The following is a 105,994-nucleotide window of genomic DNA, read 5'->3' as shown; positions in this document are numbered from 1 at the left end:
GATGTCAAGCCGGAGAAAACTAAATAAAAGAATACGGCAGTATGGATTAGCATTGTTATTATTTTATTACGCTTCCTCATATGTTCCTTCCGCCTTGATGCCCTTTTTTGATGAAATCTCCTTTGTTTTTGTTTTATTCTTCTTGTTCTGATTGATAATTCAACACCCAGCTCAGCTTTATTCTCGAACAGTTTAGCTAGAAAAACCAGAAACACCAGGGCTAACATTTTGTAAGGCAGTTGTTTCAAAAATATTACACAACAGTCATTCACAAAAAAGATACATTGTGCACGAGATACATAATTGCACGAGCCACAGCGAATCCCGCAAATTCTTCTTTGCAGTGTAAAGATGTTCATACCGGGCAAAAGGTGGAAATTGATCATTGTTACGTTCCACGTCGTGTGTGTGTTTTATTCCCCCTCTGTAATGCCATTCGCTGTCCCCGCTGTCAATCATCGTTAACCTGGTACCGCCTCCACCAATCACATTCCTCCTCTGGAATATAAAAGCTACGTGGCTCCTGCAGCTCGTCGTCTCTCTGTTGTTGTGATCTCTGTTCGTTTTTGCTGTGTGGTTGTAGAGATTGGAGACCTGTGAGTGTGCGTGTAAACGTTTTTCCCTGCTTGTGTATGTGTGGTTGTCTGTGTGTGGTTAAGGCCCTGGGGCAGGTAAGACAGAGGCCTCTATACATTGGTGCCACACGCAGGAAGAAAACTTGTATAGACACATTAGAAAAGGGGTGGTTGCCAACGGTGTATTTTTGTTTGTAAGAGTAGCTAGATAGTCTTATTTTGCTTAGATAGTCAGATTATATTTTGTTCTAGCGCTGTTTGGTTTCGTTTATTTCATTACTTTGGCTACATCCATGTCCCTTGGCCTTGTGACCTAGTTGTGTCTTGTTTTGTGTAAATTGTACAAATGTAAATATCACCTCACTTGCACTTATAATAATAATAATAATAATAACACCTTTAAAATCACCTGCAACTTTGTCTGCCCTGATTATTTATACTACACGTGCACAACACCTTTTCACCCGGACACTTTATTTCTATATATATATGTTACGTACTCCCTCCTACCCCTAGACACTAAGAGAGACGTAACAATCATCACTAATTCTACCCCAGATCTGCTACAACATTTTAACCCGGCTTGGCAGTGTAAAGACAGTTTAAGTTAGCCTAATGTTAGACAATGAATGAGTATGTACATAACATTACTTTTATAACAACCATTTTTATTCAGTAAATAGTAAGTGTTATAGTTGGCGTGGCCCAGATGCCAACTGGCTAATGTCACAGGCGACACTGGTTGGATCCGGTTGGATCTATGGGAAGTGAGGTCCAAAAAAACACCTGCAATTACCGCTTCTCGCCATTGGCACTGCCATAGAGAACAAAATTGAAATCTTCCAGATTGTAACTTTAAATGAAAACGTCTCTGTATAATATTTCTCTACTTCATCATAAATATCAGCTGGTGTAGTGAGAATTTTTGAATCATCCTCATTTAACTTAATTAATTTTTCTTTGCATTATTTCTCTGTTGGAGATTTTAAAATAAGTTATGGCATTTTCCCTCCTTCTCCATCCATTTTGCTTTATTTTTGTAGTACATAATACTTGACCTGTCATATATTAGCTGTTCGAATTCTCTTTGTTTCTAGTCCAATTTGTCAAACACATCCTGAGTTGCCTCTGAGCTGTCCACAAGTGATGTGAGCATTTCAACCTCTTTTTAAATTTATGTATGAGGGTCTGCTGATCCTATGTTATATAAGAAAAAATCTGTGATAAATTCCTTTGTTCTTTCTACAAATGTCTGTTCCCCTAGTAATTTTTGATTGAATTTCCAATATCCATGTCCTCGGGGATATTCTGACATTACTAAATGAAGTGATACAAGTTGATGATCAGATCTTATTTTGTCTTCAATTAAAACCTTTTTTACTTTGGGTATCAAAGAAAATTAAATAAGGAAATAAACTATACGACTTGCCTGGTTTTATTTTCTCCATGTGTACCTATGTGTTTTTTTTAACCTCCAAATATCAATCAGGTCCATTGTGTCCATTATAAATACAATTTCTGTAGAAGCATGCAGGTGGTAATTGATTGAGTTACTTCCTTTATGATCAATTAAAGTATTTTGAACTATATTAAAATCTCCCACCATTATATAATAATCACTTGTAAATTTTGCGGCCCCTATATTATTACAAATTAGCTCAAAGAAGTTTGGATCATCGTTATTTGGGCCATATAAGTTCATCAAACAGACTTGCTTGTCTTCAATAATTGTATTTAAAATGATCCATCTTCCTTGAGAATCTATTTCTGAAGCTTGTGAAGTAAATTTGAAATTATTTTACAAAAATTATTTTTAAATAATTTTAATAATTATTTTAAACAAGATCATGACTCGATCATGAGTTTTTTAAATCATGTGAAAACAATATTGGACCACTCCATTCCTCCTTCCAAACAGTTTCATCTGAAGGTACCGAGTGTGTTTCTTGCAAACAAAAAATAGAATAATCTTTATCTTTTAACCAGGTAAATACTTGTCTTTTTTTCTATCTGCTAGGCCATTACAATTATAGGTTGTGATACGAAGTTCCTCACTTCCCATTATTTAGAGGCTAAGTTTGATATTTGTAATGTATGTTTACCATGATCAAAGCTTGCGATGAATACATTGTGAAATAGATGGAAGAAATAAAATGCTGACTTAAGATGTAAGTAGTTGTCCCTCCACTGCCGTCCCATATCAGCAGGAAATATACATTGCTCCTCAATCCAAACCACCCACCCTTCCCACAACACTGGCCCCCAAACCCAACCCCCCTTTCTCTTTGAAGAGAGATGAAAGGAAAAATAAAGCAAGAAACGAAACAACAAAAACATAACAAAACAAAAACAGCAACAACCAAAGAACAGCAACAGTCTCTCCACACTACCCCAGAAATCCTCAACACTACTTTCTCTTCCCGTTGGATTAATAAACTAGACCCAAAGTGATGGGCTTGTCTGAAGACTAGTGCATAAATTCTGCCTATTATGCTACCTAGTAGTATTAATGTCAACCAAGCCTAAGGGTACTTGACATTTATCTTCAAACAAAGAAAAACATAATCGGGTTATGAAACGCAATTAGGTTATTCCTCACAAACCAGGCAGACCATCATATCTCATCTCACCGAATTGAAAAATAGGACTTCTACTCACAACCATGGCGTAACTTTTGAGTCCCTGTACAACTGATTATTGATGTATAATTTGTCCACAATCAAGTGCACTTTGATGTTTTGCGCCCTGTTGTTCTTCATTATTGAGTAGAGAATGCGTCTTCTTACCATGATTTTGCGAGGGAATTGCTCGTACTTCGAAAATTGTGTACCTTTTAGCTCTCTCCCGTGTTCCAATACGTCCATCTTTGTTTTAAAGTTGAGGAAACTCACCACAACAGGTCTGGGTTTTTAGGATCTTTTTTGCGGCCGAGCCTGTGTGCTCTTTCAATTGTGGCTTCAGCCGCTTGCTCCTCGGACATTTTAAGCTCTTTTTTCATAAATTGTTTCACAAGGTTCTCTGTCACGCTGTAATTTTCAATGTCTTCCTCCTTTATTCCCACAATCACAATGTTATTTCTCATACTTCGAAATTTCAAATCAAGTATTTCCGCTTTCATTTGTTTATTTTCGTTAGAGAGCTTCCCCACCATATTTTGTAAGGTACTCACTGTTGTTTTGAGGATTTATTTAAGTTTTCTATTAAGTTGTTTGTAAAGTCAACAGTTCAGTTATATCTTTTATCATGTCATGCAAGAGATCTAGTTTCTTCAGCTGTTTTATTTGTTCGTGCATGTCTTCCAGCATTGCGCGATCTGTAGTTGTTAACACTGTAGTCCTCTCCACATCTGGTTCGCTTGTGCTCTGGTTTGGTAGACATATCGAAATATTTGTCAATAAAGACTCAAGATTGTCTATTTTGTTAGCCAGCTTTCTTTTAAAATTCCATTTAGGGTTTTAAATCTGTATTTATATGAATATTCATGGGAAGCGTTTTGAGAGCTGCGCTAATCACTCCTCACGTTCCGCCATCTTCCACAGTTTACTTCATCTTGACACTTCTTACCTAATTCCGTACATAGAGGAAATACACATACATATAATGCTTTTTTCGGTCCATAATGTAGGTATTCCTAGAGGGTAATCTGTCTGTCCTTTTAACCGACCCCTCCACCTGGTATGTCCATGGCCTGGTCGCCCAGTCGCGGTTTGCGACCTCCCTGTGGTATTGCTTTTTAGCCGCCATTTATTACCCGTGACATTTGCGGCTCCACCGGGCTACAGGAAAGGAATCATGAAAGAGCAAGAGCACTCAAAATGGCACCTCACACTCAAACCTGAATAGTTTAATAAGGAGGCATATAACATATTTTGACACCAGACTTGAGTTAGAAAAAGACAAATAAAAAAAACTTTTATTTTCTCACAAAAACACCCAAAAAACTTTTAACATAAGCAACTGTAAGAGTCCTGGGATCCGGCCAATAAAAAACACAAGGAAGGTGAGCTCCGAGGCTAACCACACAATGGGTCATCGGACCCAGGGCTTAGCATAAATTAACCACAGCGAAAAATAGGAACACTAAACAAAGCCACGACAACTGGACCACCGGATCCCCTTCCCCAAAAGGAAACTAGATAAAGCTTAACAGAAACTAACAACAATTGCTACACTGCTGGGGTTGCTGTCTTCTTCTCCGAGGCATCCAGGAAGCTTAAATAGGCACACCAATCAGGGATTACCAGTGGCACTTGTGAATAAGAGAGAGAAATAGGCAGAGTGCAAGTAAAGCCGGGGAGCGCGTAACAGAACTGCATACAGCTCGCACAGCGATACAACTTCATTTCAGCGAGGTCCCGAAAATGAACAGGAGTGAACTGGAAGCCTGGCAAGCGGTAGGAAAGACGCTGCTGTTACCGGTCATCAGGGACAGCTGATGTTGCTAGCACTCATGCTGTGCAAATACAATGGGGTAAGCTCCAGAAGATTATTTACAGTGAGCACCATAATTCATTGGACAGTGACACATTTTTTGTTATTTTGGTTCTGTACTCTAGCACTTTGAGTTTGAAAGGAGGTTGAAGTGCAGACTGCCAGCTTTAATTTGAGGGTATTTTCATACATATGGGATGAACCGTTTAGAAATGACAGCACCTTTTGTACATGGGCCCCCCGTTTTAAGGTACGAAAAGTATTTGTTGAATTGGCTTCACAGATGTGTTTCGTTAGGCAGGTGCATTCATTTGTGTCATTAGTGAATGCAGAAGAGAGCTATTGATGTCTAGTCTTGATTCTGGACTTTGCAATTGCCTTTGGAGATTGTTGTTGGGGTGTGACAACATGAGGAAGACAGCAGTGTCGGTGCAAATTAAGCTGAAATGAAAATCAATCAATCAGGAACATTGCAAAAACCCTGGGCATGCCCAAGTCAACAGTTTGGTTCATCATTAACAAGAAAAAAACAGCTGGTGAACTCAATTATGTCAAAAGACCCAGTAGACCGAGGAAGACCACTGTAGTGGATGACCGGCGAATACTCTCTATGGTGAAGATAACCCCCCTGACAACAGCCCAACTGATCAAAAACACTCTCCTGGATGCTGGTGTAGATGTGTCAAAGTCTACCATATGTAGAAGACTACACCGGCAGGGCTACAGAGGGTACACTACAAGATGCAAACCACTGATAAGCCTGAAGAACAGAAAGGCAAGATAACAGTTTGCTAAAAAGCACCTAAAAGAGCCCCAAGAGTTCTGGAACAAAGTCTTGTGGGCAGATGAGACAAAGATTAACATGTACCAGAGTGATGGAAAGAGGAAAGTGTGGAGAAAAAAAGGAAATGCCCATGATCCAAAGCATACCACCTCATCCGTGAAACATGGTGGATAGGGTGTTATGGCTTGGGCCTGTATGGCTGCCAGTGGAATGGGCTCACTTGTCTTCATCGATGATGTGACTGCAGACAGACGTAGAACAATGAATTCTGAAGTCTACAGAAATATTTTATCTGCTCAGATAAAACCAAATGCCTCCAAACTCATTGGACGGCACTTCATCATGCAACAAGACAGTGACCCGAAACATACTGCTAGAGCAATGAAGGGGTTTTTGACGGCCAGAAAGTGGAAAATCCTTGACTGGCTGAGTCAGTCACCGGATCTGAATCCAACTGAACATGCATTTTACATGCTGAAGCGGTGACTGAAGGCAAAAAGTTCCTGAAACAAACAAGAACTGAAGATAGCTGCAGAACAGGTCTGGCAGAGCATCACCAGGGAAGATACCCAGCATCTGGTGATGTCTATGTCTATTTCAAGCAGTCATTGCATGCAAAGGATATGCGACCAAATATAAAAAATGACTACTTTATTCTACATTATGTTAAACTGTCCAATATTTTTTGATGCCCGAAAATGGGGGGACTATGTACAAAAGGTTCTATAATTTCTAATCGGTTCATCCGATATGTTTGAAAATACCCTCAAATTAAAGCTGACAGTCTGCACTTCAACCTCCTTTCAAACTCAAAGTGCTAGAGTACAGAACCAAAATAACAAAAAATGTGTCACTGTTCAATGAATTGTGGTGCTCACTGTATGTCATAACGAAGTGAAATCGGACCCAGACCCATTGGAGAAAAGGCAACACAACTACATAATAAAATCTTTAGTGATCTTTAGTCATCAAAGTAAGACCACTTAAGCAGCAGTGCACTAAGCATAGCGTACGCTATAGACAGGCTGAGCTCTCTCCCCACCATTACTGCATGTCCAGTGAGCGATACCATAAAACCGGCTCATGAGCACAAACAAACCCCACCCCTCCCATCCTAAGTCAGTTAGGAAAAGCAACTGAAGTCATTTTCAGCTGTTTTTCACTATTGCTGTTTTCCCCTCATGATTGTAAATATAAGGATAGGCTCTGAATACAAATAATATTGAGCAAATAAAAAAAAACAGATTATTCATGCTTTGGAAAATATCATTCAGATTCAATGCCAAGCGTCACATCTGGAGGAAACCATCCCTAAGGTGAAGCATGGTGGTGGCAGCATCATGCTGTGTGGATGTTTTTCAGCGGCAGGAACTGGGAGAATAATCAGGATTGAGGGAACAATGAACGGAGCAAAGTACAGAGAGATTCCTGATGAAAACCTGCGCTAGAGTGCTCAGGACCTCAGACCGGGGCAAAGGTTCACCGTCCAACAGGACAACGACCCTAAGCACACAGCCAAGACAACGCAGGAGTGGCTTCAGGATGTCAGACCGGGGCAAAGGTTTACCTTCCAACAGGACAACGACCCTAAGCACACAGCCAAGACAATGCAGGAGTGGCCTCAGGACAAGTCTGAGAATGTCCTTGAGTTGCCAGCCAAAGCCCGGACGTGAACCCGATCAAACATCACTGAAGAGACCTGAAAACAGATGTGTAGCAATGCTCCCCATCCAACCTGACAGAGCTAGAGAGAACCTGCAGAGAAGAATGGGAGAAATACCCCAAATACAGGTGTGCCAAGCTTGTATACCCAATTCGTACCCAAGAAGACTCGAAGCTGTAAACGCTGCCAAAGGTGCCTCAACAAAGTACTGAGTAAAGGCTCTGAATACTTTAGTAAATGTGATTTTTCAGTTTTTGATTTTTAATAAATTTGAAGAAAAAAAATGTTTTCACTTTGTCAATATGGGGTATTGTAGGTAGATTGACGAGAATAAATGTGGAAAGAGTGAAGGGGTCTGAATACTTTCTGAAGGCACTGTACATGTTCATGTTCATAAAAAACATTTCCAGGGTTTTACAGGTGTATATTTTTACTGTGGAACGGTTGGAGATTGGGTCTCACTAGGAGAAATCACAACTGTATCTGCCAGCGAAGTATTACATGGGCATAGTAACAGAAAAAACATATTTTACAATAAACTACATTCATTTTTGCACTTTGAAATAACTCGTATTTAAAATACATAGCATTATTAACACATCATTTACAGTCCCCTCCAAAAGTATTGGAACAGCAAGGCCAATTCCTTTGTTTTTGCTATACACTGAAGACAATTGAGTTTGAGGTCAAAAGATGTACATGAGATGACAGATCCAAATTTCAGCTTTTATTTCCTGGTATTTTTATCTAGATTTGTTAAACAACTTAGAACATATCACCTTTTGTATCAGACAACCAAATTGTTAGGTGAGCAAAAGTATTGGAACATGTGACTGACAGGTGTTTCTTGTTGCCCAGATGTGTCCTGTTAGATTGATCGGTTAAACAATAAATAGTTCTGAATGTCTGCTCTTGGTTTTAGCCTTGAGTTTTGCCTGTGAAAACGGCATTTGTGCTATAAAAGATAAACTAACATGAAGACCAGAGAGCTGTCTTTGGGAGAAAAGCAAGCTTAGAAAAGAGGGGAAATCGATCAGAGCCATTGCACAAGCATTGGGGATAGCTTGTATAACTTGGAATGTCCTGAAAAAGAAAGAGACCGCTGGCGTACTGAGCAACAGATATCGAACAGGTCGACCAAGGAAAACAACAGCAGTTGATGACAGAAACATTGTGGAAGCTGTGAAGAAAAACCTCAAAACATCAGTCAGTGACATCACAAACAATCTCCACAGGACAGGAGTGAAGGTATCTCAATCAACTGTTCGAAGAAGACTTAGAGAGCAGCAATATAGAGGCTATACCACAAGATGCAAACCACTCATCAGTAGTAAGAATCGGAAGACGAGATTACAATTTGCACAGAAGTACAGAGATGAGCCACAAAAGTTCTGGAACAAAGTTTTATGGACTGATGAGACCAAGATTAATCTCTACCAAAGTGATGGAAAGTGTGGAGGAAGAAGGGATCTGCTCATGATCCAAAACATATAAGCTCATCTGTGAAGCATGGTGGAGGAAGTGTCATGGCTTGGGCTTGCATGGCTGCTTCTGGAGTGGGCTCACTAATCTTTATTGATGATGTAACTCATGATGGTAGCAGCAGGATGAGTTCAGAAGTCTACAAAAACATTCTGTCTGCCATCTTACGGAGAAATGCGTCCAAAACTAATTGGGAGGAACTTCATCATGCAGCAAGACAATGACCCAAAACACACTGCCAACACAACAAAGGATTTCATTAGGGAGAAAAAGTGGAAGGTTTTAGACTGGCCAAGTCAATCACCAGACCTTAACCCTACTGACCATGCATTTCACCTCCTGAAGAGGAGATTGAAGGGAAAAAACCCCCAAAACAAACAACAACTGAACGAGGCTGCAGTAAAAGCCTGGAAAAGCATCACAAAAGAAGAATGCAACAGTTTGGTGATGTCAATGGGTCACAGGCTTGATGCAGTTGTTGCAAGCAAGAGATATGCTACCAAATATTAACTGTTATTTGCTTTCATTTACTTAAATACTCTCTGTTCCAATACTTTTGCTCACCTAAAAATTGGGTGGTCTGATACCAAAGGTGCTATGTTCTAAGTAGTTTAACACATCTAGGTGTAAATACCAGGAAATAAAAACCGAAATTCTGAACTCTTGCCTCATGCTCATCTTTTTATCTCAACCCCAAGTGTATTCAGTGTATTGCAAAAACAAAGGAATTGGCCTTGCTGCTCCAATACCTTTGGAGGGGACTGTATAACACAATTCAAAACAGCATAAAATAAAAGCTGAATATTCAATATAATTTTCTAATACTTTTTCTCACAGGTTTATAAAAAATATATGCTAACATTTCAGCAAACTACACAACATAACATTACCTTTCTGCAAGTTGCACAATACAAAAGAATACATATCAGGAAATTACACAATAAAAAAACACAGCATTTCTGACACACATGTAGAACACCCAAGAGATGTCCATCTATGTGCATCAGTAGAGCCCACATTTAAACATCAGTGGCTTCCCTTTGTGTTTCCGCACACATCTTAAACTTCCCTTTTTCTACCTAAAATGAAACCTTTAAGACCATCCAAGAGAAAAACTTTGCAACATTACAAAAGAAGACCAAAATGTTACAAAGTTACAACGTTTGAAAATACTGTCATCAAAATAACAACACAACTTTGGCCTAAATTCACACACTCATTACAATTAAATTTATATATAACTGAATATTATATAATGTATGCTGACACGTGGCTGTATATGTCTGTATATGTTTATTAACACAAGCATCTCTGCCCCCTCCTGTATTAACACAAGCATCTCTGCCTCCTCCTGTATTAACACAAGTATCTCTGCCACTTCCTGTATTAACACAAGCATCTGTGCCATAATGAATATGTCTGATATAGTAAATGCTGAGGCAACTGTTGGCCTAAATGCATGTTTTCCACAAAATCAGGTTTTGGTCTGTAGTGTCAGATCACAACAGAAAACTACAATTTTAGTCATCCCATAGTCAGGCTAACACCAACCCTGAGCCACCTACAGCATACCACAGCCCAGGAGCACGTAATCAAGTGCACAAATGTGCTCATGCTAACAGCGGGCTGGCTAGTGCATTCCAGTGCAGAGCTGCGCTCACGCTAACACTAACGCCAGGCTGGCTAGTGCATTCCAGTGCAGAGCTGCGCTCATGCTAACACTAATGCCAGGCTGGCTAGTGCATTCCAGTGCAGAGCTGCGCTAACACTAACGCCAGGCTGGCTAGTGCATTCCAGTGCAGAGCTGCGTTAACACTAACGCCAGGCTGGCTAGTGCATTCCAGTGCAGAGCTGCGCTCACGCTAACACTAACGCCAGGCTGGCTAGTGCATTCCAGTGCAGAGCTGCGCTAACACTAACGCCAGGCTGGCTAGTGCATTCCAGTGCAGAGCTGCGCTCACGCTAACACTAATGCCAGGCTGGCTAGTGCATTCCAGTGCAGAGCTGCGCTCACGCTAACACTAATGCCAGGCTAGCTAGTGCATTCCAGTGCAGAGCTGCGTTAACACTAATGCCAGGCTGGCAAGTGCATTCCAGTGCAGAGCTGCGCTCACGCTAACACTAACGCCAGGCTGGCTAGTGCATTCCAGTGCACAGCTAATGGTAGGCAGGCTACCAGGTTCCAGTGCACATCTCTGCTAATGCTAGCTGTGAGCCAACTGTCTCTGTATCTCTGGCCCTTCCAATCCCCTCGGTTCTTAGTGGGCCAGCCCAGGTAAAGGGAAGAGGTGTCGTCATGATCCAGCAAGTGGTTATGACAGATAGCTTGTTATCAAAATACATCTTTCAATGGCACGTGTTGCATAGGTCGGTTTTAGAGTCATACTTGAAGGTGAGGTGCAGGGGCATGGGACAGGTTTAAGAGGTGGCGTGCAGGTGTGTGTGTGGGATAGGGTAAACAGGTGAGGTGGAGGTGTGGGATAGGGTTAAGAAGTGACGTGCAGGTGTGTGTGGGATAGGGTAAACAGGTGAGGTGGAGGTGTGGGATAGGGTTAAGAAGTGACGTGCAGGCGCGTGTGTGTGGGATAGGGTAAACAGGTGAGGTGGAGGTGAGTGTGGGACAGGGTAAACAGGTGACAGGTATGCGTATGGAATAGGGTCATTGGCTGAGGGGCAGGTGTTTGTATGTGTGGGACAGGTGTGCGTATGGAACAGGGTCATCGGCTGAGGGGCAGGTGTTTGTGTGTGTGGGACAGGTATGTGTATGGAACAGGGTCATTGGCTGAGGGGCAGGTGTTTGTGTGTGTGGGACAGGTATGTGTATGGAACAGTTTCATCGGCTGAGGTGCAGGTGTTTGTGTGTGTGGGACAGGTATGTGTATGGAACAGGGTCATCGGCTGAGGTGCAGGTGTTTGTGTGTGTGGGACAGGTATGTGTATGGAACAGGGTCATTGGCTGAGGGGCAGGTGTTTGTGTGTGTGGGACAGGTATATGTATGGAACAGTTTCATCGGCTGAGGTGCAGGTGTTTGTGTGTGTGGGACAGGTATGTGTATGGAACAGGGTCATCGGCTGAGGTGCAGGTGAGGGTGCTGCTGTAGTTTGGTGAGAAGTTCCTCCTCTGTGGGCTCTTGTACGTGTTCTCTGAGGAAAAGGGAAAAAAACAGGAAAGAATAAATATAAGATCAGGTCTGATGGTCTGTGCGCCTTCGCTCAGGCTAATGCTAAAGGTACTGCCTGCAAGCCCAGATCCCAGGTTATAGGTGGCCAGGCGAGTGTTTCTTCTGAGAGAAATACTCTGAATTCCCATCCTAACCATACCGGCAAGATGACACAGGGTTGACAAAATCTGCAAGCATTGTACAATAATACCTGAATGTTCTGTGCTAAAGCCAAAAATGGCGCAAACCCAAATGCAAACGTGAACTGAAGTAGTGCCCTACCTGAACATCAGCCGCACGTGTACTGAAGTAGTGCCCTACCTGAACATCAGCCGCACGTGTACTGAAGTAGTGCCCTACCTGAACATCAGCCGCACGTGTACTGAAGTAGTGCCCTACCTGAACATCAGCCGCACGTGTACTGAAGTAGTGCCCTACCTGAACATGAGCTGCACTGTGGTCTGGTATCCGGTCCTCTCCACATCTGCTACGGAACAGGCGTGACTCCTGTCCCACTTATAGATAAAGTTCTGCAACACAAGAGGACCAACATGTGAGAAGGGGAATCATAGCAGTGAGAAGAAGAAGAAAACGAAGAAAGAACAGGAATAATAAGAAGAAGCAGCTCAGTTTTTACTAGTCTTTGCGGGCACATCGTACATTACCTCCAAAATCAAGGCTACAAACAAGTTGACCCACATAACGGATGAGGTTAGCCACCAGGAAACAAAGTAGACCTTGGACCATCTTGAAGAAAAGAGTCAAAACAACATGTTTCACCACCCCAGCAATCTGCTTCAAGAATTGCATAAAATGTGGTATAACCATTTATAAGTTGGATGATACGTACATGTTGTGCAGGAAACCTATGCAGGAAACAGACTTTATATATATTTTTATTTATTTATTTTTTATTTGGGGGGGGGGGGGTCTGTACTCCACACTTTTAGATTTGTAATTAAGCTATTCATGTGGGTAAAGTGCAGATACTCAGATCTCACCAAGTAGAAATTGCAGCACTTTTTATACATAGACCCCCAGACACCATAATATTTGGGACAAATGGCTTCACAGGGGTGTATGCATAGTCAGGTGTGTTCAGTTATATCCTTAGTACAAGTAGCAGAGAGCCTTCATTGTCTAGTGTTGATTCTGCAGTTTTGATTGTCTCTGGAGTCTGTCATTCATGTCAAAGACCAAAAACTCAGAAATTCCTGATGGGTTGAGTCACTCTCCCAATCTGAATCTAAATGAACATGTGCCTGCTGAAGAGAAAGCTTAAGGCTGCTAGCCCCAGAAACAAGCAGGAGCTGAAAATGGCTGTAGTACAGGCCTGGCAGAGCATCACCAGGGAGGATACTCAGCACCTGGTGATGACTAAGGGTCACAGACTTCAAACATTCATTGCATGCGAAGTACAAAACATGACTACTCTAATTTAAATAATATTAATATGTCCCAAACTTTATGATGCCCTGAAATGGGGGGCTACATATAAAAAAGTTATGTAATTTCTACATAGTGAAACCAGAATGTATGAAATAAATAAAAGCTGAGAACTTGCGCTTTAACAATCAATTGTTTGATTACAAATCATTACATTACAGGCATTCAGCAGATATTCCTATCCAGAGCGACTTAAACAACTTTTTACATAGCATTTACATTGCATTTACAGCATACAGCTGGATATATACTGAAGCAATGCAGGTTAAGTGCCTTGCTCAAGGGCACAGCGGCAGTGTCCTACCCGGGAATTATTCTGCTAAAGTACTGAAAAGCACATGGTCAGCAACAATGTGTAGGAATGCTGTGGCATATAAAAATAATTCTCATTATTGAGGGGCCCAATGAGTGATTTCACACACCAGTACACCAGCACCACCAGCCCGCACCATTGATACAATGCAGGATGGATCCATGGATTCCTGCTGTTCATGACAAAATCTGACCCTACCATCTGCATATCACAGAAGAAATCAAGATTTGTCAGATCAGGCAACATTTTTACAATCTTCAATTATCCAATTGTGGTGATCAGCACACCGCTCTGGTGCATTCCTGTCCTTTCTGTTCGCTTCAGCAGCCTCTCAAATACCCCTTTCACACCGAAGCAAGCCCTCGGGTGAAACTCGTGTTTGCCGTTGGTGTGAATGCGTCAGTCGATCTGTGTCTGGGAGCGCATGAAAATCCCAGGAGACGAGCTGTTTCTACGGTGCTGGAACCACCATGTCTGGCATGAGGCAGCATCTGCATGTAGTATAATGTTGTATAATGAGTAAGGAGTTTGTCTTGTGACCGAAAGGTCACAGGTTCGTTTCCCCAGCAGGACACTGCCTTTGTAGCGTTTGTACCCTTGAGCAAGGTACTTAAACCGCATTGCCTCAGTACATATCCAGCTGTATTTGATGCAATGTAAAAAGTTGTGTAAGTCACTCTGGATAAGAGCGTCTGCTAAATGCCTGTAATGTGATGTGATGCATCAACAGTCATTCCACGGTCAAAATTGCTTTGACTTTGAACAACAACTAAACCTTTTCACAGTGTTTGTATGTTTGTACATTGAGTTGCAGCCACATGATAGACAGTTTTGAGGAACAAGCTATTTACAGTAACAAGCAGGTGTACCTATGAAGTGTGTGTGTATATTGACGTAATAGGGATAGGACAATAGTGTTTTATATTTGATGTACAGTAGCACCCAGTAAACTCACTCAGAGGTATATCTGGAGTATGCATCCATGAACACCTGCCAGTTGTTGACAACCATGATGTTGTAGAGGAGCACCAAGGAGGACTGTAATACAGGAAAGGGGAAGAGATGCTCATGTTAAAACAGGAAAAGCCAGGAATAGTCATGTTAATACAGGAGGGATCAGAGACACATCCTAATACATGAGAGCCAGAGATGCTCAACTTAAAACAGGAAGAAGGCTTTAATTTCCCAATTAATAGTTCAATAGTTTTATTAGCTGGGTAACAGTTCAGTAGTTTCATTAGCTGGGTAACAGTTCAGTAACGTTATTAGCTGGATAATAGTTCAGTAGTTTTATTAGCTGTATAATAGTACATTACTTTTATTTGCTGAGCAAAAATGCATTTGTTTTATTAGTTGGGTAATAACAGTATTTGGGAAATAGTTCAGTAGTGTTATTACTGGTTAACAAGTTCAGTAGTTTTATTAGTTGGCTAATAGCTCAGTAGTGTTATTAAGTGGGTAAGAGTTAAAATGGTAATGGTAAATGGACTGCATTTATATAGCGCTTTTGTCCAAAGCTCTTTACAATTCATGCCTCTCATTCACCCATTCACACACACACTCACACACCAATGGTGAAAGGCTGCCATGCAAAATACCAATTAGCTGGGGGGGGGGATCGAACCAGCAAGCGTCTAATTCCCAGACAACCACTCTTACCTCCTGAGCTATGTCGTTCAGTTGTGTTATTACTGGTTAATAGTTCAGTAGTTGTATTATCTGGGTAACTGTTAAGTAGTTTTATTAGTTGGTTAATAGTTCAGGAGCTTTATTAGTTTGGTAATAGTTCAAAAGTTGTTTTATCTGGTTAATAGTTCAGTAGTTCTATTAGCTGGTTAATAGGTCAGTGGTTTTATTAGCTGCTTAATAGTTCAGTAGTTATATTTGCAGGGTAAAGCTTCAGTAGTTTTATTAACTGGTAATGACTGAAAGTTCAGTAGTTTTATTAGCTGGTAATGACTCAAAGTTCAGTAGTTTTATTAGCTGGTAATGACTGAAAATTCAGGAGTTTTATTAGCTGGTAATGACTCAAAGTTCACTAGTTTTATTAGCTGGTAATGACTGAAAATTCAGTAGTACTCACAGCAAAGTCATCAAAGTTGTTAGGCCAGTAGCCCAGCTGCTCATAGGAGCCACATGCTGCAGTGGAATTAGAGGTGCCATTGATTGTAGACGAGTTCCTGAAAAGAAGGGTGCATGTGTGAATTAGAAGCTGAAACACAATCTGCAAAACTCTGATAAATGAAGAAGGGTCAGCAATGTATGTATTTGAGGCAAACTGTTTTGTAAAAGAGTGGTAGGTATCTCTGGACCTAAAGTAATACATGCTGGATATACAGTTCTTCTGGTTTAAAACCCACATACTTTGTGACTGGTCAATATGGTACTAAATGATATGAGGATATTAAAATGAATCCAGCCTATGCCAGGTTCTCTCAGATGTTGCTTCTCAATCTTACAGTCAGTCCTCTAATATAATATGATGTATGTGAATACTGTAAGCATGACATAAATCAGGGTGTATATACACTTGAAATATTTTCATAAGGATACTGCTGAAACATAAATACAGAGACACTTATGTGTCTAATGGAATATGTGTTTAATGGAAGCATACCGCATTGTTGGTGGAACTGTGATTGCTCCCTGGAACAGCCAAATGCCAAGGACAGCAAACACATAGTACACCACCTATAGAGAACACAACAAACACATAGTAAACCGCCAAAAGAGAACACAACAAACACATAGTAAACCACCTACAGAGAACACAACAAGCACATTGTACACCACCTACAGAGAACACAACAAGCACATTGTACACCACCTACAAGAACACATGCAAACATTTAGTACACCACTTAACATAGAACATAGAAAAGGCCTAGTACACCATCTAAAGAGAACACAGCAAACACAGTACACCTCCTACAGAGAACACAGCGAACTCAGTACACCTACAGAATGCGGCAAACACATAGTAAACCACCTACAGAGAACACATGCAGTCATAGTACACCATCTAAAGAGAACACAGTGAACATATAGTAAACCACCTACAGAAAACACATGCAAATACATAGTACAACACCTACAAAGAACACAACAAGCGCATTGCACACCACCTACAACACATGCAAACACATAGTACACCACCGAAAGAGAACATTGCAAAAACATGGTACACCACCTACAGAGAACACAAAAAGCACATTGTACACCACCTAAAGAACACATGCAGACACATAGTACACCACCACTAGAGAACACAGCAAACATTTAGTACACCACCTACAAAGAACACATGCAATCACAGTTCACCACCCACAGAGAACATTGCAAAGACACTGTACACCACCTAAAGAGAACACTGCAAACACATGGTATACCACCTACAGAGAACACAGCAAACATATAGTATACCCATCTCATGTGTCAGTGTATTAGTGGCCAGAAAAAAAAAAGAAAAACTCACCAGTAGAATTCCAGCAAAGGCCCGGAGATTTTTCACCAGATCCACCAGGGTGCTGGCCACCAAAGCCATCAGCTGTACACGTGCACACACACACGCAAACACGCACACACATACACACACAATATTACACAAAGAAACATTCACATTTCTGTAGCCACTCATTGAAAAAGTGTTGGAATAAACATTTCCAATATCTGTGAATGATCATAAGTCATATTTCTAATTATAACACCACCAGGGGTCTGCCTAGTCTCCACAGTGGAAGCATTTAGCCGGGTGATCTCATCAGATTGTGAGACTAATTAGTGTGATAAATTAAAATGCATTTAACCAGCCTCATGAGGTCTACATAATGGACAGTATGACTGATTAGACTGGAGGATTGCTTTTTATGTCTTTCATCTGATGATTTTGTTCATTTTTTTGTGACCTAATAGTTTTATTTTGGTAATTATTTCAATGTGTGTGAGTGTGCATGTGGATTTGGGTGAATGTGGTGGAAGTACAAGAGCATATGATTATGAGTATATGTTTAGTATATAAATGTAAAATGAGAAAAAATATATAAAATAAATCATATATTTCAAATAAATTGTCATTGTCATTCCTTTTTTATTTCAGCCATTCATTTGCCTCGGAAAGCATGAAATTTTCCCTTCCTAGCCATAGAAAGCCAATCAAAACTCTTGATTTCACCACATTCTCATGCCTACCCACACCATCACTAATTAGTTTGCCAATAAAAAGCCTTTAGTGTTTCCACGCTCTCTCATGAACACACAGCAGCTTCTCTAATTATACAAGCTACAATCACGTGCTTCAGGATGGGCATAATGGACTGGTTTAATCAGATCAGCATGGACAGGCTTAATCAGATCAGAATGGACAGGCTTAATCAGATCAGAATGGACAGAATGGACTGGCTTAATCAGATCAGAATGGACAGAATGGCTTAATCAGATCAGAATGGACAGGATGGACTGGCTTAATCAGATCAGAAAGGACAGGATGGACTAGCTTAATCAGATCAGAATGGACTGGCGTAATCAGATCAGAATGGACAGGATGGACTGGCTTAATCAGATCAGAATGGATTGGCTTAATCAGATCAGAATGGACAGGATGGACTGGCTTAATCAGATCAGAATGGACAGAATGGACTAGCTTAATCAGATCAGAATGGACAGGATGGACTAGCTTAATCAGATCAGAATGGACTGGCTTAATCAGATCAGAATGGACAGGATGGACTGGCTTAATCAGATCAGAATGGACAGGCTTAATCAGATCAGAATGGACAGGATGGACTGGCTTAATCAGATCAGAAAGGACAGGATGGACTAGCTTAATCAGATCAGAATGGACTGGCTTAATCAGATCAGAATGGACTGGCTTAATCAGATCAGAATGGACTGGCTTAATCAGATCAGAATGGACTGGCTTAATCAGATCAGAATGGACTGGCTTAATCAGATCAGAATGGACAGGATGGACTGGCTTAATCAGATCAGAATGGACAGGATGGACTGGCTTAATCAGATCAGAATGGACAGGATGGACTGGCTTAATCAGATCAGAATGGACAGGATGGACTGGCTAGCAACAAACCTGCCCAATTTATATAACAGATATATATCAAAATACATCCATGACTGAATAAAAGACACTGCTTTAAATAAATGCCAGGATGAACAAGTTTCTCTAAAAAAAAGGCATTTTTCAAGAAGGTTCTTTTAATTTGCATTCTGTGTCTCTGTTTCTGCAGCTTGTGAAAGACGTGTGCTGCTTCTAATTTAGCCATTTCCCCAACACCAGGACGCAAACACATTTCATTTCCTACCTTACTGCCCCACACATCCCCCTGACCTCTATACCCACCCCACCCCCTTTACTGTCCCCAGAACCAGTTTCTACAGGATACCAGCATCTTTTCCATAGTTACATAAATGCAATTGTTAGAGTTTAAAACTATACCAGCAACACAAAGCTCCAAGGCTTAACGGTCTTGTTAGTCAATACACACTTCATGCTACGGTAAGTTCCATAACCATCAACATGCAGCTCATGAAGGGGTTGTTTATTACCTTGATGTTGGGGATAATCCTGAGGAAGCGGAAGACGATCAGCATGTTGACCAAACGCACCATTTCCCACAGAGACAGGAAGCCTCGTGTGGCGGGGTTCCTGTAGGAGAGAACAGCGTCCTTTACATGTCCCCTCAACCAGGATAGTGCCCTTTACGTGAACCCTCAATCATGCTAGTGCCCTTTACATGAACCCTCAATCATGCTAGTGCCCTTTACATGTACCCTCAACCAGGCTAGTGCCTTTACATGTCCCTTCAATCAGGCTAGTGCCCTGTACATGTACCCTCAATAGGCTAGTGCGCTTTACATGTACCCTCAACCAGGCTAGTGCCCTGTACATGAACCCTCAATCAGGCTAGTGCGCTTTACATGTACCCTCAACCAGGCTAGTGCCCTGTACATGAACCCTCAATCAGGCTAGTGCCCTTCACATGAACCCTCAATCAGGCTAGTGCCCTTTACATGTACCCTCAACCAGGCTAGTGCCCTTTACATGTGCCCTCAAGTAGGCTATTTCTCTATGTGCATTACAAGCAGGCTAGTGTCCTACATATGTGCACTACAATCAGGCTAGTGCCATATGTATGTGCACTGCATGCAGGATAGTGTCCTATATATGTGCACTACAAGCAGGCTAGTGCCCTATATATATGCACTACAAGCAGGCTAGTGCCGTATATATGTGCACTACAAGGGGGCTAGTGTCCTATGTATGTGTGCTGACAGCCTAAGGCTAGTGCGCTTTACATGTACTCACATATGCCAATGGTGGGCTATTAGTGCTTTCCTATGTAATGTGCTGTGCACAAGCAGGCTAGAATGGCTCAGGTATGATATATGTGCACTGACAAGGAGGCTATTTGTGCCTATGTCATATTGTGCTACAAGCAGGCTAGATATGCATGAGGGGAGGTATTTAATAGACACACATACGGGGAGGTATTTAACACGCCATTTCTTTTCCCAAACCACGCCCCGCAGTTGCTTTTCTCAACACGATGAGAGGGGCTTTCTGGTTAAATCCGGCTCGTGTAGCCGTGCCGAGTTTGGTCTTTGATGTATAGTTTCATGAGTGCTGGCTGGTATTTTAGACACGGATGAGGGGGGAGGTATTTAACAGAAGCGCATGAGGGGAGCTATTTTACAGACAAACATGTGGGGCACTGTTTTACAGATGCACATGAGGGGCGCTATTTTACAGACGCACATGAGGGGAGGTATTTAACAGACGGGCATGGCCCTAAAGCCTGGAGAGAGAAAGTATTCTGCATCCCCTTGTTATTTGTGTTGTAATGTGCTGCCTGGGAGGCCGCTGTTAAAGCATCTCCAATTAAGCACAAATCGCACTGCAGGCTGCCAGGCCCTCCCACGTGACCTGGGTCGCAGATTCTTCAGCATCAGCAGACCGCTCTTTCCAGGCGACTGGTTGCTAGTATGTACCTTCAGCGAGAGTAAATAGCATCAGCCAGCAGGCTGAATGGAGGGAAAGTACCTACCACTGAGGATAAGGCAGTCTGTATGTGGCAAATATGGAAATCTGGAAAACCTGCCCATAGGAAAGAGAAATGTTAGGCTGTCTGTCCACAATACAGGAAAAGAGAGTCAATAAGACTTAAAAAAAAAAAAGAAATCTCATGGACTCAATAAGAGCAATGCACATTGAAACTGCATTGCTTAATTTGTGCTTCTGATTGTTGGACACGCGACCGTACGTTTGAACACTGTTCTCATTCTGACCCTGATCGGACTGATTTGGGACTCACTAAGAGAAGCACCGTCAGCAGCCCATCGAAGATGTTGCTTCTGTAGGACAGGTAGCCTCTCCACCCAAAGGCAAAGATCTTCAGCACCATCTCAAGCAGGTAATACACAATGAAGAAGCAGTTGATCGCCTTCCAAAAGCAAATGAAGATGAAAAGATTAATGTACACACGTGCATAACCTGCAGACGGGAAGCAAGTTTATACAGGCCACTCGGTATTCTGCATTCCACATTCTGTCACTGGCTGCAGTATTGACACTCAATATAGTGATGTCCAGGGCCACCATTAGCCGTTTTCTCATGTGAACTCAGGGCAATGTCCGGAGAATCAGGTTCTCGTCAGCACATCGAAGATGGCGGACGAGGCTACCGACTCATCCGTAATGATGACTGTTTTTCTGTCGATATCAATACAACATGCATTTGGACGTATCCACAATATCAACGAATGAGTGGAAAGCAATATACAGGCAAGCAGAAAAGAGTAGGAAGCAGCTACACTCCGTGCACGAAGATCCCACCGGAGAAAGAAAGCTGCTGTTTGTATTCTTCCGGTTTCGCGCCAGCTGCATGATAGAAACTTCATCAACACACCCACTCGCTCGCTGTGAATTCTCCGTACGATGACCTGCTCTATTCACACATGGGCTCAATCAGACATTACACCAACTTTGTACCAGGGAGCTGGCAGGGTAAAGTCCGTTTAATGCCTGGTCCAACTGATTCAGACATTTGTGTTCTCACATACAGCTCCTAATGTCTAGATTAGTTCAGGGTTGCAGTGCTTGTGTGAAAGGCATAACTGATGGCTGTGCTTTGTGCCACCACAATGTCTCCCTCTGCTGGATCACTGAGGAATAACAGGCAAAGTCTTTGACCACGAGAGATTCTCAGCAGGCAAGATTATTCCCAGCACACAGAAGTATTCCCAGCACACAGGAGTATTCTCTGCGCACAGGATTATTCCTAGCACACAGGATTATTCCCAGTGCACAGGATTATTCCCAGCACACAGGATTATTCCCAGTGCACAGGATTATTCCCAGCACACAGGATTATTCCCAGCGCACAGGATTATTCCCAGTGCACAGGATTAGCATGACTGTGGTTAACTATCCTCTTAGTTTTCCATGTGCATAAATTTAACCATGGTGCCTTTTCATGCAGATCGACAACCAGAAGCCTATTGCCAAGTGCAGCTAAACCAGACCCCGAGTAACTGAAAGACTGTTAGGTTAGCTGGCACATTACTACTTAATATTGTACATGATAGCTAAGTATTATGCTCTACAACACCATTATATATAATATATACAATTCCACACCACACTGTAAATCAAATTCGTTTTAATTTCAGTTTACCCAAATGGTTTGAGGAATTTGATAGCCTTGAACCATTTGAGTTGGGCAAATTAATCTGTTCAAGAATTCACAGATTTTTATCTTCTAAATTAAACTCAAGTTATAAAGGCATATTCCATTTTTTAACAATTAATAATATTTCTTTATTTTTTTACATTCCATGCAATTCTTAGCCAACTGGCCCAGCTGGCAAAATATATTACCTTTTTAAAAAAAAAGATTACAGAATGTTTGCATTCTAAGGTGTCAAAACACCAATATAAAGCACTGGTAAAAAAAAAAAAAAGTAGTCCTTGTTAACATGAAAATCTGGCAACCGCCATGGCCAAGTTATGGCATCTTTCTGAGCAGTTTCAGCCAATCACAGATGTGAAATGTTGATAATCATTGATTATTTTCTGTTGCCTGGGGATTTAGAATTTTGAGTCAAGACATTTGCAGTTTAACTGAGGACAAAACAATTATAGCAGTAAAAATATAGTTAGCTGATACACTATATGACCAAAAGTATCTGGGCACCCCTTGGTCTGGGGCTGGTTTGGGCTAGGCCCCTTAGTTCCAGTGAAGGCAAATCTTAATGCTTCAGCATATAATCACATTCTAAATGATCCTGTGCTTCCCCAACAGTTGGGGAAGGCCATTACCAGTTTCAGCATGACAATGCCCCAACCACAGAGCGAGGTCCATACACAAATGGTTTGCTGAGTACGGTGTTGAAGAACGTGACTGGCCTGCACAGAGCCCTGACCTCAACCACGTACAACACCTTTGGGATCAATTGAAAAGCCAACTGCGAGCCAGGCCTAATCACCCAATCAGTACCCGATCTCACTAATGCGCTTATGGCTGAATGGAAGCAAATCCCTGCAGCAATGCTCCAACATCTATTATAAAGCCTTCTCAGAGTGGAGGTTGTTATAGCAGCAAAAGTTGGACCATTTTAATTCCCATAATTTTGCATGGGACATTGGACGTTAGGAGTCCACATACCTCTGGCGATGCAGTGTACTTCTCTGTATCATACACAGCTTCTGCTGTAAATGGGGAAATAATTTTCCCAGTTTCTATTGTAACAGAAAAATATTAAGAATCCCACACTGACCTCCAGATAGTAGTCATCCCGCTCTGCAATAGACTTATTGGAGTCCATCACCAGGATAGTCTGCAGGACAGAACACGGATGCAACGCATTCGTCAGTGAACAGACCCTTGATACAGCTCAAGCACACAAGGCAGATATAAACAAGCTCATCTTCATTCCAAGTTCTACTGCCTGCAATATCTCCACTGCCCACCAGGTGTGAAAACACTATAGATCTCATTCCACGTCTGAGCTATGCAACCAGCAGAAAGAGAAGAAATGTGTATGTACAGTATATACACTTAATATGTATACTTGCACTGAGGTTTTTGTATGGTGTACACTTGCGCAACCTGAAAGGGTGCATTCTATGCATTCAGGGGTGGCAGTAATGGGTAAGGTGTTGGTCTTCTAACCTAAAGGTCACCGATTCAATTCCCAGTTAGGACACTGTGGTTGTACCCTTGAGCTAAAGATACTTAACCTGTATGGCTTCAGTGTATATCCAGCTGTATAAATGAATGCGATGTAAATGCTATGTACAGAGTTGTGTAAGTTGCTCTGGATAAGAACATGCTAAGTGCCTGTAATGTGATGCGTTTAGCGTGTTTGGGCTGAAATGATGCAGACTCACGCAGATGCAGATGACGTTGGCCAGGGCGACGGCGTTCCCTGCCACCGTCACAAAGTAATGGCTGAAAACAACCTGCATCTTCTGGAGGACCGGAGAGCCGTACGCTGGCATCGGAGGGTGCTGTGGGCGGGGGGGGGGGCAGCGAAAGACAGGACTCAGAGTCATTCCCCAGAGGACTCGCATACAAGTGATCATAAAAAAGCTATCTGTGTCTGGCTAAACTGCACTATCGATGCCTGCAGCTAGAGGGCAGCTGTGTACAGCATAAGAGACAATGCCCCCCATCCCATTTACTGATACAGACCAGGGATACATCCTGTTAACCAGCCCTGATTAAAACGAGGGTCAAAACAAATTGCATGTGTACTGTAACCAGTACTGTGCAGTGTAACAGGGCAGTGTTAAATGTGACTGGTGAGAATGCAGTGTAACAGGGCAGTGTTAAAGGTGACTGGTGAGAATGCAGTGTAACAGGGCAGTGTTAAATGTGACTGGTGTGAATGCAGTGTAACAGGGCAGTGTTAAATGCGACTGGTGAGAATGCAGTGTAATGGGACAGTGTTAAATGTGACTGGTGTGAATGCAGTGTAACAGGGCAGTGTTAAATGTGACTGGTGTGAATGCAGTGTAACAGGGCAGTGTTAAATGTGACTGGTGTGAATGCAGTGTAACAGCACAGTGTTAAATGTGACTGGTGTGAATGCAGTGTAACAGGGCAGTGTTAAATGTGACCGGTGTGAATGCAGTACAATAGAATAGTGTTACATGTGACTCTCAGTAAGAGAGAGGTATATGGATGGCTCTAAAGATAAAAGTGAGGTAGAAGTGTAGTTTTCAGCAAAAGAAGGGTATAAGCATGGCTATTGATAAAACAGACAGTACACTGTAAGTGTAGTTCCAAGGAAAAGCACCTCTTTGATCCTGTCCTTGTCCAGTTCATCAAACAGCTTCTGGAAAGCCTCTCCCTGGATATAGCCATTCGAGTGTTGCTGAGCTTTCTGTGGTTTGGGACAGAGAGACAGAGGGGGGCGTTAGATCTTTATATCTGAGGGACAGAGAGAGAGAGGGGCATTATTGCTGGGAATTTGGTCGTTAGCCGTGTGTGTTAGTGTAGGGCATTATTAGTGTATGTTAGTGTAGGGCATTAGCAATGTGCATTAGTGCAGTGTGGGTTAGTGTAGGGTGTTAGCAATGTGTGTTTGTGCAGTGTGTTAGTGCAGTGTGTTAGTGCACTGTGTGTTGGTGCAGTGTGTGTTAGTGCAGTGTGTGTTAGTGCAGTGTGTTAGTGCAGTGTGCGTTAGTGCAGTGTGTGTTGGTGCAGTGTGTTAGTGCAGTGTGTTAGTGCAGTGTGTGTTAGTGCAGTGTGTGTTGGTGCAGTGTGTGTTGGTGCAGTGTGCGTTAGTGCAGTGTGTTAGTGCAGTGTGTTAGTGCACTGTGTGTTAGTGCAGTGTGCGTTAGTGCGGGGAGTTAGTACCACTGGGCTCACCACAATGATGGCCTGCCTGCAGTAGGACTTCATCTGGACCAGCCTCATCACCTGCAGTACTACTTCCACCTGCACCTGTTCACTGGCATGAGAATAAACACTACATTACATTAACAATACCCATGCAATAACAAATACTACTACTAATCTTACTAATAATAATAATAATAATAATAATAATAATAATAATAATACACTCTATTCCCAAGGTGTTTATGAAATATCCAAATGATGTAGAAAAGGTGTTGTGAAATGTCAAAAAATGTGTTTTTCAGACTGGAGGAAAAATGTGATTTGATTGACACGCACACGCATGTATACATAAAAGCACACCCACGCACAGTAAACACAGTAAATACGGTATGCACATATGCAACAGACACACGCACAGTAAATACAGTACGCACACACACACAGTAAATACGCTACACACACACGCACAGTAAATACAGTACGCACACACACACAGTAAATACGCTACACACACACGCACAGTAAATACAGTACGCACACACACACAGTAAATACGCTACACACACACGCACAGTAAATACAGTACGCACACACACACAGTAAATACGCTACGCACACACACACAGTAAATACAGTACGCACACACACACAGTAAATACGCTACACACACACGCACAGTAAATACAGTACGCACACACACACAGTAAATACGCTACACACACACGCACAGTAAATACAGTACGCACACACACACAGTAAATACGCTACAGACACACGCACAGTAAATACAGTACGCACACACACACAGTAAATACGCTACACACACACGCACAGTAAATACAGTACGCACACACACACAGTAAACACGCTACACACACATGCACAGTAAATACAGTACACACACACACAGTAAATACAGTACGCACACACACGCACAGTAAATACAGTACGCACACACACACACACACAGTAAACACGCTACACACACACGCACAGTAAATACAGTACACACACACACACAAACACACACACAGTAAATACAGTACGCGCACACACACACACACACACACACAGTAAATACAGTACACACACACACACACACACAGTAAATACAGTACGCACACACACACACACACACAGTAAATACAGTACACACACACACACACACACACACAGTAAATACAGTACACACACACACACACACACACACAGTAAATACAGTACACACACACACACACACACACACAGTAAATACAGTACGCACACACACACACACACACACACACACAGTAAATACAGTACGCACACATGGCTCCCCAGGCTGGGCTTGACCTGGCCTCTGCAGCACATCACCTCGAAGGCTGCCCGGATTCCCAGCCGCCTCCTCAGGATGGAGGTCTGGATGGACATCTGCAGGACAAACCCACACATGCATTAGCAGTTTGCGTTAGTGTGTTTTTGTAAGATTCCTGTGCTCCAGTGCAAAAAACTGCTTTTAATTTTTATGCTGAATTTTTATAATCTTGATAATCCGCAAACTGCTAATACTAACCATATGGAGTGAAACAGATTTCCCCCCATCGTGAGGACGTGCCCTATTGCATTCGCGTTGATGCATATGTAGTACATAACCAGCAATGTCAATGTAAGTGCAGCAGGTCCTGGCTGCTGATTGAAATTCTCTGCATTGCACTCATCGCAAATGCCATTGAAAATACATTTTAAGGACCCGATAAGTGGATTCTAAATACACATTTCTTAACAAATTCCCGGTTCCCGGACATTAAAAACCGCCATATCCAACTCCATGAGTGGCCTGGGACACCTCACAGTGACACCCCTCATACTATTAGTGTCCCACACCTTACATTTAGTTAATACATCTACAGGCGCTATTTTGGAGATTCTGGGCCAGGCCATACCAGAATAAAGTGGAAGCCAGAGTTTCACTCCTGGGTTTTTAATTGGTTTAATTATTGTGTGATCTAATCTCTCCACATAGTAGCTCACAAACAATTCCATAATAGCCAAAGCTGCAAAAGAGCTCATTTCAACACAAGGAAATTGCCAAAGAGGCGATGAAATTTCATTTCATGAAAGGACCATATTGCTGTAGTGAATGTTAAAGCCCAGTTATGCTTTGCAGATTGGTTTCAGCAATGTAAAGTACAAAACATTTGTAGTAAATGGGCTGTAGGCCTATACCTCCTGCCCCTTAGTGGTATGGACGCTGGTGCCCACTAATAATAAAGCACTGGTAATAAAGCAAATATGCACAATTTATTTAAAGAAATGGGCCACAGACACACTGCAGATTCAAGCTCAACAGCTGCAACAGACTCCTTTCGGACCAACAACGCCCCTCCTTCCCTTATCAGCGCTCAGGGAAATAAACGGGAGTATAATAAAAGGAGCCTCCCCATCCCCCAAGCTCTCATTACACAGCAACCCACATTATAAAACTTTTTTTGCACTTTCTATGATTACCAGGTCTAGTTTATTTTTGCATGAAAAAGATATACACTTTTCAGAACAGTACCTCAGGTTGCCAAATAAATAATTCAGAAAAAGGTTTAAATGTCAGCTTGTATTCAAGCTAACGTTGTTAGCTAGGTCAGGCGCTATTTTTAACTCAATCTAACAAGAATCCAAGTAGAACATGGCTTGTTTATGTGACTACCCCATGCTCTCTTTAGTGCAGGTTTACTTCTTACAGTAGGTTTACTTTTAAGTGAATAAAGTTACTGAACGCATGAAACAAGACTGTAACCTTTCAAATGAGCCCTCATTGGTTTCGATGGGTCCAGCCATTCCCAAGAAGTCTAACTGCGTTCCGCCAGGGGCGCTCTGCGTCATGAAGACCGTGCTGATAGTGAGCGAATGCATGCAGCTGAAAAGCCAGCTAGTTCTCCTAACAACTTGCCATTGTGCTATAAAATGCATTTATAAGTATGACGGATATGAGAAAAAGGTTCAAGCTGTGACAGAAGAGCTTGAAAAAGCAGATCTCAGTTAGAGGCTTCATTTTCCTTTTTCTAAAGTGGAGGTTTGCTCAAAGGTGGGGTCCTAAACAAAGTTATGTCCCCACTGGTGGGCATTTAAGTTCACTAAAAAAGCGAGTTTAGTGTTTGACTTATTATTTCTTCTTATTCCACATCAACATTCTGTACGCCACTCGTCCCACAGATTTTCAGCAAGACCTACGAAGTTTGCCTGGTAGTTCACCTAGTTGTTAGTCATACACCTCAGTAGTGTTGCATTGGCCCTGTGCATGGGGGCACTGTCATCCTGGAAGAGACCACTCCCATCAGGATAGAAATGTTTCATCATAGGATAAAGGAGATCACTCTGAATATCCTTGTATTGATTTGCAGTGACCCTTCCCTCCAAGCGGACGAGTGGACCGAAACCATGCCAGGAAAATACCCCCCCCCCTCCCCCCAGCATAAAAGCCATCAGACCCCCTCACTGTAGGGGTCAAGCATGCAGGCCTGTTCCGTTCTCTTGGTGTGCGCCACACATGCACTCGCCCACTTGTCGGGAATACGGTGCAGGGTGACTCAGCTGACCAGATCGCTTTTTCCCGGTGCCTACAGTTCTTGCACCACTGAACTGTCAAATGTGCTTTTGGCTTTGTAATGAGGGGTTTATGCACTGCAATCCTACTATAATATCCCTCTCTATGTAGTTGTCGACGGACTGTTCTTGCAGACACGGTCTGATCACGTCCCTACATTGACATTCTCAGTCACCTGGGGAAGAGTTGCTCTTCTGTTTTTCCTTAAATATCGCACTAATGTTCGACCATCACGGTCATCGAATGTTCGCTTTCAGCCACAATTTCCAACCCTATTTATCAATGGGCCTTTCTCAATCTGCGTTCATGTCTGTACTTGTGTTCTTGTGTCCTTGTGAAACATCATCTTTTGTGGCCCAAGTACTGTCCCAATACAAGTTCACATTTTGCCAAGAACGGTTAAAATTCCCGGAAGTGTTTGACGTGATGTGTTATGTAAATCATGGTGTGGCAGACATAGTGTATTACACTTTTCAAACATACAGGAAATTCAACCCAGTCATCAACTTACCAGTAAATATCCCCTGAACTGGTTGTATATAATAGCGGTCAGAAGGTTCATTAGGAAGTATGTTCCTAAAGGAGAGAGGAATGACAGGTGGATGAGAAACATTCTTTAAAGCAAGCATTGGACCACTTTTTAAAATAAGCATTGTGACCCGCATATCTCATCTTATCCCACTACTAATTATATGGCCACCCGGCCTGCAATTGGCTCCCATTAGTTTAGCCTTCCCTCACAATATCAGTGACATCATAGAAACAGTTGACTGCTTGAGGTGGACATGATAATATAATTGGTAACGAACTGGTCTTGTAACCTAAAGGTCACAGGTTCGATTCCCAGGAAGGACACTGCCGTTGTACCCTTGAACAAGGCACTGAACCTGCATTGCTTCAGTATATATCCAGCTGTATAAATGGATGCAATGTAAATGCTATGTAAAAGTTGTGTAAGTCACTCCGGATGAGAGCACCTGCTAAATGCCTTTAATGTAATGTAAAGACATCTCCACACCCATGACATATACTGTGACAGAACACTGTTACAGCAAACGTGTGTCAGAACATCTTGGTGAAGCACAGCACTTACCAAAGCCACTGAAGAGAATAAAGAAGACTGAGTATCCTCTATTTAAAGAATAGGCTGGAATCATCACTGAGGAGAGAAAAATAATCTCAGTCAACTGTTAAAACAATACATCATATTCATTTTTGTACATGCTTTTGTCCAGATTATGATGTGGAGAACGTAAGACACAGGTAGATGACGTTAATCACAAAAAACTATCTTAATTTTTTATGCTAATTTTGTAGGGGTATCCAACGGTGTAATGTACCAATACCAAAATTGGTAGTTGGTGAGACCATGGCAATTGTAGACCAGCACCATAGGTAACTCACTCACTACTAAAAAAAACCTGTGCGGAAGTCAGGAAATGTCATAATTACCATCAGGGTTATTGGCTGTGGTGAGCAGAACCAGCAGAGAGGAAAGAGACTGAGGTAAATCTTTAAAATATGTTTCCCACTCTCCATTTTCTTCTGAATTCTGGGACAAAAATAAACACACATAGAACCTCATGCAGGTGAAATTTTAGTAAAACGTGGAGACTGCACCCTATATAATTTTATCTTTTATCCCTTATGGTATTAGAAATCAGATCTCCTTTCTTCTTTTTTAGGAAGACCAATGCCTTACATCCACCATTGGGTGACACTTCCAATTTATGAATAAGGGATGAAAACTGGTAAATATGAGCAGCTGGGCATTCCATAGCATGTATGTTAAGGTAGTGCATGTGGATTATCTAAAAGCAAAATCCTGAGAATTTTTGTTTTCTAAAATCTCAATGACAATGAGATCAATGACAACACTTATAGAAAATGCTTTAAAAATGTTTAAAAGAAATGTTTAACACATGATTGTGATGACATCACCTCACTGGTAGAACACAGAGAGGAGGTGCACCAATCATGGAGCACTGTGGTAGCAGCCAATAGCACAATGCCAGCAGTACGAGCTGGATACTTTATGGCTACACATCCCGGCTCCCCATGGCTATTAGCTAGGAAATTGTATCCACCAATCAACACTGGCATTGTTCAACTGGTTGTTATGAGCATACTCAATGATTGTTGGAGTTCCTCTCAGTTTTCCACAAGTTAGGTGACTTAATTGTATCTTCCTCGATTTGAGGTGTGTAATTCAGCTGGAAGGGGTGGTGTGTGAGTTTGGGGGAGTGTGGTGAATTATGAGCAGGGAGAGATGCCCAGTCTGAGGGCGAATCCTGACACACCTCCCCTCTGGCGAACAGCAACATTCCAAACATGGTGAACAGGCATAGGTGGAGAGCCAGGAGTAGAATCACACTGAGGAGAGGACACAGGAACATCAAAAGCATTCAAAACTACAAACATCAAACCCCATTCTAAAAAGATGCAGAAATATCCAGGACTATATATTTATTACGTGACTGGCCTTCATGTTACCCTTTAACCTATGGAAAGTTATTTTAGCTAAGTGCATATTGTAAAGATAGTCAGAAATGACCCAATGTTTCTAACTCGGAACATCTGGAGGATGGACTTTTAGAAAAGAGGATCTTCAACTCCAGCGTGGGTTACATATACCTGCCCGGTGAGATCCTGCAATCTGTGCTGAACCTGTACACGTGCTTAGAACTCCTTTAGGACATATAAAACTCCTGTCTTGCCGCATAATAAACACCTGCTTGCCTTTTATATATCACTTTGTGCTGAACTAGGCCTTCTTTTGGGATGTGGGTAATGTTGAGGTGGCTTTGTATTACGTCCAATACCGTACACCTGGTTACTGTAACACAGGAGAGTTTCGGGTCGTAACACCACGATTAGAAGAAAAATGTGTTTTGTTCAGCCCATTTGGCAATCGCTCTTATCCAGGGCCATTCACAGAAGTGCACAAATACAGGTTTTGGCAACAAGCAGAAAGAGTGCCAAGGCATCAGGGTCACAGCAGAAACCAGTATTTAATGCGTAACCCGCAGCTTAAAGTTAAGAGACACAGCAGGTGCAAGAAGGAGCTTGGTAATGCAGTGCTTTAGGTTTTAGCATCGGTGGGGCTAGCAAAACCATGTTCAGCATTACATGAGCAGGGATGCAATGAGGAAGGATGCTGAATAAAAATAAGTTATAAAATCCAAAAGACATGACCCATAACCTGTCCTGTTTTTTTTTATTTTTTTTTTATTTAAAAGAAAGATAAGTTTCTGGCTGCAGTGCACATATACACTGTGATTAGAACCCATGGACCACACACTGAAACCAGCGCATACCTCTGGGAATGAGGCCACTGCACACAGACGCATTACCTGGCGATTTCCGGCAGAGTCCTCTTGAGGCATTTTAAAGTTTTCTTCATCAGTGATGAGTTTTGAAGCAGGAAGAATGGTCTGAAAAGTCTTCTGATTCTTAAATTCTGAAATAATATATGTGGATATAAATGAGTGAATGATGCATGTCTGCCATTTTTACGTGGTCTGTGAGAACCACAACAGTCTCTATAGCACTACCACGCATGAATACTGACGGCATGGGTCAGGAATGTAAGAACACAGCCTGACAATTAATAGAACGTCTACTGGCTACCTGGCTAGCTAGTGAGAGTGATAGAGAGATCAGAGTGTAACGACCAGCAGCCATACCACCATGCACCCTGCTCCTGCCGAAAAGGCTGAAGCTAAGAAAGAGTGGGCTTGGTTAATACTTGGATGGGAGACCACCAGGGAATACTGAGTTGCTGCTGGAAGTGGTGTTGGTGGGCCAGCAGGGGGCAATCTTTCCTCTGGTCAGATATACCCCAGTGCATGAGGAGGACACTGTGCTGTTTGAGATTCCATCTTACGGATGAGACGTTAAACCAAAGTCCTGACTCACTGTGGTCACTAAAGACCCCATGACACTTGTCGAAAAGAGTAGGGGGTTCCCCGGTGTCCTGGCTAAATTCCCAACCTGGCTCTTTCAAACTTGACACCTAATCATCCCCTGATTCAATCGGCTAAAACATTCTCTCCCTCTCCACCATAGCTAATTCATAATTCTACTGCACAACACATTTTAGACATTAAATTACTGTACGGTATATTCTACAGATTAAAGTCTACTATAAAAACATCTAATAGAAATTTACACTTTAAAAACAACAAACTAAAAATATGAAAAAGAATGTAAAAAACATACACCTCATCACAAGCCATGCTCATCGATAAGGTCCAATCAATGATTGATCCTGCGATGACCACGATGTAAGCAATCAGCCATTTGTTCTTCCGGAACTCCTCCCAGCCAATCAGATAACTCTAAGACAGCATTGGGATCAGTGTCAAAACAATATTGTCCTCAGGGATTCAACAGTAAGAACACACAATGCAACCTTTCATATACAGTTATTTGTCTGCTTTTGTATGTTCACCACACAAGCAAGCACTGTATCTCTGAGAATACTACCTGGCAGTGTTCATTTAGAGACAACTGGATGGATGTATTAATATTAACAGCATGTGTTTGCCTGTACTAGAACAGTGAATCCAGGGGCATTTAGAATGTGACTTCCATATTAACAACACACCTCCGTCATCAGAAATCAGACCTGGGTCAAATTTATATTGGATTCAAATACTTTTCTATGCTTTACTGATCTTGTCTGCTGTATTGGAAACAATGAAATACTCTCAAAAAGTGCAAACCCTGCCTTCTGGTCATATTGGCAAGCTCAATTACACCAGGCAAGATCAACAGAGCACAGAAAAGTAAGAATCCAAAACAAATACGTATGTGACCCAGGTCTGTCTGAGTACTGTGAGCATTTTCAGCAAAACATCAGAACAGATGATTTAATCTAACCTTATAAAAATGACTTTATGCCCTCGTTCAAAACTGTAGCCAGAATCAACCAAGAGATCAGAGCTCTTTACTCCAGTCCTAGCACCAATACTTACCATAAAACACTGGGTTGAACTGTAAAGTCTGCCCAGTTGCCTATAGAGCACTTTGGTGCATGGTGAGTCGCCAAACTAAAACTACTGAACAGGCTCAAGTGCTTCAAAATCCATGGCGAAAATCATGGAATTTTGAATTCACTAAACTATCGACTGACAGGGGAAATCAGAGTCCTAACAGCAGAAAGAGTGGACACTGAAATTAAAACCATTTGTAGAAAATAAATCTATCAATGAAGAAAGCAAATGGCAACACATTTTCAAGAAAATTAATTAGAATTAATAAGAATTAATCAGGAGACTGCTTGACTGTAACTACTCCCAGCATGCACTGGTGCCTCCCCATGACCGAGACTGGGAACCAGCTGACGGGCACGTGGGTGGCATGTCGGGGGGGGGTGGGGGTTCTCTTCCGGCGGTTACCTTGACGGCAAGGTCGAGGGCGAAGACGACGAGGCAGGCCATCTCCACGCTCTCGGTGAGGCCGCAGGGGGGCTCCCAGGGGCGCTGCTTGAAGCGCGGGTCCGAGGTGAGGGTCAGGGAGGAGGGTCTCTCGATGAAGGCCAGTGCCAGGACGACCGCGATGACAACGCCCAACCCCCTGTGCACGGGAGAGAGAGACACCGCGGGGGCGCCGGTGAGTCACGCCCCCCCCGCAGCGCCGGCAGCCTGGAAATGCCGGGGCGTGGCCTAATGCGGGCGTGAGTCATGTCCGTTATGTGTCACCGCGTCGCCAGTCAGAACCGAAGGCCTGGCTTTACTAGAACAAAAACTCCTGTATCACAATACTGACGTTCTCCTGAAGATAACATTCATGGGAACAGCTGTGTATGCATGTACCTGCAATACATGTAGATGACACAGCAGTATATAGTTAATGCCAGCTGAAGGTTTGCAAGCCCCAAGCCTGAATCGAGCTGCAATTTTAAATTCAAATTAAACATTTTTTGGTTGATTTTGGAAGAACAGAGAGGGGCAAGAGGGGCCAGGAGCCGACTGGATGGAAGACTGACTTAATCCATATTACATTTCCACAGAATACGTATTGCATTTCAGCAAAACGAGTAGCCTATTGCACATCAGCAGTACGAGTATTGCATTTCAGCAGAATGAGTATTGCACATCAGCAGAACGAGTATTGCATTTCAGCAAAACGAGTATTGCACATCAGCAGAATGAGTATTGCATTTCAGCAGAATAAGTAATGCATTTCAGCAGAATGAGCATTGCATTTCAGCGGAATGAGTACTGCATTTCAGCAGAATGAGCATTGTATTTCAGCAGAATGAGCATTACATTTCAGCAGAATGAGCATTACATTTCAGCAGAATGAGTAATGCATTTCAGCAGAATGAGTATGGTATTGCAGCAGAATGGGCATTGTATTTCAGCAGAATGAGCATTACATTTCAGCAGAATGAGCATTGCATTTCAGCAGAATGAGTATTGCATTTCAGCAAAACGAATATTACATTTCAGCAGACCGAGTACTGTATTTCAGCAGAACGAGTATTGCATTTCAGCAGACTGAGCATTGCATTTCAGCAGAATGAGCATTACATTTCAGCAGAATGAGCATTGCATTTCAGCAGAATGAGTATTGCATTTCAGCAAAACGAATATTACATTTCAGCAGACCGAGTACTGTATTTCAGCAGAACGAGTATTGCATTTCAGTAGACTGAGCATTGCATTTCAGCAGAATGAGTACTGCATTTCAGCAAAACAAATATTACATTTCAGCAGACCGAGTACTGTATTTCAGCAGAACGAGTATTGCATTTCAGCAGACTGAGCATTGCATTTCAGCAGAATGAGTACTGCATTTCAGCAAAACAAATATTACATTTCAGCAGAACGAGTACTGCATTTCAGCGGAATGAGCATTGCATTTCAGTAGAATGAGCATTACATTTCAGCAGAATGAGTAGTGCATTTCAACAGAACGAGTATTGAATTTCAGCAGAATGAATATTACTTTTCAGCAGAATGAGCATTGCATTTCTGCAGAATGAGTACTGCATTTCAGCAGAATGAGCATTGCATTTCAGAAGAATAAGTATTGCATTTCAGCAGAACGAGTAGGCTATAGCATTTCAGCAGACTGAGCATTGCATTTCAGCAGAATGAATATTACATTTCAGCAGAATGAGCATTACATTTCAGCAGAATGAGTACGGCATTTCAGCAGAATGAATATTACATTTCAGCAGAATGAGTGCTGCATTTCAGCAGAATGAGCATTGCATGTCAGCAGAATGAATATTACATTTTAGCAGAATTAATATTAGCCTACATTTCAGCAGAATGAGTACTGCATTTCAGCAGAATGAGTACTGCATTTCAGCAGAATGAGCATTGCATTTCAGCAGCTCAGCCACTGAAGCTTACCATTGCCAGAGCCAGGAGTAGTACCATCTGTAAAACCGTAGTGATCTCGAATCCACTCGATGGTTGATGGATCGATACTGTACGAGGAAAAAAAACATGCCAAATCAACACAATGGCTCAGCATTACAACCAGTTCAACTGCTTATAAATAATTTTGAAGACAATATAAATGAGTTGATCTTACCTGTATGGCATCTTCAATAAACACGACTGCTTGCTGGACATACAGATCCTCATTATCTAGGTACGAAAATCACATTTTAAATTTTAAACTAAAAGAACCAATGGTATTGAAATAAAGCTACATAAGTAGCATGTTATTTATTAAAGCAAATGTTTCTGACATTTCATACAATAATAAACTGAAGTCTGACAGACTGACTGAAGACTCACCTCTTCAGGCTGCAACTGTCCCCATCCCTCCCTACCTCCCTGTAGTCTTTAATTGACTATGTAATCTTAGGTTTGTAGCTAGGTAAGCTGTTTATCACTATGTTTATTACAGACCTGTGCTCTATCACTGTGTTTATTACAGACCTGTGCTCTATCACTGTGTTTATTACAGACCTGTACTCTATTACTGTATTTATTACAGAGCTGTGCTCTATCACTATGTTTATTACAGAGCTATGCTTTATCACTGTGTTTATTACAGAGCTGTGCTCTATCACTGTGTTTATTACAGAGCTGTGCTCTATCACTGTATTTATTACAGAGCTGTGTTCTATCACTGTGTTGATTACAGAGCTGTGCTCTATCACTGTGTTCATTACAGATCTGTGCTCTATCACTGTGTTTATTACAGAGCTATGCTTTATCACTTGTTTATTACAGAGCTGTGCTCTATCACTGTGTTGATTACAGACCTGTACTCTATTACTGTATTTATTACAGAGCTGTGCTCTATCACTATGTTTATTACAGAGCTATGCTTTATCACTGTGTTTATTACAGAGCTGTGCTCTATCACTGTGTTTATTACAGAGCTGTGCTCTATCACTGTATTTATTACAGAGCTGTGTTCTATCACTGTGTTGATTACAGAGCTGTGCTCTATCACTGTGTTCATTACAGATCTGTGCTCTATCACTGTGTTTATTACAGAGCTATGCTTTATCACTTGTTTATTACAGAGCTGTGCTCTATCACTGTGTTGATTACAGAGCTGTGCTCTATCACTGTGTTTATTACAGACCTGTGCTCTATCACTGTTTATTACAGACCTGTGCTCTATCACTGTTTATTACAGAGCTGTGCTCTCTCACTGTGTTTATTACAGTGCTGTGCTCTATCACTGTGTTGATTACAGATCTGTGCTCTATCACTGTGTTAATTACAGAGCTGTGCTCTATCACTGTGTTTATTGCAGAGTTGTGCTCTAACAATTGTTTACACCAGAGCTGTGCTCTATCACTGTGTTTATGAGAGAGCTGTGCTCTATCACTGTGTGGATTACAGAGCTGTGCTCTATCACTGTGTGGATTACAGAGCTGTGCTCTATCACTGTGTTTATTACAGAGCTGTGTTCTATCACTGTGTTGATTACAGAGCTGTGCTCTATCACTGTATTTATTACAGAGCTGTGCTCTATCACTGTGTTGATTACAGAGCTGTGCTCTATCACTGTGTTGATTACAGAGCTGTGCTCTATCACTGTGTTTATTACAGAGCTGTGCTCTATCACTGTGTTTATTGCAGAGCTGTGCTCTATCACTGTGTTGATTACGGAGCTGTGCTCTAACACTTGTTGATTACAGAGCTGTGCTTTATCACTGTGTTTATTACAGAGCTGTGCTCTATCACTGTGTTTATTACAGAGTTGTGCTCTATCACTGGGTATCTGCTTCCTTACTGCTAACACTTTTTTACAGAAGCAATATTAAAAATGAATAGGACTTTACACCATATTGCAATAAGCATGAACTAGATTTTTCCCCATTATAATAAACATGAGCAGGACTTTAACAGACGTTTTGTTTTTCCTTTTGATCTCTACTGTTGGTGCAAAATGCCCTTTAAGCAGAAAGGCACACCTTGCTCCTGTGGAAATAATCTTCCCTTTCTCACAGCACCACTCACTAGCTTAGCCTATATCTCAAATGGATTGCGTGGAAAACATTCCCACATTTCACAGCACATTCACAGCTGGGTCAGCAATGCTGCCTGCCATTTCAACCGTCTCAGCCACATAATGCCAAACCGAAGGGATCACGTCATGGTCACTCTGCTACCGAGCCTTCAACTGTGGCTCTCCACAGTGTTACTGAATCCAGTGGCAGAGCTTTTCACTAGAAAACAGGCTGGCTGTGTGGGAAAAAAAAAGCATTGCGTACAGAAAATCCAACCCATCCCATGAGATCAGACAAATCACAACTTCAAACAAGTGCCAACTTGGCTTTAAATCACAAGTGAATTATAGGCTACTAGAAAGATTTATTCAGCCAATTCCCAGAGGTGGAATAGATGGGTGTTATAGATGGGGAGTGTTATAAGAGTCATTCATACTGTGGTTGGTGGATAACTGGACTTGCTGCTTGAGGTCAGTATGACAGAATTAGCTTATGATCATGCATATTATAGCTATAAAAGGCTATTTTAGGACAGTCATAGTCATTTATAATTAAACAAACTACATTACTAAACACACACGCACAGAAAAAACCTCAAAGTCTCCAGGAGATTTTCCAGCGTGTTTCCACCGATTTGAGGCCTTGCGGTGACTAACGGCCACCCTGGTCTGGGGACCGGTGGATTTTATGAGCGATGTTCGTCCGAAGTGGGCTAGCTGCCGGGGAATTTCAGAGTGGGCCCAACGAAGCAGACAGGCCGCGGGGCGGAAGGAGAACTTGAAATTCCTAAACTCCGGACACGGAACCTGGAATGACCCGTCGTGTCTCTCAAGTCACGGGAGCAGAGAGGCAGTAACCAGCTGTATGGGGGGGCAGGGGGCAGTTAAAAATAGCGTGGAGTTACCCCATCTCTCACCCAACTATAAGCAGCTGAAATGGCTCACCGGGTGCCATATTCTAGATAATGAGTCATTCTAAAATAAAAAAGCAGTTCACACTCAAAGGTAAATGAAATAGGCTACCTGATTACTTTTACTGAGCACAAGGTAACCATTGAGCATAGCTGACCCGTGTGCAATGAGGGAAATGGTGATCTTATGTCTAGACTATTCAAAAGCACAAAAAACTAAAAACCTCAGTTCAAGAGTTCAACTGATAACTTAATAATAATAATATTATTATTATTATTATTATTATCATTAATAATAAGGGGTATTTTTACATGGCACCAAAGCACTTTACATAAATAGATCAAATGGAATAATTAAACGGAATAATGTCAACAGACATGAATAAGCAATGATTCAGGAAAACAGTTCCAGCAAGCAAATATTATTTCAAAGATTGGTTTGAATGAAATTTAAAATGAAGACAGACTCAGGGGTCACAATAAAACCTGGCAGATTTTCCATAAATCTGAAGGCCTAGCTGGAAATGTCTGGTCCCTTCTTGCAAAATGTGCTGCTGGGACAGAGAGCAGGACTTTATCTGAGGATCTAAGGGAGTGTGGGGAGGTGTGCACTTTCAAGAGATTGCCGATGTATTCTGTGTCTGGACTGAGCCTGGCCTTGGACGACTGGTAAATAAATCTTGCATTGTCTTGAAAGAGGAGGTGTATTATGTAGAAGGGGGTAGATTATAGAGACAAGACAAGGTATGTGGGAAACACACATATATTACACCAAAAGAGGTATATTACGGTGAAATAACAGGTATAGTATGGTAAAGGTGCAGGCGTATTCTGAGGGAGGTACATTATGGTGAAAGAACTGGTGTATTATGGTTGAAGAACGGGTGCATTATGGCGAAAGAACATGTGTATTATGGTTGAAGAACATGTGTATTATGGTTGAAGAACGGGTGTATTATGGTTGAAGAACGGGTGTATTATGGTTGAAGAACGGGTGTATTATGGTTGAAGAACGGGTGTATAAAAGCTGAATGGTTAACATGAGGTGCTGAAGGGGTGCATCTGACAGTTGGGTCACAGCGGTAGAGACAGGGAGACTGGAGATGTGGGAAAGGTTGTAGATAAAAATCGCCTTCACGGACAGGCCTATTCCCTTAATAAATATTTTTCCATATTGGAGCAATCATATCCTTGTTTCAACAGTATCTCCCAAAAATGCTGATGTCAGCAAAACATGGCGAAGCACAACTACTCAATCTCTCTTCTCCCAGTAACCGCTGTTTTCTCCAAAACACGTCAATTACGTCATTTGTATTCCTCGCTGGGTAAGTTAAGACTGCCTACCTCAACTATACATACAAGACCATAAATTGGGAGACTAAATCATTTTAGGCTATGCTTTTAAGGAACGATGTAACCCATTCCATCTGACTTAGTCTAGTGCACTCAGTGGCTGCTCCGTGTTTTGTCATTTCGTAAACAAGGTAAATGAACACAAAAAGACGCGATAGGCCTAGGTGCTGAAAACACAAGCCTAGAAGTAACCCTTGACCTTTTTTAGTCATCACGAGATGGAAAAAGTCACTTTTCCTATGTCTTCAAAACCCGTTCTAGTGCAGTTCTTTATGACATCCGCCGGTTTCCAAAACACGTAGGCTATATGACCAAGATATCACATGAACACGATAAGTTTGGGATTTGGTTAAGGAAGCAGGACCTGGTCCTACAACTGAACACAACCGCACTTTGTGCGTAACAGTTCGGTAGGATGCCTGCAGCCAGGTGCTTTAATATGCAGCAAGTGACTTGACCCGTTAAATATACATTACATTACATTCATTTGGCAGACGCTTTTATCCAAAGCGACGTACAAAAAAAGGAAATTGACTTCCGAACCGTGTTTTGTTTTATTTGCCGATAATTATACACTTACCACCCTCGTAGCAACAAGAATCTCGGGTCACCGAGTAAGATAGCCGTCTTGTTTTCGGAATTTCCCCACCGTGGTGCCCACTGCAAGGCTGAGAACCGTAATCGTCCGAAACCCGATTTATGCTCCCAGATAGTAGAGGTTCCGTTTCCATTTTAATGTTTGGTAGGCTATAGTCACGAATTTGATCCTTCTGCCTCCCCTGCCACTGAGAAGCCAAAACTCGATTCAGAGAAAATGTTTTGGCCAGTAAGGTTAAGAAAGTGTGCTAGGTTAAAGACCGTTTATTTCCATAATACTTCACTGTCACATCAACTCCAGCTTCATCCCAGAGTAGAAACGAAACGGTACTCCTTTCATTATCGACCTGAGCTACAACGAAACTCAGTTCAAGGCAAGTAGGCTAAAATAAAAGTTCCCAAAACGTGCAAAATAGGTTATCATTCGGAATAATGTAGTCCAACGAAATTAGGTGTAGATTCCGAATGAACGTTGAGTCAGTTCGCAGTTTGGCTTGGAGTGACTCTAGTTTCCTGTCATACGATATCGGAGCAACTCTCTAAGCAAACCGTCCCGTGACTTGCTACAAGTTGTCAAGCAGTTTGCGAAATGCGAAGGTGCCGCTGTATAAAGTTAGCCTACAGTAGGCTATCCGTTGTAGGCACATCATACAGTTAAGTGGTTGTAGGGTATGCATACCAAACTACAGGCTATAACAAAATAAAAAATGACAATGAGTGCCCCGGGAGGGACAGCTTTAAACCAGCAGGCTATTTCTAAAATGTAAAAATGAACAATTAGGCTAATTGGCTGTAAAGCCTAGTTTCTTTGTACAGTCCCCTCATATTCAACCATAGCCACATGACCAGAATGCATAAACTCTGCAATTTATCTGAAATTAATAGATTTTTGTTTGGTTAAAGTGAAAGCGAAAGTTGCGTTAAATTGTCGTCAGTTGCCGTACCTGTGAAATCCAAAATGCCAGTGGTATTCATGCGTTTTCCAGTGTTAAAGATCAGCTCTTTGCTTTTGACAACAGCAGGAACGGAGTGAATGGCACGTCTCCTATAGGGAAAATAGGAGTTCAAATCCAGCAGTAAAATTAAAAAGCAAATTAGCCTACGCTCATGGAAAACCGGTTTCCACGTATGCCTACTCTTGGTTGATTCGTTAAAAAAGGGAAGAAAAAAAAACACTTAAAATAATTTTGACAAATTTTATTTCAATAAATAGTGTACTGTAGGTAGAAATAATTAATCTTGGGGGTTGCGAAGGACCATCTCAGCGCGCCAATATCTGTGTTCTATTTGCACATGAAGGAACACTAATGACGTAGCCTAAATGACACTTGATAGTTTCATGTTTGTGCTGAATTGTTTTCAGACGGCACAACCTTCTGTGCAATAAATGAGGGTATTTCACACATGGAGCATACAGCCATACACACTTCGTAAACTATTTCACACATGATGCCGGCCACGCAAACCTCCCACACCGCGCGTTCGGTTAAACTGCTTTGCCTACAGTTCTTCAAGCATAATTGGGTACAGACTGATCTATTTACATAACAATATAAATGCTTGCTGTAACCCAAGTTATCATTATATCGCAAGTAGCAATCTACGGGAGAATGTTACATATAGTCAGTGAAGCGCTGATATATTTTTAAGTGTCGGGAAGCTATTCGAGTTTGGGACAGTATCTCTTTGCTCACAGACACAGAGATATGTAAACAACGTATGCCTGTTTGCTATAACTGATGTTTTATTAGATACAAGGCTACATTTTGGTGACGCTAAATTTCAAAGCAAACATAAATGACAATGCGCGGGGGTACTAGTCTACTTCATACATCAGTCATGCGAAAAAAAAATGGGGGGGGGGATTTATTCAGCAGTTGGAAACCATAAACAGGTTCGGTTTTTCCAGTTTGACGGACAGCCCATGATCTCCACAGTGTTCTCCTACAACAGTGCGATAAACAGGCTATCCGAGATCTGCAGCCCGGTAGAACAGGGAGGTCACGTGCTGTCGATGCAACAGAGGGGCCCATTTGAATGTGTCAGCTGAGGGCGTGTCGACATCACCACTGTGCTCCAGGTCGGCCTGCTGTCTGGGTTATCTTTTGAAAGTGCAGTTTCCCAATCAAAATTTCACCTAGCGAGTATTTACTCTAGATCAGCTGACTGCAGTCAGAGGCAGTAGATACCAGTTAAACAATAGCCATGACCAGCCGGCCCTGAAGAAGGCCACAAGTCCAGAGAAGAATCAGCATTATATCCGAGGTATATCTTCAGAGCTGCTTTTCGCAGGTCAGGAGACTTTGGTAGGATAGCTGCTGGATCAGGTGCTGGAGCCCTTTTCAGCTTCCACTTCGGAAACCTGCAAAAAAAGCTCATGCAATCAATTCTCATGCATTACATTACAGGCATTTAACAGCCACTCTTATCCAGAGCGACTTACACAACAGTTTTTTTTTTATCATAGCATTTAGATTGCAACCATTTATACAGGTGGACATATACTGCAGCAATGCAGGTTCAATACATTGCTCAAGAGTACAATGGCAGCGTCCTATTACAACATATACCAAGTTCATATTTATCACGGATAATTAAATTAATTAAATTTATTTGTCTTCATTTATTCAATGTTTGTTCAGCATAACATTACACAATGTAACATAACAGCATAATATAATGAGGACAGCCTATCCAGCCCAAGAATTCTTGTCATTCTTCTACCATTAAAGGGTACCTAGTGCTCACAATTACAAACTAGATAGTATCCAGCACCGTATCCAGCCTGGTCTTAAAAACCCCCAGTTTGTGCCTCTACTACATGACTTGGCAGGCTATTCCACACAGTGACTCCTCTCTGTGTGAAAAAATACTTCCTCATGTCTGTGGAGAATTTATCTTTTGTTAATTTCCATTTATGCCCCCTCGTTCTACTAACACATCTCAACCTGAATAATCTCTTGTAGTTCACTTTGTTAATCCCTTTTAAGAATTTAAGAGCCTCAATCAAATTACCCCCGAGTCTCCTTTCACTAAACTTGAAGAGATTGAGCCTCTTAAGTCTTTTCCCCATAATTTTTATTTTCCATACCAGAAATCAATTTAGTTGCCCTTCTTTGAACCTTTTCCAGAGCTTCTATTTCTTTCTTGTAGTACGGTCCCCAGACTGCACACAATACTCTAGTGTGGTCTGACAACTTCCTTGGATTTACAGTCAATACATTTGGCTATATCATCCAGCATACTGTTGGCCTTTTTTCCCAGCAACAGCATGCTGCCTAGAACCTGAAAGGCTTTGATCTACCATTGTTCTCAAGTCTTTTTCAAATTGAGCACATACCAATTTTGTTCCTCCCATAAAGTAATCCTTCCAAATGTTTTCATTTCCCACATGTACAACTTTACATTTAGCTATGCTGAATTTAATTTGCCAGGTTTCCACCCACTTCTTGGTTCTGTTTAAATCTTCTTGAATTACTTCACTAGACTCCAAACTGTTTGCTATGCCTCTCAGTTTTGCATCATCAGCAAATTTAACTAAGGCACTTTCAATGATCTTGTCAAAATTGTTTGTATAATAAGAAATAGCAGTGGTCCCAGCACCGACACTTGTGGATCTCCACTTCCCACAGTGCCCTGCTCAGATACGATCCCTCCTACTACTCTTTGTGTTCTACCCTGTAACCAGTTCCAAACCCACTCTGAAACACCTCCCGTAATTCTTACTGTCTTCGTCTTGAAAATGAGTCATGTGGTACAGTACCATATCAGATGATTCTTTGAAATCAAAATTGGGAAGGAAAACAAGTACTCTAGAACTCAAGTAGGCTAAACACAAGGACTGCTCAACCACTATATAGTACTCAGGGGGAAAAAAAAAATATTGGAAAAAAATTCAATTGAATTAATGCGTTTAGTTTCATCAATTATTTTTACATGGTAGCGTTAGCGGTTTGTGGTTTTATGGGTAATGGTGTCAGTTTCAGGAATCCTTGCTCCGCAGTCTGCAGCTACTTCAGTAGCAGTTGTGACTTCAAAACGGTGGAGTTTTGAACACTGTTGGCCTCATCAAGGATACAACACCCATCAACACCGATGCTGTTTGACTGCTGTCGATGATTCCATGCAGTCTCAGTGGTCAGTTGCAATGAAAATTGTGTGAAAATGTGAGTTGTTAAGTCAAAATAGTAGATCACATTAAAGCTCATCGTATTGAATTTTTCTTTAGTCTACAATATGTTTAAGGTATAATTCATATTTTAATAATAATACTTATACTAATTTGTAGAGATTGTTGGTTTCCCTGTTTAGTTCTGCTATGTTTTTTTTTCCATTTTACAGCCTAATGTAATAGCCTAATAGATAGACTGGCAAACAATGGCAAACTGAAAGGTAACTGAAATTCTCCTTAAATAATCAGTTCAATTGGTTTAAAAATCGGTTCCAACATGGACCATGACCACTAGAACCCTCCCTGCTCTGGTCAGGAGCTTGTCCACATGCTCCAGGAGATCTCCTCCCTGAGCACCAGGCAGTCAACACGCTGTACAAGTCTGCACCTCCAATAACTGAGTCCCCCACTACCACCAACTGCCTTTTCCTGGGGGATGTGGCCATATGGGTGCCCGGTGGCTCCACAGTCCTCCCACTCTCAGGGTCAAGGGGCAGGTACAATTCTTGCAAGGGCTGGAATCGGTGGGACACCACAACCTCTGGAGATGTTGCCCCTGTGTGGCGTGCACGCCCTTCTCTGTGCCTGCGCCCCACTGTCACCCAACTCCCCCTCCCTGCCTGCTCTGGCTTTTCCCAGTTGTGGCGAGCACACCAGCTCTGTAATGGACACACTACGTAATAGGTGGAACTGTACTAATTGTGAACTGTGGAGTCCAGCAAGATGGCCTGCAAGATCAAGCATCTTGCACTCAAAGTACTCAAGTCGGCAGTGGTGGCATACAAACTCCTCCTGGAAATCGCTTTCCAGAAGCGTGATCATCCGGCACATTTTAACCCCCTGACTATCTCCCTATCTCTCCCCAAGTATAGATCAAGCACGTTATCGCCGAGACGGACACACACTAAGACCACAGCTTAAAAACACATGGTGTGGCTCCGCACAGCTAGCAGCAGAAACCGAAGAGGGAAAAAAAACAAGGCACTTTAAACAATCTAACGTTAAGCATTTAATTACACGAAAAAGAGTAACTATAATCGGAATCAATCAGGTTATAATCAAATAACTTAGCTCTAACTATTTAATATTCTATTTATATCACAGGACTAAATACAACCAAATTTGTCTGCAATTGGATTCTAATAAACTACAGTCACCGTTAACTTAATTGAGGTAAACTATCTAACGACAGTCAGGACTGCTCCTGATAGGGTGAAAAACCTGTCAGGAAGAAGGTGGAAAAATGAGCTAACTGGCTAGTTTTCTATCCGAATGCTTAATGGAGAAAAAATGGAAAATTCCCTCTCTGTCCCCTAATGGCAGCAAAGATTTTCATCTTACGAGCAAATCCATCGTATCTGGCTTACAATATGGGTTTCAAAAAGTCAAAATAATATCAGGTACAGCCTTGACAGCACAATACAATTCTCCTCCAGACTTTTCCAAACTCCTACCAGCTCTGTCTGTCACCAAACAGGAAGTGCCTATCATGCACAAACATGGCAGTCAGTGGGCGTTTAGGTGCTGTTTGGACGTTTAATGCCGGGTGCACTGTTTAGTCTGAAAGGTATTGATACATTTTCGGTTTGTCACTGCTTATTAAAAGCAGCATATGTTTTCTGCACTGCAGTCCTTCAGTGTTCTCCTTTGTGCAGTTGCAATAGCATACATAGCATAGTTTTTTACATAGCAACTTTCGCACCGTCAAATGCAAATAATACACTTTAAAACCGAAAGCGCTCTGTGTAATCTGGTCATGCTGACTGTACCTGGCTATCGATGCACCTGAACTGCATTGACCAGCGTGTGTTGTACAGGAAGGGCCGAAGATCAAAGCGGTTGTCATCTGGGCTGTAGTTCTCGGCGTGGTAGGCAGGGGTCACTGTTGTCATCTTGTGTCTGTTCACCGAGTACATCCGGAAGAAACGCTTCACTTTAGCCGCAACCTGAGACAGCCATGAAGGAGAAAGGCTCACCACGTTAGCGATGCAGCAGCATGCTACCTTCTATGAACACAATGTGGAAACAACATGGGCAGCGTGATGAGGCTCAGGCAGTGGCATTCGCGTGTTCTAATGCCGCACCACCTCACAGGTCCGCTCTGTTACTCAGAGCACTGCAGTGAACTCAGTTTCACAAATTCTACATGAGCACTCACCATTCAACCACAACCAAGTGTCAAACACAAGCTGTCTTTATGTCAAGGGCTTGTTGTAAAAGTTAAGGTGCAATTCACTTAGTTTAGAATTGGCAATAGACAAATTTTTAATTTGTGGAAGTGGCATTTCCAGCAAACCTGAATCAGTTTGAATTGATTTTCTGATGCTACCCTGTACCCTGTATAAGTACTGCTATACTCAGGGTTACACCATGTGTACAAAAGTGCTGATAGTACAGTATAGCAGGATCTGTGTCAGTGCTGATAGTACAGTATAGCAGGATCTGTGTCAGTGCTGATAGTACAGTATAACAGGGCGTGCGTGTCAGTGATGATAGTACAGTATAAGAGGGTCTGTGTCAGTGCTGATAATACAGTATAGAAGGGTCTGTGTTAGTGCTGATGGTACAGTATAGCAGGGTCTGTGTGTCAGTGCTGATAGTACAGTATAGCAGGGTCAGTGTGTCAGTGCTGAAGGAATAGTATAGCAGGGTCTGTGTGTCAGTGCTATTGGCACAGTATAGCAGGGTCTGTGTGTCAGTGCTGATAGTACAGTATAGCAGGGTCTGTGTGTCAGTGCTGATAGAATAGTATAGCAGGTTGTGTGTGTGTCAGTGCTGATAGTACAGTATAGCAGGGTCTGTGTGTATCAGTGCTGATAGTACAGTATAGCAGGGTCTGTGTGTCAGTGCAGATAGTACAATATAGCAGGGTCTGTGTCAGTGCTGATAATACAGTATAGAAGGGTCTGTGTGTCAGTGCTGATGGTACAGTATAGCAGGGTCTGTGTGTCAGTGCTAATAGTACAGTATAGCAGGGTCTGTGTGTCAGTGCTGATGGTACAGAATAGCAGGGTCTGTGTGTCAGTGCTGATGGTACAGTATAGCAGGGTCAGTGTGTCAGTGCTGACGGAATAGTATAGCAGGGTCTGTGTGTCAGTGCTGATGGAATAGTATAGCAGGTTCTGTGTGTGTCAGTGCTGATAGTACAGTATAGCAGGGTCTGTGTCAGTGCTGATAGTACAGTATAGCAGGGTCAGTGTGTCAGTGCTGATGGTACAGTATAGAAGGGTCTGTGCGTCAGTGCAGATAGTACAATATAGCAGGGTCTGTGTCAGTGCTGATAATACAGTATAGAAGGGTCTGTGTGTCAGTGCTGATGGTACAGTATAGCAGGGTCTGTGTGTCAGTGCTGATGGTACAGTATAGCAGTGTGTGTGTCAGTGCTAATAGTACAGTATAGCAGGGTCTGTGTGTCAGTGCTGATGGTACAGAATAGCAGGGTCTGTGTGTCAGTGCTGATGGTACAGTATAGCAGTGTGTGTGTCAGTGCTGATGGTACAGTATAGCAGTGTGTGTAGAAAAGGCCAGCAGAACCGGGGATTGGGAGTCAGTAGATTAGGGTTGTTCTCACTTAACAGCACTAGTTTTACAGCTTCCGGGGGCCCACTTCTCCCCCTTGCCTTGGGTCAAGCAAAGGCTAACCCTTTGGGCCTCAGGCACTACAGTAAGGTGACTGGGGAGGTTTATTGCACGGCAACCGGCCTCAGTAGGCCCACCAATCAGCATTGGCCACCACACACAATAGTTTATGGTCAGTCTCAACCCCACCCCAGTTAGTGGCTGGATACAGTACTGAGAGGACAGAGGGGATTCTTATCTGGGAGATAAGAGGACTGTGTGACAGGAGTGCCTGCATGCACATTTGTTTAAGCTGAGGGACAGCTTATATTTGTAATTAATGTAAATTGTATATATTTCCTGCACCTTTGTATATTTGTTGATTATTGTATGTGACTATATGGTAGAACCGCCCTGAAATAGCTGTTATCTGTATGTTAGGAATGTGCTTTTGTTTGTGTACTGCAAACTTCTGTGTGTTTGACTATTGACTGCAATTGATGGTACGCTAGTGGGTTGGTCCTTTCACTGAGCCTATCAAAATGGATGCCATACCCTGTCACTGAGCCTACCAAGATGGCCGTCTAATGTTGTAGGCTCCATCTGGTGGCAGATATCAGAATGGCATCCAATTGTTACGCACTTGTATATAGTAACTAGCTAGCACTAATAGATACAGTTATCCTTGTGTAGCAGGTAACAGCAGTGTTCTAATTTACTGTCTAATTTTATGTCAATTAATATGTTACCCCTCCCTTTTTAGGACCACATACCTGATCACACGTGATCATACCCCATCACCCTTCATCACCTCATCCCATTGCCCACCTCCATCTGTCTGTAATAAATTTACTGGAATTGGAATCCTGGTCAATGCGTGTTCTTACCGACACCCCGTGGCGATCACACAAAGTGACAGTAAACCTAGGGATCCGAGGAGCCGGTGCTGTCTGGATAACATAAATTATTCTACCACCCTGCCCTTCCTTACAGTGTGTGTGTGTCAGTGCTGAAGGTACAGTATAGCAGTGTGTGTATGTGTCAGTACTGATGGTACAGTATAGCAGTGTGTGTGTGTGTGTGTGAGTGCTGATGGTACAGTATAGCAGTGTGTGTGTGTGTGTGAGTGCTGATGGTAAAGTATAGCAGTGTGTGAGTGCTGATGGTACAGTATAGCAGTGTGTGTGTGTGTGTGTGCTGATGGTACAGTATAGCAGTGTGTGTGTGTGTGTGTCAGTGCTGATGGTACAGTATAGCAGGGTGTGTGTGTGTGTGTGTGTGTGTCAGTGCTGATGGTACAGTATAGCAGTGTGTGTGTGTCAGTGCTGATTGTACAGTATAGCAGTGTGTGTGTGTGTGTGTGAGTGCTGATGGTACAGTATAGCAGTGTGTGTGTGTGTGTGTGTCAGTGCTGATGGTACAGTATAGCAGTGTGTGTGTGTGTGTGTGTGTGTGTGTCAGTGCTGATGGTACAGTATAGCAGTGTGTGTGTGTGTGTCAGTGCTGATGGTACAGTATAGCAGTGTGTGTGTGTGTGTCAGTGCTGATGGTACAGTATAGCAGTGTGTGTGTGTGTGTGTGTGTGAGTGCTGATGGTACAGTATAGCAGTGTGTGTGTGTGTGTGTGTGTGTGTGTGTGTGTGTCAGTGCTGTTGGTACAGTATAGCAGTGTGTGTGTGTGTCTGTCAGTGCTGATGGTACAGTATAGAAGTGTGTGTGTGTGTGTCAGTGCTGATGGTACAGTATAGCAGTGTGTGTGTGTGTGTGTGAGTGCTGATGGTACAGTATAGCAGTGTGTGGTGTGTGTGTTGTGGTGTGTGCAGTGCTGATGGTACAGTATAGCAGTGTGTGTGTGTGTGTGTGAGTGCTGATGGTACAGTATAGCAGTGTGTGTGTGTGTGAGTGCTGATGGTACAGTATAGCAGTGTGTGTGTGTGTGTGAGTGCTGATGGTACAGTATAGCAGTGTGTGTGTGTGTGTGATGGTACATATAGCATGTGTGTTTGGTGCAGTGCTGATGGTACAGTATAGCAGTGTGGTGGTGTGTGTTGCAGTGCTGATGGTACAGTATAGCAGTGTGTGTGTGTGTGTGAGTGCTGATGGTACAGTATAGCAGTGTGTGTGTGTGTGTGTGAGTGCTGATGGTACAGTATAGCAGTGTGTGTGTGAGTGCTGATGGCACAGTATAGCAGTGTGTGTGTGTGTGTGTGCAGTGCTGATGGTACAGTATAGCAGTGGTGTGTGTGTGATCGTGGTGGTGGCAGTGCTGATGGTACAGTATAGCAGTGTGTGTGTGTGTGTGTCAGTGCTGATGGTACAGTATAGCAGTGTGTGTGTGTGTGTGTGTCAGTGCTGATGGTACAGTATAGCAGTGTGTGTGTGTGTGAGTGCTGATGGTACAGTATAGCAGTGTGTGTGTGTGTGTCAGTGCTGATGGTACAGTATAGCAGTGTGTGTGTGTGTGAGTGCTGATGGTACAGTATAGCAGGGGTGTGTGTGTAGTGCTGAGGACAGTTAGCAGTGTGTGTGTAGTGTTGCAGTGCTGATGGTACAGATAGCAGTGTGGTTTGGATGCGATGACAGAAGCTGTGTGTTGCACTGATGTACAGTAGCAGTGTGGTGGTGTGAGTGCTGATGGTACAGTATAGCAGGTGTGTGTGTGGTCAGGCTGAGGTACAGTATAGCAGGTGTGTGTGGTGTGTGGGTGGGTGGAGTGTGATGGCATCAGTATAGCAGTCTTGTGTGTGTATAGGCTGATGTACAGTAGCAGTGGGGTGGGGGGAGTGCGATGGTCAGTAGTTAAGGTGGTATGTGTTTGACAGTGTGGTACAGAAGCTGTTGTGTCCAGTGCTAGACAGTATAGCACTTGTTGTTGCGTGGTGTGCCATGTATCTATGACAGTATTACAGGACATGTGCAGGATCCCTGCTCATGGAATGTTGCTTTTATGAGACCAGATATGAGAGCTCTTCGGGTATTTGCATGAGAGTACAGTAAATGTGTGTGTCCAGCTGAGGGTGCAGGGGTGAGTGGATGGTAAGTATAGCAGTGTTGTGTGGTGTGCATGCATGTACAGTAGCGTGGTTGTGTTTCTCTGCAGAGCCCATATAGCATGGTGTGTGTGTTAGTGCTATGGTACAGTATAGCAGTGTGTGTGTGTGTGTGGAGTGCTGATGGTACAGTATAGCAGTGTGTGTGTGAGTGTGATGGCAGTATAGCTGGTGGTGGTGTGCATGCTGAGTACAGTAAGCAGTGTGTGTGTGTGTGTGTGAGTGCTGATGGTACAGTATAGCAGTGTGTGTGTGTGTGTGAGTGCTGATGGTACAGTATAGCAGTGTGTGTGTGTGTGTGTCAGTGCTGATGGTACAGTATAGCAGTGTGTGTGTGTGTGTGAGTGCTGATGGTACAGTATAGCAGTGTGTGTGTGTGAGTGCTGATGGTACAGTATAGCAGTGTGTGTGTGTGAGTGCTGATGGTACAGTATAGCAGTGTGTGTGTGTGTGGTGACTTTGCAGTGTGTGTGTGGAGTGCTGATGGTACAGTATAGCAGTGGTGTGGTTTTGTGTGAGTGCTGATGGTACAGTATAGCATGTGTGTGTTGTGTTGTGATGTCGTCAGTGTGATGATGGTACAGTATAGCAGTGTGTGTGTGTGTGAGTGCTGATGGTACAGTATAGCAGGGGTGTGTGGTGTGTGTGAGTGCTGATGGTACAGTACAGCAGTGTGTGTGTGTGTCAGTGCTGATGGTACAGTATAGCAGTGTGTGTTTTGTGTGAGTGCTGATGGTACAGTCATGGGGGAGCCAGTGTGTGTGTGTGTGTGGTGTGTTGTCAAGTGTGGATGGTCAGGTATTACAAGCAGTGTGTGTGTGTGTGATTGCTGATGGTACAGTATAGCAGTGTGGTGTGTGTGTGGTGTCAGTGCTGATGGTACAGTATAGCAGTGTGTGTGTGTGTGTCGTGCTGATGGTACAGTATAGCATGTGTGTGGTGTGTGTCAGTGCTGATGGTACAGTATAGCAGTGTGTGTGTGTGTGTTGGGTTGGGGTGTCAGTGTGTGATTAGGTACAGTATAGCAGTGTGTGTGTGGGGTGAGGGTGTTCTGTGTGGGTCTGATGGTACAGTATAGCAGTGACTGAGACCTCTGAGGGGGACATGGCATCCCTCCACGTGTGTATGAGTTTGCAGAACATGCTGTATGGTCCACACATGGAGATCTTCCGCAGCCGACCAATCACAGACAGCTCCGAGTAAGTCATCCCCATATCAGCCTGCAGAGGAAGAGAAAGAGAGGGAGGCGGAGAGAGACAGAGAGAGAAAGAGAAAGGGGGAAGGAAGGGGGAGAGAGAGACACACAGAGAGACAACAGAGATCCAGTGAGAGAGACAGAGTGACAGAGAGACATAGGGAGATAGAGAGACAGAGAGCCGGGGGGGGGGGGGGTGGGGGGGGGGACAGGGCGCACCGTTACATCTTCAAAAACCTTCATTTGGGCACAATGGGCTTGCATGCCACAGCACAGCCAGTAACAGTGGGACAGTGGGTAAAGGGAGAGGACTGAGTCACAGGAAAATGAGTTAAAGGGGAAAGTACATGCATGTTTGGACACGGTGTGCAAAGAGGCTCTGATTTCACAGATGCAGATTAGCACTTGTCCTTCTGAACGTCACTCACAAGATCCTTTATCTTGCCACATATTACAGGAACATCGTGCCAAGGATCCTCTGCCTCATGGAAATGTTGCATTTTAATGAAGCAACCATTTTGGATATTGAGAAAGCTCTTTCAAAGGGTATTTGGCATGGAAAGAAGTCACAGTTGAAAATAAAGAAGCCACCAGCTGAGGGGGGGAGGGGGAGGGGTGTTATGCTGTTATGACTGGGCATGTCATGCATGCACCACATTGAGCTGGTTCCAGAATTTTCTTCTGCAGAGCCCCATATAGACTGACGGTGTTGTGCTTCATTTCCTTACTATATTTGATTGGGATAAAACTGGGATTTTAAAAATTAGTGGCACCTTAATTATTTCCAGCACATTATGGATCTGGTATGATGCTACCAAGCAGGCTATTCCTCTGCACTACTCCCACTGACTCAATACAGGGCCAACCCCCAGCCCATGGAAAGAGTATTTTTGGTGACTGGTATTCTAAAGAGATTAGAATTGTTCGTCACTTATCCCAGGAGGGGAACTTGATGTCATTCCAACATCTTCAATCATGATATGATATTCCTGATACACCTTTCTTTGCCTTTTTACATATTCAACATTTTATTCAGCCCAAGTATAAATTCCCCATAGTTCAACCAGTTAAGAGCACCACTGACAACTTACTTCTAATATCCAACGTCATTACAAATCTTATCTTTTCCACAAAAACTCTATATTCTGCAGGATGTCAATGGAAGTTGTGGGAAATACACTTGGGGGTTGAAGTTGGAGATGAAGTATGGTCTGATGTCACTGTGACGACAAGGAATTTTTTTTAATGGACTTGGAGAGACCCAAACATTCAGAGGAACAGTCAGGGCACTACCCTTGACGTGCCACCATAAAGGGCTACAATTACTTATATTTTAACATATGGCAACCCCTTAGACTATTTGCCCCAGGATCTGGCAGACAGTTAAAGGATAAGCCCAGTCTGGGAGGAAAACAGCTCAAAAACCCTTAGTCAGTGGGTTTATGAATTGGTTGTGTCCTCTAACATCTTACTTTTACAGAATTCTGGCTGATACATCAATTCTTATTTGTTTTGTGCAACCAAGTGTACAAAATGCGCTATAAATGTTGTACATGTGTTGTCGTGTCAATTAATCTGAGAAAAAATGTATTTAAAAAAATAACATCTAAAGAGTTTTCACTTTAGGATGTAATCCTTTTAATCCTACGCTTTAACGTAGTATAGCTACTAAGCCACAGTCTGACATCAGCACAGTTATTACCTCATCAGTCTGGGACACCTGCCCATTGTCCAGTGGCTCCAGTTCAGCTGTAGGCGGGGCAGCCATGACACTGCAGAATACAGAGTGACAGGCATGTGTGCATGCGGCACAGAGCTGTGCTTAAATATCACTTTATATAAGGCAAGGATAATAAAAAAGCACAGAAATTACGAAACATTTAAAGCAAACTATTCCAGTTAACACAAACTAAACACTGCTTACTATGCTAGCTAACATAAACTAAACACCGCTAACTGTTCTAGCTAACAAACAAAACACTGCTAATTATTCCAGCTAACATAAACTAAATACCACAAGCTATTCCAACTAACATAAATTAAACACTACTTACAATTCCAGCTAGCATAAATTAAACACAACTACACAACTATTCCAGCTAACAAACTAAACACCACTGTCTATTCCAGCTAACAAACTAAACACCACTGTCTATTCCAGCTAACATAAACTAAACACCACTAAATATTCCTGCTAACATAAACTAAACACCACTGACTATTCCAAGTAACTTTTCCCGCTAACATGAACACTACTATCTATTCCTGCTAACAAATTAAAAACCACTAACTAATACCGCTAACATAAATTAAACCCGAACTATTCTGGCTGACATAAATGAAACACTGTTAACTTTGTTAACTTACCCTGATCAATAAGCAAACACTTCTGAACAAAAAGCAGCTAATAGAGATCCGCAGTTGACAGGTCTGACCTTCTCAGTGCAGTGAGCTGGAACCTGTCCACACAGTACAGCAGGAAGCTCTTTAGGTCAGTCTTGCTGATCCCACCGATAGGGTTGATATCGGCACTGGAGCAGTCATATTTGGTGAAGTATCCTGTCAGGCTGAGACAAGGTTTAAACCTTCTCAGTTCATTTTATTGAGTTAGAAAAAATGCTCCAAAAAACAAACAACAGCATGCTATTTAGCCATGAAAACAGTTAACATTTTGGCCACATCAAACTTCATCAGAACTAGTTTGGTTCACTTCTCTGTACCAGAGTGCTGTTACAGATGATGGTGGTAGAATAACTCACTGCGCTGTACCAGCTCTAACTGTCATTCTATTCTGTTAGATACACCAGTTTCGCTCCCTCTCTCTCACCTCTCATCTACATTGGCTGATCCCAAAACCAGCAGGCCTCCTGGCTTCCCCCTGGCCCATAAGCTGAGCTGGGCAAACAGATATGCCAGAACCATCCTGATCCGAGCCTGTGGGTTAGAGTAAGGGGCAGCTGATCACGGGCACTTTAGAATATACTACACCAAACATCACAGTCCCCAGACCTGCAGGATCCCCTGGAGCTCCTATCCAACCCAGGGCCTGCACAGCCATAGGGTACCATGTGAGTAGTGAGTACTCTTGCCAACCAATGTTTGACTTTTGGACTTTTAGAGTCACGTTCCAATTAAGTTTAAGTGCAATCTATGACATTTAATTGAAATCTTCATTTCTATATAATGATATTTGAGGCCTGATTGCTGAAATCTACAATTTTATGGAAACTGTTCCAGCTTCAAGCGGAAACCCACGTGGTGCGATTGGTTTTGTTGCATGGACAATATTTTGCCTGAAGGTGGAGATCACAACTGGCTGGATTTGAACAAACTATTGTCTAGAAAAATCACCTCTTGCAGCCAAAAGCAGCAGTATACCGCCATGTTTTTTTAGGGATACTCAATAGCTGAGCTGGATTACCTCTTAATATATTCATCGTTGGTGTCTTTATAAAGGGCTTAAAACCAGGAATCTTTTGATAACAATCTCATAGTGCCTTATGTTATGTTTCTCTATGCCACAGACAACATAAGGCAACTTCAATATGTACATTTACTAGCTTTCGGATAAGGCAATCCTTGTCTGACCCTGCTCCCAGACCCCCACACTTCATACCTCACCCAATCACTGCAGCTACCAGCCCCCATCTTTCTCAACCATTTCCCCTCCACTCTTGGAACAGAAATGCAGACTTTAATTCAGAGTCAGAAGATTTTAGGGAGTGAATTTTGAATGCTTATCTTCAGCCAGTTAGCATCTGTTGAGGTGGACACTCTGGGGGTTGATATCTGCAGTTGCCACCTGAGGAATCTGAACCTTGCATATGGTCCTGGTGTTGCTTAGTATTTGATGTGCGCAGGGTCTGACATTTTTGTCTTACAGCTCATCTGGAATTTTCATATTTTCATCCTTCCCATTGAGGAATATTCCTGCCTACTGGATTTTGAAGTTTGGTCTTGGTTTTCTTGGGACCGTCTTGGAGGAACAGGCTGTGGTTTGGTATTTTCTTTCACTTGTATCTTTGTCACTGTAACTTGTCTGTAACGTTAATTTTAGCGTAGTCACTCTTCGTCTTTACATTAGACATCATATATTTGTTACTTAATAAATCTGGTTGCGAGTTATGATTTGATCCAACAGGTTGCTCTGCCTATCAACAAATCTGGTGATTTAACTGATAATTGATATCTCTGATAATAATTAACAAATTAAACAAACAAAATTAATTTTACATTTTTGGATAAGGGAGGGGTGTTAACTGTTGATGCACATTCGGTTGAGTTTCAAATACTGCCAAATTCTGTAGCGTTTCACATATCAGTACATTCCGTAGAATTCCACATACCCTATATGTTCCAGACCTTTGCATACCTGCACATTCTGTAAAGCAAGGTTCTCTCTGGTGCTTCCCCCATTGACACGGAACTGAGGCCACTTCCCCGTCACCACGGAAAAGATTCCCAGAATTCCCTTGACAGCCATGTCAATGTTTAGGTTGATGTGAATGCTGAATAAGCATAGAAACGGAGCACTCATTATCATGCTGTTTCACACTAACTTTCTTCTAAGAAAATGACAAAACGGCAAAATTCCTACCCTCAGTAAGATTTCTGTTCAATCTTAAACATTCCCTGGCTCATTGGTTTATTAATAACTAGAACAAGAGTTTAACTATTGAGCATTACTGCTGCACAATGAAGGTCAATCACTGAAGAGAAAGCTCTGGGCCTGAGACACCAGACACACGCACGCACAATTTAAGAAGAGGGATCCCACGTGTAGCCACACAGTTTACATCCACAAAGGAACACTGTTCTCATTCAGTCCAACCTTGGCCGCACAGTACGGGTTTTTTTACACAAGACGAGCGGTCTACTTCCCCCGTTTCTACGCCTGTGGGGAAGGAAGGGGTGCGGACCTGCCGATCTGGGAGGCCAGCTCCTGAGCGCGGGCGCGGGTCTCCTGGGAGGAGTTGTCGCTGGCCATGTAGCAGGTGGTGAAGAGCCGGCCGCACAGCTCCCGCGGGTCCGTGGGCACGTAGGTGACGTCCGTCACCACCTGCTGCACGTCTGACAGCACCCGGGTATCTGCACACACAGCCGGCAGTTTCGTGTGCAATACTCAAATAAGAACCAATCACTCGCAGGACTCCTGATAGAATAATCAATCACTCACATAACTCCTGATAGAATAATCAATCACTCGCAGGACTCCTGACAGAATAATCAATCACTCGCAGAACTCCTGATAGAATAATCAATCACTCGCAGGACTCCTGATAGAATAATCAATCACTCGCAGAACTCCTGATAGAATAATCAATCACTCGCAGGACTCCTGATAGAATGATCAATCACTCGCAGGACTCCTGATAGAATAATCAATAACTCGCTTAACTCCTGATAGAATAACCAGTCACTCACAGAACTCCTGATAGAATAATTAATCACTCACAGAACTCCTGATAGAATAATCAATCACTCACAGAACTCCTGATAGAATAATCAATTACTTACAGAACTCCTGATAGAATAATCAATCACTCGCATAACTCCTGATAGAATAATCAATCACTCACAGAACTCCCGATAGAATAATCAAGCAAATATTTTGGGTTACTCGTGAGTGACACCACACACTACACAGACCCAAAACCGTATTTAATAAGATGCTCCGGGCTTATACTTGCACTGCACAGAAGGCCCACAGCCAGTCATGAAGTCATAACCTCTACTAGGTCTTATAAGACTTGATAACTAATTCAATGGCTCCATTGTCATTGTTGACATTAACGTCACACTACATGAGTACTCATTTGAATTTAATTCTGTATTATTTAATGAAAGCTGATGAAAACTTTAGTTACTGTATCCCACATGCGCCAGCTCAAACAGTAGTGTTTCAATGTGCAAGCAGTATTATTAGCATGTGCTAGCAGATGTGTCCATACACTACAGTAGTGTTAGTGTGTGCTATAGTAATTTTAGCGTGCGCTAGCAGTAGTGTTAGCATGTACTCACAGAAGTGTCAGCATGTGCTAGCAGTAGTGTTAGCAAGTGCGAGCAGTCCAGTTAATCTGGGCTAGACTAGTGATGGCATGTGCTAGCAGTAGTGTTAGCATGCGCTACAGTAGTGTTAGCTTGTGCTACAGTAGAAACAGCCTGGCCTATAGTAGTGTCAGTGTGTGTGAGCAGTAGTAGGTAGTGGTGTGCTACAGTAGTGTCAGTGTGTGCTAGCAGTAGTAGGTAGAGGTGTGCTACAGTAGTGTCAGTGTCTGCTAGCAGTAGTTGGTAGAGGTGTGCTACAGTAGTGTCAGTGTGTGCTAGCAGTAGTAGGTAGAGTGTGCTACAGTAGTTAGCTGTGTGCTAGCAGTAGTGTTAGCATGTGCTCACAGTCGTGTCACCGTGTGCTAGCAGTAGTAGGTAGAGTGTGCTACAGTAGTGTCAGTGGCTAGCAGTAGTAGGTAGAGGTGTGCTACAGTAGTGTCAGGTGTGCTAGCAATAGTAGGTAGAGTGTGCTACAGTAGTGTCAGTGTGCTAGCAGTAAGAGAGGTGTGCTACAGTGTGTCAGTGTGTCTAGCAGTATAGGTGAGGTGTGCTACAGTAGTGTCAGTGTGTGCTAGCAGTAGTAGTAGATGGGGCTACAGTAGTGTCAGTGTGTGCTAAGCAGTAGTAGGTAGAGGTGTGCTACAGTAGTGTCAGTGTGTGCTAGCAGTAGTAGGTAGAGATGTGCTACAGTAGTGTCAGTGTGTGCTAGCAGTATAGGTAGAGGTGTGCTACAGTAGTGTCAGTGTGTGCTAGCAGTAGTAGGTAGAGGTGTGCTACAGTAGTGTCAGTGTGTGCTAGCAGTAGTAGGTAGAGGTGTGCTACAGTAGTGTCAGTGTGTGCTAGCAGTAGTAGGTAGAGGTGTGCTACAGTAGTGTCAGTGTGTGCTAGCAGTAGTAGGTAGAGATGTGCTACAGTAGTGTCAGTGTGTGCTAGCAGTAGTAGGTAGAGGTGTGCTACAGTAGTGTCAGTGTGTGCTAGCAGTAGTAGGTAGAGGTGTGCTACAGTAGTGTCAGTGTGTGCTAGCAGTAGTAGGTAGAGGTGTGCTACAGTAGTGTCAGTGTGTGCTAGCAGTAGTAGGTAGAGGTGTGCGCTGTGCTACAGATACTCACTGCCATTTTTCACAGCCTCACAGATGAGATGACACATGGAGTACACAATGCAGGCAGTGGAGGAACTGTCCACACCTCCACTCAGAGGAAGCAGGAAGCCAGCCTAAATCACACACACACACACACACACAGACACGCACACATGCATACACGCACACACAGACATAAATACACATACGCAGATACAGACAGAAACATGCATACACATGTGCACAAATATGTATACAAAGACACAAACACACGCAGCACACAGTAGAACAGAAAATATAAAATTTGATCAAATCTATAATCTATTCATAACACAAATTCATGAATAAAAGCTGACCGATTTAGTATCCAAACACAGTTACCTGGCCACTTCTTCTCAGGTAGTCCCACAGCCAGCACGCTGGACCAAGGCTAGAAAGAGTACACAAGGAAGAGAGAGACACTCACATACAGCCACATAAGAACTGGGTCTCTCTCTCTCTCACACACACACACACAACAACACACACTCAACACACGCATAGCGCGCGCAACCGCAACGCACACACCACCACACACCACACGCACGCACGCACCACCACCACGCACGCACGCACGCACGCACACACACATATATATAAACTCCCACTCACACACATAAATCATGGACACAAACGCACACAAATTCAGGCCAGCGATTAAAACCACCTGATCGCTGTTATAACGGTCCCAGTGTTCTATTCACAAATGAGCAACATTTCACGTTAAACTGCGTGAAGGAACAGGCTTGACGCGAGTGGTAAGGAAATCTCTGTACACATCAACAAGGGAGGGGACTGGTGGGCGATCACTCACTATTTCCACAGGATTCCAACCCCCCACCCCCCCTTTTTTTTGGGGCCTCCTGCTAGCATGATGACTGCGGCGTTTAAGGTACGTTTAGGTACACGTTCATAACAACTGAATCCGATTAAATGCCAATAAAGCCCACTCCTTCAAAGTCGAACCCCTCGCATTTATCAGCTAAACATCCTGCACATTGACACACGTGATCACATAAAAGAAAAACTGCGCTCTGATCATGAATGCGCACTCCCAGGAATACGCAAGCATTCTATGGAGGTCTGCAGAGTATGGCACTGCAGGTAGAACTCCTCGTTTCCGATGACACAATGAACCCAGTCAGTGAAAATGAGAGTCGTGCCAGTGCAGGAATCACAGCCATGCAGAGCTGCAGTCCCATTTCCCATCATGCATCAGTTAAGGCTCAGGGATTCGAGGGCATAGTTTATTGATTGCTCTTCAGCTCCCTCACAGTAATGTTGCACCGGTCCGAGTGGGTTCATTTGCTTTCATTCTGGTTTTTTTTAACGATTAAATTTTCAATCAGGTCACACAATATACTGTTCGAAAGTGTAAAAACTCACAGTTCTCTATTTTATGATGGCAATGTTTTAATAACAATGGTTCCTTACTTTGTAATAAGGAACCGACACTACAACTTCTGCCCAGTACACAACCATTCAGTGGCAAGCTATTATACTGATCTTTGAGAAGCCTTTTAACCAATTAAATTATGCTTCTAACAGTGTATATTTAGTTAGGCTTGCATTTAAGGACACAGATTGTTTCTCCTGCATAAGCAAATCGTCATACATTTACTTAACTTTAGGCAACGTGATGACATCGACTGATACAGCTGTTCGCATCGCACACACATTAGATGGGAACTGAGAATAATGTGAAGTCTTGTGATAGATTTTCACCAACATAGGCAGGCCACAAAAAACAATGTTATAAAAAATACTATCGTATAACATGGGATTGTATTGAATTGCCTTAGTTTGTGTTAACTTTTAAAGCTATTAAGACTGTTAGATGCACCTCACACCGAATTAGTTTTTACCCCGACTTTGGAGTTAAATATAACATTTCATTGTCGGTACTTCCGGTCAGGTCAGTCTATGGTAATTCCGAGAAATTTCATTGTGGTGTGTAATCATAGCCGAAGGATGTACTCTATGTCGAATTAGAGATGATTAATCTATCTCTAATAATATTTTCAGAATTGAGCCAAATACAAAAACATTTATTTCCCTGCTCTCCCCTACCATTAGCAAGCTAGCGAACGCTGAACTCGGTTAATAGCAAAACGGTGTACATTGTATTACAACAATCATATACATACACATATATTTTAAACAACGCGTTCAATTTATTTGCCTTTACAATAAAAATATGTTCTTTAATATCATCCCTGGCTCTTTATTTTAAAGAAGGTAGCTATCGGTTCAGGCACCCGTCTATCCCTGGCACCATTTTAAAAGTGCTAAAAATCGTTTCAGCATTTGTGTCAGAAAAATCTATCCCCTCTGTAATCTTACCTTTAACTGGATGATTACTCCAAATCTTTCTCCATGTAGGCTCCATGTATGGAGGCCAAGACCAATAAATAATAAATGATAAATAACCAATAAATGATTACCAATTTATTTTGCAATAACACTACTAGTCTTTGCATCATAAATGTGTGCATTTTCCTCTATCCACATTTATAATTACATAAAATGTCTTGCAAAGATTCAGCAATTTTAAATGCTCAATGATCAGCACATATTTTCTATAAACTTGTTTTTCTAGCCTGAATTATGTGTTGCACAGGGTAGAGCAACTTAAATTTAAGCTTTCTAATGTCTATGTCGTACTGTCTAAATCGAGTGTCCTCTTTAAATGAGTTATTCTCTTAATGTGACGATAAGAAAACGGTACACTAACGTGAGATACAATTCAGGGAAAGCTTCGGGATGTTCTTGGAAATTCAGATTATTGCCACCCTTGTTAAACAATTGTAGTTATCTCTTTCTCATTGTCATTATTGAATAATTATAGGCTGCATATCAGTCCTATTCAGTCAATTAATTGTTTGATTGTTAATCAAGCAAAATAAAGGGAAACAGGTTGACAGCAGGCAAATCGTCCATTTAAAGGTATGGTACAGAAATGTTTTACATCTCATGGTACGCAGCTGATTAGAACTTTGTGCAACAACTCTCGAGTATAGATGGGGTGAAGTGGCTCTCAATTCGAATGACCCGCTCCGCCCTCGCTCCCTGCCACTCGCTAAACGCAAGCGCATGCTCCCGTCTCATTGGGCACGTGCGTCACGTCCTCCCAAGTGAAGCAGGCAAGTGAACTGTATGAGGGCGGAGCCAACACTGGATTGGGACACAACCAGCGAGTATGCAGACATCTGCTCCCAGCGCCGAATTCAACAGCAGTTCAACAGCCATGGCGTATCCGCCAAATTCAAATTCGTTTGAAGTCTACGGAGCTCTTTAGAGAAACGCAGTGGATTATGAGGGTACAGTTTATTGATTGTACCCTCGTGAAATACAGTAAATTACAAAGGGTATGTTTTACTGATTGGACCGTAGTGAAATAGTGGAGGTTGGGGTACATCTTACTGATCGTACTTTAGCGAAATGCAGTAATCTGAGAGGTTTTAGTTCACAGATTGTCTTTTAGTGCAAAGCAATGGGATTATGAGGGTGTAGAATACAGATCGTCCTTTGCAGGCCTGTAACTGAGCATTTGCATGAACGCTGCAAAATGAGACAATGACAGGATCGTGGCTACCTGAGGAACCTTTGAGTAGTTTCTGAGGAACAACAGCAGGAGGCGCTCTGTGCCTCTATTTACCTGATCTCCTCCTCAGCAGTGTGAAAGTGCCATTCGATTGGCTCGTGGGACGGGAGGTAGATATCCCGGGCATCCGACAGTGAAAAGTTCACTTTCAATCTGTGAACGGGCTTGCATTCGTGCTCCTGAACAGATTAAAGGAACAGAACAGAACAATGAGTGAACAAAAACATATACACTTAACATTCACCATGATCACAGGTACTTATCACAGGTCGTTAACATGTACACTTAATATGTGCAGGTAGCATGCAGATTTTACTTAACATGTTCAGGTAACATGTACGGTTGATATATTTACATGTTCTCTTAACACGTACATTAATATGTACACGTAACATGTTAATTTAACGTTCACTTCACATGACTTTATGTCTCCACTTGTGATGGCACTGTCGTCTAGAGCATCTTATAAATATCTTGGCCTTTGGTTGGATGACAAACACTTCTTAAATAGATACTAGCTGCTTTTGTGAGAAACTGAAAGTGAAAATGGGCTTTTCCCTTTAGAAACAAGTTGTTTTTCTTCTGAAATTGACAAGAAACCTACACAAGCCTCCTTTTAACTTGTAATAGTGATGTTCTGAATATTCATGCTGCTACTGCTTACGCATGTGTCTTAGACACAGCTTACGCCTCCAAACATTAAACCACATCACTCGCACTATTGCCTTATAAAGGAAAGAATGGGCTGGGGGTAACTTCCTAAACACAGGCTTCCCCACTCGGGCTGCCTGCAATTACTGGACTCATTCTCAGCAAAGCCTGTTTTTTTAAAACCCACCCAGCCTCATAACAGAAATGAAACTTTTTTACTTATTTGTGTAATGGAAATGCGCAACAGACTGCTGACTCTTGAAAGGACCTCCCGTGTAAGTGACTCTAATCTCAATGAGCCAAACTGGCTAAATGTTTTTTTTTTTTTTTTTTTTTTTTTTAATCACGCGTTCCTTTAATGTGCACTTAACACTCAAACAGCATTGTACGTGTAACATACAGCGTGCAACCTTCCAAGAGTACTGATCCTGTCTGACAGTACGAGATGATTATATTACATTACATTACATTACAGGCATTTGGCAGACGCTCTTATCCAGAGCGACGTACAACAAAGTGTATAACCATAACCAGGAACAAGTATGACGAAACCCCTAGAGAGAAGTACCGGTCCAAGTACAGGGAACAACCGCATAGTTCAACTTGGACCCTGGTGGTTAAACTGATTAACACTAACAACGAGAACGGCAACAACGCAATCTATGGAAAAATAAAAATAAATAAAAATACAAGTAGTCGTTAAGACTGGCGCATCAACTAAGTCACCTATTAAACAGCTGCCTAGTTACACCCCTAAGTTTAGTCATTTACAGGGGGGGAAGGGAGGGATGGGGAGAGGTGCAGCCTGAAGAGGTGGGTCTTCAGTCGTCGTTTGACGGTGTGTGAATTATGCTGAACTACTGTAGCGTCGCAGGACAGTCCACATGTAAAGTCATGTTATTCTTCATGTGCTTTATTGGTTAGGAAGCACTGCAGACAGACACCGTTTTTTGTTTCTCTCACAAAAGTAGCGGGATGGTGCGTGTCCTTACCACGTGTGGGTGGCAGTACAGCCCCCTGTAACTGCGCACGTCTTCCAGGTCCAGTGTGGCTGTGACCACATCCTGCGAAGCAACGACATTCATCACTCTTTCTGAGAGCCAACTCACTCCATTCACATCTGACATCCGTTTGCCTGCTGATCTTGCCGGTATAGCCAGCACAACTGCTAATAAGAACAGGGAGGAGGTTCTGTATTTCGTTAGTGTCTTTCAGCACGACCAGCAGTAGCAGCAGACCACAGGAGTCAAAGCCCACTGAAAACCCAGGCCTTATTGCACGAATCCCACCAGTCTTAAACCCCGTTTATTAATACATTCTCATTTCGGCTAAGCTCTGTATTTCAGTCAAAGCATGTCCTTTTGGAGGGCTTCTGTGTACAAAGCATGTCCATCATTTGCACTTATCACACACACTAAATTCACTTGGAAACAATCAAGGTTTTACCTTGCTATGTGCTCTGACCTCAGCTCACCAGTCCTGCTGCTGTAAGTATTAAGAAGTAGGGCTGCATGCAGTAAGCAGGCTGCCGTAATCTGCACATGCAAACAGTGGCTGTGTGAAACGAGGCAGGGCCTATCAGCAACCCTTTTATTACCTATCAAAGCTCACAGAGGAATTTCACAGGGGAGAGCTGAGTGAGTGTCTTTCAGCAACAGTTACTTGTCTTTTGCGCTCACACACAGACACACACACGCGCACACACAAGTGTGGGAACAGGAAGTGCTCTCTAAAAAAACGGTTGATTTGACTGTGCTGACCTCTCACTTTCGACGTGTCGACTGAGGTAAAAACCTACCAGGAGTTTCCTCCCACTGGTACGGCTCACAGTGCACAGTGAGGAACAATTACAGAACGCAAATACATAGAACAGATATTGTTACAAAAATGCCAGTCTGAAAAGGCATCAGATATGGTATTTTTTAAATATGAAACAATGTAGGATGTCAGCTTTAATGAAACACTGTTGTGTCTCGCAGGGGCCACAGCACTCACAGATTCGTGCACATTCAAGTAACTGCCAAACTGCGGCTCTCACCACATCGTCCAGGGAGAACTGCGCTCCCTGGGCAACGACGTCGCCGTTAACGGCGATCATGGCACAGCCGTCATAGTAGAGGCGGTCTCCGTCGCAGCCCTTCTGATTGGCCAGCATGTAGATGCCCCCGCTCTGTGAGAGACAAGGCCCGCCCACATTCAGACAACTTTCACAGTTCTTCCCTGATTGAGGCAGGCAATGTCTTAAATGACTCTGGACCCAATATTAAATGGCTTTACTGCTGAACACTGAACATTTCACTCTGCTACAAGCTGACAGAAAAGATTTTAAAAAAATATCTGCGTCTATATATCTGTATTCTAATGAAAAATGTTATCAAATTCAGGTTGAGATGTTTATGATATTTACATGTCTTGATCCTGAGATAAGGTTTTAACTGCGTCTAAAACTATTAAAATATTAATTTTAACTCTCTTTAAAACTCTCAAAAATATCAAACTCAAAACTGTCCCAAGGGCATTTAAGATTCAGGTTAGTGTGAAATTATGAATAAAATCTAATGCAATATATATGGGGACATGATATAAACCAGTGTTTTTTCTCTGGTTCAGTGCTTTCTGCCCCCTGGTGGTCACAAATAAAACAGCGCCTATTGCTCATTTAGTGTGTGTGTAAGAGAGAAAATGCGTGAGTGCAAGCGTGTGTGTGTGTGTGTGTGTAAGAGAGAGAAAGAGTGAGTGCAAGTGTATGTGTGTAGGCATGTGTGTGTGTGTGTGTGTGTGTGTGTAAGAGAAATACTGAGTGTGCGTGTGTATGTGTGTGTAAGAGAGAGGAAGAGTGAGTGTGCATGTGTATGTATGCATGTGTGTGTGTGTGTTAGAAAGAGAAAGAATGTGTGTGTGTGTGTGTGTGTGTGTGTGTGTGTATGCGTGTGTATGCATGCGTGTGTGTGTGTGTGTGTGTGTAAGAGAGAAAAAGAGTGTGCATGTCTGTGTGTGTGTGTGTGTATGCATGTTTGTGTGTGTGTGTGTGTAAGAGAAAGAGTGAGCGTATGTGTGTGTGCGTGTTAGAGAGAGAAAGAGTAAGCGTGTGTGTGTGCGTGTTAGAGAGAGAAAGAGTGAGCACGTGTGAGCGTGTGTGTTAGAAAGAGAACGAGTGAGCGCGTGTGTGTGTGTGTTAGAGAGAGAAAGAGTAAGCGTGTGTGTGTGTGTTAGAGAGAGAAAGAGTGTGCGTGTGTGTGTGTGTGTGTGTTAGAGAGAGGAAGAGTGAGCGTGTGTGTGAGTGTGTGTGTTAGAGAAAGAGTGAGCGTGTGTGTGTTAGAGAGAAAGAGTGAGCGTTTGTGTGCGTGTGTGTTAGAGAGAAAGAGTGAGCATGTGTGTGTGTGTGTGTGTTAGAGAGAGAAAGAGTGAGCGTGTGTGTGTGTGTGTGTTAGAGAGAAAGAGTGAGCGTGTGTGTGTGTGTTAGAGAGAGAAAGAGTGAGCGTGTGTGTGTGTTAGAGAGAGAAAGAGTGAGTGTGTGTGTGTGAGTGTGTGTGTTAGAGTGAGACAGAGTGAACGTGTGTGTGTGTTAGAGTGAGAAAGAGTGAGCGTGTGTGTGTAAGAGTGAGAAAGAGTGAGCGTGTGTGTGTGTTAGAGAGAAAGAGTGAGCGTGGGTGTGTTAGAGCGAGAGAGAGTGAGCGTGTGTGTGTGTGTGTGTGTGTGTGTTAGAGAGAGAAAGAGTGAGCGTGTGTGTGTGTGCGTGTTAGAGAGAGAAAGAGTGAGCACGTGTGAGTGTGTGTGTTAGAAAGAGAACGAGTGAGCGTGTGTATGCGTGTGTGTGTGTTAGAGAGAGAAAGAGTGAGTGTGTGTGTGTGTGTGTTAGAGTGAGAAAGAGTGAGCGTGTGTGTGTGTGTGTGTGTGTAAGAGTGAGAGAGTGAGCGTGTGTGTGTGTGTTAGAGAGAGAAAGAGTGAGCGTGTGTGTGTGTGCGTGTTAGAGAGAGAAAGAGTGAGCCGTGTGGTGTGTGTGTTAGAAAGAGAACGAGTGAGCGTGTGTATGCGTGTGTGTGTGTTAGAGTGAGAAGAGTGAGCGTGTGTGTGTGTGTGTGTGTGTGTGTTAGAGAGAGAAAGAGTAAGCGTGTGTGTGTGTGTGTTAGAGAAAGAATAAGTGTGCGTGTGTGTGTGTGTTAGAGAGAGGAAGAGTGAGCGTGTGTGTGAGTGTGTGTGTTAGAGAGAAAGAGTGAGCGTGTGTGTGTTAGAGAGAAAGAGTGAGCATGTGTGTGTGTGTGTGTTAGAGAGAGAAAGAGTGAGCGTGTGTGTGTGTGTGTGTTAGAGAGAAAGAGTGAGCGTGTGTGTGTGTGTTAGAGAGAGAAAGAGTGAGTGTGTGTGTGTGAGTGTGTGTGTTAGAGAGAAAGAGTGAGCGTGTGTGTTAGAGAGAGAAAGAATGAGCGTGTGTGTGTGTGTGTGTGTTAGAGTGAGAAAGAGTGAACGTGTGTGTGTGTGTGTGTGTTAGAGTGAGAAAGAGTGAGCGTGTGTGTGTTAGAGAGAAAGAGTGAGCGTGTGTGTGTGTGTGTGTGTGTGTTAGAGAGAAAGAGTGAGGGTGTGTGTGTTAGAGTGAGAAAGAGTGAGCGTGTGTGTGTGTGTGTTAGAGAGAAAGTGAGCATGTGTGTGTGTGTGTTAGAAAGAGAAAGAGTGAGCGTGTGTGTGTGTGTGTGTTAGAGAGAGAAAGAGTGAGCGTGTGTGTGTGTGTGTGTTAGAGAGAAAGAGTTGAGCAGTGTATGTGTGTGTTTAGAAGAGAACGATGAAGCGTGTGTATGCGTGTGTGTGTGTTAGAGAGAGAAAGAGTGAGTGTGTGTGTGTGTGTGTGTGTTAGAGTGAGAAAGAGTGAGCGTGTGTGTGTTAGAGAGAGAAAGAGTGAGCGTGTGTGTGTGTGTGTTAGAGAAAGAATGAGTGTGCGTGTGTGTGTGTGTGTTAGAGAGAGGAAGAGTGAGCGTGTGTGTGAGTGTGTGTTAGAGAGAGAAAGAGTGAGTGTGTGTGTGAGTGTGTGTGTTAGAGAAAGAGTGAGCGTGTGTGTGTTAGAGAGAGAAAGAATGAGCGTGTGTGCGTTAGAGAGAGAAAGAGTGAGCGTGTGTGTCTGTTAGAGAGAGAAGAGTGAGTGTGTGTGTGTGTTAGAGAGAGAAAGAATGAGCGTGTGTGTGTGTGTGTTAGAGAGAGAAAGAGTGAGCGTGTGTGTGTGTGTGTGTGTGTTAGAGAGAGAAAGAGTGAGCGTGTGTGTGTGTTAGAGAGAGAAAGAGTGAGCTTGTGTGTGTGTGTTAGAGAGAGAGAGTGAGCGTGTGTGTTAGAGAGAGAAGAGTGAGTGTGTGTGTGTGTGTGTTAGAGAGAAAGAGTGAGCGTGTGTGTGTGTGTTAGAGAGAAAGAGTGAGCGTGTGTGTGTGTGTTAGAGAAAGAGTGAGCGTCTGTGTGTGCGTGTGTGTGTGTTAGAGAGAAAGAGTGAGCGTGTGTGTGTTTGTGTGTGTTAGAGAGAGAAAGAATGAGCGTGTGTGTGTGTTAGAGAGAGAAAGAGTGAGCGTGTGTGTGTGTGTTAGAGAAAGAGTGAGCGTGTGTGTGCGTGTGTGTGTTAGACAGAGAAAGAGTGAGAGCGTGTGTGTGTGTGTGTGTTAGAGAGAAAAAGAGTGAGCGTGTGTGTGTGTGTTAGAGAGAGAGAGTGAGCGTGTGCGTGTGTGTGTGTTAGAGAGAGAAAGAGTGAGCGTGTGTGTGTGTGTTAGAGTGAGAAAGAGTGAGTGTGTGTGTGTGTGTTAGAGAGAGAAAGAGTGAGCGTGTGTGTGTGTGTGTTAGAGAGAGAAAGAGTGAGCGTGTGTGTGTGTGTGTGTGTGTAGAGAGAGAAAGAGTGAACGTGTGTGTGTGTGTGTTAGAGTGAGAAAGAGTGAGCGTGTGTGTGTGTGTGTGTGTGTTAGAGAGAGAAAGAGTGAGTGAGTGTGTGTGTGTGTGTGTGTGTGTTAGAGAGATAAAGAGTGAGCGTGTGTGTGTGTGTGTGTGTGTGCTGGAGAGAAAGAGTGAACATGTGTGTGTGTGTGTGTGTGTTAGAGTGAGAAAGAGTGAGCATGTGTGTGTGTGTGTTAGAGAGAGAAAGAGTGAGTGAGTGTGTGTGTGTTAGAGAGAGAAAGAGTGAGCGTGTGTGTGTGTGTGTGTGTGTGTTAGAGAGAGAAAGAGTGAGCGTGCATAGGAGACAGACCTTGCCAGTGGCAGATTTAACCAGGTTAACCCGCTGGTCAGCCTTGCGGAGCTGGTGGTGGCTGGCAGAGGAGTTGGTGAAGATCTCCACACCATCCAGTCCCATATTCACATGAGGACTGTACAACACACACCAGAGAAAGCTTACTGTGCATCGCATAACAAAGATAAGCATGCACACACCACGGAACAGATCACACTGTGCTAAATAACACACACACGCACACACACACCACAGAACAGATCACCGTCTGTTACCTAACACACAAGCACACACACACACACCACAAAACAGATCCCTGTGTGTTACCTAACACACACAAGCACACACACAAGCACACACACACACACACACACACACACACACACACCACGGAACAGATCACTGTGTTACATAACACAAACAAGCACACACACACACACCACAGAACAGATCACTGTGTGTTACATAACACAAACAAGCACACACACACACACACCACAAAACAGATCCCTGTGTGTTACATAACACAAACAAGCACACACACACACACACCACAAAACAGATCCCTGTGTGTTACATAACACACACAAGCACGCACACACACACACACACACACCACAGAACAGATCACTGTGTGTTACATAACACAAACAAGCACACACACACACACACCACAGAACAGATCAGTGTGTGTTACCTAACACACACAAGCACACACACAAGCACACACACACACACACCCACCACAGGTAACACACAGTGATCTGTTCTGTGGTGTGTGTGTGTGTGTGTTATGCAACACACAGGGATCTGTTTTGTGGTGTCTGTGTGTGTGTGTGTGTGTGTGTGTGTGTGTGCTTGTGTGTTAGGTAACACACAGTGATCTGTTCTAACACACAGGCACACACACACACACACACACACACCACAAAACAGATCCCTGTGTGTTACATAACACACACACACACACCACAGAACAGATCACTGTGCATTACCTAACACACACAAGCACACACACACACCACAAAACAGATCACAGTGTGTTACATAACACACACAAGCACACACAACACACAGAACAGATCACTGTGTGTTACATAGCACACACACACAGACTCACTCACTCAGATGCTAAATAAATGCTCTGTTATTCTATGTTCTCCCACCCAATTTATACTTTTAAAGTAGTTTGTTTGAAAGTTTGAAAACAATTTCTTGTTTTGGGATTCTTCTTTCTGAATCTAAAACACGAGGCCTCGGCCACAGTGAAAGGAGTTTAACGGCCTATCACACGCACATTCCAGCGGTCAATCATGTCCTAATTGGCTGGTTACCACTGAAAAATGTATGTTGTGCATCAAGAATAACCCTTCTGAACCTGCCCCACTTTTCATTCATAATCTTGCAATCAAGAAGTTTATATTACTTAAAATGGCTTGCATCTTGTTAAAGTAGGCACGCCTAAAACAAAAGATTCTGGACTTGAGAAGAGGCCTTCGTAATGTGGCAAAAAACATAAAAACAGCACAATGACCACTTTTCACTTAATTGCCAGTTTCAAGAGCAGCTTGTGTTCTGTGTCTAATTGTCCAAAGCGTACCTTAAAATCACATTTTAACATGAACACCTCACTGGAACATACTGTCCTGTTCATTTCCAGTTGCAGATCAGTGAGTGAATGAGAATTTAAATGCACTGCAATTGCATGCATATTTAAATGTACCATAATCACATGCATATTTAAATGTACCATAATCACATGCATCAAGTTTACCTCCACGGGTTCCACAGCTCAGCACAAATCTCACTGCCGATGCAGGTATCTTTGGTGGCAAGGACCCCATCCCCAAATGGTACCGATTCCTTGGGTTGAACACAGATCGGCGTTACAAGCGGATGTAGGAGATGCCTTCCCACTGGACACCAGTGGTAACGGCAGGCTCAGACTCAGACACACGAGATGCATAAAAGCACCGACTCGTTTCACAAAGCAGCTGCTGCGTTTGATCTTGTGATGAATCACTCGCATCACCTAGTCCAGCTGTAGCCAAGCGCTAATACACTGCTGGTGACAAATGAGACCGCTTACACGACATGTTACACAAACTTACCTGAACGAGCCCATTGACCTCCTGAACTAATATTAACTTGACCAAACCCCGATCGAACTTTGATTCAGTTGTATGGCTCACAGTCATATTTAATCATCGCGTGATGACTGTTCAGACTGTCCAGTTTTGTTTGGAGACAGATTAAAGTTGTGAATGATTGGATACCCATTGGATACTGGCACTTTGCAGACCAGGATGGATTAATAGACCATAGGATAGCAGCCAGTAGCGGCAGCCCAAACTATCTGGCCTGAGAGCTGCCCAAGGAACCACCTTCAAACGCAAACACACTCATTTTGTACATTTCTCTCTTGTGTCTGTGTGCAACACATGATTATTTAATTAAGGGCATCCTCAGACTTCCTCCCAAACCCTTTTAATAAAATCTGCCATGATATCATCATCTACCAGCATTCCACCGTCCCAAGCGTTATACAACAGCCATACCTGTTCCGTCACGTCTTGTAACATTCTTGGCAGAAAGTATTCCTCCACATGCCTAAGGAAAGAGAAAAATTAGCAAATGGAAATTTTAAATTTACCATGCTGTACTGACAGGTCCAGTGAAATAATTATATTTACATTATTTTAAAAATACGTTTTTTAAATTAAAAAGTGTGGTACCTTTTTTGCATCATGTAGTTATTACGTTTACATACTGATACTCAGGTACCAGTCACTAGCCTGGCTTTATGTACCAGTCACTAAACTAGCCTCAGGTACCAGTCACTAGCCTGGCTTTATGTACCAGTCACTAAACTAGGCTCAGGTACCAGTTACATGGCTTTATGTACCAGTCCCTAACCTAGTCTCAGGTACCAGTTACTAGCCTGGCTTTATGTACCAGTCACTAACTACTAGCCTGGCTTTATGTACCAGTCCCTAACCTAGTCTCAGGTACCAGTTACTAGCCTGGTTTTATGTACCAGTCACTAACCTAGCCTCAGGTACCAGTTACTAGCCTGGCTTTATGTACCAGTCACTAACCTAGCCTCACGTACCAGTTACTAGCCTGGCTTTATGTACCAGTCACTAACCTGGCCTCAGGTATCAGTTACTAGCCTGGATTTATGTACCAGTCTCTAACCTAGCCTCAGGTACCAGTTACTAGCCTGGATTTATGTACCAGTCTCTAACCTAGCCTCAGGTACCAGTTAGTAGTCTATATTTATGTACCAGTCACTAACCTTGGCTTACTCCAGGGGGAAAACCATCGAAACTCTCTGTAGTTTCCGTTGTTTGCCATAGCCATTTTGGGGCGAATCAACAGTATTTTCCTGCAATAAATTGGGTTTGGATGTCATTGACTTAACTAGTACAGCATGAAAACAAATGGTTCTGCCACCAGTGACATTTTAATGAACCAGAAAAAAGCATGTATCACTCCAAACTGCATCTTTACCACAATCAGCACTGTGAAAAGCCCGGACCTGTACACCCAAAATGTGGTGCTTCTGCTCACCTAGGAGGCTGTCCACACAATAACTCTCACTGTAAAAGTCCTGTCTTTTATATATCCCTTCTTAATCCTTTTAAAAATGTAAAACAATAAAAAAAGAATAAATTCCCATTTATTGTTCTTTTGATGGGCCACAGATATAAATTAATTTAATTGTTTCTTCATAGCATGTATACTGAATACCTGGATATACTTGTGCTTCTTTGTAGTTTTTCCCAAACAGCCCTGTATCATTCTTTTATCAGAGCTGGGCACAGTACCAGGCAAATACAGGCCTGGACGTTTTTAGCGTTCGAACATTTCTGCAAACCATTATTCTTAAAGCAGAACGCCGCTAAACGCCGCAGACACCCACCTGTTGAGGAAAATGACTCTGCAGTTGTAGCGGACGTTGCGGTGCATGACTGGCCTGTGAGGGAGTCGCAGAGAGGACTGTTAATGAACCGGAATGCTGCTTCAGATGACAATAAAAACAACACACTTTCATATTTTTGGTTTAAATGAAATATTAACACAGCAGAAAAGATTGTGTACAACCTAATTGCTGTATTCAAATCTCAACGCAGAAAAATTAAACATTGTGGCCCTTCGATTTGGGGTTAAAAAGAGTCCTTAAAGCCACAGGAATACTACGCAGGAGAAGACGGTGAAAGGTTGGCTGTCACTCACATGCCAACATCGCAGATTATGTCCTGAGTGACAGTCGACTCCAGCAGATCCTTCAGGACCTGGAAGCTGTGGAGGAGTGTGTCCGACTCCAGGAAGTGATCTGCACATCCGTAGCCACTGACCACCACAGAGATACAGACACTTCAACATGCATCCGTAGCCACTGACCCACAGAGATACAGACACTTCAACATGCATCCGTAGCCACTGACCCACAGAGATACAGACACTTCAACATGCATCCGTAGCCACTGACCCACAGAGATACAGACACTTCAACATGCATCCGTAGCACGAACCACAGAGTCAGCACTTCAACATGCATCCGTAGCCACTGACCCACAGAGATACAGACACTTCAACATGCATCCGTAGCCACTGACCCACAGAGATACAGACACTTCAACATGCATCTGTAGCCACTGACCCTATGGCTTATAGTATATGAAACGTCAGCCCCCTTGCCTGGGTCCATAGGGTGTATTTCAAAAAGATATGGTCCATAATCAGGATTAAGAATACATTTATTTTAACTAGGAAGGTATTCCCACATATCAACAAAATACGACTGTGCTTTATTTGTGAAAGTGTCAGTAGTGTACACTCCTGGGCAAAAAAATGGGCCAAGCCCAAAATGGCAAAATATTAAGCTTTTAATGGTCTTAACAGCAAATCATTGGCCAGGAAATTAGCTAGAATGAAACAAACAGATAAAGTAACTTAGTATGGGATAGCATTTCCCTTTCATTTCTTTAAATGTTTAAGGCTTGTGGGTAAACTTGCGGACAGCTTTTTACACAAAGAAGAGTCAATGTTGTTCCATTCAATGTTGGCTTCAAACAGTTGATAAGTAGTTGAAAAATGTTTCTCAGTTAGTTTGTGTTTAATGTGAGACCAAATATTCTCTATGGGGTTCAAATCTGGACTCTGACCAGGCCAAAACATGAGCCTGATGGACTTTTTCTCAAGCCACTTTTTGGTGGTCTTTGCAGTGTAGGCAGGAGCATTGTCTCGTTGAAAAATAACATCTGATCGTTCCTCTTTAGAAAACAACTTTTCAATTGTGGGAAGCAAGCCTTTCTGCAATATTCTCCTGTATTCCCAAGCATTAATTGACTTCACATGGAAGCAGCTCACCAGTACCAGCAGATGAAAAGGCTCCCCACACCATGACACCTCTTCCACCATGCTTCACTGTGGTAGAAATGCATTCACTATTGTATTTCTCACCAGATCTTCAAAGACACCTCTCTGGAGCATCACCATGCAACTCAAATCGTAACTCATCACTCCACACAACTCTGCTGAACCACTCTGAATCAAATTTTCCATATTCTGCCAAAAACTTAATTCTGTCTTTGATGTTTTACTGAGACAGCAATGGCTTCTTAACACATCTTCTAGACACAAAACATGCATTAGATAAACTTCTGGTTATTGTTCTTCTCGAAAGAGTCTTGTTTTCAGCAGGTGGTCATCCCTGCATGGGCCTTCCAGATCCTTTCTTTCTGGCAACAGTACCTGTTGTTTCAAAGCATTGCCCTATTATCTTAATAGCTGATAGAGAAATAGGGATTTCCTCTGCCTTTAGGGTCTTTAGGGTAAATTTCAGAATAGCTACAGTTGTCCTGACGAAGACCAGCTATGCGGTTTCTGACAGAAACCCCTGCATGATATTTTGCTTTTTTTGGAGCATATTTTCTCGCTCCTTCACCGTGGGACTCACAACACTGTAGATCTCTCCCTGCTCTATCAATCCTGGTTCCATTTATGAGCTTGTTATCAAGCCCTTGATGGGCTGCATGAGGTGTGGCAGATTACAAAATAATGACTAATCTTTTAAGAAAAAAAAAACATCCCATAAGATATTTTTAGAAAATGATGTACACCCAGACATGTGTTAATTTGAATTGTACATCAAACATTTTAATCATTATCATGATTTTACCTTTGCATACAAGAAGACTATATAAGTGAATTTCCCTGTTTCTAGCTTTTCCCCAAACAGTTCACTGCAGCAAAAGCAAACAAGCAAATGGTGGCACAGGAGGTCTCAGGAGTGCATTTGGGAGTGCATTTGTGTAATTCTTGCTAATTGTATGACCAATGATTTGTTGTTAAGACCATTAAAAGCTTAATATTTTGCCATTTTGGACTATTTTTTTGCCCAGGAGTGTATGATTGTACCCCTCGTTGATAATTTAAAAAAAAAATACATATTACCTTAATATTTGGGACACAATGATGATCTTTTTTTTTTTTTTTTGCATTTCGCATGGTTAGACTACTATAAATTAATTCAGATTTTTATTTAATTCATATCCTCACATAAAATCGGATGCAAGTGTTAACCCCCAAAACTGGCAGCCATTCAGAAACATCTTTAGACCCCTAGCTGTCTCTGTTAAAGCTATGCTGCCAAATTCTGTTGTACTTTTAGTATACAGAGACTGGCTGAATGAAGTATGAGGAAAATTTGAAACGTAACGTACGCCTGAATCCTGCTTGAATTTTGATTGAAATTAATTAAAAAAAATAAAAATAAAAAACTTGTATGCTGAGAAACAGGCATAGGTGAACATTAACAGACACCCCACTAACCTGCATTGTTCACTAGACTGTCATAATTCACTTTTATCTGGTAAGCCTACGCGTTTAGTAAAGATCTGCAACTAACAGACGGCCGGGTAGGAGTCAACAACTCACCATATTTCCAGTTCCGGGCCCAGTCTATACTTCGCCCCTTCTGACTTCGCGATCTCAATGCCTGCGTAAACAGACAGTGTCCATTTAGATTGAATTATTGTGGAATTGGATTTCCATGCAAACTCCTCAATGAGGCTGCAAACATACACACGGTACACTCCGCATATTAAATCACAATCCCGTGCACGAATGCTCAACATTCCGACAATTAAAATACTTTCACACACTTACTTTTCAATATTCTTGCACAATTCCCGTCAAAATCTAAAGACCATTGATTTAGGGAGCAAGCACTCAATGTTACTTTTCTTCCCATTTTTATCGCGTTTGCACTCAAAACGAAACACTAAAAAGTAAGCAAAACTGTCACTTGTGAAAATCGCCAGGTATAGCGTAATGCATTGTCACGTGCTTTATCCAGGCTCCACTGGATGAACTTCCTGAAGAACATTTAAAGAAACAGTAACCTTTTTTACAGCATGTATAGCATACACGATAGACGACATCTGAATTGCACGAGGTAAAAAGATCAACATTTCACAGACGCTGTCATGCGTAAGATTGTATCATAATGTAAAAATACTGAGAAATGATACAGCATTAATACAGAAATGTGCACGTGCATTGATCCAAATGTCACTGGGACACTGTGTATGCATTGCTGCTATTCACATTTTATTGTACATTGTTTAACACAGTCTCTTATTAGAAGATGCCACATATTTTGGGTTTCCTTTAATAAATCCTGTATTTGGCTAGTGTTAATAATAATAATAATAATAATAATAATAATAATAATAATAATAGCAACAACAACAACAAACAAACAACAACTTTATTTATATAGCACCTTTCATGCAAGACATGCAGACCAAAGTGCTTTAGACAAAGATACAGATTAAAACCAAAGTACAGACAATGTATCCTCCTACATCGACAATTTCAATCTCTTCTGGGAACGCAGACAGTTATTTAGAAATGATGGCATCCTAACTGGCTGGGGATAAAGCTCCTGTCTTCAAGCATGTTTTACTGTGTTGCCCACCAAGGCGCTCCACTCTCAGAAAGCTAAAATGCTTCCTCGAAATCCAGGCGTTCTAACCAGTCCCACTACTATTGACGTCCCCGGGGTCCTAGAGCCAGTCTAATTAGTTCCTCCTATTTCTTTACTGGTGCTCATGTAGAGCTAGGACCCTCTACTAATCCTATACATTCTGCGGACATCTCATCAAATCACGACACACTGAACATCTCGCTCTTTCCCCGCTAAAGCAAGTGCTATGAGCGGCAGAGTAAATGCTGCAAATCTCTGTCCGTTAAAATTCAGCGGAAATATTTCGTCGGAGTGGGCTGCACAGCAAATACCGGACTCCCCATCTGTCAGATTTGCCCTAATAAATGACCAGTCCCTATCACACAAAACCTTTATTTTAAATGACAACTTTACGTCTCGTCGGTTGGACTTTTTATTTGTAACTGAGACCTGGTTTAACGTTGGTAATCTTACCTCACTTGGTGATCTTTGTCCGTCCCACTGCAGCTTCTTAAACTCCCCTAGGAATACCGGTCGTGGAGGTGGCTTAGCCACCGTTTTTAAAAAGCTGTTAAATGCAGTGTTATGCCCGTCAATGCCTACTCTACTTTTGAGGTGCAACTTTTTCAAATTGATGTCACTACCCCTGTCCTATTTGCATTGGTGTACAGACCACCTAAAACTAACAGTAACTGCATCCAAGAGTTCTCTGATTTTCTATTATTTATGGCCTCTTGCTCTGATAAACTGTTGATTGTAGAGGATTTTAACATTCATATCTGTTGCCCATAAAAATCTATGGTCAATGAGTTTTTATGCCTTGTGGATTATTTTAATCTCGCTGAATCAGTGTCAGGTCCAACACATCAGAAGGGTCACACACTAGATCTTGTGTTATCATCTTGTTTCTCTGTTTCTAACTTTGAAATTGTTGACATTGGTGTCTCTGACCATCTTATGGTTGTGTTTGAATCCACTTTGTTTTGTCCCCTCCCCACCCCCTCCCAGCCCCACTCCCTCATCCGATCTCTAAACTCAGCCACACCCATACATTTCTCCAACACATTCATGCTCACTCACTTACCTCGTATCTCAGATACCCTTCTCTCCCGCACCGACACTGAGGAGCTAGTCACTCTCTTCAACTCATCTTGCTCTGACACTCTCGACTATGTAGCTCCTTTAAAACTGAAAAGACCTAACAACGTTGGTACTCCCTGGCTGAATGACTCCACCCGTGCTCTTAGACGAGCTTGTAGGAGAGCTGAGCGCAAATGGAAGAAAGATAAACTCCAGGTCTCGTATGACATTTTAAGAGATTGCTTAAAATCTTACCAAAGCTATGTTAAGTCAGCTAAAATACAATATGATGCTGATCTAATTAATAAAAACACCCACGGACCTAAAATACTGTTCAACTCTATCTTTAATCCTTCTACTGCTGCTGTAGATACCTTTGAGTCCACTACCAGAACCTGTGAAAAGTTTTGGAATTATTTCATAGACAAAATTGACAACATAAGATCTCTCATCTCATCTTCAGGCTCTGATTCTTCAGAGATACATTGTCCAGTCAGCTGCCTCCAGAAGTTTCAACCTGTGTCATCCTCCCAGCTGTCTGAGGTAGTATCACACATGAATCCCACTTACTGTCCCATAGACATTATACCATCCTGTCTTTTAAAGGAAGTTTTTGTCACAATCTGCCCCCTTATTTTGGCTATAATTAATAGCAGTTTAACAAATGGAGTCATCCCTTTCAGTTTTAAGCACACTATTGAGCAACCCCTACTAAAGAAACCTAGCCTAGACCCCAATGACCATAAAGGCTACAGGCCTATCTCCAAGCTACCATTTATTTCTAAGGTTTTGGAAAAAGTTGTCCTCTCCCAGGTCTCCTCCTACTTGAACACAAACAACATTTTTGACTAATTCCAGTCTGGTTTTAGAGTTCTGCATAGTACAGAATCCGCTCTGTTGAAGGTATATAATGATATCCTTCTCTCTGTCGATTCTGATTCCTGTGCCATCTTAGTCCTGCTCGACCTTGCAGCATTTGACACAATCAACCATAGCATTCTCTTAAGATGCCTGGAGGGTGAAGTTGGTCTGCAGGGCTCAGTGTTAAAATGGTTTACCTCCTACCTGAAAGAAACTGTTTTTCATCCCCTGCGTCCATTAAATGTGGCATTCCCCAAGGTTCTATTTTAGGGCCTCTTTTATTCTCACTCTACATGCTTCCCCTTGGCTCTATTTTTGAGAAACATAATATTGTGTATCACTGTTATGCGGATGACACACAGTTTTACCTGCCAGTTACACCTGATAATGCTTGCTCATTAAATAACCTTTTTAACTGTTTAGATGACATTAAATGCTGGATGGCGAGAAACTTCCTTCAACTAAATGATAACAAAATGGAAGTAATTATATTTGGCCCTCCTAGCTTTGTCACTAGCCTAAGCAATGCGCTTGGTCCCCTGTCTAAAAATGGGCGAATTGTAGTTAAATATCTTGGTGTCTTCTTGGACACGTCTTTGAATTTTAACAGACAAGTCAGTAGTGTTGTGAAGGGTAGTTTTTATCAGCTTAAAACGATAGCCAAGTTAAAGCTGTTTTTATCTCATAAGGACCTGGAGACAGTTATCCATGCCTTTATCACCTCTTGGCTGGATTATTGTAATTCCCTATATATGCGGTTGACCCATACCAATCTCGTTTGCAAATGTCTCGATTGCAAACGGTTCAGAATGCAGCTGTGCGACTTTTAACTGGAACAAAAGACAGGCAACATATTACTCCGGCTCTGGCTCTTTTGCATTGGCTACTGGTGAAATATTGAATTGATAATAAAATTTTACTATTTGTTTTTAAAGCCCTAAATGGATTAGCTCCACAGTACATCACCGATCTACTGACTCCATATTCTGCTCCCAGGTCACTTAGGTCATCAGCAAAACAACTCCTCTCAGTCCTCCACTCATGTCTTAAAACTAAAGGGGGCTTTTTGTGTTGCTGCCCCCAGGCTCTGGAACAATCTCCCATCCCACATTAAGTCCTGTCCCACCGTTGATAATTTTAAATCACATTTAAAGACCCACCTTTTTTCTCTTGCTTTTAGTGCAGTTTGAGGTTGCCCTACGGTTTTCTCCACTCTTAATTTATTTAGTTATTTTTAATATCCTCTCACTGCGTTGGTCTTATTCAGTCTTTCTTAAATTGATTTTATCCTATACTTACTCCTTATTCTTTTTATTTTCTACGTTGTAATGTTAATACATGTATTGTATTGTAATGTAATTTTGTTGTGGTTTGTTGTGTTGTATTGTAGTGACTGGAAAGCAGTTTGGTGCAACTCCTGTTGTTTTTAAATGTGCTATACAAATAAAAGTGACTTGACTTGACGGATAAAATGGATAAAAATATGGATTCAGAACAATCAAAGACATAAAAAAGAAAATCCATAAAATTCTCATTAAAATAACAATGATATAACAGCATGAAAAATAAACACATAATCAATTTGTTAAAAGCTAAATTATTAAGATAAGTTTTTCGCTTGCGCTAAAACATGTCCACTGATTTTGCCACTCTTGGCAGGGTGTTCCACAGCCTGGGTGTATAATTTCAGAAGGCCGCTTCCCCAATGTTTTTATTTTACTTTTTTTACGCTGTGATATTGAGAGGCCAACAAGCCAGCCTGAGATGACCTGGGGGCCCAAGAAGGGGCACAAGGAACCAGGGAATCAGCAATATAAGCAGGGCCTGGAGAACTTGGAGCACTTTGAACTCTATCCTGGACTAGGGAGCTAGTGTAGACAAGCTAAGACTGGCGTGACATGCTCCCTTTGCTCTGGTGAGTAGAGAAACAGTGGCATTCTGCATGAGCTGTAACCTGTCAATAGAGTTTTTTTATGAAGCCCAGTAAACAAAAGTCCAATCTGCCGGAAACAAAAGAATGGATGTTTTTTTCAGCATCATGTCTCATTGAAAAAGATCGAACCTTAGTAATGTTTCGGAGATGAAAGAAAGATGTCTTTGTCACCTTTCTCATGTGTGATGCAAAACTTAGGCCAGAGTCTAAAATGACCCAAAGGCTTGTTACTTCTGGGTTGACCTGGGGGGTCAACTCTCCCTTATCCTTTGGTAAAAGTAAAAAAAATTTAACTCTTGTCCTAATTTAGTTCCAGAAAGTTACTGCTCATCAAATTATTGATGGCAGGTGTGCAGGAATACAAAGAACTTAGGGTCTTTGTGCCATTCAGTTCAACAGAAACACATAATTGTGAGCCATCAGCCTAGCTATGAAAATTAACATTCTACTCTCTCCCACGAAGCGGAAGCATGTAAATGAAAAAGTAACTGACCGACAGTTTCCTTGCGGAACACCACAGGGAATATTGTGCCTATCTGACACACAATCGCCATGAATAACAAAGAATTTCCTCCCAGTAATATAAGAACAAAACCAATGTAGAACACAATCACAGAGGCCAGCCCAGGTCTCTAGATGATCTATGAGGATATTGTGGATCAATTGTATCAAATGCTGCACTGATATATAAAATGACCAGGACTGAGATTATGTTCACATCAGTACTATGTCTAAAGATTACTGATTATTGTGGTCAGATCAGTCTCTGTGCTCAAGTTGGCTCTGAAATCTAAATGAAAATGTACTTGGATACTGTTTTTATTCAGAAAGTGGCTGATTTGGTAAAAAGAAATTTCTGCAGTAGCTTACACATAAAAGTAAGATGTGATATGTGTCTGCAAATACTCAGTGACACACACTCTAAATTTTATTTCTTCAATAGAGGCTTCATGACTGCAGTAGGGCAAGCCTCAGCAATCAATCAATCAAATCAATCAAATTTATTTGTATAGCGTATTTTACAGCAGTTGTCACAATACGCTTTACAGACAACCCTGGCCTAAACCCCCACAGGAGCAAGCCTAAGGCAACAGTGGCAAGGAAAAACTCCCTGTGGTAGATGGGAAGAAACCTTGGAAGGAACCAGGCTCAAGAGGGCAACCCATCCTCCTCTGGTCGGCTCAGGGTTTCGACTGGTGACCAGCATGTCAGCCAGTTTCATAAGATATGTGATGTGGCTCAGATGATGCAACTATTCCAGTCTTGAGAGATGTATGTATAATTCTAATGACAGAACTGGGGATACTGTTAAAATATTCTTAAGAAACATAGTAGGAATTTAATCAAGAACACAGGTGGAGGATTTGCTTTCATCTACAACTTTACGGAGTTCTGGAACAGAAATACACGTGAAATTATTTTTAGTTGCCTGTGTTCTGCAGGGTTGGCAGCAGAGGGCAGTAGAGTCAGTCATGATATGAGCTTTAATGGTCGCAATCTTATTAAAAAACAGAGTGAACTCCACCCCTCTCAGCATTAATCCTAGAGAAATGAGTCCTCCTTGCAGATCATACAACATTGTTATAGGTAATGAAAAATTCCTTATAAATGCCCCCAAAAGTACAGAAAGAGTAGAGTGAAATTTGTTATTTTTGGTCTATACTTAAGGCATTTGGATTTGAGATCAGAAGATGGATGAGCCAAAAGTACAGACAAACAGCTTTTATTTCATGGTATTTACATACATATATTGTTTACTATTAGAAAACAGCTGTTTTGTGTTGAGTCCCCCCATTTCCAGCTGTGCAAAAGTAAGTTATGGATGAACTTAAAGCAATGTCTCATATTTAGTTGCGCAGCCTTAAATGCAATAGCTGCATCAAGTCTATGGCCTGTGGGCATTTCTGCCCAAGATTGTGGGTAAAAGCAGCCGGACGAAAGAAGGGTGGGCTGCTTGGGAGGCGACCACAACACCCCTATGCGCAAGCTGAAGAGGCCGTGACCCCAGTGACAGCCCTCACTGATACAGGCTCTACCATCAGCCGGGTTCAAACTGGGCTGTTACCCTGTAGGACACCGTGGGTACCTACAGACATTAATCCAATGACATTGACAGGGCAAACAATTCTATTCATTTTTATCGTAGCGCTTTTTACAGAGAACTGTCACAAAGTCAAACAGCCAGTAAGCACAATCACTGTCAGCTGCCCCTATGCCTGGGCCCCGTCACAGATTAATTCTTTCAAGCGGGCGTCACTGACTCCTGCATTCTGGGCCTGGACAACCTCACCAGCACCAAGGTGACAATCCACACCCAAGTGACTCATAGTGTTGTTTCAAATTGAACAAATCTTTCTGGATGTTTCATTTTTAAACTCAGTACATACCAATTAAGACCTGGACTGATTCACTTTGCCGAAAGAGCAGAACTCCCTCCCCCTTGTGGCCCCTATTGGTCATTGCGATGCCCTGACTGATTTCACATCTCCCCTAGTCTGGACGAACGCATGCACTTTCTGGGGCAGCAGAAAGTGCGTCTGGGGCAGCAGCTTCCCTATTTGTTAATCGAACTAACTGTCTCAGTGTGCCGGTTCTCCCCCCCCCCCCGACACTCCCTCTGTTCCGTGTGTGCTGCAATCCAAGTCCCAACTGAAACACACCAGCGAAACGGACAAAGCTATCTGCTAAAAACAGAATTATGGACAAATTCGGAGAAGATTTTTATTCTGTTATATCACAGATTTGCCAAATACATGGCATGACTTCGATGAAGGACCTTTAGCGCATATGTTTGGATGCAATGTTATCGAACAGAGATGTACTCGCTTGCTTGCCTACAGGATTTGGCAAAAGTTTAAATTTTTCAAGCATAGCCTACAGTATGCAGTCTGCTATCAAATAAATACCCAGAAAAATGGCAAGAAGAAGCAATGGTTTTGATTGTTTGCCCATTACAATTAGTAATGGAGGAGCAAGTGGAATTGTTGAACCAAAAAGGAATTAAATAAATAAATAAATTTAAATTTTATAAATAAATTGTGTTTGTTTCTTTTATTATCGAACCTCGAACCGCAGACTCTGTATATCTCGGTGATAAACTTTGATGGTGTGGTCGGTGCTCTGACGTTAACATTAGCCATTTTCCCCAAATAGTGGCAAACTGATGCCGGTCTGTGGAAAGGTTTGCCTCCGGTAATGTTGTTCTGGTGCACGTTTCAGACCACGCCTGGCCAAAATCGTCACCATATTTGGAGCGCCGCCCATCCGCACTATAATTTGTTGGGAAAATACAACTATCCCCGGAAGGTTGCCTCCTTCGTTTATGCCTGGAACGTCAAGGCATCGGCCAGGCTCTGTCGAACGAAGTGAAAAAAGTGACTGGCTTGCGAAGGCTACATCTCCCCTACGCTCCATACTTCAGTCTTAAAGTCCTGCCCATCGCAAAAAAGAGACTGGGCCTAGGAAGTGGTTTGAAACAATGGGATTTCCCAAAAAGGAAAAAAAAATTAAATGTATTTTCTCATAAACAAACAATTAAACGACCTCTATCTCCTAATGTCGTGTTTCGCATATCAGTTGATTGAAAAAATTATAATTTAAAAATATTTCCTCAAATTTACGATATCATTAAAAAAACTACACAACAGATGTTCACATTTTCAAGCTCCCCGCAGCATGCTCTGTTGTCATCTCTATATGGTTCAAGTCAGGACTTTGACTAGGCCACTCCAAAACATCAAAAAGAATGTTTTAAGCCATTCAGATGTGGACTTGCTTATGTGTTTTGGATCATGGTCTTGCTGTACAACCCAAATACACTTCAGCCTCTGCTCATGGACAGATTACCAGGCATTCTCCTTAAGAATTTTCTGGTACAGGGCAGAATTCATGGTTCTTTCCGTAATGGCAAGTTGTCCAGGTCCCGAGGCAGCAAAGCATCCCCACACCATCACACTACCACCACCATGTTTGACTGTTGTCATGATGTTCTTACTGTGAAATTCTGTACTGTATTTGCTTTACGCTAGGCATGATGGGTGTCTTCCAGAAAGTTCCACTTTTGACACATCTGTCTATAGAACATTATCCCAAAAGACTCGGGGATCATCCAGGTGATTTCTTTTGCAAATGTGAGACAGCATTAATGCTTCCCTTGGTTAGCAGTGGTCTCCGCCTTGCTGCTCTCACATTTTTGCCCAGTCTCTTTCCCATTGTGGAGTCATGAACACTGATCTTAGCTGAGGCTGGAAAGCCCTGTGGTTCTTTGAATGTTCTTCTAGGATCTTTTGTGACTTCCTGGTATGAGTTGTCACTACCGTTGGAAGAATTTTCCTCAGAAGGTTCACCACTGTTCCAAGTGTTCTCCAGTTTCAGATCATGGCTCTCACTGTCGTTTGATGGTGTTCCATAAAAATTGGCGTTGTAACCCTCGTCACCCCAGATATTCTTTTAACACAGATTATCCAAGATGGCAGAAAACAACAATTGCTATGTTTGGATACATGTCTGCCACAACATTGTAGATGAGAAAAATCTTTCCACCATTTTTGATGGTAAACAACAGTGGAATGCAACTGTTTACAAAGAGTTACAAGATGGCATGACTGCTAAACGGTCTTACAAACAGGACACTTTTACGCAAGTGGAAAAGCCTAAAGCAATGCTTCATGGCAGAGAAACCAGAGATGAGGCACAGCGATGCTGGAGCAAAACAGGAAATATGGCCATAGACTGCAGGAAAAAGTTATTACTTCCCCAATGATGTGCAGTTCTTGAAAGCCCCTCTCCATTTTGTGTTTGACGTCGGAATCCGGTCTCACCCTGCACACATAGATTGCTTATTTGCTGAAAATGTATTCACGGAAATGCACCTGATTCGTATTTTTTAATTATTGAATTTTGTCGATAATTTGCATAAGGTGTAAAATTTGGATGGGAAAGGGAATACTGTAGAGATAAATCTCTCATGATTTCTGACTTTAATTAAATAAAATTCAAATGAATTAAAAGGTCATAGGGCAGGAGGTTTTGGATATTTACATTCTGGGTCATTGCAGAAGTGCAAATTGTCTGATTATATTAGAATAGTGATTTATTGTCAGAGAAATATTTTTCACATCGGTGCAGAACTTTCGTACCTCCATAAATTACTTATACTGAATGGTTATAATGAACACATGTAAGCTACTTTTCAGTCTCTGTACCAGAAACCAAAGCATATTTAGCCTCTGAAGCATGATATGAAAATGGTCATTTTAGTCTTAATGTCACACAGCTATTTCTGACATAATGTGGTTTAAGAGCGTAAATAATCCCTCTAAGCATGAAAAGCGCCTAAGAGAGAAATAATTGTAAGAAAGAATTTGCAACTTGTTAAAATTCAGGGACTACAGTTGTGGTTGGAATGAAAACCAGCATACACGGGGGTTCTCCAGGAAGGTTGGAAACCAAGGTTGTTTAAATGTTTAAATTGATATTTTTGTGTAACTCAATTAACTTGAGCTAATTACAGTCAATTCAAATCCAGTATTAGTGACAGGAAAAAGCAGTGATGGATTACACTTGACAGTTGTCTAGTTAAAACCCTCATTCATAAGAATGACTATGAACAACTAAACCATTTTACAACTGCAACCAATTGTCTTCTCAAAATGAAACAAATAACCCAATCACATTTCCCATTCTTGTATAAGTTACCATGAACTGAATTGTTATTAACCAGAAAAAAACGAATCACTTATGTGCAAATGTTTGCCTGTAACCACTGAATGAAGTTCATCTCCCAAGATCATATTGTATGTAGATTAAACTATATGCCGCCTTAGTTGGTCTCATCCAATTGCCACTGATATGGAGTTTGCAAAGCATTCTCCAATGGCTGCATTTAATATCCTTGTCGCCTGTTAATAACAATCCCTTTGATTACATTCAGACTATCTAAAACAATTGTACCATTAAAGGTTAAAACTAAGGGGCATGCTTGCCAAGTTGAATATTAACCTGCGCCACAATTCCACAAACAATAACCAGGTAAGAGGAAACTATGTCATCTTACCGGTACTTTTAAAAACTCAGGTCATTAATGTGTAGATGTGCCAAACAGACAGCCCTACTGTTAGACCACTTTAAAAATACACTCGAAATAAATGCAGACGTCATGGTCATTGTTTGGTTTGAAAATACAACTTTGATAAGTACAGAGGAAAAACCACCGATTTGACACAACTGTCCCAATACTTTTGCATTTAGCTACATTCTAGACAATTAAAAGAAAACTGGGATTAGTTGCTCCGGATGAATACAGATAATTGACATGCTCGATAACCAATAAAAATACATAAAACCTTCATTTTACTGTGACACGCCCCTCACAGAGAACGCCCTTTCTGCAGGAGCAACATGGAGGCAAAGTGACGAGGATTGTTGACACAAGAATTATCTCCACGCCAAGGCTGGTGACAGTTTAAAGAGAAAAGCGGCTTTGGAATGTGGCTTGGACTAAAACTAGTTTTTGCAAAAGGTTCGGCAGATCCTAAAGCACATTTAAACTGCAATATTGAACATAAAAAGCATATCCATTTAGTTATTGATGAATTGGTCCAGAACCCTCAAAACTATATTTGTAGAACCAGATTTTTTATGTCAGTTACCAGGAATAGATGAATAAATGAAATTGTATTATGTCCTGCAAGTAAAAAAGTATAAATACAACCTATAAGGAAAAGGAACAAGCATAGCACTAGAAGACTGTAGGTCACATGTAGGGTACTGCACTGTTGGTACAAGATCTTTTAATTTCAGTGAATGTCACAGATGTTGGAAAGATCAAGTCAAGGACTTGTGTTCTCGCCTAAGAGGAAAACTAAACTAAGCACGTAGGTGGAGATAAGGGTTTAGACTTGGCAAACACAGGTATAAAAAATTGGTATAAAAACTACCTGACCCTTTCCTGAGCAACATTTAACGCTCCAGACACAGTCCTTAAGAAACGGTGAGATCATTTGTTACAGATTTTTAGACACAAATACATACATTCATGCAAGTACCATGTATAGAAATTGTGGTGAAATCTTCATTAGAAAAATTGTATCATCCTCTGTTCCGTTGTTTATAAATTCTGCATCTGTTTATTCCTGAGTAGTGCAACTGAATTGTGTTGATTGTGCTTTATGTACACATGTTCAAAACCACAATTTTTGCCTTTTAGTTTGTCCTTAATCCAGTCGCGCAGACTTCTTGGAGCTGGATGCGAAGGTGGGCAGTAGAAGAGATTTGAAGTGATAGCTCACTGGTGGAAAGAAAGGACTCCATTGTCATCTCGCCTGTCTCCCTGAAACAGCTTTCTGTGCTTCTGAAGACAAAAAAGAAAGAAAGAAAGAGAGAGAGTGGAGTTTCGCACAGCAGCTGCTCCTGTGGATGTTTCTGCATTACGTCAATGCCAACGAAGAAAGGGAAGGAAGAATCTTAAAACAGAGAGAGCGAGGAATTAAAGGAGAGAGAGAGAGGCACGCTCCACAAATCGAGCCGGGGTTTTATGGCGCTTTATCTCCTCTGAAGTTCTCGTGACAAGGCTGTCATTGTTACCGGAGCAGGAGGAAGAGGGGGAGCGGGTGAGCCGAGTTGAATAGACCCCCCCCCCCAGCATTCCCGGGACACGGGGACGACAGCCCGGCAAGGGCTCAACACCGCGTCCTTAATTATCCGCGGGTCAACATGTTCACGGGTTGGCTCGTGGTGGTGCTGGTGGTGATCATTCTGACGAGGCGCCTTCTGTGGTACTGCATCTGTGCGCTCGTCGGGGAGAAGTTAGGATTCCAGAGGCGGGTGGGGCGGGGGGGTTCAAGGGGGCGGGGGTTAATGCACGGGGGAAGGGGGGAGGGGGGTAATAAGGCGGTAGGACAGAAGCACTGAGCTCCTGTCTGAAACAGCATTCTGAGTGAGCTTCCTCTCATTTAATGCCTCTTACAGTAAATTACCATGAATTACAACTGAACACACAGATCTTCCTGCTTTACCGACTCACATTTGGTGTTTGTAATTACTTCCTAATTCAAGTTGGCTGTTCAGTCCCACAGGAGATACCATTGTAATGCTTGTTGGAAGGGAAATTTGTGGCAGAACTTACAGTACCCATGATGTAATCAGGATGAATGCTCTGTGAAACAATAACATTGTTAATAAATCTAAATATACTCACACACTTTCCTCAGCCACGTTTGTCAGGCTTTCCAATCGCAGTCGCCATCTATTTGTTTGTGACCTGCTGTGTCAGACATGCTTGCAGAACCATGAAGGGATGCACATCTTTATTGCACTTCTGCTTCTGGTCAGGCAGAAATGAAGCAGATAACCCTGCCAGGCCTGGTTAGCACAGCCTAAAGATCAACACCAGGGTTCAGCTAGCATGTACTCACATCAGCTAGCATATCAGCTAGCATTCACTCATATCAGTTAGCATTTCAGCTAGCATGTACTCATATCAGTTAGCATTTCAGCTAGCATGTACTCACATCAGCTAGCATATCAGCTAGCATGTACTCACATCAACTAGCATGTACTTACATCAGCTAGCATGTACTCACATCAGCTAGCATATTAGCTAGCATGTACTCATATCAGCTAGTGTATCAGCTAGCATGTACTCATATCAGCTAGCAGGTACTGACATCAGCTAGTGTATCAGCTAGCATGTACTCATATCAGCTAGCATACCAGCTAGCATGTATTCACATCAGTTAGTTTATCAGCTATCATGTACTCACATCAGCTAGCATATCAGCTAGCAGGTACTGACATCAGCTAGTTTAAAAGCTAGCATGTACTCACATCAGCTAGCATATCAGATAGCATGTACTCACATCAGCTAGTTTATCAGCTAGCATGTACTCATATCAGCTAGCATGTAATCACATCAGCTAGCAGGTACTGACATCAGCTAGTTTAAAAGCTAGCATGTACTCACATCAGCTAGTTTATCAGCTAGCATGTACTCATATCAGCTAGCATGTAATCACATCAGCTAGCAGGTACTGACATCAGCTAGTTTATCAGCTAGCAGGTACTTATATCAGCTAGTGTATCTGCTAGCAGGTACTCACATCAGCTAGCATATCAGCTAGCATGTACTCACATCAGCTAGCATATCAGCTAGCATGTACTCACATCAGCTAGCAGGTACTGACATCAGCTAGTTTATCAGCTAGCAGGTACTCATATCAGCTAGCATATCAGCTAGCATGTACTCACATCAGCTAGCATATCAGCTAGCAGGTACTGACATCAGCTAGTGTATAAGGTAGCATGTACTCATATCAGCTAGCATATCAGCTAGCATGTGCTCATATCAGCTAGTGTAGCCTATCAGCTAGCAGGTACTCATATCAGCTAGCAGGTACTGACATCAGCCAGTGTGTCAGCTAGCAGGTACTCACATCAGCTAGCATATTCCCCTTATTGCTTTTCTCTGTGTTTAATTGTATTATTATTTTCAATTATTCTATTAGTGTGTTTTGGGTTTGTCTCATTATCCCTTCCCTCTCTGGTTTGATTGTGTTTTGAGTTCACCTGTGTCTTGTTATCTTCATGTCTATTTAAGTTCTTGGTTTGCCTGACTCTGGTGCTGGTTCCTTTTGTTTCTGACTGTATGTATCTGCCTGCTTTTGTCCTGCTTGTGGTTCTGACTGTGTGTGTATGTTCATATCCAAATTCTACGACATCATCTCGACATCATCTCTGCTCTTGCAACACAAGCTAAATAAACACTAAGACTCATTCCAAGAGCTGTCAGCCCAGGCATATGGTGCATTGTGTGCGGTAGATATGATTGTTTTTTCTCCGTGCAGAACGATCAAATATAACATGAACTACCTACAGTTCAAGTATGGTAAATGGAGAAATGTTTATTGCACAGACATTTCAAATGAATGAGAGTTGGCATACTTATCAAGAGACTGTTTGTAAAACAATCGTTTTTTTTTTTTTTTTTTGTGAGCCTCATGTCATACAAGTGATGTCAGCCACAGTTGTTTTGGCTTAGAAAAAACAAAGCAAAGCCCTTCAGATGTCCAGCCATGCACAGCCCAAAATCAGTCAGTTTAGCACTGACATCATCACATCTCAGTACTACTGAGCAGCTCAATCCATTTAGCAATGGTGCAACACTCCAGCAGAGCAGACTCAGTGAGCTTAGCAATAGTTTTATCACGTCACACTCTCACTGAGCGACTCAGTTTAGCGAATCGTGTGCAATCATGACACACTCTCACTGAGCAGCAGTGCTTCCTAAATTAATTCAGGTAACTTGGCCCTGTGTTTTTTCATGTTACCATCTGAACAGAATGTGGTCATTCGTGTATAACGTTGTTGCTGCAGCCCTGCAGAACAAGAATCTGGCTGACTGAATCCTGCAAGAGTAGTCTGAGGTTTCAGGGTAGCTGTTTGAGTCATGAATAGAGTGTGGAACCAACCCCGGTAGCAGGTATCGGTTCCAATACGACTGGTAACGTTTCCAACCAGACCAAACTGCAACACAGATTTTGATGCTTAATTTAGGTGCCATCTGTCATGTTATACACTCTTTCGTAAGCTAGCTACTGTTAAACTGTTAAAAATTGTCTAAAATGTGGCTGCATTTTACCCAGAAGTATTCAAGTAATGAGGCATGCCTTTCCAAACCAGCTAAAATACCTGCAGTTTAGTGGAACCCCACTTATGTTCCAGTTGATGAAGCTTTTGTTTAAGAGCTCCTGTGTGATCAGTATACCAAGGGGCAAGTAGCTTTTCAGTAACTTTTTCTTACTCTTTATAATTAATAAAAATGGCAACATTCACACCTGTACGGGTCAATTGTATGATAGCATGTGTGAGGAAAATAGTCAGACAGAATAGGATTATGTAGATGAAATCCATCACTAGTATCAACACTAAAACTTAAGACCAGTCGTATAGTATGACCACAATAATTTGAGGGATGGCGAAGTTTTGAGTAAAGCCAACTGATTCTAAAACGTTCATGAACGCAGATGTAAGAAGATCATCTGTATTTTCAAAGTGTTGGTTAAAATCAATAGTGATACCATTTTTTTATAGCTTAAAACTAAGTGAGAAAGAAATCAGGCAAAGTCATGAATGAAGCCAAGCCATGAGGTATATAAACAGTCACCAGGGCAAAGTATTGAGAAAAATGGCGGTTACTACCATCTTCAAGATGAGAAAGATTCATAACTAGTACTTCAAAGATATCAAATTTGCACTGGTTTTGGGACCGTATGAATAAGGTAGTTGTAAATGGTAACAACACCATCCCCTCTTTGACAAAGACAGGGGTTTTGATTGTACATGAAAACAGGTGGAGAGGACTCATTTTTAAAAAAGTGCTTATCTGTTTTCAGCCATGATTAAGTGAGACATATAACATCAAGCCAGTAATCAGAAATTAGCTCATTCACAAGCGCTGCTGTAGAGTTAGTGGATCTTAGGTTTAGTAACCAAAATTTAAGAATATAATCATTGCTGGAATTAATAGCAGCATGTTTTGTCTTGATATTGGTCAAATTTATGTGGCAAATTATGGATTTTAGGTTCAAAATTATTTGGAATATGGGGGAACAGACATAGTCTCAATAAGTCTAGTCAGCAGTTTTTGGAAGCAAGCATACATCTGTGCAGGAAAATGTGTCTGCCGTCTGGTCTTAACTCTGAATGCTGACCAAGATGTTACTTATTGAGACATTGTCTTCGCTATCGAGGACACTGAATCAAAATTACTCTTTGTGATGTCCTCAAACGTTAGCACTGCCATATATAACAATTTGGAAAAATTTACATTAACCCTTAGCCAGCCCTTTCAAATTGGCCTTGTTGCCGGTTGCTCTACCACCAGGAACACAATTGACTATAGTCGCTGCTTTAAAAACTCTCACATCTCGGACTATACAATTGCCACTTACAAAGCATTCTCACGTTTCCATCCCTCAACCGGTGTGTCATCAAGTGAGGCAAATGAGTTAGAAAGAGGAGGAGAGGGTTTTGTGGGTTCTGTAGGCTCCTTGCCTCTGCGGCTCCTTCTTACTGCGATAAACTCGTCCTGCTGTGAGGATGCCCCACTGGGGCTGAAAACCTATGTTAGAGAACTAGAACTTTAGAGCAAAGTTCTAACTCAAGAGCAAACCACAAACCGCAAACAGGAAGTGAACAGAAAGTGGTTTAGTACAATTGCTGTATATCCCTTGCATGCAATAGCCGCCAGGTGCTGAGTACCTTCACTGGTGATGCTCTGCCAGGCCTGTACTGCAGCTATGTTCAGCTCCTGCTTGTTTCGGAGGCTAGTTTAGTTTTCTCTTTATCATGTGCAGCACATGTTTGATTGGACTAAGGTGACAGTCTTTGCCAGTCAATAATTTTCCAGTTTCTTTGCTTTGAAAAACTAATTTGTTGCATTAGCAGTATGCTTGGGATCATTGTCTTACTGTAAGCACCATTCTGTACACTTCAGAATATCTGGTCTTGTAACCAGACGGTCACAGGTTCAATTCTCAGGTAAAGCGCTGACATTGCACCCTTGAGCAAGGTGCTTAACCTGCATTGCTTCAGTATATATCCAGCGGAAGAAATAGAAACTTTGTAAATGCTGTTGCTCTGGATAAGAGCGTCTGATAAATGCCTGTAATACAATGTAAAGTAATGAGCCGATCCAAGGCTATTTAGCATTTCTGTTCTGTTTTTCTTTAGATGCTTGCATTTTCTGAAAAAGTAATGATGGCGCATTGTGGCCGCTGGGTGTAGCGCGCTAATTGCCTGTCCGCTTGAAGTAGAGTTATTTGATTGTGGTAGGAGGGGGGATTTTAACTGCTCTCCCCGGCCGGGGGTGTTCAGGAGGAGGAGGGCTGGGGCTGTTATTGTTCTTGTGCCATCACGGGATTGCACTGCATTCAGACGGCATCAAAGAAAGTGCGGACACCCCAGCTCCCAAAGACTGAACTTAATTGACCAAGCTTTCCTGGAACACCTTCATTCATTCTGCTTGCATTAAAAAGGGGAGGAAGAGTTTGTTTTTGCTATCGTCCTCAGTGCTCGATGTGCTGTACAATGCTCTGGCCTTACACCGCTTCGTAATGTTTATTCATTATTTGTGCCTCCGATTTAGCAAGTTCGACAGTGCAGCTTTGGAATGTGTCTGGCATGGCAGGCCAATTCCGTGCTTCATCACTGGGTGGCACTCGTTCACAAATTAACACTCGCCTGGCACTTTCAGCTCACTCAGTGTCTCCCAGTTGTTTATTAATACATTCAGTGCTAACATTTCAATATAGTCAAGAGTGCACACGAAACAGCACATCGGCTTTGGGTGGAAATTTGTGAAGAGCAATAATGTTTTCTTACAGGGGGAGATATGTATTTAACCACCTTGTTCTCTGTTTATGATTTCCAGCATTCTCTCTAATCCTAAATTCCAGTTCTAATATCTTAGGAGCAGAAAACTAAAATAGTCATGTGAAAACATCACCATAATGTTCTGGGAAATCAGTGTCCCAACAGCTAATGAAACGCAGCCATAAGAATTGATTGAGCAAAACATGCTTTCTTTATTCTATTCTAATAAAATGGCTGGTGATTTGTTGGTGTTGGTTTGCAGATGCACTGGCTGCTTAGCTGCTAAAACACTGGGCATTTCGCGCCTAACACACTGGGCATTTGCCTTTTAGCCCCAAACAAACTGGACATTTACCCCCTAACATTCTCGGTGTGCAGTCCCTAACGCGCTGGGTGTTTAGTCCCTAATGTGTTGGGTGTTGAGTCCCTAATGTGCTGGGTGTTTAGTACCTAATGTGTTGGGTGTGCAGTCCCTAATGTGCTGGGTGTTTAGTCTCTAATGTGCTGGGTGTGCAGTACCTAATGTGCTGGGTGTTTAGTCCCTAATGTGCTGGGTGTTTAGTCTCTAATGTGCTGGGTGTTTAGCTCCTAATGTGTTGGGTGTTTAGTCCCTAATGTGCTGGGTGTGCAGTCCCTAATGTGCTGGGTGTTTAGTCTCTAATGTGCTGGGTGTGCAGTACCTAATGTGCTGGGTGTTTAGTCCTAATGTGTGGGTGTTAGTCCTAATGTGCTGGGTGTTTAGCTCCTAATGTGCTGGGTGTTTAGTCCCTAATGTGCTGGGTGTGCAGTCCCTAATGTGCTGGGTGTTTAGCTCCTAATGTGTTGGGTGTTTAGTCCCTAATGTGCTGGGTGTTTAGCTCCTAATGTGCTGGGTGTTTAGTCTCTAATGTGCTGGGTGTGCAGTCCCTAATGTGCTGGGTGTGCAGTCCCTAATGTGCTGGGTGTGCAGTCCCTAATGTGTTGGGTGTTGAGTCCCTAATGCGCTGGGTGTTTAGTCCCTAATGTGCTGGGTGTTTAGTCTCTAATGTGCTGGGTGTTTAGTACCTAATGTGCTGGGTGTTTAGTCCCTAATGTGCTGGGTTTTTAGTACCTAATGTGCTGGGTGTTTAGTCCCTAATGTGCTGGGTGTGCAGTCCCTAATGCGCTGGGTGTTTAGTCTCTAATGTGCTGGGTGTTTAGTCCCTAATGTGCTGGGTGTCAGTCCTAATGTGCTGGGTGTTTAGCCTAATGTGCTGGGTGTTTAGTCCTAATGTGCTGGGTTTAGTACCTAATGTGCTGGTGTTAGTCCCTAATGTGCTGGGTGTGCAGTCCCTAATGCGCTGGGTGTTTAGTCTCTAATGTGCTGGGTGTTTAGTCCCTAATGTGCTGGGTGTGCAGTCCCTAATGCGCTGGGTGTTTAGTCTCTAATGTGCTGGGTGTTTAGTCCCTAATGTGCTGGGTGTTTAGTCCCTAATGTGCTGGGTGTTTAGTCCCTAATGTGCTGGGTGTTTAGTCCCTAATGCGCTGGGTGTTTAGTCTCTAATGTGCTGGGTGTTTAGTCCCTAATGTGCTGGGTGTGCAGTCCCTAATGTGCTGGGTGTTTAGTCCCTAATGTGCTGGGTGTTTAGTCCCTAATGTGCTGGGTGTTTAGTCCCTAATGTGCTGGGTGTTTAGTCCCTAATGTGCTGGGTGTGCAGTCCCTAATGTGCTGGGTGTTCAGTCCCTAATGTGCTGGGTGTGCAGTCCCTAATGTGCTGGGTGTGCAGTCTCTAATGTGCTGGGTGTGCAGTCCCTAATGTGCTGGGTGTGCAGTCCCTAATGTGCTGGGTGTGCAGTCCCTAATGTGCTGGGTGTGCAGTCTCTAATGTGCTGGGTGTGCAGTCCCTAATGTGCTGGGTGTGCAGTCCCTAATGTGCTGGGTGTGCAGTCCCTAATGTGCTGGGTGTGCAGTCCCTAATGTGCTGGGTGTGCAGTCCCTAATGTGCTGGGTGGCACTGTATGCTGATCCCCCAGAGGAACTTGGTACTCATTGCTAAAAATGACACCTACACACCTAAACCTGAAAAACATAAATACAAGAAATATCCGAGCATATGTCTGTGAGCACAGCTTCCTCTTTGCAATGCATAATGGTTTTTTAATTGACCGGTCTGGTTAAATATATGTTAAATTAAAGAATAAAACAGTGCACAAAGTGAATTTGCAACCAGTGAAAGTCTGCTCACTGAGCTGGTTATCTCTCTAACTCTTTCTCTCTGCTGTGCTCTCTCTCCATCTCTCTCTCCTTCTTCCCGTTTTATCCCTCCCCCCTTCTGTTTCTCTCCCTGTCTCTCTCTCTCTCTCACCCCCCCTTCTCTACCGCTCTCTCTCTCTTGTGTATGCGGCAGAGCAGATGTAAAACATGTAAAACTTGGCATCTACGCGCACCTTCATCATGCCCTGGGGTGTACAGAAGACTCTCAGGGGGATGAGTGCCTCTCCAGTGAATTGGGGATGGGGTGGGGGGCAGGGAGTAGATTTAACACGAGGCGCCCTGTGGCTGGCACGTGGCTGGGCAGTGTGCGGTCCTTGGCTTGGTTTTGGGGGGCGCGGGGGGCGCGGGGGGTGGGGGATCTGGCAGGTGTTGCTTTGTGTACTCGCCGGTGCTGTCTGACAATAGGGTGCTGCTAAGCTTGTTAGAGTGCAGCCGGCCGGACCCCCCCGACCCCGGCCCGTCTGGACAGGGGCCTGACCCCGCTGCCGTCCGTTAACCCCTTCCACACCCCCGTGCTCTAAGCACAGGGCTGGGGACGGAGAGCTGCTCCTGCGGTCACAGCCTTTCAACCGTTTAGCATACAGCATAGCATATGCTTGTGTTCCGGATAAGGATCGGACTCCGACTGTGACGCAGGCGACTCGGGCCTTGTCTGACGGCTGAGATCACTTCACGGGTGTCTAGATGCCTTTCTTCGCTTCACTTCCCTCAACATCTCCGTACGCAAAGCTCTCCTTTTTTTTACCTGTGACAGGCCTTGAACCTGGCTGCTCTGCTCGCTTCCCAACGTTACTGCGGGCCTAAGTCCAGCAGGTGGGCCGTGCAGCTCTAAATCAGGGGTCAATTTGGCATCGGGGCAGAACACAGGGCATGAGGGTGGCAGAAGTGTTAAAGTTTTTACACTTTGTGCCATTGCCGGAGCATTCAAAATACTTGGAGGGTAATGGTGACTTGTTTCTGATAAAACAAGGCAAATATGAGGCGACGTAGCTGAGGAGATAAGAGCGGTTGTCTGGCAGTTGGAGGGTTGTCGGTTCGATCCCCACTCTGGGCGTGTCGAGGTGTCCCTGAGCAAGACACCTAACCCCTAACTGCTCTGGTGAATGAGAGGCATCAATTGTAAAACCCTTTGGACAAAAGCGCTATATAAATGCAGTCCCTTTATAATAAGTATGAATCACAATTCTAACTTGGCATGCAGCCATTTTTAACTCTGATGGGAGAAAATTGGAAAATGAATTGATTATTTGTTTTTTGGTTCATGAAAGGCATGTCCTTGCACAGTTTTTCGCTGGTATTCCAAGAATGCAGGTATATTCTACGTGCAGATAGACGCAGGACCATGCTAAGGAACAGGACCTGTTTTACATTGAAATGGAAGCCATTGGGTTCTAAATAAATACCTCAATATGCAAATATTCCAAATGGGAAATTGTGCAGATACCATGCTAGCAGAGATCGAAGATGGCTGAATAATAAAATAGCAATAATAGCCTTGTACAATGTGAAACACACAAACGGTCGTGCATGGATTTGAACTTATGCAGGTTTTTTTTTTTTGTTACAGATAATGGTCCAGGTGGGGTTTTCACACACGAATCATAGTTCTAAGGACATGTTTTACAGTGTTCTATGAAGGGTTGTACAGACACACCGAAACAGTAGCAGGCTTCTGGAATATTCAGATCTAAGGACAGGAGAAAAGACAGATTTCAGAAGTGATGGGATTAGACGCTGATTCTAAAGTTGGATTTTACAGGAAACACATTAACCGACCAATTGCAGAGGAAACCCTTCCCGCAGAGCCAAACAGAAAAAAGGAACACAAAGGACTTTCCCCTCTTAATGCATCTGTCCACTCTGACTCATAACGGACTCGTTTTAAAAATATTCTGTTATTGTAAACCAAGGTCAGGGATACATCAGTATGGTTTACACGACACACTCTTCTCATTGTTAAGAGCTCCCTCTCTCTTCTTTGTTTGTACTCCTCTTCTTTTATGTGTTTCACGAACCCAGATGAGGAAAATGTGATTTTACCTAATGTAGCCGCTAGCCTGTTTTAAACCAGGGCTACTTTAACATTGAGAAATATGCTCTTCTGGGGTTGTCTCAAAGTTATGTCCTGCCTCATGGTCTTCCTAAAATTTATTTTTATTGCTTTCCTTTGTTGACTTAATTTTGGAACCAGCACAGCATTCGAAAGTTCACTGTTTCAGGTAACTTTGTGTTAGCTGACTGAAACCTTGGCTGCAACAGGGCAATAGCCATCTATTATCTCTGTATGTATTTACAGTTAAATGCAAACCTATTGGGACAGTATACATTTTTGTTGTTTTGGCTCTGTGCTCCAGCACACTGGATTTGAAGAAAGAAAACTATGAATATGAGGTTAAAGTGCAGACAGCCAGGTTTAGTTTTAGGGTATTTCCATCCATATCCATAAATGGGGACTCAGTGTATAAAAAGGGCTCCTAAACATTCTGCCCATTTTAGGGAAGCAAAAGCAACAAGACAAGACAACAAGAACATAACCTGAATGAAATTCATCATATTTAGCACATCAACACATTCTCTAAAAGATTGAGCAACCTGCTGGATGAACCATTATCAAAAGTGACAATTTACCACCTGATTCAAATGAAGACATTGAAGTTACAACAAGTACTTAACGTCTAATCTAAGGACAAGGGTTCAACTACCTTAACAATTACTGTTACAGACATGGACATGTTACAGTTACAAAATGAAAAAAGATACTAAATAACTGTTTGTCAGTCTCTCCCGAGTTAATGTTAAAGTTTTGTGCTAAAAACAAAGTTCAAAAACAGCAGCCAGCGGAATATTCCAAAAGGACCGCCATTTAAACGTTAACCCCAAGTCTGGCCAATCCTCGCCCATTTAGGAAGTGTTTTATTTAAGGCTTTATAATTCCAGAGTGAGCATGGCAGAGACTTGGAACATGGCTTAATGAAGCAGGACAATTGTTCCATTTTCAATACTAATTTAGTTTATATTTATAATTTATGTAGAAATAAAGTGCCACAAATGTAATTACTTGCTCTTAGTTTAGCAATGAAATACTGAGAGATTGCATATATAGAGCATGTCCTGTACATGTCCTGGGTAAAAAACTCCTTGACCACAAGTGCGCAAAATCTAAGGTCATATGTGGAACTACTAAAGATCTATGAAGAAAAAGTAAGCAGTGTACCCTTAGTGTTTCCAAATCTATCCAAAATGGCTAAATTATGCATTGCTGTAAATCAAATTACTACTGTGGGAATTACTATCTTTTCATCAGTATAGGGGTCTAAGATATCTAAAGGTCCAAAAATCTATCCGAAACCTCTCCAAAAATGAATACAATGCTTCTTGTTCTTTATAAAGCATATACATTTGCCCCTTATGATGGTTTAAGATGAAAAATTGATATCACATTGATATAATACAAAAAAACATTGTGACACACTGTGGTATCTATATACATAATCATTCACTCTTGTATGTTTTTCTGTACTCTACAGTAGGTAATATTTTTCTGCATGGGGATGGGACAGCATTTTACAAATGTTATTTACACTAAACTCCACAAGACATTTAGCATTCATCTAGCACATATCGGCACACAGTAAATTTGATAGAGTATTTTCCATGCCCGAAGTGACAAGTATTGCTCATGGAGACACTAAATACATTCACGTAGTATTCCACCACCAGAAAAATATTGGCAATGTCCTAGCTTCATGGTAAATCAGTGCATCAAATGTAACACGACTGAGCCACCTATGAATGCTTTCACGACAGTATGTAAAACTCTTGCATTAGAGAATAATGCATTACATCATGAAAGACATTCAGTTTTATTATGAGTCGTATGAATTCTAAAAAAGCACAGCACTCAGAGCTACTATGTTAATACTGCCCAAGGTATGCTAAAATGCCCCTATACTAACAGCTAGGTCAATTATTTAGCACCCAATACCAATATTGTGGGCGGCACAGTGATGCAGTGGGTGGTACGATAGGAAGGTTGGGGCTTTCTGTGTGGAGTGTGCATGTTCTCCCTCCCCATGCCTGCATGGGTTTCCTCTGGGTACTCCGGTTTCCTCCTGCAGTCCAAAGACATACAGGTTAGGTTAATTGAATTCTCTAAATTGCCCATTGGTATGAGTGTGAGAGTGAATGGTGAGTGGATGGTGTGTGTGCCCTGCGATAGATAGGCGGCCTTTCCAGGGTGAATTCCTGCCTCTTTCCCAAAGCAGGCTGGGACAGGCTCCAGCACCCCCCGTGACCCTGCCCAGGATAATCGGGTATAGATAATGGATGGATGGACAAATATGGTGACCATTATTAGTAAAGGCTTCGCCATGATTGTATCCTTCCTCACTAGACTTCACACGTCCTCCTCATCTGACCCACTCCCCAAATCAATGCCAGCATGGTAAGCTGTACTATAGCCAAAGCAGAATGGCCTCTCCTCCTACCCACTCCTCCTTATGTATCAGAGCCCCACCTCCCCTCCTACCCTCTCCTCCTTATGTATCAGAGCCCTACCTCCCCTCCTCTCCTCCCTTTGTATCAGAGCCCTACCTCCCTCCTACCTCTCCTTCTTATGTTCAGAGTCCCACCTCCCCTCTACCCATCCTCCTTATGTATCAGAGCCCCACTCCCTCCTACCACTCTCCTTATGTATCAGAGCCCCACCTCCCCTCCTACCCTCTCCTCCCTTTGTGCCAGAGCCCTGCCTCCCCTCCTACCCTCTCCTCCTTATGTATCAGAGCCCCACCTCCCCTCCTACCCACTCCTCCTTATGTATCAGAGCCCCACCTCCCCCCTACCCTCTCCTCCTTATGTATCAGAGCCCCACCTCCCCCCTACCCTCTCCTCCTTATGTATCAGAGCCCCACCTCCCCTCCTACCCTCTCCTCCTTATGTATCAGAGCCCCACCTCCCCTCCTACCCACTCCTCCTTATGTATCAGAGCCCCACCTCCCCTCCTACCTTCTCCTCCTTATGTATCAGAGCCCCACCTCCCCTCCTACCCTCTCCTCCTTATGTATCAGAGTCCCACCTCCCCTCCTACCCACTCCTCCTTATGTATCAGAGCCCCACCTCCCTCCTACCCTCTCCTCCTTATGTATCAGAGCCCCACCTCCCCTCCTACCCTCTCCTTCTTATGTATCAGAGCCCCGCCTCCCCTCCTACCCTCTCCTCCTTATGTATCAGAGCCCCACCTCCCCTCCTACCCACTCCTCCTTATGTATCAGAGCCCCTGCCTGTCAAGGCATTCTGCCGCCGTGTACAGTCTGTCAGTCATTCACGGCAGGAGTGTCCTTTCCCACGTCCTCAAACTGGTGCGCAGTCCGCTGGGCCAGGGCACAACCCCTCTCACGCCTGCCCACTGCATTCCTGGCTAAACAAACACGGGTGGGAATTTAGCCTGTCAGGTGCGGCAGCCGACCGGTCTTTGATCGCCCCGCTCTCTCCCCTCGCTCTATGCTCCCTCTCTTTACTGACGTTTTTCTCTTCCCAGAGAAACGGTGCCGTTGGCATCGAGGCATTCATTCCGTGGGAAACACGGTCAGGTGTTGTGTTAGTGGGTCAGGTGGTACTCGATATGGTCAGCAGCATTTTGACTGTGGTCCATGCCTTGGTCGCATTAACATAATTGTGTGTGTGTGTGTGTGTGTGTGTGTGTGTGTGTGTGTGTGTTTTTGTGTGTGTGTTTGTGTGTGTCCATGTGTACTTTGCTTTAGTGGCTGGTGGCTGTTTTCTCTCAACTGCGCTTCCACAATAGCACCCCCAAACCTGCTAACTCACCTGCACCCTTCTGAACCTGCCTGGTCAGAATCAAGGTACAGGAATTCTCCTTTGATCACAAATCGCTGACCATCAACCTCAGGGCAGTCACTAGGGACACAGCTCCTCCAGATTTACAGAACATTCTGAGGCATGTAAGCCGATTTTGAAAAATCATTTCTGCCAGCAGTGTGCCTGAATATGGTCCTCTTCGAACCTCTCCCTCACTATCCATCTTCCGCCCTGGTCTGAAGACGCATCTATACCTGGACTAACTGCCACCACTCTGTGTATCATTTCACTTTAAATCCCCCCTTTCATGACACTCGTGTTACATGTACCCCCATTCCAGCACTTTCTACAATTTGTATTTATCCTAATATTGTAGCTTGTTCTTCTTCCTAGTTTGGCTTGGCATTAGTTAGGTCAGAATAGTGTTCACTGTGTGAACTGAACTGAACTGAACTGAACTGAACTGTGTTCTTGACTAGAAATAGCTGTAGCTTTTTTTTTTCCCATAGATTGCGGTTGTTGCCGTTCTTGTTGTGTTAGTGTTAATCAGCTTAACCTTCAGGGTCCAAGTTGAACTATGCAGTTGTTCCCTACACTTGGACCGGTACTTCTCTCTAGGGGTTTCGTCATACTTGTTCCTGGTTATGGTTATACACTTTGTTGTACGTCGCTCTGGATAAGAGTGTCTGCCAAATGCCTGTAATGTAATGTAATGTAATGAGTATTGTACCTCTTTGAACCTGTGTTTTGTAGTTGTTCCAATGACCATGATATGCACTTTTGTACGTCGCTTTGGATAAAAGTGTCTGCTAAATGAATGTAATGTGATTTAATGTTAAAATAAGCAAGTGTGCATCATGGCAAGAGAACAGCCTCCTTCTCAGGCTACAAACAAACAGCCTCTATCACAGTACTTTGCCTCAGTATGTTGGACAGAAATGGCCATTCCTGTATTTCCGCAGTGCATTGTGTGCCACTGTTTGAATTCCTGCATGACTCACAAAGGAAAGTGTTAATGTGTTGTTGATGGCAGCGATGAATCATGCTTTGTTTCTTCAGTTCTGCCGGACGCTCGAGGTTACACGTTAGCCCGTTGTGTTTGTCGGTCTCTCAGAAGACCACGGCAGGGCACTTGAGTGCAGAACTTTCCACTGAAGTGAAAGTGGGACCGGTGAACCTGGTCACCAGGGGTGTAGTGTGCCCTGATGAAACCAGGCCAGTGTAGCTCACCCAGTCCTTTTAGGAAACAACTTCAGCCCAGCTCCCTTGGGAGACATACCTAACTTCACTGCTGCACAAAGCGCTAATCAGCCGTGTGCCGTGGGATGTAAAATACCTGTTTATGTTCAAATTTCTTGAGTATCAATCAAGCAATTGATTAACTGAATAACAAATATCTATAAATATATCCAAGCGAAAATGCGCTAGTATTTTCCTTTGTGTCATAAAATTGAGTAGCATTTAATAGGAATAGTAGTGACGGCTGGCGTGCTGGAAAAAAGGGGTTGTAAAACATTTCCTTTCAAAAGAACTGTACTCTGAGTTTCCATTT

At 42.6% G+C, this 105,994-nt stretch overlaps 2 protein-coding genes and 2 long non-coding RNA genes across 5 annotated transcripts; 1 reads left to right on the top strand and 3 right to left on the bottom strand.

Annotated features, from left to right (window-relative positions):
* Positions 1–7,865: 7,865 nt before the first annotated feature.
* On the bottom strand, positions 7,866–42,722 carry LOC135242415 (two pore channel protein 2-like). Of its 2 annotated transcripts, none has more exons than XM_064313499.1 (25): positions 42,536–42,722; positions 36,847–36,902; positions 36,663–36,739; positions 34,695–34,872; positions 33,516–33,632; positions 32,646–32,752; positions 31,593–31,665; positions 30,745–30,844; positions 30,386–30,451; positions 29,804–29,868; positions 27,022–27,125; positions 25,743–25,824; positions 25,168–25,254; positions 24,257–24,376; positions 23,644–23,703; positions 21,181–21,309; positions 20,914–20,963; positions 19,415–19,514; positions 17,331–17,402; positions 16,473–16,546; positions 15,939–16,035; positions 14,811–14,893; positions 12,762–12,843; positions 12,535–12,626; positions 7,866–12,079 (listed from the first exon to the last, which is right to left on the bottom strand). In XM_064313499.1, exons 1-25 carry the CDS (start codon positions 42,564–42,566, stop codon positions 12,001–12,003), a joined length of 2,181 nt encoding a protein of 726 aa, XP_064169569.1. In that variant the 5' UTR covers positions 42,567–42,722; the 3' UTR covers positions 7,866–12,000. The 2 variants fall into 2 exon arrangements, with proteins under 2 accessions (XP_064169569.1, XP_064169568.1); XM_064313498.1 differs by lacking the exon at positions 42,536–42,722 and adding an exon at positions 41,575–42,281.
* A 51-nt stretch (positions 42,723–42,773) lies between these two features.
* Positions 42,774–78,551, bottom strand: nadsyn1 (NAD synthetase 1). Its single transcript, XM_064313502.1, has 21 exons — positions 78,349–78,551; positions 78,118–78,178; positions 75,412–75,528; positions 75,098–75,151; positions 74,471–74,560; positions 73,731–73,782; positions 72,947–73,035; positions 71,191–71,308; positions 67,024–67,155; positions 65,978–66,049; positions 64,389–64,513; positions 61,073–61,121; positions 60,723–60,825; positions 58,485–58,653; positions 57,938–58,073; positions 56,393–56,499; positions 56,001–56,132; positions 55,268–55,337; positions 53,462–53,590; positions 47,532–47,708; positions 42,774–43,953 (listed from the first exon to the last, which is right to left on the bottom strand). The coding sequence occupies exons 1-21, from the start codon at positions 78,431–78,433 to the stop codon at positions 43,915–43,917; spliced, it is 2,106 nt and encodes a 701-aa protein (XP_064169572.1). The 5' UTR covers positions 78,434–78,551; the 3' UTR covers positions 42,774–43,914.
* Positions 78,552–89,630: 11,079 nt separating this feature from the next.
* Positions 89,631–91,220, top strand: LOC135242456 (uncharacterized). Its single transcript, XR_010326348.1, has 2 exons — positions 89,631–90,015; positions 90,232–91,220. It is a non-coding gene; the product is annotated as an uncharacterized LOC135242456 (long non-coding RNA).
* LOC135242458 (uncharacterized) lies at positions 89,788–91,393 on the bottom strand. Its single transcript, XR_010326350.1, has 2 exons — positions 91,222–91,393; positions 89,788–90,375 (listed from the first exon to the last, which is right to left on the bottom strand). It is a non-coding gene; the product is annotated as an uncharacterized LOC135242458 (long non-coding RNA).
* Positions 91,394–105,994: the final 14,601 nt, after the last annotated feature.

This window comes from Anguilla rostrata, chromosome 16, assembly GCF_018555375.3.
Source record: "Anguilla rostrata isolate EN2019 chromosome 16, ASM1855537v3, whole genome shotgun sequence".
In the NCBI taxonomy this organism is placed as follows: Eukaryota; Metazoa; Chordata; class Actinopteri; order Anguilliformes; family Anguillidae; genus Anguilla; species Anguilla rostrata.
The sequence above is the reverse complement of the archived record's forward strand: the minus strand, read 5'-3'. Positions and strand labels throughout refer to the sequence as shown.

What these genes read in the sequence shown, in the direction of transcription:
- LOC135242415 (XM_064313498.1), bottom strand. Translation starts at nt 41,725, where the DNA reads ATGGAAACGGAACCTCTACTATCTGGGAGCATAAATCGGGTTTCGGAC. An exon ending in TACTCCTGGCTCTGGCAATG is followed by an intron (nt 34,873 to 36,662) that starts GTAAGCTTCAGT and finishes TCCCGTGCACAG; the next exon opens with GGGGTTGGGCGTTGTCATCG. An exon ending in ACAACTTTGATGACTTTGCT is followed by an intron (nt 14,894 to 15,938) that starts GTGAGTACTACT and finishes CCTGTATTACAG; the next exon opens with TCCTCCTTGGTGCTCCTCTA.
- nadsyn1 (XM_064313502.1), bottom strand. Translation starts at nt 78,433, where the DNA reads ATGGGAAGAAAAGTAACATTGAGTGCTTGCTCCCTAAATCAATGGTCT. An exon ending in TTGTGCAAGAATATTGAAAA is followed by an intron (nt 78,179 to 78,348) that starts GTAAGTGTGTGA and finishes CTGTTTACGCAG; the next exon opens with GCATTGAGATCGCGAAGTCA. An exon ending in ACTGCTGAGGAGGAGATCAG is followed by an intron (nt 61,122 to 64,388) that starts GTAAATAGAGGC and finishes TACTCTTTCTAG; the next exon opens with CCTTGGTCCAGCGTGCTGGC.